Below are 144179 nucleotides of genomic sequence, written 5' to 3' on the forward strand. Positions count from 1 at the left end.
ACAAAAACACTACTGTACATATACAAATATTTTAAAATATATATTGTATAAATATAATTTATAATAAAGTTATCTTCACTGGTTATAAGATCATGTGTGGAACATAGAAGTTAACTAAGGACATATACAGTATTTTGAACAGCCCAAACCTACAATAAAGATGGCCATACATATGATCTGCTTGATAAGCAACAACCTGTGCTGAGGGAAGTGCAGCTGATTTAATCATCTTTAGGACCAATTACAATGCAGTATATACTTAGGCTGATATGGTTCACAGACAAGATTTTCCTTCTACCTAATTATATCTTAACAGATCATCACTGGAAGAGAAGATTATTTGGTCACACACACAAGCCTATCAACTAGATATTTGGGGCTGAAATCAATATTTCTATTGCTGAATCAAGACACCATATCTGACCACGTAGTGGATACCCTGTGATATGTCGTGTTTCTAAGCCATCAGAACAAGTGCAGATAAGTACAAAAATTACTACATTATAGTGATTGGGGGATTATGGTACTCTCAGAAAAAAAAAAAGAAAAAATCCCATCTGGGTTTTACAACAGGACTGTTTAAGGCTAGAAGTGGAGTGGTTTAGCGATCTTACCATATATTTTTATTCTTACTAAACATGCAGGGTTCCTTCATGACTTAAGGGCTCAAATACACACACAATTGAACATGCACAGATAGTATTTAGATGGTATACTATTTAGGTTGCCCAAACACTTACTTTCGACATGTGTAAGTGTCTAAAGTGCCCTTTTAGCCTACTTTCATTAAATAAACACTAGTCTACACATTGAAAGAGATCCTGCCTTGCATAAATTTCAGCAATCATTACGGTTTCAACTTTTGCAACCCAATTTGTAGAAAATAAATTTATTAAACTCAGTCTGCATACATCACAACATTTTCACTTCGGCTAAATCAAAAGCATTTTCAACAGATGATAAAAAATATTAGCTAAAAACAGACATGCTGAACCTACACTTAGTGCAGAAAATGTAGCCCATTCTATATACAGTTTTGATAGTTTTAAAAGAAAGTCCAAATTGTGGCAAAAAAAAGAAAACCTATATTACAACAAACAAAATATATATGGAATGCACCATAACAGGTGAAAGTTTGCAATTTATTGAAACACAACTCAAAAAAATATATAAGAGGTCGTAGTGTACAATATATTACAGAAAGCACCCATAAGTGCATATTCATTCAAGTATGAAAAACTTGTATTATCCAAATCCCAGGACAATCATGCACATGTATTTCCGAAGGAAGCCCAATTATATTGATGTCCTAGCACCAATTTTTTCAATCTGGGAAGATAAACAAATGTATATTTGTGAACACAGATAAAATACATTCAGGAAATGATACATCTAATTGCACAAAATTTCTATATAATACAAGTCTTTTTCCCAGTAATCCTTTTGTGCATTTCAGATGGATTCCTCAAATTAATACTGGCACACTTTTTGGTAAATTTAGTTCTCATGAAATCCCCACACACAGTTCGTCAGTTTTTTTACTTGAGAACAAGTCTATGAGGGGGATATTGAATTTTGATCGCTCCAGAACTACAACAGGCCTTTGGTAATGGAGTTGTTTTAAAGCAAGATCGCCACAGTTTGTTAATGCTTTGTCCAATATGGTCCTTAGAGTTTGTAATGTAGGTACTGATGTTGCAGTCTGAACATTACTGGACAACAAAGGCCGTAATCTTTGTAGATCATCATGTCCTAAACGCTTGTCTTGGGGTAAGCATACTTTGTCATTTCTGCTAGTTTCTCTAAGTTTTTTAGTTTGGACAGAATTCTGCAGTTTGAAATGCTGTTGCGGTTTCCATTCTGCATCCTCAAACTCATCATCAGAATCCCTAGTTTCCTGTAAAAATTTCAGAAATGATGATTCAAATCCATTTGGCTTAAAACTAGCCTTTAAATTCAATGTTAACTGTCCTTCACTATCCACATTTGGGGAATTTAATGAATCTGAATCCACAGAGTTTTGCAGCATTTCATTATCCATGTTGCTTGAATGAAAACTAGCAAAAGAGGGTTCTGCACTAGAACTGGTGCATTCTATAGGAGATGACTGCATACTAGATTGTCTTAAACAACCATGTAACATTTTGTCTTGATTTAACGCGACTTTCTCCACTGAACTGGACAAGTCTGACTTATTACTCTGAACGTGCACTCCATCACTTTGATCACATTTATTGTAAATATCACCATGCAAGTGTAATTTAGGTATCTTCTGTTCTTGAATCAAATACTGCATTTCTGGACTATGATCTTCAGTTGAAAAGTCTTGTTCTGTTTTACAGTGTGGGAAGTTCTTGACACAGTACACCAGTTTTGAAGTATTGTCGGTAACGTAAGTTGCAGACAGGTTATGCGTTAGCTTGTAATGCCGAATGATACTACTTTCTAATTTTACTACTGAAGAACAACCATGGACCATGCATGGGAACTGAGTGATATCAATATTCTGAGCACACATTTGTAAAGCTTCTTCTCTTGATTTTAATTCAGCCGACTCCTTTTGGTCTTCCTTTTTTCTCACTCTACGTTTTTTTCTATTAAACACCAAATTATTTCCGTGTCTTGATGCAATGTAATTTCCCTGCATTTCATCTTGCTCCACAGTTAGTCTTCTTTTTCTTTGTCCTTGATACAGTTTATATCTTCTGTGACGGGATAAAATGTGTCGAGTGTAGCTTGCATGATCTGAAAACATTGCACTGCAGCCTTCTACATCACAGTAAATTTCAGACTCATCGCTTTCTGTTTCATCACTGGACTTTTCATCATCTGTTTGGGGTTTAGAGCTGTTGTCTGCATATGCATCATCGAGTTCTTTTTCTTCATTTTCACCATGGTTGTGAAATTCAGTGTAATGTTTCGAAAGTGCTCTTGCACAAATGAAACTTTTTCTACACTCTTTATATTTACAGGTATATATTCTTCTACATTTGCCATACTCCCTCCTAGTATCAACTTTGTCTTTTTCCAGGCATAAAGATTCTTTGTTATATTGATGGACCAGTTGATAATGACGAACTAAGCTTTTCTGAGAAGTAAAAGAGGAATTACAGGAATTATGGATACAGTGAAATGGTTTGTGATATTTATTTAATATATAACACAATTTTCCTTGGGCCACAACACGTCTTCTACCTCTTTCTTCTCCGCCTTTAAAGTTGTCTGAATGACTTCCCGAGGTGCCAGTTCCATTCCCAGCATCTGTTTCATCAGACAACGAATCAGTGTAGGTTTCATTATTAAGTTCTTGGATGAGGGATCTCCTTTCCTGAATCAATGTGTTGTCTTCATTTTCTTGAAATTTAATATAATTGTTATGCCTCTCATCCATGTGTGTTTTAATATTATTTTCCAGCATTCGTGTGCCTCTTTCTTTTGATAGGTGATGTATTTTTTTGTAATGTATACGAAGCAGAGTTCTCCTTGAAAATGCTGTTTGGCAGATATGGCATTGAAATGGAGTATATTTATTTTGAAATATCTGCAACTTAAGAGTTCTTTCCCTTGTGTAATGATGTTTCTTTACATAATGCACTAAAAGAGCATCTTTTGTAGCAAAAGCAAATGTGCATCCTTTAAGTTCACATAAGTATGGTTTACAAGACAACTGGGTGAGATACTGACTCACTTTTTCTTGTTTCTGTGGAAGAGGGTTTTTTGGAACACAACAATCAATGGATGAGCTGGCATTTCCTTCCGAATCTTGAGCACCAGAGGTGTTTATACATGAATTAGAGTTCTTTAAGTTTAAATGCTTCAGACTAGTCAAAAGTTCATTTATAGTATTCTCAGAAGCTGACCTGTGACATCCAGAAGAGAAATGTGCTTCATCACATTCGTTTGCAGAATTAGTTTTGTCTGAACTTGGTACACAGTTTAAGTGTTCAGTTTCAGGCAATAAAGGAGTTTTTGGGGTGCCCGCTACAGTAGATTCTTTGCTTTTTCGATCTGTGGTATTAACTGTACTATACCCAGCCAAGCTCTGTGGAAACTGAAGAGGGTCAATCCTTTGGAGACTGACTTTAACTGTATTTGCTATTTTGCAAGTGCAGTGCACACCTCCTGAATTTTTTAAACAGTTTGTTAATGTGGGTAAATGTTCAGATGGTTTATGAGATGAAGAACAGAAATGTATTTGTTTGCAACTAATATCCCCAGCCTCTGTTGGAAGTTTCTTTTCAGGCACCATATTTCTATCTTGAAGCATGGGGCTATTGCCACAAACATCGTCTAAATCACTGAGTGTGTATGCTTCATTATTTAAGGGAGGAAGATGGTTATTTTCTAGCTTGCATGTTGTTTCATTAATTGCATTTTTACTATTATTAGAATCTTTTGTGTGTGTTACAAGGTGTTCTTGGAATTCAGTACTAGAGTAATAGAACTTTTTACAACCTGAAAAACTGCATACATATGAAGCATCTCTGAAATGTTGAGCTTCATGGTGATAAAGGAGGCCCAGATCACCAAAAACCAAATTGCAGCCTTCTAATTCACATGTGTATTGGGGGTCAGGGTGTGACTGTTTGTGAATGAGTAGTTCATTAATAGTATTAAATCTTGCATTGCAGTCTATGGAAGCACACAAGAAAGGCTGTGATGCTAAATGGATTCTCATGTGCTGCTTTAGATGGAAACCAGTAATAAAATGTCTTCGGCAAAAGGCACATTTCTCTCTCAAGTTTTTCATTTCTAAATAGTGTTTTGCATTTTCATCACTATTGTGATGCTCAGCTTTAAGATGTATGCTTAAGTACTTAAATTGCTTGAAAACTCGAGAACAACCAGTGCCTGGGCATGGGTAAACATCTCTGTCTTGAAGCTGTTTATCTTGTATTGTTTTAAAGGAAATATAACCCATAGTATCACATGCATCTTCAGCAGAGTTCATATCAGGTTTCAGTTCCTGGATTTTGTCTTTTTTTGGTCGATGCCGCATGGGCATTTTCATGTGGTCCATTACATGAGGTACAAAAATATCCTTCTTCTTGAATTTCTTAATACAAACAGGACAAGTGTATATACCATCAGCAAAGTGCATCCTTGAATGATGGAGAATCCTGGCCTCAATTACTTCTCTGTTGCAGATTAAGCAGTAAAATTTATATTGAAGCCACCTTTTATACCTTTCAGATGACCCAACTGGCTTTTTCACTTTAGTAGTTTCAAGTTCGTTAGTAACATATTCCGGAGATGCTTGTGCTTTTTCGACTAAGTCCTCATAGCTACCTAATGAGGGGTTGAAGACATCTGTCTCGTTAACCAAAGGATTGTCAAAATTCACTTCCTCCTCATCAGATACTTCTTTTCCTAGAAGTTTAAGACAATGTCGCTTTAATGTTTTCCAATCCCAGAATTCAGGATCAAACATCCAGTGACTCTTTAAAGCAAGCAAAAGTTCACAGCGCAGGGAGTTTGAAATAACACTTGATTCTTCATCATTTTTTTGATCAGGCTGCTGAAAGAGCTCCTCCAATATATTTAGACCATCAAACGTTGGCTCACATAAAAATTCTGTGAGTTGGCAGGCTCGCCTAACCTCCAAATCTTGTGGTAAGAGGCAAGCTATTGTTTTGCAAACAGATGTCTTTGTTGCATCGGATTCATTTGATGGAATCTGAAGGGCTCTTATGCATAAAACTATAGCAATTGGAATACCCTCGTCTCCAGCCTAGAAGACAAGAAGGAGATGCTTAGAAAATAGTACCAGTACAATTTATTACAGAAAATAAAAAGTCATCGGGGTGATTTTGGGGGCTTTGGTCCTGGGCAGCCTGAAGAACCTGGTGCTTAAAGTGCACAATGTGATATTTACCCTAAGGGAGGAACTCCATGGTGACATTTTCACCTCTTTCCTTATTTCCATCGCATCCGACTTAACGCCTGCGTTTTTGCGCAGTGAGTCAGATCGCGCCGAAATCGGACATGGAGTTCCTCCCTTAGGCTGTATACATAGGCCATACACATAGATGGCAAATGCTCTGTTCTTGGCTTAGAGGCAAGTTTTGGTTGTATAAAATTAGAAATGATTTCAGCTAGAGCCTCCTTTAAACTGCCAGTGTACATAGGGGCTAAAAAATAGCCAATGCCATCCCTTATTTGTCAACACCAGAACTATCTTCATGCTTGTGTTGCTCTTCAAATCTTTTTACAATTGAATGTGGCTCATGGGTATAATAGGTTGGGAACCCCTGGTCTAACAAAAAGGAAGCCCAAAGCACTTGTTAAATGGAATTTGAAGCACTGACATGACGGATACAAATTCAAAGGGTTTTGTATAGGGCTATAAACTAAAAACTGTTACAATCTGTAATAGAAATTTTGTGATATTAGCAACTAATGTTCAATTCTAACAGCTGACTTTAAATGGGTTTTCACCTTCAAACACTTTTTTTCAGTTCAGTGGAGACAGTTGACAAGAAATATGAGTGGATTGCCGACTCTAATTGTGCTAAATGATACATTTGTTATCTTTAGCCCTGCTAAGTAGAATCCCTGAGCTTCATTAAAGGAATTGTTTAAAGTCTATTTGTGGTGAACGATCTGAAAACAACTAAACTAAAGAAAGTGATTGATGGTGAACAACCCCTTTAAATGAATTGGCAGAATGCATTTTCAGCACATGTCCTATTTAATGTGGCAATTTTTAGCAAAGAAGTTCTTCAGTATATACAGCCACTTTAAGGCCCTGAGAAACATGAAAACTAAGCAAAGCTGGCTATAAAAGGGTTTACTATAAATGGGCTGACCTGCGAATAATTTGAGCTGCTTGCGAGCTGGACAGTTGAAATTGTCCATTGGCTATTCATAGAGGGCTAAACAGCACTGTAAAACCCAATCAATCATAAGTAAGGGAAAACCACAGTTCCTCTTATTCCCACATTAACCAAATTAACATCAAAGGGGGCATCAGCTAATATTTTAAAAGAGAATCTTGTTTACATGAATAGTAGTAGGCCAATCTTGCTATTTCAACTGAATGTGCCTTTTAAATTGTATTTTAAAAATCCCTTTTCTCTGGACATATTTATAAGAATGATCTGATTTGCAAACTGATTCCATTATATTCTGCCTGATTGTATTCACAAGCATTCTGAGTTCAGGTTTACTCCATTTGCGTTTCAATGCGTTTGTTTAGATGCAGCATGTTGCATTTTCTCACGCTTGACATATGTTCAGCTATCAATAGGACAGAGAGATGCGTTTGGAATCTAAAAAAACGCATTTAAACACAATATATGCTCATTTTTGCACTCAGCATAAGTTTAAAAAATGCAGAAAAAAAACTCCAGTGCCCTTACAATGTAGGTGATAAATTGCACAACTGCAGTCGCCAGTAGAAAATAATTCTTGTTTTTCATTTTTCAGCATGTAGCTGGCTGCTAAAAATTAATTGCTCATTGGTTGATGTGGGTAACTGCACTTCTGCAAGTTAGCACCCATGATGTTACATCAGCTTCAATGTCTACTACTTGCATTTGACCACTTTCCTGGCCTGTACAACCTACCCTTTTTCCAATCAGTTTGCATCAGCTAGTAACACAATTTGGTGTTTTACCATATGAACATCGATTTAACTTAAAGCATTTTACATACCTCTGCATGCACAACTCTGATAAGAAAAAAAAGGTGTTGCTGTGTTTTAGCAATGACACCAAACTGTCTGCATCTTTCAAGAAACGTATTTAAAGCAGGATCAATCCTTCTCTGCAGCTTGCTCCAAAATAGGGTTAGCTCCCTGCAAAACAATGTATTTTGTTTTAAGAATGCAATAACCATTCATTAAATACCTTTTAACTTTATGATTTATTTTAAGGGGGAACTAAAGCCTTACTAACGAAGTAGACTAGAAATGCTGTACATTATGTTTTGGGCTTCTGTACCAACCACAACCCTTTAGCAGGGTGGATCTGTGCCTCCAAAGATGCCCCTGTAGCTCCCCATCTTCTTTTCTGTGGATTCTTTTCTTACTGAGCTTAGGGGCAGATGTACAATATACTAAATATTTAAAATTGTAACAATTAAATAAGGCTGATTTGTGAAGACCCCTAGGCTTAGCTCAAAAGCTGCTGAAAGCACACTGAACATGTGTATGTCGCAGACAAAATCCAAGATAAGAAACTCATGTAACAAATTTGAAGGCCTAAATCATTACTATTATAGAGATGCTGAACCTTTAGGCTGGTTCATTAGGTTCACTATATAAAATATGGCATTTCAAGTCATATTCATTTACCGGTTAGTTCACTTTTAAGCTCCTATGTTCAGGTTTTATTTTTCTCTGTAATAATAAAACAGTACCTTGTAAGAAATTGCCATCTTGATTTTGTTATTTACTATGAAAGCTGTTGTTCAGGGAACTTACCTGAAGCCCTGATTATCATAACAAAGGTTTTCCTGTGACTACTAAGGTCGTCTGCTGTGGGGACCATAAAACTGATTGTGTATGTGAGAAAACTTGTTCAACAGGATGTAGGCAAGTTGGGGGTTTATCACAGCATCTTGGCAGTTGGGAGGGTTTCTGTGGGGGCAGGTGAAAACCCAGGATAAAAGAACACGAGCAGACATGTGAGGGAGCTGAGTGGAGAGGGGAGCTGGGCAGCTGAGAGGAGGCAGCTAGAGAGCTGGAGAAGCAGAGGAGCCTAGGACAAGACATGTGAGGAATGAAGACCAGAGGGGAAGGCAGAGATGAAGCCGAACTCTATTCCCTTGCCTTTTTGGTAACAACTATGTAGACTTGTGTAATGTGTAACTGTAAATATTGTAATTTTTGTTTAGTCTAAGTGTAATCATTTATGTAGAACAATCAATTGATTTATTTTACAATACATCACTTTACTATACGCTCATTGGTGTGGATTCATTGTCTGCTTGCTCAAAAGAACCAGAAACCCTAGTAAGTGGGTTGAGGTATATTATTAATAATGATATAATACACAAAAGCCATGAATATCTTGTAAATTATATCCTTATAAACGGTGAGTAGTGATGTCATCAGTTATAAACGGTGAGTAGTGATGTAATTTCTGTCACATGACTCACTAAAATTTGTTTATTATAATTAATAAAGTACCCCCAGTTGAAAAATATGAGGATATTATAAGTTACCTCGGAGTTCCATGACCTGTATAAAAACACTCGGCCTTCGGCCTCGTGTTTTTATATGGTCATGAAACTCCTCGGTAACTTATAATATCCTTATATTTTACAAGAGGGGGTACTTTATTCACTATATAATATATATAGAAACTTACACCTTGTACTTGATCCAATCTAAGATATTATTCATTTTTACTGGAAGCAAAACCAGTCCATTGCATTTGTTTAATGTTTACATGATTTTCTAGTAGACTTATGTTATGAAGATCCAGATTACAAAAAGATCTGTTAACCCGGAAAACCCCAGGTCCTGAGTATTCCAGATAACAGGTCCCATGCCTGTACTGCATGGACCTATACAATTCTGGGTGCACATAAATTTTTCCTACAGTAGATTATTTTTTGCATATAAGAACTACAGGGAACTACTGTAATCTAAAAATAAGTGTATCCATGCAAGCTACAGTCACAGTGATTCACCCTCTAAAACTTAGGGGCATATTTATCAAGGGTCGAATTTCAAATTGAAAAAACTTCAAAAAGACCAACTGAAATTAATTCGAAGTTTTTGTTGGTCAAATTGGTCAGTTTTCAATCAAATAGGTACGTATTCGGCCAAATTAGAATCGTAGGAATCAAAGGAATAGCGCATTCGATCAAATTCAATTAGTTTCCCCCCCCCAAAAAACTTATATTTTTCAAAGTCCACCAATTGACTCCAAATAGGTTCTAGGAGGTCCCCCATAGGCTAAAACAGCAATTCAGCAGGTTTTTGACTGAATTTTTAAAGAGGCAGTACATGATAAATTTTGATATTCAAATTTTTTATTTTTTTTCAAATTCAAATCGAATCTGGCTATTCCCTAGTCGAAGTAAACAAAAAATAGCTCATAATTCAAATTTTTTTTCATTAGAAAATTCACCTCGACCTTCGATAAATCTGCCCCTTAAAATCTCATTTACGATACAGCAAACCACGATAATACCAAGTGACCAGGTCACCAAAGGATACATTGCCTATAAAATGTATTTATCCCTTGAATGTTTTAATGTCAAACGTATTCACAGCTAATTTTGTTTTTAATTAACATCGCTTTGCTGAGATCTGTTTTCACCTTGACTTGAAAGACTCCGTTTATTAGTTCAAAAAGCAAAATTATATCCACTGTATTGATGACCTCGCACCTCCCTTTGCAGGAGGCACTTACCTTTAACTTCCGGCTTTATAGCCACGGGCCTGCTCACCCCCCCCTTTTGTGACATCATCGGCGGGGCGGCACGTGTCTAATAAGGGAAGCCGGGCTTGGGTGGAGGAAGGGTGCGGATCGGGCAAAACCTGGCCCGCACATGACTAATCCACTGTGATTAAGCGATCTAAAACTTCCATGGGGGCGAATACTCTTTATAAATGACCAGGGGTAGCTGGGAAATTGACAACAAGTCTAGCCCCATGTCAGATTTCAAAATGGAATATAAAAAAATCTGTTTGCTCTTTTGAGAAATGGATTTCAGTGCAGAATTCTGCTGCAGTAGCCATATTAACTGATGTGTTTTGAAAAAAACATGTTTTCTGATGACAGGATCCCTTTAAGTAACCATTACCCAGTTTTAAATATATGCCAGCACTATCTCAATTTAGTTTACTGATAAAATTAGCAATTTTAAATAAAAACTGAATAAAAATGAAACACACCTACCAGGAGCAAGAAGTAATTTCATTTTGCAGTTGTTGGGTAAGATAAGTAGTGCAGAGAATAAATGCTGTGTTATCTTGTCCTTCAGATTCCAGATTACATATTGTATCCAATACCTCCTTTCCATCCATCTTCGAAATCTTAAATAAAATAATACATTTTGCTTACTGAAAATATTAACAATTGTAACATTATTCTATGAGAAACTTATTTTCAAAAACTCATTTAGTTTGGTTCAGCATCATATATATACAGGCAGCATGTGTGCAAATACTGTGGATATATAAATAGTACATTTGTACTGAGGCATTTAAATTTTTTTTTAGAAAAGCATGGTTATATGGTATTTTCCATAACTAAGCTTACGTGTGAGATACATTAAGTAATTAATGCTTGGTAAAGCATAAAAAATGGTCTATCATTTGTTCATAAAATCTTGCCACTAGAGAGTTTGGGAATATTTATCAGAGCAATCATGGCTGCTCTGTGCTGAATGGCCTGTGTGCTGTGTATACAGAGCTTAAAGCAGGAGTGCCCATACTTTACTAATAAGAGGTCTACTTTTAATGATGTTGTCCCATTATGATCTACATCCATAAAAGCATTGTTTAGCATTCTGTTTCATGAGAAAATGTACATTGTTATTTTTAACAAACAACTATTTCATATGTAACCTTAACATAATAAATATCTGAATGAAATGCATGAAATAGGAGTGTGATTTAGACAAACTTTTTGTTGACAGTGTCTTGAGATCTACTGATCACCATCTAAAGATACACCCTTTTGGTCACACTGACTTAAATGCTCATATTCAACACATGCTACTACATTGTGGCATCTATTCGTGTGGCACCACCTTCTTTCAGTGGGTACAATAGCTACTTCTCAATTGATGAAGCAATAATAGGTGTATGATATACAAATATAGTGAAATGCGAATGTTACTGGAGCTAGAAGCAGGGCCTAGCCTAGGGCGCAACGATAGGGGCAAGTACCTGTTTAAACGGTCTTCTGCCTACCCCTAGTCCCCATTCGCTGCTGTCCCTCGGTCGCTCTCCCCTGCCTTCCTCCCCTCTCTCCCTACCCGCGGGCGCTCTGCACTGCCTCCCTCCCCGCGGTCGCTCTCCCCGTCTCCCTCCCCTCTGTTGCTCTCTGCTGCCGCCTCTGTTCGATCCCCGCTTACGGGTCGTGTGGTATGGGGTCATGCGCTCATGTGGGTTGGGGGAGAACGATGGCCAGGCCGCATCAGCTTGGCCCGATGCTGGCTAGATGAAGATGACATTCTATAATAATTGTAATCAACGTATTCACCATTTGCAAGTACTGTTAATTATTGTCTAACTTGCTGCCACTATATCAATAAATGTTGCAACTGCTAATGATGAAGTACTGTGTTTATTGTCTGTTCATTAATAGACTCTTAATAGACAGAGTATATTCTGTCTCTACTTATATGCAGAGAGAATATAACTTATGAGACAGTGTGCCAGCCTTGGCCTCTTGCACTCACTAGAGAATGTGACATCAAAAACCCCCTCTCACAACAATCAGATGTACAGTGTGCCATGAATAAATTATGCAGTTTATTTCCATTTCTTATAGGGCTAGTATACCCCTTTTTTTAACAATAGCTCAGTGAATAGGGCAGGTGCTGAACAAATTTTTGCCTTTTTAATTAAGAAATACGCATAGTTTATTTTCTGCACCAAAAAGGGCAAAATCTAAAAATGGAATATACTTCCTGTCGGTGCAAGCTTATTCTGAATAAACCAATAATCCCCTTGTCAAGTCCTCTGTATGAACAACACCCCCCTCCCCAGCTGTGTCATTTGTTAGGCACGGACATAAGGTGCAACTCATTAAAGGGATACTGTCATGGGAAAAAAAATTTTTCAAAATGAATCAGTGACCAGGGGCAGCTGGGAAATTTACAAAATGTCTAGCCCTATGTCAGATTTAAAAATTGAATATAAAAAAATCTGTCTTTTGAGAAATGGATTTCAGTGCAGAATTTTGCTGGAGTAGCACTATTAACTGATGCGTTTTGAAAAAAACATGTTTTCCGATAACAGGATCCCTTTAAATACAGGCCTTCACAGTGGACTGGTGATTTAGACTGTATTTATAACATACTTCTTAATTTTTGGGTTTAAAGGTTTCAAATATGGTACAAAGCATGTATGCAAGGAAATTAGGCTAAACAACAGTTTTGCTTACCTCTTTAAAAGCTTCCTCATTGGGTAACATAGTACATAGGCATGTGATAAATGACTGCCGAAAAAAGAAATCATTCGACATTTCTGCCGAGTCTGAACAAATCTTTGATAAGATCATTGCTTGCTGTATGCAGTTTGATTTCATCAAGTGCTTAATTCGCATCTGCAGAAAACAGGACCCCTCTTGTGAAATCAATTTCTGGACTGGTATAAAAGAAGAAAAACTTTATTTTCAATCGAAAACTTAAAATGTTTTTTTTTTATTTTTGCATTATACCATCACATTTGCAAACATTGCAAAAACCAAAATATAATCTGCCAATAGGAACGAAAACATAACTTTTGTTTAAAAGACATGGGTCTGAGAGAGAAGGGAATTAACCTGGGACCTGTAAACATGGTCAGTGTATTGCTGAATATGAAGGCGAATTTGAGTGTAAGGGGCAGATTTATCAAGGTGTGAGATTAGAATGCACCACAGATAAACTCACTCACTTTTATTCATTCCTATGGGATTTTTAGAATTGTATTTATCAATGGAGTTCACCATTTGATAAATATGCTTCTAAAAATTCCATAAGAATGAATAGAAAGCGAGTGAGTTTTCTGTGGTGCATTCTAATCTCACGCCTTGATAAATCTGCCCTTAAATGCACATGAGCTATAAAGTGAGTGATTGTGTACAAATACAATTATCTTAAGCCTCTATGAAACTACTAATGAACGGCTAGAATTTGCAAAAAGAAATCCACGCATTCTAAAGAAAGACCTAAGTCTGACGAACAATAGTGTGTTTCAATCTCCCGAACTACAACGAAGCATTCAGATTAAATAAAGTAGTAAAAAAAACAAATCAGACGATCAGCAATTGTACTAGAGTTTTGTCTGACAAATAGTATTGACAGTCACCCATTGATATTGTCAGATAAACAATACATGCAGAGGTATCATTAGCCAACAAAAACCTTCTAACCTCTCCAATCGACTAAACAACAGACTATGATGGTACAAAAAATGTTGGGACACTCCACACATGATCCGAAAATCGCACAAACCGTTGCTATGTTCGACTTCATCTTTGTATCTACGGCTTCTGTTGTAAATATTTCTTAAAAGCAATACAGGTATGGGATCAGGTATCAGGAACCCGGTTATCCAGAATGCTCCGAATTACAGAAAGGCTGTCTCCCATTCTCTCCATTTTATCAAAATACTCAAAATTACCTTGTACTTGATCCAAATGAAGATATAATTAATCCTTATTGGAAGCACAACCAGCCTATTGGGTTTATTTAATGTTTATGTGATTTTCTAGTAGACTGAAGGTAGGAAGATTCAAATTACAGAAAGCACCAGGTTCTGAGTATTCCGGATAACAGGTCCCATACCTGTATTTTAAAACTTTACGAATACAGGTATGGGATATTTTCCAGAAAGCTCAGAATTATAGAAAGGCTGTCTCCTATAGACTCAATTTTATCCAAATTTGCAAAACTAAGTACCTTGAACTTTCTCCAAACTAAAATATAATTAATCCTTATTGGAAGCAAAACCAGCCTATTATGTTTAGTAAATGTTTACGTTTCTAGTAGATTTAAGGCAGGCATGTCCAAAGTGCTGCCCGGGGGCCAATTGTTGCCCTTTTTCAAATTTACAGCGGCCATCCGCCTCCATCATGAAATGAATAATAACGAGGCCCCCCAGCACAGTGCAATCAGGAATCCCATAGCAGTAATATTAAGGCACATTAGTGAAATGATCTGCCACTTGGTCTATACTGCTGCCTGTGTGCTGAAGGTGTTGGCAATAAACACATACTGGCACATAGAGACTTCTTTAGGGCTGAAGGTGTCAATAGACGTGCTGACGTGCCAGTACAGTAAACAAAAGTAGTATGGTGTCACTACGTTCCAGTACGTGTCTATTACTAACACCTTCAGCACACAGGCAGCAGTATAGACCAAGTGGCAGATCATTTCACTAATGTGCCCAAATATTACTGCTACGATTACTCGATTCCTGTAATTTAATGTTAATGGTTCAAAGAAGGTCAGGCTGAATGGTCGGCCCCCCACACATTTTCACCTCACCAAATCTGGCCCTTGTTGCAAAAAGTTTGGGCACCCCTGATTTAAGGGTAAGTCCACACGAGGAGATTTTGTCGCCTGGCGACTAATCGCCTCTTCTTCTGGGCGTCAATCTCCCCGAACTGCCTCTGTGTGTCTTCCCATCAGCTATAATGAAAAGTCGCTTGCGCTAAAAACACACGCGTTTTCAGAAGTCACCCTAAGTTGCCTCACGAGGAAATTTCGGGTGACTTCGGAAAACAACGACTTTTCATTATAGCGGATGGGAAGACAGGCAGAGGCAGTTCGGGGAGATTGTCGCCCAGAAGAAGAGGCGATTAGTCACCAGGCGACAAAATCTCCCCGAATCTCCTCGTGTGAACTAACCCTAAAGGAGAAATCAACCTGTGGGGAAAAAACCCCATCCCCCTAACCCCAGGTAGACCTCCCGCCCTCCTCCCCCCAGGCTAACTACCCACGGGGAAATGCCCCATACACCATACTTACCCCTCATCGCAGATTCTTCCAGCGAAGTTCCACACATCCATCTTCCGCGTCCTCTGTAAGCTGACTAAGAGATCTTCAATTTCCATGTAATTCCGCGCATGCGCAGTTGTCACAAGCCGGCAAACTGCCCCAACTGCGCATGTGCAGAAATACCGATCTCCCAGTCAGCTTACAGAGGACGCGGAAGATGGATGTGTGGAGCTTCGCTGGAAGAATCTGCGCCAATGGGGTAAGTATGGAGTATGTATGGGGCATTTTCCCTGGGGGGGGGGGGGGGGTACAGGTTTTTTTCCCCACAGGTTGATTTCTCCTTTAAGGTATCTAAATTAGGAAAGATCCGAGTCAGGGACTTTGCAGATGTGGCCATAAAACTTTAGTAGAGAAGTCTTGATACTTTTTCGGCATATAATGTACAGTACCTCTTAAAGTGATATCACTTCATATATGTGACCCGTTATCCAGAAAACCCCAAGCCCCGATCATTCTGGATAACGGGTCACATATATGAAGTGATATCACTTTAAGAGGTACTGTACATTATATGCCGAAAAAGTATCAAGACTTCTCTACTAAAGTTTTATGGCCACATCTGAAAAGTCCCTGACTCTTTCTGGATACAGCAGTACACAAATTTAATTTTGATCTACGTTACAGGCACTTTTCTGTTTCCATATTTTCAGGCAGTGAAGGACTGCTTATGATCCCTAAATTACTGCTCTACAGAAGCTGGTATTCTATGACAAGAAGATCACAGAATGAAATGCACTCACTAATGCAACTAGAAAATGTCTCATATATTTCTCCACATCAATAAACCACACATCACATTTTGTTTTCAGATGTAGTTTTTTTATGATAGTGTCTCTATAATCATCTGACGTTTCTAAAAGGTAATTGCGTTATGTAAATGTCAAATTAAATGTAGAAGTGTCAATTCATAAGGGCAAAAATAAGGGCCATATTTATTTAAGGTAACAGACACCTGCCACTAAGATTCACTCCATTTTTTGTATTTCATATTAAATCTGACAAGGGAGTTAGTGACGTGATTTTTTTTTTATAAAATCGGACTATTAAAAAAAAAATCACAAATTTTTCGGAATTAATAAACCCCAAGGATGGAATCTGAAAATCCGGCATCTCAGACCTGTCGAGGTTGCATATAAGTCAATGGGAGAAGTCATGATTATTTTTTGATGTGCCCTGGGTTTTCGGGTGAAAAATCTAAAACAATCATGAAAATCGGAAGGAAAAATCTGGAAAAAATTGTGAAAATCTGATTTTTTCCCGCAAAGCAAATTTTCAGGAATATGTAATAATAAATAAGTGTAAAAAAACCCGAACAGATTTGATCGGAGTTTGTAGTAGAAAATATTGAGATAAATTCTGACTTTGATAAATAACCCCCTAACAGTTAATGTAAGTGTTAGAATGATTCTGTAGTTGTGTGATCATTATGGAAAGAAGTATTTGATATTGTGGGCACAATAACAGGTCTAGGTTACAGGGATATTCTAGAAGTTAAGTATAAGAACTGTATGAAGATGAGCCTTACCTTCTTCTGGCTCAACAGGTTGTTGAGACAAAATTCTAACTAGAACATGATTTTTCCAAGCTCCTCCATTCTGGACAACATCAATCAATAACTGTAAATTGTTATTTCCAAATTCTACTAGTATGTTATGTGACTCCTGTTAAATAATAAATACATATATTTTATAAAAAAATACAAGTTAAGGTACTGTTTTACTGAATTTACAGACAGTGGCAAACTGTTTCTAGTCACAAACTTGATTACTTAGTAGATTCTAGTTTGGTATGTATGGTTTCTACATTCTACAGTACCTTGTTCTTTTCCCCAGCTAAAACATACTTAATCCTTATTGGAAGCAAAACAATCCTATTGAATTTAATTAATATTAATTATAAATATTAATAATTTAATAACCCCAAATCCTAGCATTCCAGAAAACCGGTCCACTAACCTTTTTAGTATCATGCCTCTCTACCAGACACAAAACCCACTTAATCAAGACTGCTTGAATTCTATTTGCTACAATTTTGTATAAAAATTTGATGGTAACAATTAATAAGGGAATGGTCCAGTAATTGCCAGGGTATTATTATGTGAGCTTTCAATGATGAGCATGTCATATATAACCATGTGGAGCAGAAGGCGCTCCTTCAGTTCCTTGCCGTACACTGTATTACTATAAAGTCATTTGGATTGGGGCTTTTGCCATAAAGGAAGGTATTTATATGTATGTTCTCTGAGGGAACCCTTTACAAATAATCCGCCACACTCGGAAAGTGTGTAGAAAGGGACTATAAGATCAAGATATAATAAAACATTTAACAGTGTAAAAATAACACTAGCCTAAGAAACCAACAAAAAATCAAAAGATATTTACCACAATAGATTTCTTTAATTGCAATCCATAATCACACGAGAGGTCATCTTCAGTCATTGAAAGTATTACTTCAAAGCAACTCCTACATGTAAGTTGGGAGATACGAAAAAGACTTACTAAAACAGATACATGCAGAGAAAATATTATGTATTTTTGTTCTATGAAATATATTCATTCTTGCTATATAAAATAGTTTCTGACTACCCTGCAGTCTGTTACCTATAATAAAAAGAAGAGAGGTAAGGCATAATATGCCATTTTAAACTCAAGATTATATTTCATTAATTCACCTACTTTAAACAGTCTACACATCTGTTGTAAACCTGCCATACTTGTATATAAGTACATAAGTGTATAAAGAATACTATACTTACAACATAAGCCTTCCGAGTAGAAGCAAAACATCTTCACATTCAGTAGTGAGGTATGGGCGAGCAGTAGCAAAGCTCTGCAAAGCAGTTCCATAAACACCTGCACAAGTAATTACATTTTCTGAAGCTGTACTTTCTTCAGTATGTTGCATTAGTATCTAAAAAAGAAAACAAAAAAAAAAAAACAACTGAAGTACAAAAATTAAGTTAGTCCTTGATTGTAGTATATCTCAGAAGTCCATGGCAAACATTTAGAAAAACAGCAGAATAAATTCAGGGAAATGTTAACACTTAGGTTAAAGGTGCCAAAAAAATATTCTGAATGTAAAGGTCTTAATTGTGATAGCAAGGTTCCATTATGATGAAGAATCAGTAGATAAAAAAATGTTGGCTTGTCAAAAAGGGCTTATTTACATTTTTTTTCTTCACATTTTCACATTAACTACTGAAGAACAGCTATAGGAAAAGTGACTGGCATGTTCTTAACAAAGATGGAATCGTGTTACGACTGCAAATTCTTAAAGAAACGCTCTTTCAATCCTACCAGCTCAGCAATACATGGCTGTAGATCCCTTCATGTATCCCAGTGATCTGATAAACCACTGCTCAGGTTTGCTGAAGTACAACTGTTGACAGAACTCCAACCCCTGCACAGAGATGAAGAGTGGACAGCTTCATCAGTTTTTATCTAAATTCAGTTTTAATGGGGAATTGCTGGAAAGACAAAGCCAATTCTGAATTTGAATTGCTCAGAAACCTATTAACAATTGTATTGAATTATTTTTAAGAGTTTAAGGACTTTTAACTCTCCCAACTCTCCTGCCTGTGGGTCAGTCCAATGGAATCATATTATATAAATGATATGACTGCGGGTCCTTTCTAAATAATGCAGAAGTGCCATTCCCCTCACTTTCAACCTGCCTGAATCGATCTGGAGAAATGGCCACACCCACCACTTGGAAAAAGGTATACAGCCCTGCTCTAAAGCCTACAAAATATTACAATAAAGATGCTTACAATATGCATAAATATCAGTTGTCTCATTGCAGTGATGTCGCTGAACTAGAACTCAGAGACCAACTGACGCAATCATCTGTAGGGTCACCAGTTGCTGTATCTTACTGTGACCAAAGTCTTCGCTAAAAAATTCAACAACCACTTTTTCTACACTGTTCTGTCACTGTTGATAGAAAGAAGCACAATCTACTTGATGCAAAGCAAGGATCAGCGTCTCTGTAAAAGAGTCCCACCCCACTGCACACAGAGAAGACTACTTGCAGTGTGCTTAAAGGGGGTGTAAACCATTGAAATTAATTGTAAAATTGCCTTCTTAGCAGCTATACTATATATATATTTTTTAAATTAGCAGCTTTAACACTCCTAATTTAAAACAGCATCACCTACTATTCAGTTTGGCTGGCCAGCCAGTCATCAGAAAACCAATCTACCATGCAGAGAAGAGACTTTTGACATCAGAAGACTCTTCTCTGCTCAGTAACTTAAGGGGAACTATCGCAAAAATGATAATTTAATATAAGCTTCAGCATACTGAAAAAGTAAACTTTGTAAGTACAATTAATTAAATATTCTGCATCATTTCTGAAATAATCAAGTTTATGTTCACTATTACTCTCTCAGCTTCTGAGAGATGCTTTCTCTTTATTCTGTTATCCTTGCAGCAGTTGTGTGTCAGTGACTTGATTGACAGTTAGATCCAATATATCTTATAGGGGGCTTCCTTTCCTATCAGATGTATTAGAGCTCACTCAAATAATTAATTCCAGTACAAACAAAATCTAACAAAGTAACTGCAAAAATTCTACGTGTAGACATGAGGTCTGGAGGGTTTTAATAGAGTGAGCTCTAATACATCATCATCTAAGGAGTCCCCTTATAAAATATAATCTGTCACCACAACCAACTCCTGAATGAAGAGAAACAGATGCTGAGAGAAGAATACTGAAAACTTGATTATTTCAGAAACCGTGCAGAATTTTTAATTGATTGTATTTAAAAAGTTGAGGGTGAATCTTGTATTAAATGTTCATTTTTTGCAATAGTTCCCCTTTAATTTTCTGAGGTTGGATATTTGGCCAACTGACTGAACAGGTGTGGTGTTTTAAATTCATTATATCAGCAGTTTAAAAAAATTACCAATATCTTGAAAGATAACTAATGTACAATGTACATTTTCAGCTCCAAGAGTTTAGACTACCTTTAGCTCAGATGGCAAGCCTTTGAATACACAAATGAAAGATGAGGACATTACACAGCTTTTACCATAAAGGAAGTCATACAGCATACTATTATTCTATATCATATTCCACAGAGCTATAAAAAGAGATTATACATAATATCAGTCACTTCCACAGATGACTTTACAGTCTAACAATCTATAATGATTTTTTTTTAATCAGTAACCAAATAACCCACCTGTATGTTTGTGGTGCAGCTATGAAGTGCTACTAGACATCACACTATCTTTTGGCTATATTTATCTTTAATAAGATTGGTTGGCATGATTCAGATATGCAGATATGCAAATGAGGCTGAATGGAAGAGGCATGCTTAGTAGTGCTTCAAGCCTGCACTTCATTTCTCAACTTTCTGCACAGCAACTATGGGGGAGTTAAAGGAAATCTCCTGAATGGGAATACAAATTATGATTGATGATCTTGACCGTGAATGTTTTATAAAATTAAAAATTGAGAAAGTGATTTATAACTAAAAAACGAACTAACAAGGAAATACAAAAATTGCTGCTGCCTAAACACACACAATAGCAGTCCGAAACCAAAGCATGGCTTTTTGTGATATATCTGCAATTTACAGATCTAATATCTCACAGTCTCCAGGAATAGAGGGGGATTAAGTGCTCTGTCCCAAATGAGCAGCTTTTAGATGAGGTGGTAACAGACAATTTAATAAGAAATATAATACAGGTAGCTTGCAGAATGAATGAATGAATGAAGAGCTGTAAAGCACCAAATTACTGTAAAAAAAATTCACAGCAGACAGCTTCTTCTTCTTCCTGCTCTAAAAAGAAGTCCCCTTTGACATGCCAGCTGTTAGTGCTACTTCCTTACAGTCACTAACACACAACATGGTAACTTGTCTCCTTTACAGACAGCTGATGTGATTAACAGAAGTGCCATAAGAATTTAAATAACAAGGAAAGCCTAATCTTGAGCAGTGGCCATTTAAGAAGGGTACATAAATATGATTACCTAGCGTTTTATATTGTGCATGTTTACAGCTCAAAAGCAAACGAGCAGCTTTAAAGTTAGGAGAACATCACTTCCAGGTAATGTAAGTTTGTCTGGATATAGACTTGAAGCATTTGCAATACAACTGCAGTGCATAGAAAGCTTCTCATTTTTGTACAGTTGAAAAGTATGGAAAGTTTCCTTATACCGAAAACTACCTGGACCCCAATATTCAATGTAACAGTTCCTATAGTGGTTTTACACCCCTCTCTCCAGGATACTGGAATTCTATGCAACTTTCCATTATATGTTAAATACACATTTTCAGCAATTCTAAAGATATTGTTTTCGCACTATCCCTTTCTATTACCTGCAATCACTGCTGGTTCGGACTCTTTAAAATAATATAGCAAAAACCAGTGCTTCAGCCACCAAGTCTTCAGCAAAGCTTTTAAATTATCCTCAAATGAAATTGTCTAACAACATTCGGTTGTTTGGGTAAGGGCACACGGCAGATTCGAGGAGATTAGTCATCCTGGCAACAAATCTTCTTTGGGGTGAAAATCTCGCCGAACTGCCTCCCCCCCCCCCAGCTAGAATGAAAAATCGCCAGCGGGGCGGCACACGCTTCTGAAGTCGTACGCAGTTGCACTTCCGAAAACTAAGTGCTGCGCGGGAGAGCAGTTTGGGGAGATTGTCGCCCCGAAGAAGAGGAGATTTGTCGCCAGGGCTACTAATCTCCCCGAATCTGCCCGTATGCCCTTACCCTTTAACAAATATTTTGTAGAGAATGAGGTACCTGGCCGCATCTTAAGAATTTGATTAGGTGCATCCCTAGTTTTCAACCCTTCAAACAATCCAACCAATAATTAATAAGATTCAATTTCCATTGGACAAATATAAGAGGAAAATGTAAAACAGAAGGTATAGTGCGCCATTAAAGATTTTAAATTAAAAAAAGGGCAGTGTAAAATAACATTGTAGTCTTGCTTCCATATGACAATCATCTGATGACTGCACTAATGCTTGCAGACAAATTCCACAGAAGAGAAGGTTGGTCAAGTTTAAGCCTTTTGTCCAAGCTTTCTGAATTAGTAATTAACATGGGCAGCAATATGTTATTTAAAAAAAATAAATAAATAAAAGCATTATATTCCTAATGTATTTGCTCCTATAAAGCAATATTAGAAATATTTTGGGTTTCACTGAATGTAATCTCTATAAACCTAGCAATTGGCTCTGTATAAACAAACAGCCTTTGTATTAAAAGACAGCTCATTATACAGTAGGGTTATCGGAGGACCAGTAATATTTATCAGATTCCCTTATGCAACTATGAAAGTGGGTTTCTTGGTGAATGCAGGAAATAGCAAAAAACAGATATTTCTTAATTAAAAGAGCAGGTTAAAAGTATGTTTGGCACAAGCCCTATTTTATGGAGTTTTTTATTGAAAAGAAATCAATCACTGACTTGATGGGGGGGGCCCTGGGTCATAACTATTTGCTTTTGATGCCTCGGAGAATGCAGGTTGGCTTAACGAAACACATTAGGCGGATGTGATGTTACAGTGAGCTGCAGGGAAGAACCATGAGGGAAAAGGGGACGCCAGCAAAACTCTTCTCTCAGGACTAAATCGGGGAAACCTGCTAAAAACTTACATATGGGTGACTATCCTCATGGAAACTAATGTGAGTATAATGTTTTAAAAAAAAAAAAAATATTCTTAAAAATAAAACAGTATTATGATATGGGATTTTTGAATTCCTATGTTGGAGCCTAAATAAGTTCTGCTGAGAAGGGGAAGATAATATTGAAAACTACGCGCAATAATTATAACCACTGTCTTGTAAGTAGGCATTTTGGCCAAATTTGGTGAAGGCTTCCCGAATAAGCAAATATGCACTGTTTGGAGGAGTAAAAGGTTCTTTAAAGGGGAACACAAGAGAGTTTTCTCTTTTCCAATACATGGTGCTATTTGAGGAAACTGAAGATACTACACCATATTTTTGTTTTGTTATGTGTTTTCTCTTATTGCCCTAAGTGCTGTTTTACATGTGAGAATTTCGTGTACAGCTGAGAGACTGGAAAAGGACTGGCAAGAGTTAACAAATCTAGGACTAACTTTTCTTACTGTTTCCAGATGTATTTATTGTTTTGAATCTGACCTGCATGCTAAGGATCAATTGCAAACTCACTGAACAGTTATGTCCCATGTGGGCCACCTTAAAGTAGCTGCTTAAAGGGATACTGTCATGGAAAAACATTTTTTTTTCAAAATGAATCTGTTAATAGTGCTGCTCCAGCAGAATTCTGCACTGAAATCTATTTCTCAAAAGAGCAAACAGATTTTTTTATATTCAATTTTGAAATCTGACATGGGGCTAGACATTATGTCAATTTTCCAGCTGCCCCAAGTCATGTGACTTGTGCTCTGATAAACTTCAATCACTCTTTACTGCTGTACTGCAAGTTGGAGTGATATCACCCCTCCCTATTCCCCCCCCCCCCAGCAGCCAAACAAATGAACAATGGGAAGGTAACCAGATAACAGCTCCCTAACACAAGATAACAGCTGCCTGGTAGATCTAAGAACAGCACTCAATAGAAAAAAACCCATGTCCCACTGAGACACATTCAGTTACATTGAGAAGGAAAAACAGCAGCCTGCCAGAAAGCTTTTCTCTCCTAAAGTGAAGGCACAAGTCACATGACCAGGGGCAGCTGGGAAATTGGCAAAATGTCTAGCCCCATGTCAGATTTCAAAATTGAATATAAAAAATCTGTTTGCTCTTTTGAGAAATGGATTTCAGTGCAGAATTCTGCTGGAGCAGCACTATTAACTGATTCATTTTGAAAAAATTTTTTTTTCCCATGACAGTATCCCTCTAACTCAGAGTTAGAGAGCTGAAATGCAGGAAGTTGTATTCTGTTATGTTAGAATCTGCTCATTACAGCATTTATACATTCCTTGGTCATGACATCACAAGAGGGTAAAGTTCAAAGCTGACCAATAGTCCCTCAGTTTTATGCCTTGACTGTTAAATGCTGCTCAAAGTCCAAATCCTGATCAAAAATTCCAGTAGTTTAGATGATCATTGTATAAATCAGGGCTCTGGAGTCTGTAAATAAATGCTTTGACTCCTACTCCTCTGTTTTTAAATAACAGTAACACCAAAAACTCAAAAGTGTATCAAAGTAATTCAAATAAAATGTAGTGTTACTCTGCACTGGTAAAATTGGAAAGTTTGCATCATAAAGATTTATATAATTAATATAAACAAGCTGCTTTGTAGCCATGGGGCAGCCATTCAAACTGAAAAAAAAAATAGAAAAAGGCTCAGGTTACAAAGCAGGTAACAGATATGCCCTGTCCAATACAATGGTGTTTTATCTGTTAGGTGCTATGTAACCTGTGCCTTTTCTCCTTTATTTCCAGCCTGAATGGCTGCCCCCTTGGCTACACAGCAGCTTGTTTATATAAACTATAGTAGTCTTTCTGAAGCAAACACACAGCTTTTACCCATGCATGCTAACATTATATTATATGTTTAAGACATTAAAAAACTTTTGTCATTACTGTTCCTTTAATATACTAATGTATTTCCCATGTTGAATGAAATAAGTTAAGTACACAACATACACAGTATTTTATCACTGCTAAAGCTCAAAAATATAAACCACATCCTTTGGTAATTCTAAACCAAAATCAAAGTTAAACTAAATGAACCAAAAACAACTGCAAAACCGAAAAAACTTCTATATGAATATAAACTGGCATATAGTTGTGTGTATGTATATGTGTGTGTGTGTATATATATATACATACATACATATATACATATATATATACACACATGCCATGGAGAACTCCCACCACGCTCTTTTGTGCCATCTCATTTCCAAAGAGTAACTTATAGTTAATAAATTATATTCAATTTATCTCAAGTGAAATAAGTCTTATATATTTCCAAGGATAAAACCTTAAACGGGTAACACCTATTTTTCAGCAGACATTTAATGCATATGGCTTGGGCTGATCATACATTTTGCAAGGTCTTTGCAATGAAAATAATTAGATTACCAGAGCTCAAATAATCACCCTGTACGTGTACAATGAACTTCTGGGTGTATTGGGATTTAATTATCTACCTTGCAAGATGTAACTGTATAAATGATAAAAAATAATTATTCTGTAATTAAATAAAAAAGGCAAAAGGTATGTTTAGTACAATCCCTAATTATTGAACTCTTTTTAAAAAGAGAGTATACTGCCCCATTAAACAGTGCTTTGAAATTGGGAACCAATCAGACTGGTTAGACAGCTGATGGGGGCTTTCCCCTTTCATAATATTATATGTATTGACAACTTTTGGAGGAAACATATATAGAATTTTATGTGTCAATATGGAGGCCACTTTGCCCTTTAGTAACCCTGCAAATCTTAAGCTGGCCATAGACGCAAAGATCTCATCGTACGAATCGAGGATTCATACGATTTTCGGAACGTGTGTGGAGAGTCCCGACATTTTCCGTCAGGCGGAGATCGGTCGTTTGGTCGATCGGACAGGTTAGAAAATTTCTGTCGGCTGCCGATAATATTTCTGCGTGTATTGCCGGTCATACATTCAGTGGGAGACTGTCACTAGATTTGTCTATCGTACGATTGCTGTCAGGGGCAGAACATCGGCTGATCTGTTCTTTATTTGATCGGAATGGTAAGACATTGATCTGAATGGTTAGTGGCAGGTTGGGAGATGGGAAAGTCCGATCGTACGTTGATTCGTACGATTGGATCTTTGCGTCTGTGGCCAGCTTTACAAAGACTGTGACTGATAAAGGCCATGTTAAACTTCTTCTCACAAGCTGTTAACGCAAAAGTTTAAAATACAATTTGTGTTTCTTCTTGATGTCACATCCCTTTACAATGCCCTTTATTAATGCTCATAATTTATACACTTGAATATACAATCTACCCTAAGGAACACAAGACTGCATTATAAGAAACGTAAGGCAACAATATTCTGCCAACAATATAGCACAAGACAATTAATGCTATTAAGACTATTGCTACTTTTGCATACTATGTTAAAACAGTCTGAGGAGTTATTAATGGAAATACAGATCTATAATCAATACATGCTAATAAGGAGATAATATGAAGGTGGACTGCTTATACCCTGTGTTACTGTCAGACAACTTCTGCTTTCTTTTTCCACACACACTGTAGCTTGTATTGCACTATACATCTGTAACAGACATTTTCTAAACCACTTTCTACAATTAAAGGGGAACTCCGGCTTCCACGCCAAAATTTGATAAAGAGGCCCACACAACACAGAAACCCCTAATATACCCATCACAGTTACCCGTTTCTTCAAAAAGTATGAATAAATGTAATTTACTATGCTGAAATCCAGCTGGTTAACAGTTCTTCTATTTCTGCATCATTTGAAATCCTGGCAGGGAAGGAGGGACTAAAACATTGATGTTACAAATTGTAATAACTTCTCCAAAGCTTACAGACAGCATGCAGAAACTGCATAACCCACAATGCATTGCATTTTGATGTTCTGTTTCTTATTGAAACCACGTGTGCAGAGAATTGTGGGGTTTGGAGGATGCAGGCTGAGGACAGTTGTCTGTTGATACAAAGTAACAGTAGTCAGCCAGCTCAGCAGAGAGATCAGCAGGAGAGCAGGGGGCTAGGCTTAGGGAACTGTCAGAAACCATTAAAAATAATTAAAAGTCTGTATATTTTTTTTAAATGGTGTATATTGCAAAGTTGCTTGAAATTATGTTCACTTTTCAAAAAGCTTAAGTAATGTTTTTGTGGAGTTCCCCTTCAATATTTTACTCATTTACAACCTTCCTATTAGAGATTAAGATGCTCCTTTGCGCCTGCACATCAGTTGATGCAAATATTCGTGCTCTGATTTTAATCGTGCAAATTATTTCTGAAAAGGTATTGCAGCAACAAAATATTCTTCCCGCTTTAGTCTATAGGATGATGTGATTAAAGCATTATTAAAGGACATGTCCTCCCAACTCTTGCTTAAGTTTTTGCATAAGGCTAGAAAATATAGCTCTAAAACAACAGTACAAAATTTAACAACATTAATGTTTTTAAGTTTAAGGTAGCAGAAGCAGCAGATTAACAAACAGGAAGGAAACTGGCTTCTGCAACAGAAGCAGAAGTGCAGATAATGTAAACAGTCAGTCACATACTGTTTTAAAAGGCAATGACAAACTGAGCTACTGATATAAAGAAGAGACAATTCTCAGTATTGTTGATGGTGGGGGTTTATTCCAGTGTTTCGTAGCCGCAACAAATAGCAGGCAACACTTAGCACTGTGTGTCATTGCCCTAATAGAGGTGTAATTACAATGAAATGATTTCATGAACCTATACTGAATTTGTTTAGGCCTAGATTTTTCATCATTAGGCAAAAAAATATGGGTTTGATCACTTTATTGGTTAACAGAATAGAGGTTTCATCCCGTAAAATCAAATTCAGTTAGCCAATAAAGAGTTTCACTTTAACTCCACTTAAGGAAATGCAGAAACAGGGGTAATGTTCTGCAGGTTACTAAACAGTTACCTGTTCATAAGTACAGGTATAGGATCCCTTATCCGGAAACCCAATATCCAGAAAGCTCCAAATTACGGAATGGCTGTCTCCCATAGACTCCATTTTATCCAAATAATCCAAATTTTTTAAAATGATTTCCTTTTTTCTCAGTAATAATAAAACAGTATCTTGTGCTTGATCCCAACTAAGATATATTTAATCCTTATTGGAAGCAAAACCAGCCTATTGGGTTTATTTAATGTTTAAATTAATTTCTAGTAGACTTAAAGGACCAGTAACATCAAAAAAATTTTTTAAAAAATTCGTTAGAAAACAACGAAAAAAAACACCAAGACAAATTAAAATTTCAAAATTGCAAAGCGTTTATTAAGAAATAACTTACTGAAACTCCACTTCCTGTCCTCTTCTGAAACGGCGATATGGCGACCATCCATAGTGCGGTGCTGGATTTGTCCTCCCTGGCTAGCTCCCATAGGCTTCTGACAGCAGGAAGACGGTGCTGGACAGCAGACGGCTGGATGAAGAGCTGAAGTGCCCGGTGTGCTCCCGGAACATCCTTGTGCAGAGCAGCGCGCCTCTGGGGAGATCTTGCACGGACTCAGCCTCCTACTAATCCAGCCCTGCAGCAGCAGGCGATTCTTAGCGAGTGCCCCAGGCGGATGGCAGGGCACACAGACATCGCAGACATGCCCTCTGGGCGCATCTATCAGCACAGGAGCATTACATCGCAGGAGCGTTACAAGCGGTGTGGGGCTGGTGCCGGCCGGTGTCTGTGTGAGGCGCAAGAGTGAGCGCACACTAACAGCCGCACACTTTTTTCACAGGCAGCAGCAGCACTCGGCCATTCTCATGCACGGATTGCATCGCGCCGCTGCTCGGAAGCCTCCTTAGTCCCGCTCTGGAGAGAGGCTGCTGGGATTGTACCGGTTCCAAGTCGGAGCGATAGAGGCTGTCAGTGTGCGCTTACTCTTGCGCCTCACAAAGACACCGGCCGGCACCAGCCCCACACCGCTTGTAACGCTCCTGCGATGTAACGCTCCTGTGCTGATAGATGCGCCCAGAGGGGATGTCTGCGATGTCTGTGTGCCCTGCCATCCGCCTGGGGCACTCGCTAAGAATCGCCTGCTGCTGCAGGGCTGGATTAGTAGGAGGCTGAGTCCGTGCAAGATCTCCCCAGAGGCGCGCTGCTCTGCACAAGGATGTTCCGGGAGCACACCGGGCACTTTAGCTCTTCATCCAGCCGTCTGCTATCCAGCACCGTCTTCCTGCTGTCAGAAGCCTATGGGAGCTAGCCAGGGAGGACAAATCCAGCACCGCACTATGGATGGTCGCCATATCGCCGTTTCAGAAGAGGACAGGAAGTGGAGTTTCAGTAAGTTATTTCTTAATAAACGCTTTGCAATTTTGAAATTTTAATTTGTCTTGGTGTTTTTTTTCGTTGTTTTCTAACGAATTTTTTTAAAAAAAAATTTTGATGTTACTGGTCCTTTAAGGCCTGAAGACCCAAATTACAGAAAGATTCGTTATCCGGAAAACCCAAGGTCCCGAGCATTATGGATAACAGATCCCATACCTGTATATCAAATAATTACACATGTAGTCATTTAGATATTATTTTTAACACAACAACTGTAGGAGGTCTGAGTGACACAGAGGAATGGGGACCTTGAAACCATGCAGCAGCAGCAGCCTCCCCCAGAGCTCCAGTTGCAACCATGAATTACCCCTGTGGTGCCTTCTGGTACTAAAGTGTTGACTGCAGCACCAAGAACGCACTTACCCACCGCTGTGTATTGTGGGAGCGGCCCTCACTTGCCCCCTGGTGCCGCCATTCCTGCCTAGGCAACCATTACAGCCAGGGCCTATTGTGTACACTTCAAACGTTACTAACGAAGGAGCCAATGTGAATGAATAGCGATAGTGGTGGATTAAGCTATATAGAGTATTAACCCTCCCACAAACCCGCCCCCATCTCTCACTGTCAGAGACCAAAATAAAAGCATTGCGCTAACACCCAAACAAGCTTCAGTTACAGCCCGTCCGTGAATTCGGTGCATATGACTAGCCCTGCAGCACTCCAGCCAGCGACAGCATGTATCTGCAGCTCTAGTCCACATGCGGTGCGTGCAGTTCTTTCTGCTTTCTACCCAACAGAGCCATCACTCACCTCGCAGAAGCGACCGCAATACACAGAAGAGGAGAGCGCAGACACATCGTCGTCTTTCAGCATGTCCTTTAGTTCTTTTAAGTCATCTATCAAGCGGTGTGTGCTCGCTGCGGAAAGCGTAGAAGGCGATTTGTCGTTGCTGGCTAGCCCCGTTCGGGACTCTCCCTTCCCGTCCGCCATCTTCTCTCGCCTTTGCCGCGCGTAGGCAACACACACACCACACCATACAGCACACTCACTTCCAGCGTCACGTGTTTCGGCGTCTACCAGACAACGTCATCACTAGGGAGACCCGCGGGCGCGTAAGCATCTTCGGTCCGCCTAAGGTCAAGTCTCCTCCCTGTGAGACACCCTCTATCCGCGGCCATTTTGTTTGTTGACAAACTTTAATCCGAGTGTCCCTAATATCCGCTGTTTTATGATTTTGATTGAGAAATATTTGAAAGAATACCTTTGCGTAAAATCTAAATAGAATAGATTAGTTACATAATCTTTGGTAGCTAAAAGTATTTAAAAACAGCAATTTTTTTTAAAACTTGCTTTTTATTGATTTTTTAAATTGCAATCATCCAACGTTGAAAACAATGTTGGGATTACCAACAAAGACGAAAAATAAAATGTAAAAAAATCTGCTGTTTTATGAATATTTTATGAATATTTTAAATAATACTTTATCTTAAAATCTGAATAGAATAGAATTGCTAGATAATCTTTCATAGATAAACATATTTAAAAGCAAGCAAAAGATTTTAAAGGCTTCTGGTTATGCCTTGAACATGTTGGCAGATGAGGTTGAGGAATGATACATACAAGAAGGATTTATATATGTTTGGTTTGAAGACTTAGGGGCACATTTACTTAGCTCGAGTGAAGGAATAGAATAAAAAATACTTCGAATTTCGAAGTATTTTTTTGGCTACTTCGACCATCACATTGGCTTCTTTGACCTTCGACTACGACTTTGAATCGAACGATTCGAACTAAAAATCGTTCGACTATTCGACCATTCGATAGTCGATGTACTGTCACTTTAAAAAAAACTTTGCCCCCTACTTCGCCACCTAAAACCTACCGAACTTCAATATTAGCCTTTGGGGAAGGTCCCCATAGGCTTTCTAGCTAATTTGTGATCAAAGGAAAATCGGTTGATCAATGGATTAAAATTCTTTGAATCATTCGATTAGAAGGATTTAATCGTTCGAACGAATAGCGCTAAATCCTTTGACTTCGATATTCGAAGTATTTAACTTCGACAGTCGAATATCGAGGGTTAATTAACCCTCGATATTCGACCTTAAGTAAATGTGCCCCTTAAACAAATAGATTCTAATTCAGTCCTGTAGTATAAATGTACAGGTAAGTGACCTTGTTATCCCGAATGATTTGGACCAGGGGATTCTGGATAACGGATTTTACTATAATTTGGATCTTCATACTAGGAAATCGTTTAAATATTAAGTAACCCCAATATGTTGATTTTGCTGCCAGTAAGGATTAATTCTTAGTTTATATCAGGGTCCCCAACCTTTTTTACCTGTGAGCCACATTCAAGCACTGTGTGCACAAGCATGAAAAAAGTCTTTTGGGGTGCCAAATAAGGGCTGTGATTGGCTATTTAGTAGACCCTTTGTGGACTGGCAGCCTACAAAGGCTCTACTTGGCACTATACTTACTTTTTATGCAATTTAAACTTGCTTTCAAGCCTGGAAAAATAATCACCTGCTTTGAGGACCCTGAGAGCAACATCCAAGGGGTTGGAGAGCAACATGTTGCTCACGGGCTACTGGTTGGGGATCACTGGTTTAGATCAAGTACAAAAGTACTGTTTTATTATCACAGAGAAAAATGATATCATGTTAAAAATTTGGATAAAATGGAGTCTATCGGAGATGGTCTTTCTGGATAATGGTTTTCCGAATAATAGATCCCATACCGTACACTCCAATTAGAGTTTCCACCAACCTCTTTGACTTTTAATCAGACAGCCTGTTTTTTTTAAAAGGCTGTCAGGATTCCAGGATTGTGAACCAGACTGCCCAAAAGTCACCCCTGCGAGTCTGCCCCTGACATCATTACCCCAACACTTTTGTCCACCTTTTATTGCTGACAAAGGTGGCAGCTTGGGTTGCCACCTGGCTGGTATTTTACCGGCCTGGCCGGTAAAAATGATGGCTGATCCCAATGTTATTAATAGGGAAAAAAGATAAATAAATAGGAAGGCCGGTATTTTTTTCCAGAAAAGGTGGCAACCCTAGCGGCAGCCCTACCCCCAATCTCTGCCCAGATAAAGCTCACCATAGACGTAAACAAAAACATCACATTATCATGAGGTTAGTTAGGCATCTAACCATTTTCATCCAGTGTCGGACTGGGCCGGCGGTAAACCGGGAAAAAACCCAGTGGGCCCCAGCCCTCTTGGTCCTCTGCCACCCAGATCCGGTACTAGATTGGCCCCCCGAACGGAAAGAAATGTTGTGTGGAGCGGTTTGCTTGCCACTTGCGCATGCGTGCGGTGGGCCTGACGTTCGCGCATGTGCACGTTGGGCCTGTCGTTCGCACAATGCGTCTGTCATTCACACACGTGCACAAGCTTTAGCGCATGCGCACGGGGCCCCCGAGGTTCACAACCTGGTGGGCCCCGACTGCGCCAGTCCGACCCTGTTTTCATCCGACATTGGTCAGAAAATCGATTGAGCAGGTTAGAAGATTTTCATAGTTCACAGTAAAATGTATCCGTTGTCAAAATGTTTGTAGGGCCAGGCAGGCAGCTACCCACAGTTTTCCTGCCTATACTTAGATAATATCGTTTGAAATGGTGTTTTAGTTGATGGAAAAATCGTACATTTAAACGATCATTTCAAGATAAGCTTGGTCTTACAATAAAAGAAAAGATGTTTAAAAAATCACCTGTTCACATTCACTTTTTTTCTGTTCAGTTGGTTTCAGATTGTTCACCAGAAATAAAGACTTTTTCCAATCACTTTCTATTTCTGACTGTTTTTCTAATATTAAAGTATAACGTTTCATTTTTCACCTTCTTCTAAAGCTCTGCTGGGAGGGGGGGGTTGCCGAACTTTAGCTGCTCTAAATTGATACATTTGTTATCTTTGGCCCTGCTGAGTTAAATCCCTAAGTTTTATTAAAGGCAGCTGTTAGAATTGATACAATAGTTGCTGATATTCCACAGGTACTGGTAAGAAATGTATCAACTAAGGGGCAGCTTTATTAAGGGTCGAATAGGAAATTCAAATTTTTTTTGTCAAAACTCTCAAATTCGAATTGTGAATTATCCAAAATTGATTCGAATTTTAATTCAAATATCAAGCTTTATCAAACCTATACCCTGGGAATAATTCTAATTTGACCATTCGCCACCTTAAACCTACCGAGTTCATGTCAATGGGAGAGGTCCAGTGACCAATTTGAAGATGTTATTAGCCTTCCTGACATTCAAGGGTTTTTCAGAGAGAAATAACTCAATTCCAGTTGTTTAATTCAATTTGAGTTTTCGTGAAGGTAATATTAGTTCGCGTTTTAGATATTCAATTTTTTTCTTAAATAACCTCCCAGTCGAATTTCGAGTATATTCGAATTTATTAGATTTGAAAAGACTTCAGAAATCGAAGCTCCGCGAGTGCATTACCACAGGCGATTTTTCATTTTAGCAGGCGGAAGCAGAACAGTTCAGAATGCTCCTAGATCACTGCAAGAGCGGCCAGATTGAAACACTAGAGACAGCCGTTGAACTTTTTAAACTTAAATTTTGGGATATCTGATATAAGTAATTCTAAAATAACTGGACTTGCTGAGTAATCATTGAAGACGTTTCACTACTCATCCAAGCAGCTAGGATGACTAGTGAAACATCGTCAATGATTTCTCAGCAAGTCCAGTTGTTTTAGAATTATAACCTGGATGAATGAAAATCTTCATAGTTAAAGCTTATATTAAATTTTCGCGATAGTTCCTCTTTAATCTTTAGTCTTGATGAAGATCCTAGAAGGGGACTGAACTGCTGGCTTGTTCTCGTTTTAATTATAATGCAATAAAGGATACCTTTTTTTTAACTTCTTTCAAATCCCCAGTGTGCATCTATTTTTGTGAAAAAGTATTATGCATTTGGCATGAGACCTGGGTCTCAATTATTTTAGTGTGGGAGTCCTTGGCTTGCTTTGGACTTAATATGGACTTAATATATAAATATTTATACAATTATTTGCATAATTCTATGCAAAAACAAAGTTTTAAAAGCAATGTTCTTTTTTAAAAGAAGGATAGCAGATGAGGGTTTCTGTTTCATTATTTTTGTTTTCTTTTTAAGCACATATACTGTACACGCAGGCTGAATAAACAGATACTGTACAAAAGGCCATACACATACATAATAACTGCCTTTTTATTGCTCCGCTTATTTGGGCCTTTCTTACTAAAGTTTTGGCCAAAACACTATTGTTTAACCCCTTCCAAAGTGCCTTGAATGTAACTTCCAAAAGTGCTTAGAGGACCACTCTGAGAAAGCTTACACCAATTAATTTTTTGTGGGGGTTACAATCCCCTAGAGGTTTTTTTTTCTAAGTTTACAGTTTCTCATTGGACTTTACAGTCAGTTTACTGTATTTTTTATACTATGCAGAACTGAAAACAGACATGTTTTTAAATAGTGATGTTTCAAATTTCACTTTGTCCTCTCTAAAGCTTGGCTCCATGTGACTTCTATACCTCCAGCCTTTAGTGCAAATGCAGTTTAGTCATTAAAGGAACAGTAACACCAAAATATAAAAGTGCTTTAAAAGAAGGACAATGTGTTGTCCTGCACTGGTAAAACTGATGTGTTTGCTTCAGAAACACAACTAAAGCTTATATAAACAAGCATGCTTTGTAGTCATGGAGGCATCCATTCAAGCACATGATACACAGTAGATAACAGATACGTTCTGAAAAATCCCATTGTATAACCCATAAAAACCACAGAAATGTGTTCAAACTTTTATAACCTGCCAGATTTTGTAAAATGAACACCCACCCTTCATCAGGAGGGTGGGTGTTCCCCCCCGAAACGTTGATGTTTGGTGGCTGAATAAAAAGGGATAATCCCCGACTGCACTAATCGGTGTGTGTGCGGATCCGTTTCTTTTACACATTGGTTGCTAAGGGACCCGGCCGGGTCAACGGAAGGAACGCACCACCAGCTTGCAGGATTGGTGAACTACAGGTGTGCGGTAGGATAATTACATTGTAATTAAAGAATGTGGCCACAAAATGGGCGTGATCAAACATATTTTTGTCCCTCTTTCTATTTCCAAAATGTTGGGAGATATAACAGGATGACTGGAGAAAGTTTTTGGTTGAGAAAGTTCTGTCTGTCAAGACAATTAAGGAGGAAATGTAATAAAAGTCTCAAAGAGAAAAACAATTTGCCCAAATAAAAATTTGCATTTCATTTTGTAATATTCTTCCTTAGACTGTTATTGCATTGCAAAACAGTTTCCAGGTTCGCAAAAGCTATATTAAATTTGTGCAAAGAAAAATAGGCATACATTTCCCCAATTAGAGTCTGTGCTGTTGAACTGTGAGTAACAGGGTGCAAAAATTTGCACCAAATCCATTGCAAGTCAATGGGCAATTTTTATTATGTCAAATTGTGACAAATTGGCTCCTCCCTCACAGTATATTGTGGTTGAGCAATGCATTGCATGATAATTTGGGGCATGATCAGAAAATATGTAACATTCAGGTGCAAACCTGCTAACATTTGAAAAATAGATAGAGGGGTGAAAAGATATGCCGTGCTACACGCGACAGACTTTTTTGACCAAGCCCGTTTTATGTCCATACCCCCTAAGTACAAAATTTGGCAGGTTATAAAAGTATAAACACATTTTTGGGAGTTTGCCTAATTGCAGACCCCCTAGCAATGGCGAATCAGATCAATCCCAATCCTCAGATCCTGACGCCTCTGAGGAAGTTTGGATAACAAAACACGTCAGGTGTGACATCACTTCCAGTTGCGAATGGGTGGAACATAAGGTGGGAAGGATATGAGTGGGATGCCGGCAGCTCCGTTACCAGGCCGGGATTTGTGGCAAAATTTTAGGGGCAGCATGTGGCCCAGCCGCATCCTTCGGCGCACTGGGGACTCAAAGCTTTCCAGTGCTTCTGTGCCTGGGAGCGCCACTAGGCGCTAGGGCCCTGCGGCCACTGGGGAGGGCAAAGGGGAGCTGAAGCAGCCAGCACTGGGACCATCCGGGCCTCGGGGCGCTGCTTTGTCAAATCCGGCCCTGTACGTTTCTCTAAAAGCAAAAGAACTGCACCCTGGACTAAATGGCACTGCCAAGTAACTTTATAATGTGCTCTAGATTCTTTTTATGATAATAAAACAAATTACACTTTGGGCCCTGCTCTTTACTTGTTTTTATAGATTAGTTTTGGCACCTTTCTGGCTGGTTTAGGTTTTACTGTCCTTTAAATAATTACTCCAAATCCATATGTCATAAGAAATTACACTTGTAGAGGCAACAGAAACACATTCCAGGGTTTTTACAATCTGAAAAGTATTAGTCAAATTACTGCTAAGTTCATATGGTAGAATTTACAATAGAGGCACTGGATACTTGCCACTAAGTCCATTGGTGGACCTAAATATAGCTCTGGGTAGAACTATGGACTTGGAACCAAGCTGTGCTGTCTTTTGCCTCTAGAGCAGCTATTCACCTGGTGATGGTTAGCTTTTCAGTTGCAGAGGACCACTAAACCCCAGGTTCTTGCCACATACCAGATAAACCATATACCTCTCAATGTGATATTAGAGAAAATTATTTAACTCCACTCTCCCTTAAAGTTAACCCTGCTGTATAATAAGCACCATGGTATGTGCTCTCTTCCCTCTTTGCATCACCAAACAGTGCACACAGACAGGCAGGGTCGGACTGGGCTGGTGGGACACTGGGAAAAAACCTGTGAGCCCCGTCGCTGCCGACGAATATCCAAGTCTACCTGCCGACATCGGTCGGCTCTTTTCCCACAATACATGCACCGAATATTGTACGAAAATTCGCTTCCTACGATATTATCTGTGCATCTATGACCACCTTTAGTTATATCTATATTCAGACACCACAAAGCAACCACAACATGTACCCAGTAGAGGTAAATGAAGGCATTATTAAAGTCACATTTAAAAATGTTATAGACTGTTTTTATTAACAATGTTTATCACAATACATTACATTTTTTGTTTTTCTAATGCAAATAAATAGCATGTTCATATCTGTGATATCAGTTTGTGTTAAAATCTGCATAGAATGAGCTTACTTAAAAGAAAAATATATAGTTATGGTACATGGCACTTAGATATGCATATGAGCAAACTCAGACCTGTGTCTTAAAGCTACCTCTGAAACCATAAAAAATGAGTGGTAGCTTAGCACCAGTGGGAGTCCAGCAAGTTCCCAACCATGCTTAAAGGAATAGTAACACCAAAAAATTAAAGTGTTTTAAAGTAATGAAAATATCATGTAGTGTTGCCCTGCACTGGTAAAACTGATCTATTTGCTTCAGAAACACTACTATAGTTCATATAAACAAGCTGCTGTGTAGCAATTGTGGAAACTGAAAAAAGGCTAAATGCCACAGGTTATATAGTGGATAACAAATAATACATTATGTTCTACAGAGCTTATCTGCTTTCTGCTGTGTAACCTGAGCCTTTTCTCCTTTGAATGGCTGCCCCCATTGCTACACAGCAGCTTATTTACAGTATGTAAACAATAGTAGAGTTTCTGAAGCAAACAGCAGTTTTACCAGTGCAGGGCAACACTGCATTATATTTTTATTACTTTAAAACACATTTTTTTATGTTACTGTTCCTTTAAGCTCATATTCAATACATCCTCTGGTTAACAGTGCTACTAATAAATATACTTTGCAGGAGAACATTAAAGAATTTCTGTTGACTCGTCATTGTATGGTCCAATACCAACATGTAAAAAACTTGCTGCACTAAAAAATACTTTTAAGATTAAAGTTCAGTAACCAAAAGTAGAAATCATTGTTTAGGAGACCCTACCAGAATGATATCTTTTTGCATACCTTTATGCTGAATATTTAAAAGGAGAAGCCCTGTACTTTGAATTTCATATAATTTTAAGCAGAAAATGGATATCTTCTTTGAACCTTGGTGAAAAAGCATATGATAAAATTTGGATGGTGGATATATTTCTTGCCTACATAAAATAATTTGGACAATGATGTACATTGAAACAACTTGTTTAAACAATGTAACTACACTAAAAAAAAGCAGTTAGAATGGCATGTAGGTCTGTAATCCCATCAACATTTACTAAAATGTTTTTTTTTCTAGCCATTTCATAGCCATATACAGTAGATGAGAAGCTCAGTGTATTACATTGTATTGCTTTGCATTCTGGTTATGTGAGTCTCCCAAAAACTTTACATAAAGAGACACAGTTTTAAACATTAGAGAAACCCCACCTTATTGGTGGGAAACCATCAAAGCTATAATAAACAAAAAAATATCTCTTGCTTGCCACTTTTGCAGTATGGGGGAAAACATTCACCAACACATTCAAATATAATGTCAAGTTGAACTTAAAGCACTCATGCAACAAAATAAAGTATACAATTTGGCAATGGTTTTAGAAAACAAACAACAACTGTATCCATAATAATAAAGAAATGCAAGAATGTACTAAACTATTGCACAGTACTTTGCTGTAATAAAACGTGCATAAAATGTCATAATTCTGCATAGCACTTCTAAAGCAATCATACATATATAAAAACACTGCATCTGTAAAGCAAATTCTTTGCTGTTCAAAACTCAAATTTGCTGGAGTTGCACAGAATGTAGCAGCATGTAAATATTGGAGCTCTCATATGTCTGCTTAAAAGAAAGCAAGATTACATCACAAGGAAAAAATATATTTTTGGAGTACTATTTGCAGGTCAACTTGGCTTTGAAAATGAAGTGCAAACAGCAATTGCAACCCTGAAAAACATTGCATTGTCCAGAACCAGAAGTATGCAACTTGTGGCCAGTCAGCTGTTGTTGCTCTGTAACTAACAGGAGTATGAAGAGCTACTATTCAAGAACAGCTGGGAGGCCACATATTGGACATTCCTGTTCTGCACAAATGTTGAAGGAGATACTGCAGTATAAAAAGGAACATAGACCCTTCACATTTTCATTTTGTTCTTGCAAAAAAAAAGCAAATAGAGACAGATTTTTCTGCAGAAGGCCACTATTTCTTTTAGTGCTAAATATAAGATGGTTTGGAGTTTCAAACTGTCTTTAATTTTATTTGTCATCCCTGTTATCCCAAATTAATGTCATGAAATAGAATTGATCTCATACGAAAGTTTATGTTTCTGATAAAAACTCTGATTCGATGTTTACTGTAATCTTGTGCTTCATCTTGACTTAAGGTGAGTGATTGGTAGTGGGTGTGCTTCTGTGTTAAATACCCAGTCTTCTAGTGAAAGTAGATCATCTTCTGAAAACAGCAGGTAGAGGTATCTGTAAAATATATAATAAAAAATAATTGATGATTTGTAAAGAGATTTTTTGTGGGGGGATCTTTTCCTATGTCGCCAGTATACCAAGAGCACAATCTCAGTAGAATTGAACATTTGTTTTACTGCTATTTTGTGTACTTTGTTTGGCAAATTAATGTATGCACATTCCAAAAAATCATACATATGGCAGCTAAACCTGCATGTTTGCTATATGTTAAACAGTTGGGTCATAGGTAAGCACAAGTGTGTCTGTGTGTGTGGCACATATGCCCTTCAAAAAAATCTGAAGAGAAAATGTTTATGCCTGCAGAGAGAGACATACAAAACACTACCCTCCATATGTAATAAAAGGCACTGGTGTGTTTGCTTCAGAAAGACTACTATAGATTAAAGAAACAAGCTGGAGAAAAGGCACAGGATACACATCGGATAACAGATGAGCTCTCTAGAATACAATGGGATTTGTAAGAACTTATCTGTTATCTATTGTGTATCCTGCTTGAATGGCTGCCATCATGGCTAAACAGCAGCTTGTTTATATAATCTATAGTTGTGTTAATAGAGAAAACATACCAGTTTTACCAATGTAGAGCAATCGTGCATTATATTGTCATTCATTTAAGACACCTTCATTTTTTGGTGTTACTATTGCTATAAGCTGCAAATGAATAAGTAATACCTTCACAAAAGCTTGGAAGTGATAAAGCAAATGGGGAAAAACATATCCATCTTCAAAAATTTCTATTAGGTGATCTCATAGGTAAAAAAAGTAATAGTGTGTGTCTTTTTAAAAGGGGGCTGATATAGCCTATGATTGAGTTGCTGGGCTATGGGGTTTAAGCCTGACCAAGATGTTATCTACTGTACGTGTACTTTATATGTTCTCTCTGTGCTTGTGTGGAAATCACACACACATAGGCAGCTTAATAATGAAACTGACCATTGTATGCATGTGTGCATATAGTATGGATCTTAGACTGTAAGTTCCAGTGGGACAGGTATTGGGCATCATGAACAATCTCTGTAAAGTGTTGCATAGCATGTTGGTGCTATAATAAGAAAGAAGAATAATAAACAAAACATCAGGAATGCAAAATCTTTTTTGGCTTCTGATTTTTCTAATGACTAATGATGGGAGATCAAACAGCAGTGGTACCTCAGCAATGCACTTAAGGTATTAAGAGGTATTAAAAATAAAACTTTATTGCTAAGGATTACATTGCTTTCTATACTGCCTCATTAGTAATGCCTAATCTCATCTCCTATCTGTTCATATAATTAGATTCACTTGAGATAGTAGATGCCAATTCTTTACTATATACTCAACATAATATTGTGGTTAGTGAATATATAGAAATAGTCATAATATCCAATTTAGGAACATTCCATGCATCCAAATGGCATCATTCTTTTCCATCCCAGAAGAAGTGAAGCTGCGTCTACTTTTGTTTCTTTATCTCCCAATGCCCAAGTTTTGAAAGACAAGCTGTCTATCAAAACTGCCCCCCAATGTGCAATACATGCACAGATAGTTACACTTAGTTACAGTATGCTTGAAATCAGTTAGACTGCCAACCATATGTCTGCCAGGGCAACATTTTGTGCCCTGTTTCCTACCAAAAAATACTTTGATGATTTTAGGGCTCCAGCTTGTTACAGTTGTACCACCTCTAGCCACTCTGGTACTGTGCTCTAACTAGCTGTTACCTATTTAACACAATGCACACTGTTGTGGTGCCTAGCTGCCTGGGGATGTTCTGATTGGAGCACGGTTATATGGAAAAAACTATCAATAGAGTAAAGACAGCAACAATTAGGTATGTCTTCTTCTAGTCTGTATAGAAGAATACCATAAATCTATGCCTGCATAAATATTGCCCTGTACAAGGAATGGGAATTTAGCAAGAACTTTTAGGTTACTGGGACCCTTTATTTTGTTGAGTTAGCCTCACTATTAACAAGAAGTCATTCAAATCATGTAAATATAGTTTATTTAACAGTACATTTTTGTGACAATACTTACTTTAATGTTTCTGACATGAAAAAGCTTTGCTGAACATTGTCGTGGTTTGGACTCGTGCTATAAACATCCCTGATGCCTGAAAATCCACTTTCTATCCTGCAATATTTCTCTAGCGCCTGATAAAAGAATACATATTAATAGAATACATATTATCAGTGCGATAGCCAGATTGTAGTATTTGTGTTGTTATTTAAGATGCCAACTGTAACAAAGCAATAAACAGGTAAACACCCATCTTTCTAGTTGGTAATAGACCTATTCTGGCCTCAGCTAGCACTTGCATAACTCAATGGATTAATCACTGCTGTCAGGTAAATTCACGACAGCCATCTTCTGGGTCTTCGGTAATCTGAGATTGAGACCGGCGAAGTGGCGCAGTCGCATCTGCTCCGTGGGGTAAGTTAAAAGTTTGGGGCATTTCCTGTGTGGGGCAGCTAGGCTGGAGGGGAGGAGGGAGGGGGATCTACATAGCGTAGGGGGTTAGGGTTTTTTTTAGTTAAGGGTTGAATTTTCCTTTAAGCAGAAGACAAATTCAATGGTGCTTGGCACCAGCATACAGCAGTGAAAGAAGCATGTTTAAACAAAAGTACCTTCAGTGAATAGTGTCAATAAGCTTAACATATGTGTCATGTTATTGAGTCCTGATCAAGCTTGCAGCTAGTTGCTCTTATTTTATAGTGCTGCAACTGCACTTTTACAGAATTTGGACGCAATGATGTGAAATTTCAACATCAAAACTAAAAATCTCTAAGCCTTTTCTAAAAGCAATTGCCAAACATATAATTATCTTGAAATGATCTTTACCTGTACAATCTCCCAGCCCCATTCTCTGTATTTGGGATTGTGCGTTAACCTCCATAAGTAAACATAACTTTCAGCCACTTCTGGCCGTAACAAGTAATATCTTTCACTTAATCGTGATGCTGTGGCTTCAGCTCCAAAGTCAAACCTGAAAACTTCAGGTCCCAGCTTGGTATCTAAAAAAAATACATTAAGACATTTTCTTTAAACAGGGCTGCAAACTATCACTAAGCAGAATTTACAATTATTTTTTATAATTATATATATTTTATCAGTTATTCATGGCTTGTGTATTTACAGTCATAATTTAACGTTATGGGCCTCTTTTTAATAGCACAGGACAAGCTGCAATGGGCACAAATCATCATATTCGTGGGACCCAAACCACAGGGTCTGCTTTCTCAGTAGTTCAGAGAATTCCCCACTGCTCTCCTACTTGAGAGCTTGCGGGCGAGGCGTTTGGGGAGGGGAAATGTGACAGGGAGGTGAGCAGGGAACAGGAGAGGCAGGCGAGTGGGTAAGCTTCCGTTACGCATCAGGCCCCTTAGCGTATTTTGATGCGGGAGACGGCAAATAAAGACCTATAAGCAAGCCTATGATTAAGTGTCCTAGTGACGCGAAACACGTCAGGCAAGAGATGATCGTATAAATAAAGTATCTATTTTTTATCTACAAATCTTGGTCTGATCTATACGTGAGTTACCAGTGTGCCCTGCACCTATATTTACTTTTTAAATAAGGATCTATATACCTAGTTTTGTTTTTACATTGTTTGCTTTTAGATATTTTAAACTGACAATATATTCAACTGATGCTATTGATATATGTGAATACATTTATCAGTGAAACTTTTTTCAGGAAAACCATGAGCAAGCTAAGCCTTAAAAGATTAGCATTCACAGGACCTGTCACCTAAGTAAAGCAAAATAAACATCATTTACACTATATACTGTACATTGTTTCAATCATATTTTTTTTTTAGTCTTGGAATTCACAATCACAGCATGCAGGCAGGCGCAGTGTCAGAACTAGGGGTAGGCAGACGAGGCATATACTTAGGGCGCAAGTTGGGAGGGCGCTAGGTATGGATGTTCTCTGCTGCCTACCCCTAGTCCAGTCCACTGTCTTGGCTCTCCTCACTACTGCTGCTCGTAATGAGAGAGACTGTGTGCATCCATGTGTGAGAATGATATCCATTCCTGATACCCATGTCCATGCAATAATTACAGAATCAGATGGCGAAGAATTTGAGGAGTGCAGTGAGGTCTAGGAAATACTGAATGGAAAGTGAAAGTAATTGCCTGCCCTACCTCTATGCCTGAGGCATAGAGGAAGGACAGGCAATATATACTGTAATTGATTGAGACTTTTGAATGCATTTATAACAGTTATGGATGTTTTAATAAAAAAAGAATGAGCGTTTCACATTGAATTTGAAAAGGACTTTTATTATACAGCTTTTTATGTATGGTTGACAGGTCCCCTTTAATTAAGCTTACTAGATCTGCCAGTTGCATCTATTGGTGTGGGCACTTTTTGTTATTAAATACAAGTGGATTTAAACCCCAAAAATGAATTTATATAAATTTACATAAATGAATTTATGTAAAGTTACTTGAGTGGTTCTCTGACAGCTTTTTGAAGTTACATTAACATTTCAATTTCAGTCTTTTTGAAATTTTTGCAGTTTTAGACTGCCAATACCATACTTTTCCCTAAGGAGCTTTTCTTTCAGTAGCTCTAAATAACAATGCATTGACAGCAGTAAAGTTAAAAGGGATCTATACCCAACTAATTAACTAATATAAATTACATAAATGCTTCTGTGAGCATGTTTACATCTTATATAGGCTTCTGAGATTTAAAGGAAAAACTAAAACTGAATAGCTGTGTTCGCATATTTTGACAGAAGAAAAGTTGCATGCCAACAAAAATCTCAGTGTTCCATTTATTTTCAGCGAGGCTGGAAATCACAAATGTTTTCATAAACTGGGAACATAAATAAGTAAATAAAATTGCCTGAGACCGTTCTCACTGAATTTTAAAGGAGAAGGAAAGCCCCAGACAACAGATTAGCCACAATAGTGCAAGCTAGAACGCTATATTTATTCTGCAGAATGCTTTACCATACCTGAGTAAACAGCTCTAGAAACTGTCTCTGTTTGTTTAGGATAGAAGCTGCCATATAAGCTTGGTGTGATATCACTTCCTGCCAGAGTCTCTCCCTGCTCACTTACAGCTCTGAGCTCAGATAACAGCAGGGATGGGAGGGGGAGGGGGAGAGGAGCAAACTGAGCATGCTCAAGCCCTGCCCTGGAGGTTTATGCTGAAAACAGGGAATCTGATACAGAAGCCCATGTGTACACAATAAAAGGAAAGAAACGCTGTGTTTCTTTTGACAGAGAACTCAGAGCAGCATTACTTTGAAGGTTTACTGGTCTATATAGACCTTTCAGATAAAGCTTACTTAATTTTAGCCTTTCCTTCTCCTTTAAAGAAACTTGCCAGCTTTTACTTGCCAAGTTTTTTCTTGCAACTTTGTTTTTAGCTTATTCCAAAGAATATTCTCGAATATATTCACACTCATGTTTTTTATGCATTTTTTTCTCGAATTTATGCATTTTTTTCTCGAATTGAAAAAAAACCAGACTGATAAATTGATAAATTGTTCCCTTAATGTCTCTGAGACTCTGGGCCTTCATAAAGCTGTTGAGCTGAAGCCTGTCTAGCAGTATAAAACTATGCTAATACCGGTATGGGATCCGTTATTCGGAAAGCCATTATCCAGAAAGTAACGAATTACAGAATGGCTGTGTCCTATAGACTCCATTTTATCCAAATAATCCATATATTAAAAAATATTGGAAGCAAAACCAGCCTATTGGGTTTAATTAATGTTTACATGAATTTCTAGTATACTTAAGGTATGAAGATCCAAATTACAGAAAGTTCCGTTATCTGGAAAGCCCCAGGTCCCGAGCATTCTGGATAACAGATCCCATACTTGAATCTCAGAAACCACTACTAATATAAACTTAATGTAAATTGCAAAAGTGCTCACAGGACTGCTCTGAATAAATTTACACCATTTCATTTTTGAGTTACGATCCCCTTTAATTCTAGAGATTATTAGGCAAGTTTGTATCAATTATTTTTTTGGGTTTACATTGCCTGTAAAGGAGAAGTAACAGTATAAATGTTGAAAGTCCTCACATTCATGTTTTGAAATGCTGCACTGTATCTTATGCATTGAGACCATTTATAATTTTATAAATAATATTTTTTTATCTCCATGGCGTCGCATCTGAATGGTCTCTAACAACTTGCTCCACATTTTTTAAAGATCTCTTTAAACATCTGAGGGAGGGGTTAGGACAACACACAGTACATGGCAAACAGATGATGGGGCTTACAAATGAAATTCTGCGAATGCACTAGCTTGGGTGTGGGATCTGTGTTTGGTCTAAAAGAGGAAATACAGTGCCACGACCCTAGTTTAAAGCATTAAGTTTCATGGGAGAAGAATTGGTTAATCTGATGAAAGTACAGCACAGCAAGTTTAATAAACTATTTTAGCACAGTCCTTTTAGTTTGAGCAATACCTTTCCTTGTCCTTTAAAAGCAATCAGTTTGTAATCCGTGCTTTTTTAGATGATCTGGTAACCTCACCCTAAGCATTGAATGTCTGTGGTTACCCTTTATCTTGCTAAGATCCTGTTATTCGAGGTTGTAGGCACGATGCAGCTGTATATGGCACTAGCAGCACCTTTATAAAGCTAGCAGCACCTTTACATATTCTTGTAATGCACACTGACACTTTTACTAAGCATTTCATTAGACTGCAGTAATTGAAAGCATCTCTGCTCTGTATTGATTCTCTGTAATCCAGTTCACTTTATATAGTAACAGAAAAAGTGTTTGAACATTATTATCTTGGCTCTATGGCCATAACTAACTCCCTGCTTTCGACTTTAGAAAACAATCTAGGGATCAGTTAGTAATTCTGCACTCTAAACTTTGTCAGGGTAGCAGCTGGAAATATATAGCTTTATAATAAAGATGTATATGCTGAAAAAAGTACAAATGCAGAAAATGAGTGTAATGAATAGGGCTTGTAACACACTGTTTGCCTGTTTTAATTATAAATAATCTACTTGAACTAAACATAATAAATGGAAAGTAAGGCAGCTAATTAAAGTACTATAATCCCTTTATATTACTATAACCCACTGCTTACAAAGGGACCACTAAGTTAATTTCACTTAGTTAGATTTATGAGGCCCCAAGTAAACTCATGGAGACTTGTAAAGAGCTAACCGTGTGGTGTATATAATGTGACACAATAGTGGTAGGAAAAAAAACACAGCAGTGCAAGCTCTTTTACAGATTCTCTAGCCATAAGTAGGGCTGTGGAGTTGGTACATAAATCCTTCTACTCCGACTCCTCAGTTTCTGGTACCTTCAATTCCAGGTCTGTTTTGAAAGCAACAGTAAGACCAAAAACTGAAAGTGTATCAAAATATAATGTACTGTTGCTCTGCACTGATAAAACTAGAGTGTTTTTTTCATAAAGACTACTACAATTTATATAAATAAACTGATGTGTAGTCATAGTGGCAGTCATTCAAGCTGGAAAAAAAAGATAACAACAAGCAAACCACCATTGTATTGAACGGGGCTTACCTGATAAGTGTAATGCAGTGCTGTCCAACTTCTGTGGTACCGAGGGACAAAATTTTACTGACCTATGTGGTGGAGGGCCGATAATAGAAGTCAGTGTTGGCCACTACCCTTTTAACCACACCCACTGTAAACCACACCCACATTACCACAAGATCATATCCACATTAACGGTGGTAGCACACCAAAAAACCAAATGGTTGATGCTCACTGCAGGAAAATCACTCATATGTGATAAATTGAAGTTATGTTAAATCCATATGCCTCATCCTCCCCTGTGGATAATACAGCAACCCCCCAACACATGACTAAACACCTCAGGGGCCCTTAACAACAATTTCCAAATATTAACAAACCCCAAGAACAAACCCCTAACAGGCTTACATTCCACAGGTAGCGTAGGGCAAGCAGAGAGTGGCACACCCAAGCAGCACTGGGCAAGCAGAAAATGGCACACACAAGCAGCACTGGGCAAGCAGAGAATGGCACACCCAAGCAACACTGGGCAAGCAGAGAATGCCACACACAAGCAGCACTGGGCAAGCAGAGAATGCCACACCCAAGCAGCACTGGGCAAGCAGAGAATGCCACACCCAAGCAGCACTGGGCAAGTAGAGAATGGCACACACAAGCAGCACTGAGTAAGCAGAGAATGGCACACACAAGCAGCACTGGGCAAGCAGAGAATGGCACACACAAGCAGCACTGAGTAAGCAGAGAATGGCACACACAAGCAGCAATGGGCAAGCAGAGAATGGCACACACAAGCAGCACTGGGCAAGCAGAGAATGACACACCCAAGCAGCACTGGGCAAGCAGAGAATGGCACACCCAAGCAGCACTGGCAAGTAGAGAATGGCACACCCAAGCAGCACTGGGCAAGCAGAGAATGGCACACCCATGCAGCACTGAGTAAGCAGAAAATGGCACACACAAGCAGCACTGGGCAAGCAGAGAATGGCACACACAAGCAGCACTGGGCAAAGCAGAGAATGGCACACACAAGCAGCACTGGCAAGTAGAGAATGGCACACCCAAGCAGCACTGGGCAAGCAGAGAATGGCACACCCAAGCAGCACTGAGTAAGCAGAGAATGGCACACCCAAGCAGCACTGGGCAAGCAGAGAATGGCACACACAAGCAGCACTGAGTAAGCAGAGAATGGCACACACAAGCAGCACTGGGCAAGCAGAGAATGGCACACACAAGCAGCACTGGGCAAGCAGAGAATGGCACACACAAGCAGCACTGGGCAAGCAGAGAATGACACACCCAAGCAGCACTGGTCAAGCAGAGAATGGCACACCCAGGCAGCACTGGCAAGTAGAGAATGGCACACCCAAGCAGCACTGGGCAAGCAGAGAATGGCACACACAAGCAGCACCGGGCAAGCAGAGAATGGCACACACAAGCAGCACTGGGCAAGCAGAGAATGGCACACACAGGGAGGGAAGGCAAAACAGAGCAGGAGACAGGGAAAACTATCATTCTAATATTTACTACATACAGTGACACAGTGCTGGTGCCCCATTAGCATTTTGAATAAGGTGTGGACAGTTGAACAATGTGGGCAGTTTCAGTCTGGGTCTCAGGTAGAACAGTACAGGCTTTAGGACATAAATAATAGAGGTGTCACAAGTGTGAACAATACAGGGGGATCACAGGTGTGAACAATGCAGGGGATTAGTCTGAATTTGAAGTTTAAACAATGCAGGGGCCAATTAATCTCTGTAGTGATACCTTTTAAAATGTACATATGGTAAACAGACATAGCATGTGGGGGCCACAGAAGGGGGGGTTGTGGGCTGCCAGTTGGACAGCCCTGGTGTAATGTAACCTGTACTCTTTAGCCTATTTTTCAGATTGAAAAACTGCCCCCTAGGCTACACAGCAATTTATTTATATAAACTATAATAGTTTTTCTGAAGCAAACACACACTTTTACCAGTGCATGCTAACAGTATGTTAAAAAAAAGCTTTAATTTTTTTGGTGTTACTGTTCCTTTAATGCACTAATGTATTTTCCATGTTGATTGAAAAAAGTAAGTACACAACATACAAGACATTTTACCACTGCCAAAGCTCAAACATATAAACCATATCCTATGGTAATTCTAAACAAAAATATAAAGTTAAACTGCATAAATCAAAATATATTGGAAAACCTAAAACAATTTATGCAGGTATGGAACCTGTAATCCAGAATGCCCGGGATCTTGGGAGTTCCGGATAAGTGGTTATTTTCATAATTTGAATCTCCATACCTTAAGTCTACTAAAAAAAATGTAAACGTTAAATAAACCAAATAGGATTGTTTTGCTTCTGATAAGGATTAATTATATCTTATTTGGGGTTAAAGGAAAACTATACCCCCAAAATGAATACTTAAGCAACAGATAGTTGTTAAGTGGTATTTAAAGAATCTTATCAAACTGGAATATATATTTAAGTAAATATTGTCCTTTTACATCTCTTGCCTTGAACCACCATTTTGTGATGGTCTGTGTGCTGCCTCAGAGATCACCTGACCAGAAATACTACAACTCTAACTGTAGCAGGAAGAAGTGTTGAAGCAAAAGACACAACTCTGTCTGTTAATTGGCTCATGTGACCTAAGAAGTATAGTTTGTTTGGTTTGTCTGTGTGCACAGTGAATCGTAAGATACCAGGGGGCAGCCCTTATTTTTTAAAATGGCAATTTCTATTTATGATTACCCAATGGCACATACTACTAGAAAAGTATATTATTTTGAAAATGGTTTGTTTACATGAAGCAGGGTTTTACATATGAGCAGTTTTATGCAATATCTTTTTATAGAGACCTACATTGTTTTGGGGGTATAGTTTTCCTTTAAGTACAAGGTACTATTTTATTATTACAGAAAAAAGGAAAGCATTTCAAAAAATGTTAAAATTATGAATTGACCTTCCCCTAATGTGGAGCTTTCTGGTTTCTGGATAACAATCTCATACATGAATATTAATTAAACCTGGCAAACATTTTTGGAGACTCAAGATACCCAAAATTGATTCTGACCCCTACAACGATTCCACAACTCCAACTCCACATCTCTGGTCACAAGGATCAAATGCTTTAAAGCATTAAAGAAAAAGCAAGTCATTTTGTGCCTAAATAAGTAAATGTAAATAGTGCTGCATATACCTTTTATAACTATGCAATGATAAACATAATAATACTGGTTCCTCTTAAACTGTTGTGATATAATGAGTAATAATAATAGCTGCATTCCATTTTACATAAAAGCTATAAATCGGGGATGCTTAAAGGGAATGTCAACAATGTTTTGTGTAAAACACAATTCTAAACAACTTTACAATATACATTCATTACAAATAGTGATGGGCGAATTTATTAGACAGGCGCGAATTTGCAGCGAATTTCTGCGTTTTGCTTCAGTCTAATAAATTTGTGAATTTGCTGCAAAAATTCACTGGTGTCAAAGTTTGACGCCAGAGACGGTTTAGACGCCGATTGATTTTAATGGGCACCCGCGTCAACTTTGATTCTAGAATTTTTTGTGGCGAAGCGAAACGGCACAAATTTGCCCTTTACTAATTACAAATTCTATGGTTGTTAGGTTATTTGTATATGTATTGAAAGCCGTGTTTGTCTGTCCCTTTCTAGTCTCTGCCCTGATGCCTTTCTAGTATCTGCCTGATACACTGTAAGACAAGATAGATGATAAGCAGACTTTTGCAACATTATTGAAAAAGTAACAAGCAGGAGTTAAGCAAATGCTGCTTTCAATAGCAATTGTTTTTACAAATAGCTTTAAAAGCGTTGAAAATTTTAATAAATCTATGTTGGGAAGTTTTTTATCTTGCTCTTTAACCTAAATGTGTGCACATCATTTTTTATGATTTCATTGTACCCTTTAAATCCAGTAATTGTTTTCCCTTATAATAGAAATTTGTAATTAAAATGAAGCGTATAATTAATTTTAAATTAATATTAATACAATATTAACCAACAGCAACCTTTTCTATTCCACATGACTCAGAACCTAAGTGTTTTCAACCATTTTCCTATAATTGTCACTTCTTATTCAGTTGTGTGCTGAACACTTCATAGGCCCAAATTCTGTGATGATTCATGTAGATAACAGATAGGTTTTATAGGCAGGAACTTGTACTTCCTGTGCATTCATGTGTATTATAAACCAAGAAGATAGAGAATAACATGTTACTAGTCAAACAAAACCTGCCTAGTGCACAGCACTGAATCTGATATAAAAAGTTCATACCTGTACGTGCATAAGATTCATGGCATGTATTTGCAATCTCTGCTGCTAATTCCATGTAATGGTCTCTCTTCTGTGCAGGTGCATCTCTTGCTCCAAGAGCAAACATTCCTGCAGCAAAACAGGTTAGATGCCCCATTTTATGGTCCAGAATCCCACCTCTCCACTCAGCGATATATGTTAGCCCTCCAGGAGACTTTCTTATAAGATGTGTTTCTATTGCCTAAAATAATAGCAAAAACCTGTTAGAAGTGATTCTAAATCTGTGTCATTTTGTATATATAAAAAAAATGTAAGCCCCTTATATACTGTATGAATGCATTAGTAAAATGCGTGTGTGTTGTAAATGCTTGTGTGTATAAATTAATACAATAAACATTTACTTTCAACATAAACATGGGTCATAACTGTTTGCTTTTGAATCTGAGCTGAATGCTAAGGAGCAATTGCAAATTCACTGAACAGTTATGTCCCATGTGGCCCCCTTTAAAGTCGCCGACTAACTCACAGTTAGAGAGCTGAAAAAGCGGGAAGCAGTGTTCTGGCTATTATGTTAGACATTCAATCAATTCCAGCCTTTATAGATTACTAACTATATTAGAAACATTTTTTTTTTTTTTTTTATAACTTGTTTTTATTGAAAACAACAAGGTGAAATCACATGATACATATGCACATGGTTCTGTAAAGTAAAGTTATAGTGATTATGAGATCAAATATAAAAGATTCCAACAATTATTCAGCTCAGGTATGGCGATTAGCATGGGGGGTAGGTCCTATGGGGATTAGTGTAAATGGGATGACAGCAGTCTGGTTGCAAGTGTTCTTGTTGTATTGCCGTTAGAAATTGGGATGATTCCATGATCAAAGGGTGATCTTTCAAGGTTTTCATATCACACCATGATGTGTGTTTAAAAGTATAGATTGTGAGATATTTAATTCGTTGGGGAAGATGTGTAATGTAAGTTGTCCATGTATCAAAAAATTTTGAGGTGTTGTGTTCTTTTTTGGTTAAGGTTTCTAGCCAGTCCATGTGAAAAATATGGTGTAGTTTCTGCTTTACTAGTATCAGTGGCGGAGGATCAGTGTGTAGCCATCGTTGCAGTATAGTTTTCCTGGCTGCTGCTGCCAGTCTTCCCATAAGGTGTTTGTCGGTTTTCGTAATTTGTGTGAACGATGTAGTGTTGCTGAATAGAGCCCATTCTATGTGTGGATGGAGGGGTTTCCCAATCATCTGTGCACCGTAGGAAATGACTTCCTTCCAAAAGGATTGCATTAAAGGACATGACCATATGGTATGTAGTAGGTTTGCTCCCGAGGTGCGGCATTTTAGGCATTCATCTGAGGAGAGGTTACCCATCTTAAATCTCCTTACTGGGGTGAGATATGAGTTATGAAGAATCTGTAGTGACATTTCCTGATATCTACTTGCCGGAAGTAGCGTCATGACTTTAGCATGTTGTTTCAGGATGTCGGAATCCGTGGTATTGGGTATCTCTTTGGTCCAACCGAAATTGGGTTTATCTTCATTATCTATATCTATTAGCGGTTTGATGGCTTGGTAAATGTGTGAAGTCGTAAGTTTCTTGTTTCTGGTTTTCCAGAGTTGGTTTAGTAAATTGTTCCTGTCGTTGTTAGAAACATTTTTTATTTTGCACATACTATCTATCTTACCCAGTTTTTATTTGTACACTGAACTGTTCCTATAAAGTAAATTTTGTTTTTTTGATGACATTTTTTTAATAGTACAGAAGGTCAAAGATGAGTCATGAAAGAACAAACTGTGTTTCACATTAAAGCTAAAGTTCATTCGCTTTGTAGTTAACATTACCTTTCTTTATACAGGCAATGAATCTGTTTCCCAGAACGCACAAGTACATTTACTGCTTTATTATTACAGAAAAAAAAGGAATTTTTTTTTTCTAATTTGGAATATTTTGATAAAATAGAGTCAATGGGAGACAGCCATACTATTATTTAGAGTTTTCTGCATGACTTGATTTCCCAATAATGGATCCCATACCTGCATTAGAATTTGGACTAGTTTTGATACACTAGATTTGATACAATGATATACTTTCACTATTGGTCCACAGTATGGGTCCAACAGTTTTCTTTCTTTAAAGACCCCTGTAAATAGCCTTAACATATTCACAAATAAAAAAAAAACACTAATATTATGCTGCCATCAACTTGGATTTATGCTTGCATAATTAGCAGTAATGGAACTGCCTTATTATAGAAAAAAATTAATTGGTCAAAGCTGAAAAGATGTTTGTTTAAAAAAAAAACCAAGGAGATGGTACTGCTGTATTTGGAGCTTTCTGGATAATAGATCCATGGAATACATGTTTACTATTGCTTGTTGCCATTATAATATTTTTATAATATTTTTTACAAGAGCCATGAATATCCTGTAAATGATATCCTTATATGCAGTACTTGGTGATGTCATCAGTTACATTGGTGCTTAGTGATGTAATTTCTGTCCCAGGACTTACTGAAAACTGTGTATTGGAATAAATCCTATACCCACAGTTGTAAAATATGAGAACCTCAGAGTTCCATCACTTCGGCCTCATACTTTTATATGGTCATGGAACTCCTCTGTGACTTTTAGGGGCAGATTTATCAAGGGTCAAATTAGAGTTCATGGAAGTTTTTTTAAACTCCCCTAAACTCGAAATTCGACGAACTGCAATTTATAAAAAAATTCAAATTTCAAACTCGGGTGAATGGGATCAACCCGCAAACTCAAATCTAATTTGATTTGAGTTTTGTGTTTTAGAAAAAAACTTGATTTTCAGGAAGGCTGCAACTCCAAATTGATCCCAGGACGTCCCCCATCGGCAGGTTTAAGGTGGCGAATAGTGAATTTTAATTCTTAAAGGGCCAGTATATGATAAATTTCAAAAATCAAATTCTATTTTTATTAAAAACTCAAGTCGAATTTTAACTATTCTCTAGTTGAATTTCATAAAAAAACGCGAAAATTAAAATTTCAAAATTCGAATTTTCACTTCAACCCCTGATAAATCTGCCCCTTAATATCATAATATTTCATAACAGAGGGTACATTATTCATTATATATTCTAGTGCACTTCTGTTCATCTTATGGTCTTCCATGGCTTGTAATTAGCAATATTTTAAATGGAAAGCTGCAGAGTGACATTAAATTAATAAAAACAAATAAAGCAAATAACGATCAATTCAAAATTGTCAACTTCCTGCCAAAACTTAAGGCAATATCTTTGGTCTTATATAAACACAACAATCAGCTGAAATTAATGAGGGAATATAATAAAAGTCGGTAACGGTAAAATTATTCGCAATGCAAAAAGTTATGCGTTCGCGTGAACTAATATTGCTTTGTGCAAATTTAATATACCTTTTGCGAACCTGGAAACTGTTTAATGACCACTTCCAACAGTGGATGAAAGTCTGCGAATTTTATAGTTTGCGCCAGTGTGCAGTAAATGTAATGAAACTTCTTAATGAAAACGTTATGTTTGCTCCAGAGGATTACGGCAACCTTCAAGATTCGCAATGCAATAACAGTCTAAGGAAGAATATTACATTGTGAGATGTGAATTTTTATTCTTAATGGTGCAAATTGTTTTTCTCTTTGCGACTTTTATTACATTCCCCCGAAGACTGCAGAATGTATGCCCCTTGTAGTCCTTGACTGACATTTTGTAACATATTATTGTTCACAGGGCTGCAGAGATTGAAGGCCGAACGCCATCTAAGTACTTGGCAATAATCAAAGCAGAACAATGTAGTTGCTTGCAAATCACATTTATAAAATCTCATTTTGTACCTCTAAAGCATTATAGTACATGTTCTTAGCTTCATTATCCTGTCTTGCTGACATCAGCCAAGATTTGATTAAATATTCATAGAAGCTGTCACCAAGTCCTCCAAGTGAAACATGGTCTGCAGAGAGAGAAGTGACACATGATTTGTAGGAGAGGGATTACACTGACCTCAGCTTGGCATTACGTTAATGTTCATGTAAAAATCCTTGATGCTAACCGTCTAAGATAAATGTTTTGTCATTACACGATGATTGCAAAATTGTTTGCCCGGTGCAAATGTTACAAGACATAACAGTTATCAACCAATCTAGCATAGCAGCGTTTGAATTACACAGGCTGATTCATGTGTCTGCACACGCTTTGTTCGATAACTTTGTTTTAATCAGTATTGGGTTGTGAACTAAGAAGCAAATAAAGGCAAATGTTAAGTGCTGTTGTTTATTTTCACTCTCAGTAAATTCAATTCATCATCATTAAAATAAGCAATTGCATAAGATAAAGCCTCCAAGTTTGTAGTGCAAAAAAAAAAAAAATTATTAGACCGGGTAAATTAATGTAAAATTGATATATACTCAGAGATGAAAATAGATGGGGCTTGATCTACCCCACCATCTTTATAAACTGTTGCTGATGAAATGCAACACTTTGCATGAGACATAATGAGGATGATTAGTCTTTCATTCAAATTTACTGCTATTTTGTTCCATGATATGACTGCACAGTGATATATGCGATACTTCCTAGCCACAGTCGGAAAATACTTGCCAGAGGTTCCAGTTGTTTCCACACCTTTTCCCACCCTGACTTGATGTCTAATATTCTCATTTCAAACCTTTCCAACCAACGCTTCCTCTGCACGTGTGCGTGCACACATAGTTTGAGGCCAGCGCACATTACAATTTGTGGTGTACACAAAGAATTTTGCATTTATTTGGACCTGTGCATACAGTTTTTAAAAAATGCACACACAAGTTTAACTTGGTGTGGCATCACTTCCTGCCTGAGTCTCTCCCTGCTCACTTATAGCTCTGGGCTCAGATTACAGAAGAGAAGGGAGGGGGGAAGAGGAGCAAACAGAGCATGCTCACACCCGGGGCAAGGAGGTTTAAACTGAAGGCAGGAAGTCTGATACAGAAGCCAATGTTTACACAATAGAAGGAAAGAAATGCAGTGTTTCTTTTGACAGAGTATTCAGAGCAGCACTACTTTGAGGTTTTAATGGTATATTTAGGTGGATCTTTACCTAGTTTTAACCTTTCCATTTCCCTTTAAGCACATCTGCAGAACAACCCACCAGTTTAACTAAACTGACGACAAGAGAATTAGGGTTGGCAAAAGACACCTAGCATTAGGAGGGTACAAACTACAGCCAAAACTTCACCCACAATATAGCATACAGATTTTTTGAGAGATTAAAGATGCATTTTGTAGCTGTGGAGATATTTTATTATTTCCAACAAAATATGTCCCTAAATCTCCGATACCAGCAAACAGATTGGCAGAAATTACCTCTGGAGTCAACATATATGCCCCCATGTATTATCTTTCTGGTGATAAGATGTTGATGTATTTTGGTCCAAAGTGATAAGATGTAGATAAAAACAGCACAGCCACTTTTTTTTATTATCTGTCATATCCTCCATGCTTATATTCTACGTACATTATTTCTTTATAGCATTAATTTGCCAGGATTATTACCTATTACAACTGTATGGTGACATTTTTCATGAGCAATTATATGCAACCCAAGATTTAATCATGTTGCAAACTGGCTAATACAGCAGTGTTTTCTTATCACTGGAAACATTGCAAACCTTAAAACAATAACTACGTGATGTTGCTGCAAGAATACGCCTGATGTATAGACACAGACTTTGGCAGTCACATAGTTACATAGTTAAATCGGGTTGAAAAAAGACAAAGTCAATCAAGTTTAACTCCTCCAAATGAAAACCCAGCATCCATACACACACCCCTTTATACTTATATATTCTTTATACCCATATCTATACTAACTATAGAGTTTAGTATCACAATAGCCTTTGATATTATGTCTGTCCAAAAAATCATCCAAGACATTCTTAAAGGCATTAACTGAATCAGCCATCACAACATCAACTGGCAGTGCATTCCACAACCTCACTGTCCTCACTGTGAAGAACCACCTACGTTGCTTCAAATTAAATTAGAAGAAAATATGCAGTAAATATGTCCAGTAGACTATGAACACTGCAAAGAGAGAACAAGATATAATCTGTATTGTATAATATTAACAAAGAATTCTGGGTCAATGTTCCACACAGAATACACATTAACCTTAAGACAAGGCACATCTTTTGGTCTTTTGGGGTGGGGGGGGCAGTTGTGCTGTTTTCACAAACAGATACAAATTTCCAAATTTCCGAACCATGCGTAGATGACTACAAATAACTTGCATGGATTTTCTCAATTTGCTACTATATATCTTAATGATTTAATTTTTATTTCTGGAAACATCCAGTTGCAAAGTTCAGAGCCATTTTAATAATTCTAAGACAAGGAAGCAATTGGTATTGAATTTACACTTTTATGTACCAAAATGAGTTCTTTAATCACAGTATAGTTGTAATACTCATGCCCATTTCATTGGATTGGTAAACTGACCCTCATTTTAAGGTGATCATACATGGGCTGATTGCGTACAGTATTCCAAGTATTGGCCCCTGGTCAAACAGATGGACACCATTTGAGGGGAACATATACAGTATGGCCACCTTTCTAATATTCCACTCCCCCCCACAAGAAAATCTTAAGAGGGGCCCCGCATGCTCTAAAACTTACCAGCATACCTGCTCACTCCTGTGCACGTCTGTCTGCTCCGTCACACAAGCAGCGTGCACGGAATTTGTTAGTGAAGTAACGCGGCTATAAAGAAAGCAAATCCCATGCTCTGGGCCTCACTGAAACCTAAGGATGCGCTTCCTCAATAGTTACACCACTAACTGGAACAGTAGGAAGTAAGGAGGAGTTGCTGCTCCTCTTCACATTTTCATCTGCTGATGCGTAATGCACTGCCTGATAATTTTTTTGGTACTTCACCTAATTCAATAGTCGGTGGTATGTATTCAAAAGAATACTGCTGGTCCCCCGACCCCCCAGCCACAAAGTCCACTCTGCAACCCCCCCCTGCTACTTGATACTAGTAAACTATAATTGCACTTACGTTGTACCCAATTTCCACTGACAGGGCTAAAATAATTAGGGTATAATCCATGAGGTTTTTCAATTTTGCTTAAAAGTTTCCGGATTCCATTCACCTGCAAGAAATAAACAACGGCATTAAAAACTCTTTACCTGCCACTCATACACCATATGTTCTTCTACAGCAACACAAGTTCTTTTGCACTTACCAAATTTTACATGAAAGCAGAATGTCTTGAAAGTAGTGATGGGCGAATTTTTTCCATTTCGCTTCGCCGAAAAATTTGTGAATTTCCCGTGAAATTTGCGAAACGGTGAAAATTATGCGAAACACGAATTTTGGTGCCGGTGTCCAAATATTTTTGATGCCGGCGACAATTCTGACGCTGGCTACAATTCCGACACCGGCGACAATTCTGACGCCCATATTAAAGTCAATGGGATCCTAGAATTTTTGCGCCAATTCCGAAAATTTATAAATTCGCCCATCACTACTTGAAAGTTCAAATTGTTAATAGCAAGAGTGGGTAACTTATCTACTTAGTAAAAGTGCGAGCCTGCACCTCTAAGTTCCTTTCCGGCAGCTAATTGGTAACTATAAATTGTTACATGGAGAATGCCCCTTTGTGTTCCTTAGGTCTCCACGGTGAGAACTGTAAGTGGTTTTGACAAAGGCTGCATACAAGCAAGCGAAGTCAGGCACCTTTTTAATAACAGTTGGGCAGGGAATCATAAAAAGACTCATAAGGGGCAAAAAGATTACCACCTTACCAGGAGGGATGTTTTGTGAGTGTAAAAGCTGTATTTCACGTTAAGTCTGGTTGAATATATTGACCAGGCAATCGTCCTCTTCCTCTACCTTGGTTAACATATATGCCTATAACCCCTTGCCTCCAGTTGTTCCGACCCCCTGCTGTTTACTTTTGTTTTAATGAATTCTGCGTGCATGGTTTTCTGTCTTTGGAATTGACAGATGGGCAGGTGCAATTTCATGGGTCTATTTTCCCTCTCTTCTATTCACTTTTAATTCTATACAGATTCAGGCAGCGCACACTTCTCTGCACTCTTGACGAATGGGGTGCACCTCCCCCACTGTCCTTGCACAGATGGAATTACTTGTAATCATCCAAAATGGGCAGCACTCCAAACTTTCTTTAAAATGCCTTTATTCTCATCAGCAGAGCAAACACTTTTAAAATGGCAAGAATAATAAAATATGAGGCCAATAGAATTTTATAGTACATTTCCCATTCCTGTGAAAGAATGTCCAATCTAAAATGCCCTCCCTCAATTACAGGTAATACTACAGACATTAGTGTGGAATAGAAATAATGTGCCGTCGTTTAATTTAATTTAATTAACATTAAGAAAAGAGACTGACAAAGACACTGAGAAAGGACAGGAAATTAAAAGGTGACAACCATTCACATAAGATTGATATGATCCATTAAATACCCATGATGGTAACTTGCCTTTTCAGTAAAAATTGTGTTTCCAGATAGTTCACTTAGCTGCACAAATTCCAGATGCAATGTTCCAAATTCAGCCAAAATGCTACTTCCTGCTGAGGCCCAACCCCAGCTCCAGGTTAAACCACTAAAAAGAAATAAGAATTATCTTATAAGATGCTAAGTACCATTCAAGTGCTTCAGAAATCGAGGAACAATTTTATCAAAAATTGATCTGGGGTATCCTAGATCCCAGTAGTTTGAATTTTATCTCGGTTATAAAGAATATTCCTAACTGTAAGATAATACATTTTTCAATTCATCAGATGTGTTCTATTACTTTGAGCAGCTGAAAATAATTCTGTCCTATGGGTTGTTAGAGCTCAGTGGTAGCACAGAGCTTTAACATCCTACAGAATCAATAATTAGCCAAAGTGAGCAAGCATTTCAATAAAACCAATGCAAATGTAAGAAAGCTCTTTTCTGTCATAATTGCCCCAGAGCAGAAAATAGTGCATTTGCATGCTTCTAAATTGCAGGGGGAAGAAAGGGTAGATCACTAGCGATGGGCGAATTTGCGCCGTTTTGCCGAAAAATGCGTCAATTTCGCGCGAAATTCACGAAACGGCGAAAAATTTGCGAAACGGCGCCCGTTTTTGACGCCGGCGTCCGTTGTTTAAAAAAATAAATAAATTTGACGCCGCGAATTCGCGCCTGGCGAATAAATTCGCCCATCACTATAGATCACATGTCATGCTCTGTTGTAAGTTGCCTCACAAGGATACTAAGGGCAACTTTGGAAATCTGAAGCAATTTGTATGCCATCCCACCAGTGATTCATATTCTTGCCAGCGGGAAGGCATTTCGGGAAGATTAGTCACCTGCAGTAGAGAAGATTTGTTACTGGGCGACTAATCTCCCTGTGTGTGCCACCACCCTTAGATGTATTCATTGTTACTACTTGGTAAAAAATACAGTTGTTAAATCTGATTGAAACATTTTCCATTCTTTAAAGGAGAAGGAAAGTCGTCTTGCACTTGGGGGTGCCAGATGTTAGGCACCCCAAGTGATTTTATGTACTAACCTGAAACTCGGGGGCCAGTGCTCCTATCAGCAGAAAACTGCACCGAGCGAGCACCACGGATCGCTTCTCTTCTGTCTTTCTCTTTCTTCGAGTGGCTGCACATACGCAGCAGAGCGAAAAGCCGAACTGTAACTTAAAAGTCGGCTATTTGTTCTACTGCGCATGCGTCTGCCCCGTGAAATTTGAAGAAAGAAGAATCCAGAAGAGGATCGCTCCTTGGTGCTCGCTGGTATAACCCTGGACTGGTGCAGTTTTCTGCTGATAGGGGTACCGGCCCGGGGTTTCAGGTAAGTAAATACAATCACATGGGGGTTCCTAACATTTGGCACCCCCAAGTGCAAGATGACTTTCCTTCTCCTTTAACTCCAGTCACGTGACCTATTGTTTTAAATTGGGTGTGACTATGACTGAAAAAGAAGCAGGATGCTGTAATATCTGCTAAATCCATATCACTTGCATTTTTTTCATTATGTCTGCAGAAAAAAAGCCCCAGGTGGTTCTCTGACCAGGGAATATAACTATTTATATGGTCTCATTAAAATGAAAAATTAAATCTCCCTGAATGAAGGAAAATAAACAGCGACATGCAATTATAATTCTTTTTAAAAGAAAATAATGATGACTTTGCAGGCCATAACAGACAAGTTTTGATTTCCGGCAGTAGAGAATAAGGAGAACAACAGCAGCAATTCCAGACTGGAAGTAAAATCCTATATATTAGTATACATTAAAAGGAAAGAAATTATACAGCACCACTGCTGCCTGACATGTTTCAGGCATTGCCGTCTCTTAATCGTAGTTTGCAGGAATAAAATACGATTCAGATTTTTTCAAGATTTTATCAAGTCTTTTTCAGTACCAGATTTTTTTTGAGTTAATTTATTGATAAATAAGGTAAACATGTGAATGGGAGTTTGGTTGTGTTTTATAAATGTTTTCTCATATGTCTCTTTAAGCAATGAACGGTGCGGCCATCATACAGCTTACCACAATTTAAGCATTCCAATAGGTACGCTACCATTTTGTATTGCAGTTTCCATACATTTTATTCTTCAAATCACATGCCATTTCATACAAAATCCCATAACAGATCCCTTCCAGTCTACCTAACTTTATTTTTCTTTAGTAGAAAAGTAAGGCAGTATCACAATTTTCCAAACAAAACGCCATTTGATTCACTTGAGTCAGTTATTGTAAAATGCTTTGGCTATGTTGCTGCTGGAATGTCAGCTTCATAGATATTCTGTAATAACAACTATTGTGCAGATTATGGTATAGATTAGCAAGTGTAGCAAAAGATACTTTGCTGAGTGTATAGAAAAAGAAAAGAATTATTATAACAGTGGTGTGAATGTGTGTACAAACTGGGCGTTGGTTTGGGCAATCACTCTCTCTTAAAAGCTGCAATTCAGCAGCGGGGGAGGATTTAGCCCTCAGACAGAAACCAAGGTTCAGCAGACTTTTACTTTTTACTATACTTATGCTATTATGCAGAGAGACACAGGATCCTCAATACTATGACTGGTAGGTTAACAAGTTAGGGACCGCCATATGGGGTTTACCTTGACGTGGTATGGTGGCTTTTCAACTTTATGATCATAACTTTGTAACTAAAAAACCCTGTCTTTGTTAACACATGCATTTGCATATCTATTGAATTACTTAGACAGGGGCCCAGGGAATGTGCACTGACCCATTTGGATATGCCAGTAGCACTTCCCTTATACTTCTATATATTTTTACTTAGCAATGCGGGTGCTCCCACAACCCCCCTTTGTATTTACAAACTGGGCCTCCCAATAATCTGTGTTTAAATGATGTTGGGGTTGTTGATAGTTTTCTCCTAGTTCCCAACATGAGTGGGTGAAGGTAAGAAATATGCTATCAACATGGTTTTTTCTAGCAACAGTATTCAGTCCTACACTCCTTTATATGAGGAAATGGTATGGAATGCTGAACCTATTTAAAGGGATACTGTCATGGTATTTTTTGTTCAAAAATGAATCAGTTAATAGTGCTGCTCCAGCAGACTTCTGCACTGAAATCCATTTTTCAAAAGAGCAAAAAGATATTTTTAGATTTAATTTTGAAATCTGACATGGGGCTAGACATATTGTCAGTTTCCCAGGTGCTCCCAGTCATGTGACTTGTGCTCTGATAAACTTTAATTACTCTTTACTGCTGCACTGCAAGTTGGAGTTATATAACCCCCCTCCAGCAGCCCATCATCAGATCAATGGGAAGATAAAGGCTCCTTGCTAGAAATAAAAACAGCACTCAATAGTAAAAATCCATGTCCCAATGCAACTCCTTTAGTTACACTGAGTAGGAGAAAAAATAACCTGTCAGAAAGCAGTTCCATAGTGCAGCACTGGCTCTTGCTGAAAGCACATGGCCAGGCCAAATGACCTGAGATGGCTGCCTACACACCAATATTAGAACTAAAGAAAAACTACACTTGTTGGGTTAGGAATGCAATTTTACATTGTAGAATGAATTATTTGCATTATTAACAGTGTAATTTAGAAATAAAAACTATACCATAAAAATCATGACAGAATCCCTTTAAGACATTGCAGTTTATTTAATCCAACGGACCACATATATGAACCTATGCAGTTTTCAAGCAACCAGGTTTCCCATCTGTCTCAAACAATTTGATTTACCAGATTTTAATTAGGGATGGCTATTTCAGGACCATACAAGGGACATGGAATTGCCATCATTGTCCAAGTTGTGACCAAGTTGCCTGCCTACTTGCACAAGTATGGGTAGCTAATGGAAATTAATACATAACGTTAAAAGATGCAGTGTTTGAATATTGACCACAAGTAGGTTTTTTTCTCTTACAGGAACAAAACATATAAGGGTCTGTAGAACACAGGGAGTTGCGTTCCCTGATAGTTAACTATATGCTATGCTCTAATGGAGAGACGTGTTCCCATGGGTCCATGGTTAGGGTAACTAGTTTCTGCCCACAGATGATTCAAAGAAGGGAGAAATGGTTCTTAAGACAACATCCGGTATTGGGGTGGATGTGCCAGGATATCTGGATCATAAGGTCCCAATAAGAAGAAGCCTAGTGCCCCAACAGAAGAAAAACCCTTAGTGAAACCAGGGAAAGCTATAAATAATGAATAGGAATAAAAACACTCCCAGATTATAAATAGACAGGGTAGCAAGAAAGAGCAGCCTGTATACCACTAAGGAGATCTATTGGATTATTTATCAAAAATCTAATTTGTGAGGTTTTGCTGTTTTTTCTACTTCAAATAAACTCACAATTAAAAAAAAAACTTGAATGTCTGTTTATTATAAAATCCGAATATAAAACCAGGATTGAACACAATTGTGAAAACAAAATTGTGAGTTTACAAGCTTAAAAATTCAAATTATTAAGTTTACAAGCTCAAAACAACTTGAAAAGTTCGAAAATCTTAAATTAAAAAAGAACTTAAATTTTGCCTGGGACAAATCCTACTGACTTCTACTCGCAAGCTTTTAGAGGCTGAAGTTTTACATTCTATTCGTTTTTTGTGCTTAATAAATACCATGAATTCTAATTTTTTAAACTATAATTTGAATACTGTATGTGAGTATTTGTGCAAAAAAATGTTGAATCGTGGCAAAAATTCAAATTTGAACATTGATAAATCCCCCCCTTAATGTGAGGGTAGTTTCCAGGTTGCACTCACACTGCATGTGGGAATTATGTGTTTAATCCCTTGGTGCAACCTTAAATTAACCTGAAACACTGGAAGACAATACAGTACCTGCAATGTGTGAGTAGAACACCCAAACAAAATCACACACAAAGGGGGTTATTTATCAAAGTCCAAATTTATTTCAATATTTTCTGCTACAAACTCCGATCAAATCCGCTTGGGTTATTTACACTTATTTATTATTACATTTTCCCGAAACTTTGCTTCACGGGGAAAAAATCTGGTTTTCATGAATTTTTCAGACTTTTTCGTCCGATTTTCATGATTTTTTCGTAATTTTCACCCAAAAACTTCGGGGTATTGCCCAAAACCCAGCGCACATAAAAAAAATCATTGGGACGTCTCCCATTGACTTATATGCAACCTCGTCAGGTCTGAGATGCCGGATTTTCAAATTCTGACTTTTCCATCCTCGGGGTTTAATAAATTCCGAAAAATTCGTGATTTTTTAAAAGTCAGATTTTATAATTTTTCGTGATTTTTGCATTCAGAGTTTAGTAAATAACCCCCAAAGTCTCTGTGTGTGTGCCATTGTACCAACAAATATTGAATTTACCTAGAAGTATCAGTATATTCTATATTGTTTATTTGTTTTAAGAATCACGGGCACCCTTTATTGTTTTAGATATTGTGTGTATTGAGAGTTACAGCTCAGCCTTCATCCATCTTTATGAGGGCTCATATGTGTCATAAATGTAACAGTATTCTGTCTAGAAGCAGCTGGATGTAGGCAATAAAACCAAGAAAGGGTTAAAGATAAATTATCTGTTGCTGAATGCAAAGCACAAATATCTGGCAAAAGAGGTTAAGCCCAGTATTGCAGCATTATTACACTTCACAAGTGGCATAAGATTTGTCAATATGGTTGCAAAACTTGTGTCCATATAAACCACTACATGGGATCAGGGCAGCCATCAGGGGGGGACAGGGGGGAGAGTTGTAGGGGGCCCTGAGGGTAAGGGGGGCCCTGCCACTTCACACTTTCTTGATTAGCCGGGGCCCCCGCTTTCTGAGAGCTGCTGAATTCGGGAAGGGAGGGCGGGAGCACAGGGGGAGTTATCTTCTGTCCTTTACTTCCCCTTATTGGTCAATGAGTTTAAGTACCGGTTGAGCTGCTCAGGGATTGGATAGCTGAGGTTTGAACTTCTCCTCCAGCTCATCCAATCACCATGCAGCTTTACCAGGACTTCAAATTCTGTGACCAATAAGGGAAGAAAATGTTGTCACTGGAAGAAGATGCAGCCACCTGTGCTCCGCTCCTCCCTTCTGTAGTTGGCAGCTCACTGACAGCAGGTGGGCCACACTAATGAAGTTAGTGTAACATGGCAGGGCCCCCCTAAAGGTAACCCTTTTTGGTCCCTGTTGTGTGGTGGGGCCCTGGGCACCATTTTTTTTTTAAACTTCTGGGGGTGCAAGTTTTTTTACATGGACGTTTAAGGGGGGCCCTGGCCACCAATTTTCTTATAATGTGGGGGGGGGGCCTGGCCACCAATTTTTTTCCCATGTGGGGTCCTAGCCACCAATATTTTTTAATGGGGGGCCCTGACCACAAATGTTTTTTTTAATGGGGGGGCCTGACCACAAATGTTTTTTTCAATGGGGGGCCCTGACCACCAATATTTTTTTATTTTTTTATTAACATGTGGGAACCATAGCCACCAATGTTTTTTTTTTTTTTTTAGCATGTGGTGTGGACCTGTGGGGTGGGGAGGGCGGACCTGTAGGTGGGGCTTGTGGTGGGCGCAGCCAAGGGGGCCCACAAAATTTTTTCGTATGGGGCCCTGCGATTTCTGATGGCGGCCTTGCATAGGATCACCTTTGCACAACGTGCAAATGCAATCCTAGAGTTACCACCTGCTCAAGGAAGGTGTAATGGGCAGGGCTTCCTTGCAACATAGTTCTTCTGGACTTTGCACCATAGCACTATGCAAGTATAGAAACGTGCAAGAAAGTGCAAGCACATTAATGAATGCCGTTTTTACTGGTGCAATTCTACATCCATGTTTTCATCTTACAATGCTAAATTAGCCCTACCAACCTCTGGATTTGTAGTATCTAGTAACTTATAGTGCCTCTGTTCCACAGCATATCTCATATTATTATTATTCTTTGCTAACTTCTTATTACTTAAGAGGTTAGTAAAACATTATTACTTATTAGTATTAGTATAAGCAGTACTTCACATTTTTGAAGAACATTTTTTAAACTCATTCCTTGAAAAGGACATTTTACAAACTTAAAAACCAGATTATCTGCAAAATTATATTCATTGTGACCTTTTTTCTTCTGAAACAGCTACATTTCTTGTGGGAACTTCCCACAGCATATTTCGGCTTAGTTTGGATAACAAAGGAGGATCAGACATATTTTTTAATTCAGTCTCAGATGCAATATCTTACTTCCCAAGGTTGATGATCCCACGTGGAATTCCAGTGGGAGTGCTAAACGCTGGCAGCAGTTTATTTCCAAGGCCTATAGCCTTGTCTCTGAAGACCTAAAATCCAGAAACTGTAGTTAGAATTACTAGCCAAAGTGGACTATAAAAAAAAAAGAATATAAATATTATAAGAATACACATTTTGCAGTTTGCAGTCCTCTAAAAAGGTCCATGAAAAACATATAATAGTGCTCTCAACACATTGTTTTTTCCTTGTCTGTGTGAACAGCATAGGGCAAAACCAATAATTTAAAATCACATATGACTGCAAATGAAATGAATGGATGGTAGGTAAATAATGCATGCTTTCTGGAATAAAAAGTGAAAGGATTCCTTCACTGGTATATAGTGAGTTTTTCAAGCTGCATCTCAGCAGAAAGGTCTGAAACTCAGCCCTTTAGATCTAGAATGGAACTGCACTCTTTCTTCAATTCTTGCAGGATAATACTGTATGTATAATTTAGCTTTATGATTTCTTCCAGAATAGCTTATGACCCATTTAAAGCTACTTTTTTACTGTTCGCACACTCAAAAGTTATGATTATTATACAGGGGCTAGTCTGACAGAGCTTAAAGGACCAGTAACAGCAAAAATCTTCTAAAGAAAAATCGTTAGTATGCTACGAAAAAAAGACGTCAACTTTAAAATCGCTAAGTCTTTATTAAAAAATAACTTACCGAAACTCCGCTTGCACTCCTCTTCGGAAACGGTGACAGGGCGACGACCCATCGTACGGCGCTCGATTTCTCCTCCCTGGAGAAATGGAGCGCCGCGTGATGGATCGCTGATCGCCTTTTCTGAAGAGGAGCGCAAGTTATTTGATAAAGACTTAGTTACTTTAAAGTTTAATATGTGTTGGTGTCTTTTTTTTTGTAGAATACTAACGAATTTTTAAAAATATTTTTTGCTGTTACTGGTCTTTAAATAAGTGAAGTGGCATCAGCAAGCACTGTTAGAAACAATTAAAGAATACACCTTGCAGCAGTGTGTATGAATTGCTTTAGAGTACCTATGTTGATGTTGTTTTATACAGGTATGGGATCCGTTATCCAGAAAGCCTCTATCCAGAAAGCTCCAATAACGGAATGGCCATCTCCCATAGACTCCATTTTATCCAAATAATCCAAATTTTTAAAAGTGATTTCCTTTTTCTCTATAATAATAAAACAGTACCTTGTACATGATCCAAACTGAGATATAATTAATCCTTATTGGAAAAACAGTTTATTGGGTTTATTTCATGTTTACATGATTTTCTAGTAGACTTAAGCTTAAGGTCCCGAGCATTCTGGATAACAGGTCCCATACCTGTATATTAGTTCATGTTATCAACAAAATGTATTTAAGGATTAGTCATAATTTCATTTCCATAGCAGTTATTGGCTTACCTCTTTTCCTGAAAGGAAGTATGCAGAGAGCAATCCCCCAATGTACCGGATGTTTACTTCAAATAAGGAGGCTTCTCCATTCTGTAACGACCAAAAAGATTATTAGCCAATAAGTTTGTTTTTCTTTATTTAAAACCCCAAACTGCAGTTTTGTTGCTCAACTTAGAACATACGGCTCTCTAGTTATACACTGGAGAGATGGATGTCCAAAGAAGACTGCACGATAGAGGCATCTGTCAAAGAGTGCCAGGGGCAGAATGCCATCACAAGCTTTCCAGTAGCTGCTTTGGCTGACAACATGAATCTGTAATTGTTTATGAATAACATGCTCTGAGAATGTACATTATTCATAACCTAGTCTCTCAGTATAACTGTGTGTTCTATGCAGCCTTTCAGATTGTTATTGCTGCTTGAATCATATGCAGGGCAGCTGACCTGATACTGCAAGAAGGCATTCATTTCCCATTATATGCATAAAAATAATTTTAGGTTTTTAGGTTTCAAGATAAGGCTCCTGCTTTAAATTACATATGCAGGCAGAAGTCACCAGTCCCACAGAGAGTTTACAACTCCATAGCTAGCCTTTGGCTGTTTGGGGATGTTTTGAGCTGTCAGTCCTCATAACTGTTGGGCCCTGAGTTTGATCATCAGCATACTGTCAGTATTAACAATATCCCAAATATCTAACTTAAATGTTAGATATGAATAATACAAAGCCCTTCTTATCTGTGCAGTGTTTCTCTAGGCCATCCTCAATCAATTCAAGCCTTGTTTAACAAACTTACAAATCTGACCTCTAAAATAGATCTAAATCCTACAAAGACCAGTTAGTACAATAGAAATATTCTCTCTGAGTAGTTTTTGTTTTCACAATAATCTATCTCAAACAATATCTTACCACATTCAGATCGAGGCTGGTCTCTATCCATTTCTGAGCTTCATCAAACTCCTCCTTCAGGCCCATAGTAAAAAGAGTGTCCAGTGCATCAACAATTGTGGCCCCCTTAAGGCCACCTGTTTAAAAAATATATAAAAATACAAGACATTAAAGGGATACTGTCATGGGAAAAAATTTTTTTTTTCAAAATGAATCAGTTAATAGTGCTGCTGCAGCAGAATTCTGCACTGAAATCCATTTCTCAAAAGAACAAACAGATGACCAGGGGCAGCTGGGAAATTGACAAAATGTCTAGCCCCATGTCAGATTTCAAAATTGAATATAAAAAAATCTGTTTGCTCTTTTGAGAAATGGATTTCAGTGCAGAATTCTGCTGGAGCAGCATTGTTAACTGATTCATTTTGAAAAAAAACTTTTTTCCCATGACAGTATCCCTTTAATATATTATGAACAATGAATAAAATATCTCAGATTTCAACATTATTTTTAAACATCTTATAATGTAATGTACAGCTTGTACATGGTCTACAGCTTTGGGCATAGCATGAGCATTATTTATTTATGTAGCTTTAGTTGTATTCCTACAAGGTACAGAGAATAATTATGGGGTGGCTGCACACAGATTGCGATTAGGGGGTTTATATTTTATTTAAGACCAAACTAAGATTTAAGCAGGTTTTGCCATAGGCAGAATATGTTGCAAATTGTATTGCTGTATGAGCTGCTAGATAATGTAGATCAGTAAGCAATAATTCAAAACCAAAAGATGCACATTAACTCAATTCAGGCATTTATTTGTGCAAATTCACCAAAATCCTTACAAAACCGTGTTAAATAAATTAATTTGTTACATACCGCATAGCAGTGTCTCATCCTTGTCACCATACCTAATGCAAGCCACACCCTCCTGATGCGTTTCACACCATTGGGTGCTTCATCAGAGGAGGTGTGGCTGTTACAGGTCACAGTCCTTATATACCTAAAAAATTATTTTCTGCATGTTCTCAGGTTGCTAATATATTATATACATATAACAGGGTAACATCCCATTTTACTCCCTGAATTCTGGATAAACTAGTTACTCCCAACTGGAAACAATACAAGTAATGTTAATGATGTTAGCAAGGAATGCAGACCTGTATATTGGTAATGCACTATTACCATTTCTAGAATATGTGTACTTAAACAATAATATGAATAAATACTGTTGCCCATATTGTGATAATAAGCAATAAATTATACAGCCTTCATTCCAAATTCATCAACATATAGAAATAGAAATAGAAAGATAAAAATATGAATATAAAAGTGCAATATAATTCCAAAGTTCATACATTCTATTGCTTATATCAAAGTGCATGGTGCAATTTAAAAAAAATTTTGTCAAAAATTATCAAGCAGAAAATGAGGTTGGCCTGTAATATAAGCTGATGCTACAGGGCTAATTATTAAATTCTGATGCCAGTTGCACTGGTTTCTGGGCTGCCATGTAGTAATTATCTGTATTAATTACTAATCAGCCTTATTTTACGATATTAATATTCTTTGTGTACTGTATATCATGAGTCGGTCCCTAAGCTCAGTAAGTGACAGCAGCATAGAGCATGTGCAATGAATCAGCAGAAAAGAAGATAGGAAGCTACTGGGGCATCTTTGGAGACACAGAACCTTACTGCTAAAGGGTGATTGCCTTGGGCTGGTGCAGAAGCCCAAAATATAATGTACTACATTTCAAGCCTATTTTATTTAAGCTTTAGCTCTCCTTTAAGGTGGATCCATCTAAACCCAAAAAAATTAACTGATGTAATTACTCAGATTGTTTCTTGGAGCACTTTTTCACTGTACATTCATCCTCTATGCTTAATGGTTTCTGAGATATTAGCAGTTTAAACTGCTAATACCAGACTTTTGGATCAACTGAGAATCTGCATCTCTAGCATTAACTAAATCCAATAAGTGCATACAAATTCAAACAATTAGAGGCCTCAACTATTTTTTGAGGTGCAGAAATATTCCTGCACACACTTTCAGGGGAAAAAAGTCATACTTTAAGGGAAAATAAACAAATAAATAAATAATGTTGTTAGAAACAATTCCCATGGACTTCTAATGAGCTTTTTCTTGCACCGTTTTTTTCTGGTGGCTTTTCACTTTTTTGTTAATAAATACAGACTATTTGCATTTCCAAGTATATTCTTGTTCACTTTTTTCTCCTGAGTCCAGAAAAAATGTAATCTCAAATTTTAATAAATTGGCCCCTTAGAGGCACATTCACCAAGCTCAGGTGAATGAATAGAGGGAAAAACACTCGAATTTCGAGTCGTTTTTTGTGCTCCTCGACTATCGAATCGGCGTAAATTCGCCTGAGTTGAATGATTCGAATAGATCGAGCGAAAAAACGCTGCGACTATTTGCCCATTCGATAGTCGAAGTACTGTCTCTTTTAAAAATACTTCGACTGCCTACTTCGCCAGATTAAACCTACCGAATTGCTTTAAAAGCCTATGGGAAAGTCCCATAGGCTTTTTTTTCGAAGTTTTTGATCAAATAAAAAGGCATTCGATCAATCATTCGATCGAATGAAAATCCTTTGATTGAATATTTGATCGCGCGACTATACGCCGGGCGAATATTCGCCCATTCGACTATTCGCCAGCGCGTAAATTCGCCCGAATTGCCTATTCGATTCTATTCAGTCGATTTAACCCCTCGAAATTTGACCCTTGATACATCTGCCCCTTGTGTAGCCTGTGTAGCAGTGTAAAACTGTCTAGAACTGTGAATATCACAGAAATCATATAAAACCAGAAAATCAATGTAAAATGCAAAAGTACTTATATAAGTACTCTGAGAAATGAACTTTTTTGAATCTAGATCTCTTTTAAGATGTTAATTGGTTCTGTGCCAGCCGCTCTCAAAAACGGAGCCTGTCTGGTGAACAGCCCAAACACCACCGTGTGAAAGTGGCCATCTGCAGATACTGCTCTGTCTGTTAGGGTAAAGGTGGCCATACACGGGCAGATAAAGCTGCCGATATCGGATTTGACAGCTTATCTGCCCATGTATGGGGGCTTCCGACGGGTCTTCCCGATCGATATCTGGCCACGATATCGATCGGGAAGGTTGGATTGTTACCCGACCAACCCGTCAGAGCCCCTTGGCGCATCGTAATTCGATCGTTCGGCCATATGGCCGAACTTTCGAATTACCCCCGATATAGCCATGCAGTTAGTGGCATATCGGGGAAAGATCCGCTCGTTTGGCTATGTCGCCAAACGAGCGGATCTTTAAGTCTATGGCCACCTTAACCTTCACTTTCCTTTATGATTATACTCTCCCTCTGTTCAGTCTGCTTAAGCCCTGCACTGTTCCCATAAGCTGGACTGGAACAAGGAGTAGGCAGAAGAGGTACGTGTCTGGAGTACAACAGTGTGGGGGGCTACTGGGCACGGGTGCGCACACACACAGAGGGTGCATGTGACTTCTGTTCATGGAGTAGCAACGTGGGGGAGGGATATACTGTATTTGGATTGGGGCATGCCTTGGGTGCTTTAAAGTTTAGCCCTGGCACTGCCCATAAGGGGAGAGAATATAGTATTGTGTATTGCCTCCAGCCATTGTGGTCCCTCCAGTTTGTATGCCAAATCCTAACAATTGCTTATGTATCCCCCACCCTAGTGTTGGCCAAAGCATTAATAAACTGGGCAATTTCCCCATTCAATCATAATGTTGCAAAATAACAGAACTAACCACAACATAATACAGCTTTAAATATCCCTGCAATCACACTGAGAGCAAATTGGTGAAAGGGTAAAAAGATTATTTTATATGGGCTTTTGTAGTACCTTTCCAAGAATTTTGTAGATAGTTGTCCTACCTTTGAAAAATATGACCCTAGGGAGAACGTTTATAAAGCTGCATAAAAATATACTTTTCTGCACCAGTTGTTATATAACTCATTGCAGTGTGAAAGCCGGTTTATTAAAAATGCATTGACATGGCAATAAGCCAGCAGTAAGAAAGAAAAATGGAATAAGTCTAGTATAATCTCAATTCCCTATATGTAATACAATACATGAAGTTTGCCCAGGTGAAGTAACCCATAGCAACCAAAGGCAAGTTTAGTTTAAGAATTGCATCACAGTTTTTTTACATAAATTTCGAAATACAGGTTTACAAATTTGCCCCTAGGAGCTACCATATGGGGTTAACCCACAGCAATACCTCCAGTAAATATGTTAGTGATCTCAGCTAAACTCACTGCCCTAACCGTACCTGCTATTTCTTCCCGAAAACAGTCATCAACAAAGCTCTCCAAACTGCAAGGATCCACCTGTATCCAAAGGATACATAAATTCATCTAAAAAGGGTTGTTGTGAGGAACAGTTACTAATTCTTAATTTTTTGGTCAATCAGATACTCACAGAAATCCATTAGGCTTTATATAAACAGTCTAGTAGGGCAAGCTAACAGATGTGACCAAGGCGCATGAAAGTCATCAGTGTGAAAGAAACAATGAATAGAGTAATCTTCAAACAGAACTTGCTGGTGTATTTCCCAGGCTGAATTGTAAAGCAATATCATAAAAAAGAAAAGGAAGCTCAAAGCTAAAACCTCAGTTCATAATATTAGAATACAGTAGTTTTTAAACTAATGAAAAATCTGTCTTTAAAATGTCAGCCAGAACAGTCAATAAAACATCCTAGAAATAACACTGCTCATGAATTGATGTCTAACTATTATTTAATAGCTGAGAATTTTAGACCTAAAGCCACCTTTCTTAAAATGGCTTTGAATAGTGTGTGCAATTATTGCTGTCACAAACCGCGCTGTTCATATTTTAGAACTAGTCTGGAGAATGAATAATAAAGCATTACTTTGCATATTTTCTTGAATAGAATCGTTTAAAACTGAAGAATTTTGACAGATTTGTTGCTTTTAAGCAGTTTCAAAATTTCTTTTGTTTTATGAGAAATAAACCCATCTTATTTATACAGATTATACATATAATTTAAAACATGGCCTCTCTCTGCTACCCAGAGAAATCCCACCGTTCAAACTGCTAAACCCAAAGATTTTTACCAAGTAATAATAACAAGCACATCAAGTAGGGCTGGAACTAGGGGTAGGCCAAAGAGTCACATGCTCAGGGCTCAATGTTAAGAAGAGCTAGGACCAATGACATAGCTATTGAGAAAGCAGGCCCAGACCGCAATGTCTCCTTACCTGCGAGCTGGGATGGGGAATGCAGGTAAGTGGAAGATGCTGGGGTGTGGAAAGTGAGCAGGAGAGAGGTGGGAAGACTGGGGAGGGATTGCTGTGCACTGGGCCACCCAAAGATTTTTTTTGCACACTAGTTACGCCACTGTTTAAGACTATAGGCACACACCTCTCCTGCATCTTCTAATTCTGGCTCTGCGAGGAGGGATGAGAGAAAAGGCAGGAAGCAGCAGTAATGAGCATCAAGAGGGCGTTGAATGGGTCGTTGGAGAGCAGCGACGGTGGCCGTGGGTGAAGGAGAGAGAGAGGAATTGTTGGTAGGAGAATTGCCAAGGGAAGGGGTATTGGGGCAGGGTATAGCCTTGGGTGCCCATCTTGGGTGCCCATCAGTAAAGAGGATGGCAGGATAAAAGCTGCTTAATTATAAAAAATTACCTAACATGTAGATATATTTTATTTTCATTTGAATTTTTATTTTGATTAAAAATGTTTGTGAAACTGCAAATGGATAAAGAATAGTATCTCTGTTTGCATCTCATTGTCTTAAACTCCACAAAAGATCTAGGAGTTAAGACTTAGGATTTGGTTCGGGATTCGGTCAGGATTCTGGCTTTTTCAGCAGGATTCGGATTCGGCCGAATCCTTCTGCCCGGCAGAACCGAATACGAATCCTAATTTGCATATGCAAATTAGGGGAGGGGAGGCAAATTGTGTGACTTTTTGTCCTAAAACAAGGAATTAAAAGATTTTTCCCCTTCCCACCCATAAATTGCATATGCAAATTAGGATTCGGTTCGGTATTCGGCCAAATCTTTTGTGAAGGATTTGGGGGTTCGGCCGAATCCAAAATATTGAATTTGGTGCATCCCTAAAAAGATCACATAGATAAGAAGCCTATAAATCTGGCACGTGGTACAGTACCCAGCAGGTCTCCAGATGCAAATGCTTTTTCAAAATAATAGTTAAAGGTGCAATTATGCTCAGAAGGTTGCAAGTCAGAAGGTTGCAGTTCATCTAATGTTGCATAAGGGACAGATTTATCCATTTTGCCAGGAACATTGAATTTGTTGTTTCATGGAAAACTGATTTTAATGATGTCTGTTTTACCTTTAAAGAAAGAGCTTTGACAGCATTGACAGTGGTGAGAGAAAGAGGTGCTGGGAGGCACAGATGTAGTGAACTAGCACTGAGGATCAGAGGACAAAAAGAAGATAAAATAAGTACAGTTGTTTAACCAGTCAAATGGCTCTGGTGTTGCAAGGGGATTGGAGCATCTTTGGAGGTAATAAGTTAAAGAGGAACTCCACACAAACATAACTTGAACTTTTTTGAAAAGTAAACATAATTTCAAGCAACTTTGCAGTATACATAAATTAAAAAAATGCAACATTTTGTATGATTTTTAATGGTTTCTGACAGTTCCCTAAGCCTAGCCCCCTGCTCTCCTGCTGATCTGAGTACTTTGTGAGTACTTTGCTGAGCTGGCTGACTACTGTTACTTTGTATCAACAGCCAGCTGTCCTCAGCCTGCATCCTCCAAACCCCACAATTCCCTGCACACGTGATTTCAATAAGGAAAGGAACAGCATAGTGCAATGCATTGTGGGTTAAGTAGTTCCTGCATGCTGTCTGTAAGCTGTGGAGAAGTTTTTACAATTTGCAACATCAGCGTTTAGTCCCTCCTTCCCTGCCAGGATTTCAAATGATGCAGAAAGAGAAGAACTGTTAACCAGCTGGATTGCAGCATAGAAAATAACATTTATTCATACTTTTTGAAGAAACAGGTAACTGTGTTGGGTATATTAGGGGTTTCTGTGTTATGTGGGCCTCTTTATCAAATTTTGGTTTGGAAGCTGGAGTTCCCCTTTAATTGTCGGAAAATTACTATATGTATAAGTAGTTTGAGGTGACATTTGAACAAACTGAAGTATTTCCCAGAATACAATACAGTCTCAACAGAATGCTTCAGTGTGTTACACTGCATAGATGGTAAACTACACAGTGTGGCCTGGAAGGATTGTATGATGTGATAGCCAAATTAGGAAAAATAAGAAAGTGTATGAGTTGGTATTATATGTATGTAAGTGTATCTGTGTTTGTGTAGACAATTAATTTATACGTTTGTAAGTATAATGTATATGATTGTGTACACTATGTATGTACACACATACACATATATCTGTGTATATATTTTGTGCATGTGTAGGTATTGGAATGTTTGTGGTAATATGTATCTGTGAATGTGCAATGATGTCTATACACTGAAATATATCAGGAAACCCGTTATCCAGAAAGCTCCGAATTACAGAACGGCAGAATCGCCCATAGACTACATCTTATCCAAATAATGCAAATTTTTAAAAATGATTTCTTTTTTCTCTGTAATAATAAAACAGTACGCTATACTGGATCCAAACTAAGATATACCGTAATCAATCCTTATTGGAAGCAAAACAATGCTTTTGGGTTTATTTAATGTATCAGTGTTTTTCTCTGTAATAATAAAACAGTACCTTGTACTAGATCCAATCTAAGATATAATGAATCCTTATTGGAAGAAAAACAATGATTTTGGGGTTATTTAATGTTTCAGTGTTTTTCTAGTAGACTAAGGTATGAAGATCCAATTTACAGAAAGATCCGTTATCCAGAAAACCCTAGGTCCAGAGCATTCTGGATAATAGGTCCCATACCTTTATTTGTTTCTATGAGCTTTATCACTACATAGTGACATCAGCCTTTATAAATGTTATAATTTGCATAGAAAAGCATGCTAGGGGATGTGGCTTTATAAAGCACGTGTGGCCTCACAGAAGAGGACAAGGGCAAAGTGCAGCATAGACCCCAAAATTGAAATGTGTTCCTGAAACTCTTTTCAGAATGTTGACAGCTGTGACAAGCCAGTTCAACTGCAGAGTGAAACAGAGAACTTAAGCTAAAAGAGAAAGTAGACAAGCCATCAGAATATATTATTTCAAAAATGGTTGGAACAGCTGTACTTAACCAATACATTATTAATGATAATGAAATGTGGAGACACAGCATTTTATATTGCTAGGCCCTGCTCCCACAGGACTGTAGGAGCTCTGCCAATGCTGTTTTTATTTTCTGAAAATGGTTATTGATCAGGCTACGCAAAGCACGTCTCAAGTAGCATTCCAAGTGCTTTCAGAATTAAATTTATCATTTTTCCAATATATAATACTAAGCAAAGCATCCTCCTTCTTACTTTACTTGCAAACACTCCCTACAGGGTTTCTTTCATGAAATACTATGATGATACTTTTAGGAATCTTCCATTCAGTCACTGGGTGATCATTTTCAGCCTGTGGTATATTACAATTTGTATTATCCATATGTTCGCACACTCAAAACAAACACAATTTGGAGGATAAGAGTGGTTCAAAAAGAATTGGTTTTACTTTTATGCAGAAATATTTTTTTTTACATGAACAACGCCATAAAACACATGGCATAATTTATACAATATTAAAAACAGTATACAATATCAAACACCCATTGATTATACATGGCAAGCAAGACATCAACAAGGAGCGGATACACCTACCAGCAAAATGAGAATGGCCCCAACGTTTCCGCACCAAGGCCTTTGTCAAGTGAATCCCCTTGACAAAGGCCTTGGTGCCGAAACTTTGGGGCCACTCATTTTGCTGGTAGGTGTATCCGCTCCTTGTTGATGTCTTGCTTGCCATGTATAATCAATGGGTGTTTGATATTGTATACTGTTTTTAATATTGTATAAATTATGCCATGTGTTTTATGGCGTTGTTCATGTAAAAAAAAAATTTAACTGCATAAAAGTAAAACCAATTCTTTTTGAACCACTCTTATTCTCCAAATTGTGTTTGTTTTGAGTGTGCGAACATATGGATAAAGTACATTGTTATAGGTTACAATAAGTAGGGGTAACATTTGCTTCTGCACCTCTGATTACTTTTTGAAAGATTTGGTGTGCCCTCCATTCACTATTAACTCTGTATATTACAATTTGTCCCTAATGCTGTATAAATCCTTTTCCAACTATCATCAGATATAAGCGTATATTGATCTTTTCCTGGGCTCCCATAGAATTTATCTATGTTGTTCAGGCATGGACCTTTCTGGCAATGCTTTTATAACCCTAGGACTCTATGCACATGTATTATCTTGCTGTTATCCAGTGTTCTGCTCGGATAATGCTCTCAGCTGATTGGTCATGACAACATGCATCTTTATTTCTTTATGAATGGCATTCATTGCTTATAATAACAGAAATATTGAAAATCGTATTGTTTTATTTTTCTGAAAGACTATAGATTATTATAGATTATTATAGTTTATCTGAAGCTATAGAATATAGGTCAGGTCAGGATCAATTCATTTTAAAGGAAAAGGAAAATCAAGGGTAACATATAGTCTTATAATAAAAGCCATACATTAATACTTTCAGTAGCGCTGTCTAATTAACAACATTTTTCTGCAGCAGTACCCACAGAAAAAGAAAACCACTGACTTCTCCTTGTGAATCTCCTATAATCCAGTGGTCTCTGAGAAAGACCAAGATCATGCTCATGTGCATTACATCCTATCAGCGTGACAGGGCATGTACAGGAGAGCGTCTTGAGATCTTGTTCATTGAAGCGGACAAAATTAATGCCCACTGGGATCCCCATCCTGTGTAAATCATCAGTGACTAGCAAACGCAGATCGGTTTTATTTCCGCCCTCTCCTGCTTCCCCTACTTCATGTGCATTATAATACAGTCTGAGAGGTTCCATTCATTACTTTTCATCTCAGCAGAAAACTAGAACTAAACCTAAAAAAAGACTATGGTTAAAAATGCCATATTTTCAGGGGCATTCCGCCAATGAGGCGAGTTAAGACACTCACCTCAGGTGACAGCGCCCCCCTGGTTGTCAGGGGCAGCAGAAATGCTGCTCCTGGTAACTTTAATAGCTGAATTTTCATTTTTTCAAGTGCGCTCTCTGCACTAGTGACGTGGACCCCCCTGATCACCGTCCATCGCTGAAAAGGTGAATGCCGTGGGGAGGGGGGGGCGGCAAAACTAAGGCTGCCTTGGGCGGCAAAATGGCCAGGATCGCCCCTACATATTTTATATACTGAACTTATTGCACCAGCCTAAAGTTTCAGCATCTCAATAGCAGTCACAGGGGGTCACCATCTTGGACATCAGTGGGCTCTGAGCAGCTGTTGAGAAGCTAAGCTTAGGGGTCATCACTAATTATCCAGCAGAAAATGAGGTTGGCTTGTAATATAAGCTGATGCTAGAGGGCTGATTAAATTCTGATGCTAGTTGCACTGGTTTCTGAGCTGCCATGTAGTAATTATCTGTATTAATTACTAATTAGCCTTTTATTGGGACATTTCTATTCTGTATATACAGTATATTGTGAGTTTGTCCCAAAACTCAGGAAGTGACAGCAGCACAGAGCATGTGCAGTGAATCAGCGGAAACGAAGATGGAGAGCTAGCTGGGCATCTTGGGAGACACAGATCTTCCCTGCTAAAAGGCTGGGGTTGCCTTGGGCTGGTACTGAAACCCAAAACATAATGTACAACATTTCTAGCCTACTTCTTTAGTAAGGCTTTAGTTCTCCTTTAAAGACTGAACAGAGATTGAATATGAATTATATTGCTTGAATAACTTAGCAATTAGGGAGAGGGAAAGGAAATCAAACAGATGGTAAATAATAAAAAAAGAGTGTTGCCTTGACCTTTAACAATTTTAGAGGAAATGGTCCTACTATCTGTCTATTATAGGAACTGAAGGTAAATCTTTAATGGATAAATGTATACGTATACTTTTCAAAGCGTTTAAGCATTTAAATAACATTTTTATACTTTTGTTAAATGAACAAGGTATGTTATTGTGATAAGTTTTTATTTTGTTTACTTCCTATCTTCAACATGTATGAATCTACCATGGAAAGTTAATTTTATTTACTGTATGATACTGTGGCATTGCCTTTTCCTCTTTTGGGTAAATGTCTCTGAGGTATTACCAAGGTATTGTATTTGAAAATCTAAAAATTGCAATAAAACTTTATGGAAAACTTTATTATGGGCTACCCAATTAGGATGCAAACAGTAATTTTAGGTCACACTTTCAGTACCTAAAAAACACTTTGTTACAAATCTTTGTTCTGACTTGATGGAAATGAGATACATGATAAAATCATTACTGACCAGGCAGTATCAAGCACACAGCTATACATTATAAATCTAATTTTGTAATGATGTGTACCATTATATTTCAATTTTATTGAGGAGGAAATAACTTGAGTGCATTAATCCAATAAATGTTTTAAAAGTGCTTTCCTAAGCAGTCTAATGTAATAGATGTTCTTTAAAAGTCGAAATGAATTGGACTTGTGCAGAAAATACCTTTGCCTAATTTTTTAATTAAGAAACATCTATTTTATTTTATTATTTCATTGAACAAGCAATAAGATTGAATCTTTCTGGTTTTGGCAAGGTAGATGATAAACTTTAGACTTCTGTTCATCTATTTGCCAAAACAGTCATAACCAAGAGGTGAAGGAAGGGGGTTATTTAGAAAGAAATCCTTAGCTCTTAAATAACTAATAAAAAAAGCTAATTTCAGGAGCCTTATTTGTTACTACTTAATAATAAAAAAACAAGGAAACCATGGATTACAAGAATAGACAGAAAATATATTTTTAGTCTAAATTCCATTTATTTTGCTAATGTCGGAAAAAAACAAGTATACTGACATTTGAACATGTCAGTATTGTAATAAAAAATAAAGGGTGTATTCCCACCCTCCATGCCTCCAGCTATACCACACAACCTGGCATTTTGATTACCTTGATGCTTCCAACAAGAACCACAGTGATCAAACCAACCTCATACACCAATTATATTCTCTTCTTAACAATGTGACATACTCAGACTATGACAGATTCTGGCATTGGAAGCTTTTCTGTCAAAAAACCTGAGCGGTCCTTGCCTGCTACAGAACATAGAAAACCTTATACATTGCTGGTAATTACATGAATGTAAAACAGAAGTCTGATTATACCAGTTTGATGATTGAAAGGCAGCAGGATATCTTTCTGTACTCCGTGACTTACCAAACAGGCTCCCAAAATGTCCATCTTTCGTTAGTGGCCGTAACTCATTTTCCCCCCATGCAAATTGCTTGTAGCTATTCCATGCAAACATCATCATCTGTAGAAATAAAGGGGAACAATACATGAATAATTTTGTAAACAAAGAAAAAACATTTTAAAAGCAAGTGATAACTTTGATTTCATGTTGCTTAAACTTCCAAGTCATATTACATTAGGAAAAGGAGATCATATATCCGGGGACATTTTTAACTGGCATAACAAAATTGCACAATTTGCCCAGTTGGATGTGTCTGCTAGGTGAAGAATTTCACTTTTAGGGTACACAGAATGGATGTCAATAGGTTTTCCTCAAAGATCTCACTATAGGAAAACTCACTCAAAGCTCCCAATTGTCCTTTTTTCTGCGTGTCAGTCCTGATTTTGACAGCTCAGCCTGCAGTCCCTGGTTTCTTACTGAAAAGTCGAGTTTCTCTTTGATCTCTTATACTGATGGCAGAAAAAGGTACAAGGTTTCTAAAACTTTTGGCAGAGAGCCCAGAACACTCAGCACCTGCACTTTGATACATTGTAACAATTTAAGATAAGCAAAGATTCAATTGTAACTATTTAAGACAAACAAGTCTCTTGGGGGAACTGACTCACAGCTTAAAGGGCAATTACTTGTTGTATTGCATTTGAACACATACAGGAGTTTGCACATAGTTGTTGCATAAACAAAGGTAAACGAGGCCAGCAAACCTACTGTTTGACAATACTTGGGGTATTATACTGGGGTAATTGTACACCTTTCAATTAACTTTTAGAACAATGTAGAGAGTGATGTTATTAGACAAATTGCAATTGGTTTTCATTTTTCTTTATTTGTGGCTTTTGGGTTATTTAGCAGCTCTCCAGTTTCAGCAAGCTGGTTGCTGGAGTCCAAATTACTCTAATAACCATGCATTGATTTGAATAAGAGACTGAAATATAATTAGAAGAGGGTCTAAATATAAATATGAGTAGTAAGTTGCATTAACAATAAATTTGTAGCCTTACAGAGCATTTGTGTTTTTAGATGGGGTCAGTGGAGTGGAGTTAGTGGTAGTAGAATATATATATTTGCAAATAATGCAAATAAATATAAAATATAAATAATGTAGACCAGATGAAAAGTTGTTAAGAATTGGCTTTTGTATAACAATTAAGTTAACTTAATGGTGAACACCCCTTTAAAATGTAGCAAGTATAGACCCTGGATACAAGAAAGAATTCACTGTAATATCTTACACTTTCTTAGCTGAATGTAAAAAATAAGAAAAGCCACAAAGCAGGGACAACTAGAATTCCTTTCCTTTTTAAGGGACACATCAACAAGAACAAAGGAAAAGGCTTTCTGCGCATTACATATCATTTTCAGTCATACTTTATTTTTCCTGCTTTTTTCACCTTGACTGTGTATGCATAGCGAACCTTTGATCCATTTTTATGTATGCAAAATGAAATATGCAAATACAAAAATATTCTTGAGAACAACAGTACAGTCTTGACATAGCCTAAAAGCAAATGAAAGCCCTAAACATATCACACATTTATTTCTAACCTAAGAAGTCCTGGAAAGCAATTTTCCAGTAAAATATCACAAATTATGGGATTTCTTTAAAAAAAATGCAGAGTTTATAAAGCTCTTTTAATGCTGCTTTATCACGAGAATGCAGAGGGTAGTTCAAAGCCTGGTTGTATTGGCTTAGTGGAACTGAAACACCATGACTGCCACATCCTGAAATGACAGTTTGGTCTAAGTATTGACCCTGTTCTGAATACTGTACACCAACCAGAATCACAATCAGTTCAAATTTGCATTTGTATTGTACCCTTGGAAAAGATTTCATCCAATATGAGGACAATTAAAATAATAGAGTAAGAGGGTTAAGTTTGTTTCCTATATATATATATATTGCACCATTTCATTTTTAATTGGTACATTTATAATAAATGTACCATGCAGGAGGAAATTGCTGCAGGTGTAGTAGAATATAGTAAATGAATGCTTCTAATGTGGTGCTGCCTAGATTTCAACACTTGCTTGTTACAAGTATCCCCTTAGCCTGCAAATTAGCCCCAACTCTCTCTCAATAACCGACTCATTGTAATGCATCAGGAAAGTTCATCTCAATTATCAACCCCTTCGATAGATGTGCACAGCTCAGCGCCTCCCAGCAGCCTTCTGTAATAGATCATACAGCTTATTATTCATCATCTTTCAGAAACCTTGACTAGTAATTGCTGTACCTATGTCCTTTAATAAAAACACACTTTATATTTGGCATTATTTCATTAACAAACACATACATTAAAGGGATCCTGTCATCGGAAAACATGTTTTTTTTTTCCAAAACGCATCAGTTAATAGTGCTACTCCAGCATAATTCTGCACTGAAATCCATTTCTCAAAAGAGCAAACAGATTTTTTTATATTCAATTTTAAAATCTGACATGGGGCTAGACATTTTGTCAATTTTCCAGCTGCCCCCAGTCATGTGACTTGTGCCTGGACTTTAGGAGAGAAATGCTTTCTGGCAGGCTGCTGTTTTTCCTTCTCAATGTAACTGAATGTGTCTCAAATGAGTTTTCCTATAGTGAGATCTTTGAGGAAAACCTATTGACATCCATTCTGTGTACCCCAAGAGTGAAATTCTTTACCTAGCAGACACATCCAACTGGGCAAATTGTGCAATTTTGTTATGCCAGTTAAAAATGTCCCCGGATATATGATCTCCTTTTCCCAATGTAATATGACTTGGAAGTTTAAGCAACATGAAATCAAAGTTATCACTTGCTTTTAAAATGTTTTTTCTTTGTTTACAAAATTATTCATGTATTGTTCCCCTTTATTTCTACAGATGATGATGTTTGCATGGAATAGCTACAAGCAATTTGCATGGGGGGAAAATGAGTTACGGCCACTAACGAAAGATGGACATTTTGGGAGCCTGTTTGGTAAGTCCCGGAGTACAGAAAGATATCCTGCTGCCTTTCAATCATCAAACTGGTATAATCAGACTTGGCTGCTGTTTTTCCTTCTCAATGTAACTGAATGTGTCTCAAATGTGTTTCCAGCTGCCCCCAGTCATGTGACTTGTGCCTGGACTTTAGGAGAGAAATGCTTTCTGGCAGGCTGCTGTTTTTCCTTCTCAATGTAACTGAATGTGTCTCAGTGAGACATGGGTTTTTACTATTGAGTGTTGTTCTTAGATCTACCAGGCAGATGTTATCTTGTGTTAGGGAGCTGTTATCTGGTTTCCTTCCCATTGTTATTTTGTTTGGCTGCTGGGGGGGAAAGGGAGGGGGTCACTCCAACTTGCAATACAGCAGTAAAGAGCGATTGAAGTTTATCAGAGCACAAGTCACATGGCTGGGGGCAGCTGGGAAATTGACAATATGTCTAGCCCCATGTCAGATTTCAAAATTGAATATAAAAAAATCTGTTTGTTCTTTTGAGAAATGGATTTCAGTGCAGAATTCTGCTGGAGCAGCACTATTAACTGATTCATTTTGAAAAAACATTTTTTTCCCATGACAGTATCCCTTTAATCAACATAGAAATTTTATTAACCGAAACACTGCTTTGAACGTTCCACTTGCAAGCTCCACCTTGGTGTTGGACAACTATTTCCAAGAATTTAATTCCTGTTATAGAAAAATTAATTGTCTGCTTAAAAAAAGGAAATAAATAAAACAAAGCATATAATCTATATAGCTCTGAAAGTGCAAATATTTCCCACCCCCTACCACTAGCTCTAATTAGGGAAGCTTAGTTGATACCTGATCTTCTTGATTATTGACAGGTTTAGATGAAAGTATAAATACAAAATGATGTCAACATTGCGAGCATTAGTTTAAAGATTTATAGTTCTGTTAGTGTCTTACACTACAGATGCCAAAGTCTGTACAGGTATGGGATCCATTATCCTGAAACCTGTTATCCAGAATGTTATGATTTATAGGGGGCCATCTCTCATAAGCTCCATTTTAATCAAATAATTCGAATTTTTATTTAAAAATGTTAAATGTTTTCTCTGTATAATAAAACAGTGGCATAATCCCAACTAAGATATAATTAATCCTTATTGGAAGGAAAACAATGATATTAGGTTTTATTAAAGTTGAAATGATTTTATAGTAGACTTAAGGTATGGAGATCCAAATTACAGAAAGATCGCTTATCTTGAAAACCCCGGCTCCTGTCCATTCTGGATAAAAGGTCCCATACTTGTAATGTCAGTGGATACAATTGCTCCGACTGTTACAGTAGAACTAACATCTAGTTACTGATATATGTTGCTGTATGATAGGATTATTATCAGAAGTGAGGAAGGTGGCTTTGAAGGTTCCTATCTTGCTTATTATGAGCATGAATATCCCTACTAGATATTTCAATACTCTGGCAATGACAAATTATCATGGTGCGTTACAACGTCACCAATAATGTCCCAAAATCACTAATACTATCACTACTACCTCAGTGATAATAGAATTTTCTCTAAGCCAACTTACCAGCCACTCACTGCAAATGAATCTCCTGCAGACATATAATAATAGTGCTTACCTGATCGCCAAAATAACCCCTACCTGGGCAATATACACCTATTTTAAGCATGAGCCAAATAAACAGAGCTTTACTTGCAGATGTTTAACATTAAGCAGGAAGAGCCTTTTAATCATTGGAATGCACAAGCTTGGATGCATACCATGTTTACAAATGGTGAGCTTACTTCCAAAATTTAAGCCGATGCATAAAGTAGCTGTAGTGAAAGCATTTTCCAAAGTAGCAGCCAAGCTTTGCTGCAGACCAGATATATTTACAGCAAGAAATGAAAGAAATATAAGATTTACTTTTTAAATAGTCAATGCCGAAAAACCATAACTCATGCTTCACTGTAATTATTCCTAATACATATAAATTCTCAGTGGTGCTATGTGTCATAAAAAGAAAAGTAATAGCTATGCGTACTTCCCAACATTCTGGAAACAGAAAAAGGGACAAAAAGATTTGCTGCGCGGAGCATGGTGACATTCTTTTGGCCCCACCCCCCAATTAACATGGTCATTTTACAAACTTTGGCAGGTTATGAAAGTTTGAACACATTTCTGTGGTTTTTATGTGTTATTACAGTTTTGCTAATGAAGGTGAATTGCCCTTTAAGCTGCAAGTTTCCCCAAGAGACCTGCTTATCTTGTTACAATTGTTTCTCTGCTTACAATAACTTATATATAACTATATATATAATACAATTACTTGCTCCTGTCATGTCAGGGGCAGCACATGGGGGACCCCATACTAGCAGTTGAGATGGTGCATTTGTAATCACAAGATGTACTGAGTGGGGCTCATTTATAAACTTTGCGCAAGGCAGATTGGTTCGCACAGTGAATATTTCGCCCTGTGCATGGTTACATTTATAAAGCTGAATAAGAGTGTGCAAACAGAATTTCAATTTTTTTTTCACAATGCGAATGTCTATAAGAGCTTTATAAATATGTCAAAAATCGAAATTGCAAATATTTATGTGCATACGATGCATTTGAATTACGCCACACCTTTGGTGGCGGAGAAAATATTTGCAAAACAGTTTTGCGAATTTAAGTTACTGTCTTAGTTACTGCTATTTTCGGCACACAACAAACTCACACATTGGGTGCACTCACGCAATGATTAAGGGATTTGATCCTGAAACGCGTTAGGTGTTTTCCAGCAACCTGCTTTATTAAACTGTCCAGAAGTGCCGTCTATGTCGAGTTTTGTCGCACTCACGCAAACACCAGTAATTTGCAAAAATGTATTCACAATGCGAATTTGCTTTTTAAATATGGCAAATTGGGAATATTTATGTGCACACTCTGTGTTTAAGTACGCCACACCTTTGGTGGCAGAGAAAATATTCGCAAATTTCGAATTTAAGTTACTGTCAATGATATTTTCACACACAACATCCTCACACAGTGGGCAGACTCATGCAAACACCCGTTTCATTTGCGAGCCATTTACGAAAAGTTATTCAAAATGCGAATTCGCAAAAACTGGAAAGACGGGCAGAGCAGTGCAATATATTAACGTTCAGGAGAAAACATTGGCAATACAACCATTTGCAAAAAAATATGCGCTGAGCAAACTTTATAAATGACCCCCAGTAAGATGTACCCAAGGCAGTTGCTAATGGACACAAATGTAAACAGTACACCTCCTAGCCCCAATCACAGACCCTATTCCTCTCTATAAACCTTGACATACAATTACACTCATGCAGATTAGCATGTGCTACACCATTCAACATATCCATGACACCTTCATCAGATCCAGCAAATCTAAGTTATCAAAGCCACCCTTTCTATAGCATTGGGAATATGAGGGGGACCACTCATAGGCTGCAAAAAAGAGATAAAGTAAGATCTATCTTGGTACCAGAGTGTCCAATAACATTATCAGTGGTAGAACAGGACTCATTACCCAATCACACTCAATTTGCTTCTCCATCTTGACAAAAACCGCACCCAAATGCCTCACTAACATTATAGGGACAGCAGGTGGTTTGGCAGTCTGTATCTCTTGTCCAAAAAAGCACTGTCTCAGAAACTTTAGGAGACACCTTACTCCTCACTACATAATTATATCAGTGTGTCAGCAATGACCCAAGTGCCAACAAGAACATCAAATGCCTATGGTTCCTAGAATGTTTTGACTGCATTGTTGCACAAGTGGCCTGTGTGCCATAGGACTAAAAAATTACAGTAACTGCTCACATAAAAGCAACCAAGAAAAAACAAAATATAAAGAAAACATTTTTCACATAAAAATTAAAAGTTATACTAGAACACGATGATTAAAAAAAGAAATTGTCCCTGATGATTAAAAAAAGAACATCTTGAAACAAACCAAAACATTAATCCTTCTCACAAACAGAAATATGTTATTGTATCATTTTCATCAGAAGGGCCACTTAAAGTGATAAATGTATCTTGAAGGTTTCGCAACTGTTTATACAGGTAGCCATTAACTCCAAGGCCAGCCATTGCTTTTTGAATTACATTTTGGTGGTTGTAAAATAATTTATCCTCCCCTCCATCCCTCGAGGCTGAATTGGCAGCTGTCCCATTTAACTTGCAAAGGAGTTTGGAAGGGTTGAACTTGATGCACTTGTATTTATTTTCAACCTTAATTAATCTGTCTGGCTATCATTCCTGTTTGTGGTTATGAACAAAACAAGTTTTAATTTTCCTAAAGCTTTTGTGTGTAAGGCTTTTGATGACTATATTAAGCTATTGTTTCTCCACTTCCAAAAAGCATTTATGTAAAAAGACATAAATGTACTTAAGGTCAAATATCGAGGGTTAATTAACCCTCGATATTCGACTGTCAAAGTTAAATCCTTCGACTTCGAATATCGAAGTCAAAGGATTTAGCACTATTCGAACATAAAATCCATCGAAAAATCTATTGATCAAACTATTTTTGTTCGACATAAAGCCTATGGGGACCTTCCCCATAGGCTAACATTGACTTCGGTAGATTTTAGGTGGCAAGCTAGGGGGTCAAAGTTTTTTCTTTAAAAGACAGTACTTCGACTATCGAATGGTCGAATAGTCGAACGATTTTTAGTTCGAATCGTTCGATTCGAAGTCATAGTTGAAGGTCGAAGTAGCCCATTCCTCTATTCCTTCACTCGAGCTAAGTAAATGGGCCCCAAGTTGTCAAACATTGGCATGAATAGTATTTCTGGTATCTGACCTGCTAGTAATTCCAAAATTACCTAACATGTATGTGTGCCCTTGGTTTGTGTGTAAGTATCTCATTGGAGGGAGAACTGTAGCAGTGTTTCTATATGGGATTATCTGATGGTACATACTAGGAGAAAAAAAAACATTTATCATTATTTTAGGCTTGATCTTTATAGAGGATTGTTTTATGAGATATATTTGTAAAGAACCCTGCAATGTTCTAAGGCAGGGATCCCCAACCTTATTTTACCCGTGAGCCACATTTATATATGAAAAAATAAATTAGAGAGCAGCACACATATGCAAAAAGTTCTTGAGGGTACCAATAATGGGCTGTGCTTGATATGGACCCCTTTATGCAACCAAAAATTGCCACCAAGCCCAGAATTCAAAAATAAGCACCAGCTTTGAGGTCACTGGGAGCAACATTCAAGGGGTTGGTGAGCAACATGCTGCTCACGGGCTACTGGTTGGGGATCACTGATCTAAGATTTAGATTCCCTTAAAACTTTAGAGAAGAAGACTGAAAACTGGGCACTTCCTTTTGCAGAAACATCTACTGAATGGTCCCTGTCCATTCAGGCTTGAATATGTCCTACAGTTGTTAGAAGCAATGGGGAAATGCTACAAACCACACAAAGAATACCTGGAAATTAAAAAGGGTAAAAAGTTTTTTTTGTTGCCAGATATAAATCCATCCTTCATCGGTTTGGTAAAAGGTTTTAGAGATTATTTTTTGTTCATCTTCATGCTGAATCCACTATTGGTCCTGCAGGTTATCACCAAGACAGACAACCAAATCTATTCATTCATGAAGTCATTATGTTAAGGGGAGCTTTGCATTCCATTTTAATAATAATGACCCTTCTACTCTCTTATATGCTGTATGAATACAGAACGCTTCAGCTTTAGAAAAATGTAATTTCAAAGCATTTGCAATGGCATTGACTCAGAAGCAGCAAATAGCTTCAGATGTTCAGATCTGTCTCCATTACCTGATCAATAACTAGATCTGTCTACTCTTAGCCTTTTGTAATGCTGAAGGATAACAAATGAAACTCTGATTTTCTGGTCACCTTTTAATATCATATAATCATGATTCAGATGGACAGGCCAAATCATGGTACTCATGGAAGCAGTTTTCTTGACAAGGGAAATCAGTGCATGACTTACAGCATGAGTGTGTTGCTTGCAGCTGGAAAAAAAGTGTTAGGTTGAGGAACTCTGAAATAAAAATCTAAAAAAAGTAAAAGAATAACAACTTCTTCATAACGGTGGTCCCCTTTTAATGGCTAGATGCAGGTTATCTTATTACCCTCTATAAGACAAAGTGATTTGCAAATGACAGCTATTACCTTTTACAATTGTTTTGCAACCATGGTACCATCACATTAGTAGCCTGTTTTCAATTGAGGCCAAAGAAATGGATCTGGCATCCTTTGTGCTTTGCTAAACATTATACACACACACAGAGAATAAGTTCATCTGTATCTAAAGGTTATGTTCTATTACAAAATGTTTCATTTATGAAAAATAATAGTAGCAGTTGGAGAAAAAATATATATGAAAATATCTAATTATAAAGAATACTGTTATGAAAAATAATAAAACAATAGTAGCAATTAAAAAAAAAAACATACCTCTTTGACCTTCTTCCTTTTTTCCTGCATTTCAATATCTTTTGGCTCATGTTCACTTCCCATGGGGGGATATTTAAGATTTTTTCTAAAAGTCTCAAAATCAAAGGTGGATTTTAACTGGTCCTTCTGTGCTATTATGTGCTCTTTGTTTATAAAAACCTCTTCTTTATCAGCTCTGTCATTATTGTTAGCTTTAACTCCTAAAGATGGCACATCCATATTAAATTTATCTTTGGATTTCCATTTCTCGTGCTGAGAATTATGTATTATAGACTTTTGGTCTTCAACAGTTTTCTTACTCATCTTCTTACCAGCATAACTGTGTAATTTTTCTACATTCTGATTGTGTGCACTTGATAAAAATATCCTCTTGAATTTAGATGTGTCTGGAAGAAGAAACAATGTTCCAAAGCAGAGTGTAATAAATCCAGACAAGAATAAAAGGAATATAAATTTCTGAGAAAGACGCAGTCCAAATCCAGCAGGGAATATCCCAGATATTTTCCGGAGAAACATAATATTTCCTTGATTTTAATGATTCTATTAATGTAAATTGTAATCATTTAGATAACAATTAGTTGCCATTGCATAGATAGTCATTCCTTCTCTTCTAAACCTTTTGGTTTCATTCAGACCATGCAGTTATTTGATTTTTTCCACCTGGAAGACACAAAGAAAATGAAACTGACAATATCTGAAATAGATATAGATTTTCACAATGTAGAGACAAATCTGTGCAAAGCAAAAATAATCCAAGTGATAATAAAATTCACGCAATGGCTTTAATAGATATTGAAACCAGCACTTTCATCAAAATGGAATTTACTAAATCTCAGTTTTATTACTGTGAACATAATAGTTTTGATGCTCCCCAAACATTAAAACCAACCCTTTAAAGAAGAATAAAACTTGAATTAAGAATTGCGTTAGAAATGCTAGTCTTTATATCTTGAGCTTCTGTACCAGCCCAAGGTGACCACAGCCATAATGATCTATTCCTGTACTTATGTACTGGACCTATCCTACAAATACTATTGCAAGACATGAAATTAAATTAAGTTGCAGTTGATAGTTACATGTTGTGAAATTCTGCAATCAGATTAAAATAATTGAAGTATGAGACATTATTTCATGTAATATCTGCATTTCTAGAATATAAACAGCTAAATGTGTAAGGGGCAAATTCATCAAGGGTCGAATATCGAGGGTTAATTAACCCTCGATATTCGACTGGAAATAAAAATCCTTCGACTTCGAAAATCGAAGTTGAAGGATTTTGCGCAAATACTGAGATAGAACGATCAAAGGAATAATCGTTCGATCGAACGATTCGAAGGATTTTAATCCAACGATAGAAGGATTATCCTTCGACCAAAAAAACTTAGCCAAGCCTATGGGGACCTTCCCCATAGGCTAACATTGGGTTTGGTAGCTTTTAGGTGGCGAACTAGGGGGTCAAAGTTTTTTCTTAAAGAGACAGTACTTCGACTATCGAATGGTCGAATAGTCGAACGATTTTTAGTTCGAATCATTCGATTCGAAGTTGAAGTCGTAGTCGAAGGTCGAAGTAGCCCATTCGATGGTCGAAGTAGCCAAAAAAACACTTCGAAATTCGAAGTTTTTTTACTTCAAATCCTTCACTCGAAGTTAATGAATTGGCCCCTTAGTGTTTAAGTAGCAAAGGTAAGGAACTCATTATCCAGAAACCCATTATCTAGGAAGCTCAGAATTAAAGGAAAGTCCTCTCCCATAGACTAATATTTCACATTTATATTTCACTTTTTCTCTGTAATAACGAAACATTATCTTGTACTTGATCCCAACTAAAGTATAATTAATCTTTATTGGAAACAAACCAATCCTATTGGGTTCATTTAATGTTTAAATGTAGTAGACTTTTAGTTTTTATGTAGACTTATGGTATGGTGATCATTTTACACTTATGGCAAATTACAGAAAGATCCCTTATTTGGAAAACCGCAGGTCCAGAGCATTCTGGATAACAGGTCCCAAACCTGTACTAGTAATGCCTTGAAGTTCACCCCATTTTCAAATGCCGGAGAACACTGTGGGGCACATTTACTTAGCTCGAGTGAAGGAATAGAATTAAAAATACTTCGAATTTCAAATGTTTTTTTTGGCTACTTCGACCATCGAATTAGCTTCTTCAACCTTCGACTAAGACTTTGAATCGAACGTTTCAAACTAAAAATCGTTCGACTATTCGACCATTCCAAAGTCGAAGTACCTTCTCTTTAAAAAAGAAAAATTCTACCCCCTACTTCGCCAACTAAAACCTACCGAACATCAATGTTAGCCTATGAGGAAGGTCCCCATAGGCTTTCTAACAATTTTCTGATCCAAGGAAATCGTTCGTTCGATGGATTAAAATCCTTTGAATCGTTCGATTCAAAGGATTTAATCGTTTGACCAAACGTTTTTTCCTTCGATTGAAGTATTTGCGGTAAAGCATTCGACTTCGATTTTAGTTAACCCTCGATATTCAACCATTAGTAAATGTGCCCCTGTGTGTGTACATCAAAAACCCTTCAGGTTGTATATGTCAGAGAGAGAGAGAGAGAGAGAGAGAGAGAGAGAGAGAGAGAGAGAGAGAGAGAGAGAGAGAGAGAGAGACATATAAATGTGTATATATATATACAGATATCAAAAAAGGTCCGCACACACAGGGCTTAGATGAAAAAGAATTGTAGTTTATTCAACGTTTCGGCCCACTTCCTGAGGACGGCTCAAGTGACTGGGCCGAAACGTTGAATAAACTACAATTTTTCTTTTTCATCTAAGTCCTGTGTGTGCGGACCTTTTTTGATATCTGTATATGATTGTTTTCTTTGTTCCAGCACCGAGGCATCCATTTTGTGCTCTGGGTGCACCGACCCCATGTTGTTTGTGTATATATATATATATTGTTTAAATAAAATATATCTGGAACGGTCTAATTCCTAAGACGGACGAATGGCTAGTGTCAGAGGGTCGATATTTGTTACCCCCGCCCTCTATGACGCCATAGCGCTATAGGGCCCAAGGCAGGATGGACTATAAGGGCTAATGGTCAATTGTGGACAATGGTCACTCATATAACTTATACTAGCCCATACAAATAAATGATCTCCACTCTGTTACTTAAATTCCAAAGTGCCAGCATAGTGTCAGCATGTCTCGTGGGGCCCCTTTTTGCAGAAGTGTTGCTCAATTACTGGAAATCCCACAATGGCTATGTTTAGCCAATAGCTGATTGCTAGGCTGTGGACCGTTGGAACTGGGAACAATATGTTGCAATATACTCTGAAAAACATGTAAGGCTAAGCAAATCATCTAGACATTTATTGTACAAGGAGGAGTCAGACTATGTATGGTATTGGCATACCCCCATTGTTTTCACCCCATCTATGACATCAAAATGGGTATATAAACTTATGTTATGTGGGAGTATCTTTGGCAAGCATTCGTGTACCACCCAGATGACACATTGAGAGTTTTCCCAGGCAAAACCTATTGTCTTGTATTTTGGGCACAATAAACTACCTCATTGTATTTGTACTTGCGTTATTTCGTGGTTTTGCTTTATGTACGAGGTCATGAGGTAAAAATATAATAACATTATATATACATATATATATATATATATATATATATATATATATATATATATATATATATACGCTTATGAATAAAGGTTCAGCTCAAGGATCATCAGATAAGATGCAAGAATAAAATCATGCATTCACTTTTGAAAAAGGAGTGTGCTATATATATATATATATATAAGCATTCACAAAGTACCTGCACTCCTTCCTTGTTGCTCGGATATGGGTGCTTGGTCAATCAGCGTATACAATGTTCAAAGTGGACCAGCACACCGAAGTTTTTCAATCAAAAGAGTTTTATTTTAACATCACTCATGTGTCCTGTGGACACATGAGTGATGTTAAAATAAAACTCTTTTGATTGAAAAACTTCGGTGTGCTGGTCCACTTTGAACATTATATATATATATATATATATATATATATATATATATATATATATATATATATATATATATATATACTGTACATACAGTATATACACACAAAAACACATTTTGCTCTGAAATGCAATGCATTGCAGATCTAGTTGAAATAAAGCAAGAACTGTAGTATTTTACAGAACAAGGACCACCTATAACCCAGACAGGAGGGGTTCAGTTTTCATTTCAATTAATGAGCAGTTTCATTTAAAATTGCCAAATATAAGGTTCTGTCAATGACATGGATTAATATATGACCAAGATGATGTGCAAACATATCTAGTTATTGATAGGTATGGTTATGGGTCTAAACCCTTGTAACAAAATCTATTTCATGCTTTCATTTACCAAGTTGTTTCACTGTGCTGCTCTGAAAGTATGAATAAAAAAGCCATTTCACAAATGCAAAGTAAGAGACCTTGGCTAAAGAGCTATAAGAATTAAACCACAAAAGGCAGTTAGATCTCTGTAATTAAATCCCCCCACAATATGGAATACTACTACTACCCCTATACACTAAAGGTGGCCATACATGGAGAGGTCCGCTCGTTTGGCGATGTCACCAAATGAGCGGATCTCTCTCCGATATGCCCACCTTGAGATGGGCAATATCGGGCTGATCCGATCGTGGGCCCTAGGATCCAACGATCGGATCCTAACGTATGGGAACGGGCGGTCAGATCGCTGGACCGCATCAACGAACAGATGTGGCTGCAATCCGACGGGATTTTTAGTCCCATCCGATCGAGATCTGCCCGACTTTCTGCCAGATCTCGATTGGGGAAGCCCGTCGGGAGCCCCCATACACGGGCCAATAAGCTGCCGACTCGGTCTGTTGGCAGCTTTTATCGGCAAGTGTATGGCCACATTAACTTGTGTTTAAAAGGGAGAGAGCCCACTCTCTATAATAAACATCGAGAGACTTGGATGAAAGATTATTTGCAAGATTATCATACCACGCACGGATCAGATAGCTAAATATTCACACAGGGTAGGTGTTGATTTGAATAATGACTAATTAGAAGGAGGAAGAACAGTAAAAGAACATGTAGGGGGTTTAAAAGCCCTTTTTTATAATACTGATAATACTGACTGTTTAAGTCTTTATTTATTTCTTGGTGGTAGTGGGTTTTTACCAAAAAGAAAACATTAGTGAACATGGTATCCTTATTGTTTTTTTTTGTTTGTTGTATTTTTGTTGCAGGTGTGGAGACAGCATTTAGTTAGGACAGTGCTGTGAAACACAATTATCTTCTATTTCACGTGTTTGGGCTTATGTGATAGTGTCATACAGAGAGGTCTATGGATATTGTGGGAATGCTAAGCACCAACAATTGTTTGAGGCCACATCCAGCCCAAGGGCCTCTAGTTGGTTGTTGAATTAAGGGATGTTTAAATGTGACATACTTTGCCATCATATATGAATATGGATTATATTGTTTTCAACTTGTACTGTATATACCTGCCCTGTATATGAATGATCATCTATGTGATGTACCTGTAATTGGAGCTGACAGTTTTGCTTTTAAGTACCATAGAAAATCAGAAGCAAGCTGCAATCAATGTGTTCACCACACAACCCTAATCTTTTTCGAAAGAAATGTGCTATAGCAGCAGTTCCAAACCTGCCAGTGGGCTACTTCAGGGATTTTGAATCATCTTAACAGTGGTGGAATTGCCTGGGGTGTGGGGGTGCATTTTCACCAGAGCCCGCACCCTCTTGGGGTCCACCAAAGCCTCAGAATCTGTTATGTTATTGCATCACAGAATGTTTTGGACAAGGTTCATTTACAAAAATAGGTGTATATTTGGGCCAGTGTTGTAACCCATTTCAATCAGTACTATGCTTTGTTAGACTTAGTACAGTATGAATTGTGAAGGCAAATGTCTGAATGTTTGCTGTGGGTTACAGCACTGGTGCAAATCCCCACCTACATTATTTGGGTAGTCGTAAATAATAGAGAATATTCATGGTAAAACTAGGCCACTGAAAGCATAAATGCAAGTTGCTTGGCTGCACTAATCAACTAATCAACATTTAAAATAGAAAGCGATTAGTGCAACACTTCCTGCTGAGATACCTAGAATTGCAGATATTTCACATGCACTGATAACCTTCACCTGTAGCTCAATGAACAGATGGCATCCACATGTCTTCTTCTTTTCAAATTGATACATATGACAACAAAGAGAGGTAGAGAAATATGATGGTGCTGGCAGAGAAAGTTATATTTGCAGCATTCGTATTAACCTATGAGTATGTAGTGTAAGTACATTGTATGGAGCTAAAGAAGATGAATGCCTTGTATAGGGAAGAACTATATATATATATATATATATATATATATATATATATATATATATATATATTATAACAAACAAGAGAAAGTTGTGCTCACCACTATTTTTTAAAACCATTAGGCGGGGGTGCAATGAGGGTGTGACCACAAAATACATATAGTCAAATACAAGAGTCCTCTGCACTCAACCCATTATCAATATATTTAAGACAGCGACATTTTGTGCATACTGCTACTAAAAAATGCCTTACCCTTTAAACAAAACAGGGATTGTTTGTCCATATATTGCAATATATTTAAGCTGGCCAACTACGTCAAAGTCATCCCATATCTGGCCAGTCCTATGCTCAATTTTATCTGATTCATTAAGAATTCAATTGCTTAATTATACATTTGACTATATGTATTTTGTGGTCACACCCTCATTGCACCCCCGCCTAATGGTTTTAAAAAATAGTGGTGAGCACAACTTTCTCTTGTTTGTTATAGTTTATACAGGAGCAGTGACCAGCTCCATGTTGTAGCTCCCACCCTTCCCAGCTATAGTCAGGTGATCCCACTGGTGTCTAATAAAAGGGCAGCCAAGTTTGGGAGGTTTACTTTGAAAGCAGCAAGTTAAGTTGCAGGTAAAACCAAGTCCCTTTGTAAAATGTATAATTAAGCAAATGAATTCTTAATGAATCAGATAAAATTGAGCATAGGACTGGCCAGATATGGGATGACTTTGACGTAGTTGGCCAGCTTAAATATATTGCAATATATGGACAAACAATCCCTGTTTTGTTTAAAGGGTAAGGCATTTTTTAGTAGCAGTATGCACAAAATGTCTCTGTCTTAAATATATTGATAATGGGTTGAGTGCAGAGGACTCTTGTATTTGACTATATATATATATATATATATATATATATATATATATATATATATATATATATATATATATATATATATATATATATATATATATACACACACACACACAGGTAGGAATGTTTTTTTTGGCTACTTCGACCATCGAATTGGCTACTTCTTAAAATTAAGATGGTATAACATCCTCACAGTTCTATATTTAATAGCTGTTACATACTCATCATATGAACTATACTGTTAATTATACTGTAACAGGAATTATCCACAGGTGTTTTTAGATTTACCTGATAGCCAGAATGCACCCTGTACATGTTGAATACTGCTCTAAAAGATACTGCCAGGAAATAGCAAGTGCTATTAATCATTTTGCATCATTCTAAAACCATGAACTGAATATCTGACAGGTTGCTATGGGTTACTAGGCCTGGTGCAAACATTGCATCTATTAAATTAACTTGACAACATTTTATATGCTGTTGATTTTAATCGCATTTTTTTAGGTCCCCCATACCTATGCTGCAAATAAATCCTTAATTAACCTCAAATATACCCCCCATATACACAAACTGGTGTTTGTAGATACAACTGTACTTTTTATTAATAATAATAATTAGAATAAGATGTATTTTGCTTGGTCAGCTTGGTTGGCACGGTCTTTGGTAGATAGTAGGATCTTACCTTACTCTCTAGAAAAACAATATCTAGTTATGTGATTTGAGCAGCTCTCACATTAGATCCTTCAGATTAGATTCATGTACATGGGACTATGATCTGACATCTTGGTCTGGAGGAGCTGAGTCGGCTGGGTTTATAAGCCTGTATATGGCCAGCTTTCAGAGGGAGTGTACTAAAAGACATGACATCTGCTCTGTGTCTAGCAGTAGCATACAGTACTTTGATTGGTCTGGGCCGCCAAATAAAACCTTTGGAGGCACATTCAGCCCCCTGCCCCCTCATACCCCTTTGGACCTACCTGCAGCCTAACGTAAATGAGGGAGTTGGTGGGGATGGAGAACTAGCATACAGAGGAGGTCTAGGCTCCCTTAGCTCATCCCAGGGTCTGCTGTATAGGTAGTTACACCACTGAAGTCTAGCAACCCATCAGGTTTTTAGAAAGCAGCAAATGCTGATTGGTTGCGATAGGTTATAAGAACTGGCATAACTGTGTGTATCACATTTCTCCATTAACAGAGTTTCGCACCAAAGCAGCTACAAGCACTGACATTCTTAAGTTGTAATGTTTATCTTTAATTTATTTGATGGGATCCAATTATTCACCCACTGACCACAATAAATATATATGCTATAAACGCTTTTGTTCTTAATGAAGTGTTGGATGCTGTAAATAGAAAATAGACTTCTGTTGCAATTCGGTATGCAGGCCAAAGCTCCTATTAACTGCATAATAAATCTCTGGCTTGACATCACTTTAAAATCTTAAATTAGTAGGGATGCACATGCATAAATCTGTAATTTGGCTGGATAATAGGATAGCCACCTATGAGATATAAATACAGTAAATAGGAAATCATACTCACTTAAAGACTCAGTGAAACATTTGTATTGATACAATATAGTTCTTAATCATCAAAAGCTTCATTCTATAACACAGAAGATGCTACAGTTATCCATCCGAGGCCTTCTGATACTAAAAGGGCAATTATGGCCAAGACATGCCTTATTATAAATCTTTGTTTGATAATCCAGTGTCAGTCTAGTGATTGACAGTCTGCCAAGCCAATAGACTAGTGAATGTCAGTCTGTGAAGCCAATGGAATAGTGCATGTCAGTCTGTGAAGCCAATAGACCAGTGAATGTCAGTCTGTGAAGCCAATGGACCAGTGAATGTCAGTCTGTGGAGCCAATGGACCAGTGAATGTCAGTCTGTGAAGCCAATGGACCAGTGAATGTCAGTCTGTGAAGCCAATGGACCAGTGAATGTCAGTCTGTGAAGCCAATGGACCAGTGAATGTCAGTCTGTGAAGACAATGGACTAGATAATGTCAGTCTGTGAAGCCAATGGACCAGTGAATGTCAGTCTGTGAAGCCAATGGACCAGTGAATGTCAGTCTGTGAAGACAATGGACTAGATAATGTCAGTCTGTGAAGCCAATGGACCAGTGAATGTCAGTCTGTGAAGCCAATGGACCAGTGAATGTCAGTCTGTGAAGCCAATGGACCAGTGAATGTCAGTCTGTGAAGACAATGGACTAGATAATGTCAGTCTGTGAAGCCAATGGACCAGTGAATGTCAGTCTGTGAAGCCAATGGACCAGTGAATGTCAGTCTGTGAAGCCAATGGACCAGTGAATGTCAGTCTGTGAAGACAATGGACTAGATAATGTCAGTCTGTGAAGCCAATGGACCAGTGAATGTCAGTCTGTGAAGCCAATGGACCAGTGAATGTCAGTCTGTGAAGACAATGGACTAGATAATGTCAGTCTGTGAAGCCAATGGACCAGTGAATGTCAGTCTGTGAAGCCAATGGACCAGTGAATGTCAGTCTGTGAAGCCAATGGACCAGTGAATGTCAGTCTGTGAAGACAATGGACTAGATAATGTCAGTCTGTGAAGCCAATGGACCAGTGAATGTCAGTCTGTGAAGCCAAAGGACAGTAAAATGTAATCAATGTAACAGCAGCCACACAGAACAGCTTGTCAGATTTGCAGTGGAATATGGGTGCTAGCAGTTAAACACAGTGACACTGGTAAATAACAAAGTGGAGAAAAAGCTGCAAGACTTCAAGGCATAGATAATAAGTATCAGTTAAGAATAAGTTAATTATGTGCTGGAATGATTAAACTTTTGTAAAATAAAACTTGTTCCTCTCGACTACAACCCTTTTCATAATTAAAGGAAATTACGTTCTAAGAACTTGCTTTCATACATGGAAATTTGCACATTTTAATGGTTTTAAAGTTATTTGTAAATATAGCCAGCTGCATGAGACAGAACTGATTTCTGGGATTTCTGCTACACTGCATAATTTGAAATGTAGGGGGCCCATTCACTAAGTTCGAGTGAAGGAATAGAAGGAAAAAAGCTCGAATTTTGAGTAGTTTTTTGTACTCCTCGAATATCGAATTGGTGTAAATTCGCCTGAGTAGAATGATTCGAATAGATCGAGCGCAAAAACGCTGCGACTATTCGCCCATTCGATAGTTGAAGTACTGTCTCTTTTAAAAATACTTCGACTGCCTACTTCGCCACCTAAAACCTACCGAATTGCTTTAAAAGCCTATGGAGAAGTCCCACAGGCTTGTTTTCTAAGTTTTTGATCGAATAAAAAGGCATTCGATCGATCATTCGATCGAATGAAAATCCTTTGATCGAATATTTAATCGTGCGACTATTCGCTGGCGCGTAAATTCGCCCAATTGCCTATTCGATTCTATTCCCCAGTCAATTTCAAGGGATTTAACCCCTCGAAATTCGACCCTTGATACATCTGCCCCTAATTGTTGAATAATACATACTGTATATGGGGTTGGTAGGTGTTAAGGCTATGGCAAATATGGTGTTTTAGGGAGTTAGAGATGGGGACACTGGCATTGCAGGTACGCTGGTGCCTCATTCCAAGTAAAAAAAAAAATTGTTGAATTGAGAAATGTCTAATGTGCAAACTATTTAAAACAGAATGCCCAACATCTCCTGATTAATAAAGGAGTTGCTGTGTGATAACAGTTTGGGGACTGCAAATTCTTAATATAAATATATAAATATTATTTTTCTTCCTTGAATTGGGGCCATAGTTTTCCTGATAATAAAATAATCATACATTTTTTTTATTTTGCCCTTGGCGGGACCCTATTTATCATGCTCCAGTATTGGTCAGTTATTGATTAAGGGGAAGGGACCAGCTGTGACTTGCTGAGAATATCCCTATGAAGACACACAATTATCACGTACTGTATTTCTGGATTAATAGATATACACAAGACATGTATGTTTCCTTATCCATAGTTGCAATGCTTAATTTTCATTTCCAATTATGTGCCATAAGAAACAATGTTTTTTTTTTTAAAAAAAATGGTGTTCTGGCTAGATCAACAATCTTCCTAAAATCTACAATTTTTAATGAAATGTAAAATGCACAAGTAACACTGCCATCCGAAGCTGTCAGTTAATTATGTATTATGCTGAAAGACACTGATCTTAAGATCAAAACACATGTATGAATCAAAGGCACAGGTTGTACAGTTTTGCAGCATTTCATCTACATAAGGCAAACAGTAGACAAAATGCATTTTGTCTGAATCTCATGATTTTATCAGAGGAAATACAGAGCAGAGATATTTTTCAGCACCATGGAGAGAAGAAATCAGAGCTATTGGCAATGTATCCAAGTTAGTGATGGGGTCTGTTAGAAATACATGGAGAGTAGACAATATTGAGCTGTTTTTGTGTAAAGCTGCCAATGCACAAAAATAATAGTATATTGCACTTACCTGCACTCATATTGCTTGTACGTCTGCATCAGCAAAACCCATTTCTTCCTACAAGCAACATTCCATTTGTCTGCTTATCTCTTCTTGTATGATTCAAAGGAAATATCATCCATGATTTCCTCTAAAACACTGCTTAAACTGATGATGCATATTCGCAGCTATAGATTTAGAAGAATTCAGGACTCCAGATACACATTAGCGTTCAGCGACAGCACACAAATCCCTTATATGTCTCAGTAAAAAAATTTACCTTTTTTTCATGTTGTATATAAAAAAATAAAAGCTATCTCGAATACACTGGAAAAAAATAAATGACACAGTTTGTCTTATTTTAGCCTACTGCAGAAGAAAGGTACATTAAAGGCAACTGATTTGCTTTCATAGTGAGACTCAGTCTCAGATACCAGATTTAAACCCATCATGTAAGCCAGTTTCCTAGCCTAGATGTAAACAAGACTGTAATTGGTTGGGTAAAAGAAGGCTTTGGCTGTCACGTAAAAGCCTCTGCGATAGGCTTGTCCTAATATTATTGTTCTGCTGGTCTTTCCATGTCATTAACTGTGTGCAGTCCAAGAATGCTAGATATTTGAGTGTGCTGTCAGCCAGCAGATAAAATATTCTGAGGCAAATTGCACATTTCCTCATCATAGCTAAAAATACAAGCTCAGGTTACACTGACAAGACCAGGCTATTTTTAGATATGCATTCTATTTTCAGTTTATAGATTAAGATTTGTGTATTCCTCTAGAATGATTATATATCTCTGGTGCTAGGTTATTTTTTTTTTTTTTTTTACAAATATTAGTACTCATTTGTGCATATGCTGCAGAGCATAAAACGGGGCCATTTTAATGATGGATATACAGGTATGGGATTCGTTATCCGGAAACCCGTTATCAAGAAAGCTCTGAATTACGGAATGGCCATCTCTCATAGGGGCAGATTTACTAACCAGCGAAAATTTGCCAGTGTCCGCTTTGCAACCATCGCAACACTTCGCCAGACGAAAATTCGCTCAGACAACGTTAATTCACTCACATGCAGAGTTTTGTCCTGGGCACCGAACGCAATGCAAGCAATTCAAAGATGCCCTAGCGTTCATTTCTGCCTAGCGCAAATTCGCTAGAGGTCTCGCGCTCAGGCTAATTACACAAGTCCAGGGAACCCTTATAAAGACAATACAGATGTTCCATATGTTAGAAAATGTACGGGGGAAACCGGTTACACAAAAAAATATTTTAGTACTTTTGCAGGCTATCACTCTGAAAAAAGGAAAAGACGCCCGCGTTTTTTGGACTTTGATGCATTTTCACAAAATATAATGTAAGTAACAGAAGATTGAGGAAGCTCTATCTACTTTAATGTACTTCGTCTGGTCTGAGGTGGGAAAGGCAACTCTGGCGAAAGAGGTAACGTTCAGTAAAATCCACATTTTAGTGAATTTGTGGAGTAGTGTCCGTTCGCCAGAGCGTAAAGTCGCCTGTTGATAGAGTGCGAATGACCGCTAGCGCCAGTCTCTTATTAGTAAATTGGCAATGTACCTGCAGGTGGCAACGCTGGTGAAAAGTCGCTAGCGTTAGCAACTACGTCCTTTAGTAAATCTGCCCCATAGACTCCATTTTATCCAAATAATCCAAATTTTAAAAAAATATTTCCTTTTTCTCTGTAATAATAAAACAGTTGTTTGTACTTGATCCCAACTAAGATATAAATAATCCTCATTGGAAGCAAAACCCACCTATTGGGTTTATTAAATGATTTTCTAGTAGACTTCGGTTATGAAGATCCAAATTACTGATAGATCCGTTATCCGGAAAACCCCAGGTCCCAAGCATTCTGGATAACAGGTCCCATACCTGTATTTTATATTAAGGATTATATTGGTAATTATTTATACCACTTTTATTTCTATTCAGTACATTACAAAGAATGTATCTTCTTCACCTAGGAAAGTGAGGCTAGACCTTCAGTAAAGCATAGTTGTAACCTAAATTGTTTTTTTTCATTTATTAGGTATGTAATTAGGTTTATTAGGTTTTTTAGGACCCTCTATAATGCATAATAAAGCCACATATATATATATATATAAAGTCAATTGTGGTGAGCGCACTCTTACCGGATTTTTTAGATGATGGGTGCGTTGGTCAAGTTTTTTGCATATGTAGTAAAGAATGGACCCGCACTCCAATGTTCTTAGTGAAAATATGCATTGTGAATAAAACACATCATCTTTTTCACTAAGAACATTGGAGTGCGGGTCCATTCTTTACTATATATATATATATATATATATATATATATATATATATATATATATATATATATATATATATATAAACAAAATCTTAGTCTAGCTTGACGTTCAGGGTAGTATTCAAACATCTAAGAAAGCAAATAAATAAATCTAATAAATATCCTAAATGGCAGCCTAACTGGCCTTCATGCTGGGCTTTCCCTGTTATTGACACCCCTCCCTCCCCAGCCACGTAATTTGGAAACCACTGGTCTATTGTGTTAAGTCCAATATTAGTCAGCATAGTTTATTATCTCCTGTTGATGACCTTAAAGTCTGTGCTGTACATAAGCATTTACATCCTGGAATCACATTCTTGTACACAGGCTCTGCAATTACCTATTCTTTTCATTCAGCTGCTGTGCCTGATATAAGCGGCCAGTGTAATAGTGAGAGAGATACCATATACTATACTCCAAAATACATACAGGCCCTGATTAAAATGACCATAATGTTGCTTAATAGGGACTGTAGATTGTAAGCCCCACTGTGCATTGAATGAGGTATGATCTTTGTAAAGGTTTGCAGAATATAATGGCACTATACATTTCAAATATAATAATAATAATAAAAATGCCCCAGATGGGGTGAAAAATGCTGTATGAATGTTCTTACTAACAAAAGATGGTATGGAAACCAGTACAAATGGGTGATGAGCCACCCACCCAGTTCGGGTCTACTATAAACAGAACACCGATACATTTCCACAGAACTTTACAGAAATTCTACATCACTCACTGTTTACAATCTAACGTCTCTATCACATTCATAGAAACTATTTTTAATTTGATCTAAAAGCCAATTAACCTGCTTGCATGGAGTGTGGGAGGAAACCAGAATATCCAGAGAAAACCCCTGCAGACATACACAATCCTTGGAGATCCATGACCTATATAAAATCATTTATATAGTTATGGAATGCCTATGTGACATATAATATCCATATGTTTTACAGTAGGGGATACATTATTCACTATATATTCCTACTTTGCAGAATGAAGAACGGCTTAAAAATGTCTGGTGTTTGTCGCTAACTTTAGAGGTTGCTGAACAATCTTGAATCTCACTCACTGCAGTGGTTTATTCATAACCTCAGGGCATATATAGTAAGAACTCAATCCTTGTCAGCACAGGTTGGAGAAAATAAGTGATGGCTGCATAAAACAGGCTTTGTCTACAATGAGATTCAGGATAGCACAAAAAAAAAAGACATTTTTCTTTAAGGCAAAAAGTGCGTCAAGGCATGAGGTCTTACTAGGGTTGCCACATTCATTTTGGTTGCCAGGGAACAGATGCATCTCTTTGTCCTTCTGACTCACACTACATGGATCACAGAGTGCTCTATTTAAATTTCCGATCCTTGAACCGACTCTCATTATTCTACTTGGCACTGAGAATTTTTCAGCAAGAACAAAATAAAATCGTAACATTCAATGAGTTTGTTCATACTTTTCCTGGAGCAGGTGATTGCAGTGCCGAGTCAGTCTAATTGGATTGCATGAACGTGCGCAAGTTTATGTTAGGCAAGTCGGATGAAATTGTTTTACAACTCTCTGGTGGCCACGGCAAGATCATTGTGCTATGCAAAGCATGCTTATTATAGAATGTTATTATGAGTATTAATCATAGGTAAGGTTTATTATTCCAATAATTGGAGCTAATGGTCTGTAAAGGGATAGAAAGAAGTCAAAGGACTAGAGAAGCTGAGTTCCAGTTCATCCTCTGGGCAAGATGTTTCCAAAGCCTTATAGTGGATTAAAAATACACTTCCAGATTTTAGGATCTAAAATACAAATATTTTTTCTGCTGCTGCAAGGTCCAGTGGCTCTAAGAGAACTGGTAGGGTCGCTTAGCAATGATGAAGCACTCTGCCTGGAGCCTAGGGATCCTTGTTAGTGATGTGCGGGCTCAGGGTCAGATTGGGGAGCCCAGGACCCACCAGGCCGACTTCGCACCCCCTTTTGCAGGTCAGGGTTGAGATCTTCTTCCTGCTCTCCCCATCCGCCACCTTGCACTGTTGGCTTCCTTTTTTATAGACGCGTGCCTGATCGCCCCACCCCTTTTGTGACATCATTGCTGGGGCATCACAGATCTATAAACGGAAGCCGGAAGGGAGGGTGGGTTAGGATCAGGTGCAGGGCTGGTTTTACCTGACCTGAACATCACTAATACTTGTGTATAATTTAGCTGTGAACATTGTGGCTTAGAAACAAGCTATAGAGTTAACACTTCCTGGAGATTTAGTTCAGAAGATTCAGCAGAGAAAATATAAACCTTGATGTATTTTTCACAATTCTTGTAATAAACACTATTTAACTAGTTAACATTTGAAAAATAACACTGTGCTATTTCTCTGCTGTGTTTCATTTAAGTGCAGTTTTAGTAAGTGATTTTTTGCATAAATACAATAAGTACATTGTGGGTTTTGTTTGTGTTCTCTAAATTTGCTGTAAAAAATGCTTCTCCAGCATATATATCAAGGTGCTAACCCACTCAGCTGTCGTTCATCTACAAATTCTGTTACTTCCAGCAGAGATGGTTCTTGATGCATTGTGGCAAGTTGGATTCATTAACTGCACTCACTTTACAGAAAAATAAATCTTAAGGAAAATATTCCTTTTATTAAAGACCAAAAAAAAGTTATTTTTAAACATAACTGCTTCTTAAGTGTTCCCACCATTCACCTACACATCTAAGAGGCGGATGGCAGCATTTGTCACTGATGGGAAAAATGATGGAACATGAAACCCAGTAGTGTGGGTGGCACAGGCAGGGTCGCGATCGGGGGCACAGAGGGTGCAGTCGTCCCAGGCTTAGAGGGGGCAGGGTTGTGCTGCACTTTTTGAATTAGCCGGGCCCCCCTTGAGTGAAAGTGATGTTGCAGAGGGACAGCCAAAGACCCAAAGCCAATGAAGCTTCCGAAAGGACCTGAAGTTGTGAAAGAAGCCAAAGCCGCCGAAGAAGCGGTCATAGTACACAAGCTAAAAAAAAGTTCCACTGAACAGCAACATTTTTTAAAACCATTTTTTTTTTTATTAAACCCCCAGCCACCACTTCTATGGTGTAGTATATTGGATTATGTATATTGGATTATGTCAGCACCTGTAGCAATAGCACTGGACTAGCTCCTGATGAACAGGAAGTACTATTGGTAATCTGGACATGCCCACATAGGAGAGCACATGTTAGAGAAGCTCTTTAATAAAACAAAGTTCTGCTCAGTCTGGTAACTCGGCTCAGCCACATTATATAGGGGCAGATTTATCAAAGGTTGAGGTGAATTTTCGAAATGAAAAAATTGAATTCCAAGCTATTTTTTGTGTAGTCCAAATTCAAACAACTATTCGCCATCTAAAACCTGCCAAATTGCTGTTATAGCCTATGGGGGACCTAAATTCAAACAACCATTCGCCATCTAAAACCTGCCAAATTGCTGTTATAGCCTATGGGGGACCTCCTAGAACCTATTTGGAGTCAACTGGTGGACTTTGAAAAAAATCTACGTTTTTTTGGGAAAAACTTTGATTCAAATTCAATTGAATGTGCTATTTCTTTAGCACGATTCGAATTCAAACAAATACGGACCTATTTGGCCAAAAAAAAACTTTGGCTTAATTTTGGTTGGTCTTTTTGAATTCGAATTTCGAAGTTTTTCATTCAAATTTTTTTCATTCGAAAATTCAACTCGACCTTTGATAAACTGCCTCTTAAATATCAATAACAAGCCAGTGTTGTTTCAACTTGACACAGGAGTAGAATGCAATGTGATGTAAAAAAAAAACATTTAAAAACACTCAACACAAAAGTAAGGCTCAAACCTGGCACCCTAGGCAAGGGCTTCAATCAGTGCCCCCCCTCCCCAGTCCTGCATTATCATTTCTCACCTTACCATTCATATTGCCCCTGTACCTGTGCCAGCATCCATTATGTTGCCCATACCTCAGATTGCTCCCAATCTGTGCCAGCATAAGCCAAAACATGCATCATATTGTTACCCCCAATCTGCACCTATACCAGTGGCAGCCAATAAACATCCATCATATTGCTCCTAATTTGTACCTGTGCCAGAAGGATCCAAAATCCATCATATTGCCCTAAACATCTGTGTTCCTGTGCCAGCAGCCACCATATTGCCCCATATACCTTAGCCAGCAGCAGCCAATAGGGATGTAGCGAATGGCGGAAAAAATGTTTGCGAACATATTCGCGAACTTGCGTCAAAAATGCGAACGGTTCGCGAACGTCGCGAACCCCATAGACTTCAATGGGAAGGCGAATTTTAAAAGCTAGAAAAGAAATTTCTGGCCAGAAAAATGATTTTAAAGTTGTTTAAAGGGTGCAACGACCTGGACAGTGGCATGCCAGAGGGGGATCAAGGGCAAAAATGTATCTGAAAAATACATTGTTGACACAGCGCTGCGTTTTGTGCTGTAAAGGGCAGAAATCACACTACGTCACTCAGGTGATGTTTCTGGACACGGAATGTGAAAAAGCTCACACAGCTAGGTGGCACTTGGTTAAAGACTGGGCAAACAATGCCTGCAAGGGCAACGTATACAGTAGTGGATACGGAATATATTATTGCTGCTGTAAAAACATCACTCAGGTGATGTTTACGGACACGGAATTATTATTGTTATTTAGACAGAATGTGAAAAAGCTCACACAGCTAGGTGGCACTTGCATACCTCCCAACTGTCTCTCTTTTGACCACTCAACCCCCTGTCCCTCTTTTGTACTGGAAAGTCCCTCTTTTCTCTGCACTGAACAGCCAGAAAAAAAACAGTTTCTAACTTAATTAGCTTTTGGCAGAGAGCTCAGAACAGCTAACAGGTGCAAATAAGATACTTTGTAACAATTTTGACTCTGGTTGGTGCTGGTAGTGGTGAACTACTAGGAGGAGCAGCACACCAGTCCCTCTTTTCTCTGAACTGAACAGCCAGAAAAAAAACAGTTTCTAACTTAATTAGCTTTTGGCAGAGAGCTCAGAACAGCTAACAGGTGCAAATAAGATACTTTGTAACAATTTTGACTCTGGTTGGTGCTGGTAGTGGTGAACTACTAGGAGGAGCAGCACACCAGTCCCACTCCCCAACACAGCTAGACTAATAGCACTGGGCTCTTACAGTAGCAAAGTAAAAAAAACAAAAGAAAATAAAAGCAGTCCTTACAAGGACTATTGGGTTACAGGCAGCAGTCAGCAGATGAGAGATCAGCAGCAGGACAGCTGCCCACAGCAGCTACATACAGAGCACTGCAGTAGAAGGTAGATTACTAGCCAGCAAAGCTACCTAACCTAAAATGTCCCTCAAATCCCTGCAGAGTTCTGTCCCTACAATACAGAGCAGTATCAATTAGATTACTAGCCAGCAAAGTTACTATCAACTGTCCCTCAAATCACTAAACAGCTCTCTCCCTACACTAGCTCTTCCAAGCACACACAGGCAGAATGAAAAAACGCTGCAGGGCTTCAGTTTATATATGGAAGGGGAGTGGTCCAGGGGGTGTGGGGGTGGTCCAGGAGGGAGAGCTTCCTGATTGGCTGCCATGTATCTGCTGCTCTGGGATGAGAGGGCAAAAATAAGCGCCAGCTAAGGCGAACCCAAATTGGTGAACGTCGCGCGACGTTCGCGAACATTCGGCGGACGCGAACAGCCGATGTTCGCGGGCGAACACAGTCCGCGACATCCCTAGCAGCCAATCCACAATACTGCCCCCAAATAGGTTCTTGTGCCAGCAGGAGCCAAAAATCCATCATATTTCCCCCAAAAAATGATCTCTGCCAGCATTAGCCAAAAATCCATCATATTGCCTCTAATCATCCGTTTACCTGTGCAAGTATGCAAATATGTACCTGTGCCAGCAGCAGCCAAGAGGGAGGTGGGGAGTGCTTCTACCCGCAATACGAATCATGGGCAAGAGGGGACTGGAACAGGTGGTTTATAAAATTGAAAAACTATTAAAAGAGCAAGCAAACTAGGGTTTAAAAAAAAAAAAAAATTAGATACCATTCCCCTTAATAGTGCCCCCCCCCACGATTGCACCCTAGGCGGGCACCTACTCTTGTCTACCCCTAGTTCCGGCCCTGAGAAAAAGCATAATATCAGCTTTGAAATCATACAGCAAGATACTTCAACATTACTTGGTAGAGCTGCATGTTTCAAATTAAATTTAATTAAAATACTGTATGATGTTACAAAAGAAGACATTCTAAAAGATTACATTGATTTACACGAAAAAAAGCTTATTATCTTATACTGGTTACAACCCAAGCCTCCCTGGATTAGCTACTGGTTAAAACTTGGTTAATCGCATGCTCCCATTGATTAAACTGACATAGGAAGCATGTGGCCTACCAGATAAATTCGGAAAAGTACGGGGAAATTAGCTTGATATTCATCCTATGGCAACCGACTCATGTGTGCCTAATCCCTCAGTTGTGCGATTTGCTTGATTGTAAATTCATGAAAGTTTCTGTAATGTTACCCGCTGTGTAATACACTTCTGCTATAACCATCTTATTGTATTGACAATTGCTAAAATAAAAACCTTTAACAAAAAAAAAAAAAAAAAAAAAAAAAAGATTACAATGATCTATGCAATGGTCTTGATTGCTTACTAGGACAACACCATATAGAAATGAACACCACTATCAAGCCTGGGGTAAATGCTCCTAGGGAAATTACTGTAACTCCTAGGGAAATTACTATAGCTCTCAGCAGGCCCGGATTTGCGGCCAGGCCGCATAGGCCCGGGCCTAGGGCGGCAAAAAAATAGGGGCGGAATGCCGCCCAGCCGCATCATGGGGACGTGTGCGTCCCCATTCAATTACACAAGCTGCGCCGGCGTGCTGGGAAGGGAATGTGTAGGCGGGTGCTAGGACCGCGCGGCCCACAAAGAAATCCGGCGCTGGCTCTCAGAAGTAAAGTGATTTTAGAATTACACAGAATGAAAGCAATGGGAGTTATAGACAGGCAATCTGAACCAACTGAATGGGTCAATAGCATGGTTACAGTGACAAATAAAAGGTGTATGAGAAGCGTTCAAGCTATTGCTTTCTGGGATTACCCTTTGGTACTTCATCAGCATCAGAAGTGTTTCAAAAATCTATTGCACAGACGACTGAAGGGGGTCCCCAACCACCGGGCCGAGGACAGTCCTGAAATGGGCCGCCAAACAATGAACGCGGTGCGATGAATTTGACAAATTGGACGCCAACCCCTCCGACAACGTCCCCGACCCATTACGGTCCATGGGAAAAAAAATTGGGTCTTTTTTGGTTCCCGGGCCAAAAAAGGTTGGGGACCCCTGGGCTAGATGGTGTTGTTAACGTAATTGAGGACTTACGAGTTTGGGGAGATTCCATTAAAGATCATGATGCCAGACTAAGAAAAGTGCTGGAGAAAAATAAGGTAAGTGAATGCATTGTCGGATGAAGTCGCAGCGTTGATCCGACATAACACTACTGTCTGATGCAGACACAGCGTGCAGCGTCTGCATCCAACAGTCGTTTCGGATCAACGCTGGAATGCCCTCCGACAAAGCAATCACTTAACTTATTTCCGTTGCATGTGCGTCAATGCCGGCGTTTTGTTGCCGCGATTCAGATCGCGCCACTAACGTCCATGTAGTCCAACCCCAACTCTACTCATATCCAGAGTGAAGAATGGGAGGCAGACAGGATAGAGCCAGAGGGTTGTCATTCTTGTTTGAGGTTTATTGTGATGTTTGAAAACATCAGAGAGCATAGTCAGACAGCATAAATATTTCTTTCCATATAAAAACTGTAGCTAGGGAAAGAAGCATTGTTAAACAATTTAAAAATAATGGCTGTAAAATCTGTGCAGTTTTATGCATAATGTAAGTGCCCATAATCAGAGATGGTTCTTGACAACTGTAGTCCAGCTACAATAAATGCAAGATGATTACACTTACAGGTGACTACTATTTTGTGAACGGAGAGATGGAATTTTCTTGGACTGGAGTCAACACTTTAGGAAGCTTTGGTCATTTTAAGATTAATAAGCTTGCATAGTATGAGAGGATCTATTTTCTGGTTTTCTTGTGAGCTTATAAATGCAGCTGAACAGAGTATCCCTAAATGCAGTCTAATTAGATGAGTCCTACCCTTTCTTTACCAGTGGCACATTTGATGTACAAGTTTTGTAAGGGCAGAGACACGCTGCTATTTCAGGAGAATAATCGCCCAGCGACAAATCACTTCTTTGGACAACTAATCTCCCCAAACTGCCTTCCCGCCAGCTAGAATGCAAATCGCTGGCGGGATGGCACTTGAAATGTTTCGTTCCCCCCCCCCCCCCGAGGTCTTCTCATGAGGAAACTTAGGGCAACTTTGGAAAGTCAAAACAATCACGAATGCCATTTAGATACTAGCCGGCGGGAAGGCTTTTCAGGGAGATTAGTCGCCTGAAGAAGAGGCGCTTAGTCGCCAGGCGACTAAATCTCTTGGAATCTTCCCGTGTGTCTCTGCCCTAAAATGTCAAGTTTATAATCTCCTGCTGTTATACATGTTAAGAGGGTGCAGTTTACAGAGATTTCTATAATCTCACAATAGATTAAAAAATTGTGCAACATTTGCACAAGTCTAATAACCCATAGCAACCACTTTTGGTTTGCTTTCCGACAGCTGACCAGATAAAAAATAAATAAATAAAAAAAAAAAAATGTTTAAAAACCAAACAAAACTTAAAATTAAATGAATATAGAGTAGAAAGCTAATTCGCGTTACTTTTTCTTTGCAGTTGAGAAGAATAACCAAGGACACAATACATTGGACATTAAACCAAGAATATTTATTCTGGTTTCTGATACATTGTCAATAGCATTTTAAATATTGCCAATATTTACAGTACAGCAGAATGTGTGGAGAGCTGGAAGCTAAGAGAAGATTAAAGGAACATTACCCCCATGTGCTGTTTAACATTGTGATTTTACTTCCATATTTTAATGGCATGGTTGAAGGAGCAACCGGATTTTGTAACAGTTCAAGAACATAAAGGGTGTTGAAGTGGTGAAGATTTAGGGTGTTTCCCAAACTGAACTAATACATGAAGGATAGTCAATCTGTAGCCCTCCATCTGTTTACCTGTGCTTTTAAACCATATTTATTTATGAAGCCATTGGTATTAATATAAATAATCTGTTAATGCTTAAAATGCATAGCTTCGTATTAAGTCTGCCTGTGAAGAAAACGCTTCCTGATGTGTAAAATACCATAAATTGTTGCTCTTTTCACAACATAGCAGGGAAGACCAAACGAAATGTGCAAGATAAAAAAACCTCCAGTAAGATAGTGCTTTAGAAACTCATGGTCATGAATCCCAAGGTGCAAGGCCTGGGTGCATTCAGCTACAAATGATAGAAATACCCAGTCTGCATGCTGCACAGATGCATTCTCATGTTTCATTTTATGGCCGTTAAAATAACGTTCATGTGAATTACATTAAAAATGTGGTGGACAATTTGCAGCCATTTCATGTCTAGTTTTCCCAAAATTTGCCTGATTTTCACCTCCATTACATATAGCTTTATATCTAAATAGAATTGCCATGTTATTCAATATTGTTAAACAGAGCACGAGTAAAATAGTTACTTTGGTTCTAAAATGGCTGCAGGAAACATTATACATAAGGAGCTGGCCATTTTACCTAGGAAAAACAAACACCTCCTGCAGTTACAGCTCGACCCAGTACAATTTTGAATAGAAATAGGTAGTGCTAATGAACATGGACTAGATGTTAGTAGATATTATACTCCTTAATATGCGTCAGATTTACTTTGAGGCTATCAAATACTTTCATCCATGACAAAATTGTTAAGAACTCAGCGTACAACGAAACTCCAAAAGATTTAAAAATGCACATATTCATATCACCCTTAAATACCCACTTTAGATTTACGATAGCAAAACATTTTTCAAGGATACAATTAAAAAGTATTATAAGCAAACAACTGCAGACAAAAAAATATGGGGTACATATTGTCCATTACAAAAAGATTGTCAACTCTGGTGCAGACAAAAATGCATAGGTTTCATAATACTGTGCAGACCCTTTACACGATATTGCAAGATGCCGTTATAGTCTCGTTTGAATGGTATGTAGCCGAAAAGCAAGCTGGAATCTCAAAAGCTGGCAATACTTAAGACTATGGAGGAATGAACATGTGGATAAGATAGGTAGGCTAGGTTAGTGTTAGGACTAATATTTGTGAGCGAGAGGGAAATAAAAAAAAAAGTAAGTGCTCTAATTAGATGAGTGATAGCTAGTAAATATGTTGATATAAACACATTGAAGTACAATAATGAAGGTCACAAAGCAACCCGTTAAGACTAAAGAAAGGAGGAAAATCAGACGTTCTATAGCCAATTAAGCATCCATACACATATAGCAGCTGTGCACAACTGCATAATTGGTGCTAGAACGTTACAGGACTGATACCATATGGTATGGGAACACCAATGTGAATAAACGCGAGAATTTTAAGTATATATAAAACACAAAATATCTAAACACTATGCCACAGCCACGTATATCTTATGGTAGTGAAATATGTAGTTCATTTAATGAAAGATATGGAAAAAAGGATTAGAACATGAAGGATTTGTCCGGTATTTTGCACAAAAAGTAAAAAAAAAAAAAAAAAAAAAAAAAAAAAAAAAAAAAAAAAAGGTACTTTCCACAAACAAAATCCATGTTCCCAAGAATTCTTGAGGACTGTGTACCCCTAAAAATATCACCTGCTGGTTTTTCGGTGTTGCTCCAGAATGCATGATTCAAGAAACATATGGTTTTATCAGAAACTTTTTTCCTTTCGTTTGTGATAAATGTGGAAATAAAGTGTCTAAGGTAAAGCTTTGGTTTTTCCAATCCCACCTGAAGGTGTACAGACGCTTCGCAACTACATTTGCTCTTGAGACACTGACAGGGGTCGGATGGTTGGACTATTGCACTGAAAATTGGCTGGTAGCTTCAGAAGTGTCAGAACATAAATAGTTCATCTGCTTCTGCAGGGTTCAACTCCAGTTTATCCCAGCTGGAAGGAGACAAGCACTCTTCAGACTGAAGGTCATTTGCAGTCAGTCCAATATCGAGGACTTGAGGGTTTGTTCTGGATTCGGCAAGCCTGGGGGAAAAAGAAGAATTATAAATGGCTTTCATGATATTTTGTGAATGCCGAGGTTAAGAATGAATATCTGATACAGAACAGAAACAGGAAGCCCATAAGATCAACGTATTACTATTCTATTTCTGAAACCCGTAATATAAATGGAAGCATTTCAGGGATAACAAAATCCAACTCTTTCAGGACATTCTGACCCTGACTGAAGCTACATACGAGGCATAGTTTCAAAAGACCCAATGTACAGAATAGATATTCAAGAACCTCCTGTTGAAACACAATATAATCTAATAGAATATGGAGAAGCCGCACACCACACACTCCCAAAGGTTCTTATCCTGGTGCCCAGTGATAGAGGAATCGGCAGCCTCACAACAAGGGTAAGAAGAATTTCACCGGCACACAGGAATTGTAGTAGCAGGGCAAGCCCTTGCAATTTTATTATGCAGTAGTGCAATGTTTCGGGGTCACGCTTGACAAAGGGGCGTGACCCCGAAACATTGCACTACTGCATAATAAAATTGCAAGGGCTTGCCCTGCTACTACAATTCCTGTGTGCCGGTGAAATTCTTCTTACAATATAATCTAAACCAAACATGTCTCCTAATAGGAAATATGAAGTCTCACACATACCAAATTACATTTTAATAACTCTTAACTAGATGCATAAACCCCAAAATATTTGAAAAAAAAAAAAAAAGACAATGAACATTCCTAAATAGGCAGATTTATTAAGGTTCAAATTGTAAATTCAAATTTAAAATTGTTGGTCAAAATTTACAAATTCAAGTTGGGAATAATCCAAATTCGAAATTTATCATACCTTGACCCTGGGAACTACTCGAATTTGATAGTACGCCACCTAAAACCTCATGTAGAAGTCAATGGCAGAAGTCCAGTGACCCTTTTGATGATAACAGTCTTCTTGATATTCAAGGTTTTTTGTTTTTTTTTTGAAGGGTAAAAAAAGCAAACCTCAATTGAGTTTTCGGGTCGGTAATATTAGTTTGAGTTTTAGACGTTAAGAGTTTTTTCTTAAATAAGATATTATTAAAGCACTGCGTATCTTGACAGCGCTATATAAATAAATGATGATGATATTAGAGTTCATGCGAGGTTAAAAAAAAACGTGACCTTTGATAAATATGCCCTAAGAGTTAAGAAAGTTCATGGTTAGGCTGTTACTATTCATTACCTTGCAAAGGCCTCATCCAGTCCATCATCCAATTCCTAGATAATAATAGGAAAAAAAAAAAAAAAGATATTTATAGGACATAATATAGCATTCTAAAACAAAGTACTCACAGCACAAGTCTTTGAAGTGAAATTATGTTGCTGAATCACACGAATAAAGTAATGTTTTTTAAAATAACTTCATGTTGTGTGTCAGTTGTGCTCTGTAACTGCTGGTTCACACTGAAATAACCCAGAACAGGGGAAATTGGCCAGTTGCAAGTGGAAAGCAAATGTTTAGTTGAGGGATTTACAAATTAATTATATAAATAGCTGTAATGTGGTTTTATTCAAAATCCACTACAGTGATGACTGGCCAACTTTTAAACAAGCTATTAAGTCAGCTTTTCACTTCCTTCTATTAGCTTTTAATTGGCACACATTTAGCCAAATTCAGTTAATCCAAACTATTAGCCAGCATGTATTCTGCAGTACTCTGCTGTTTTATTCTCCGACAACCAAACTATAAGTGACTTGCAAATAAGTCTGTTTACTAAAATACCAAGTTTACCACTGGATCTCATCTGAAATTGAAAGAATCATGGGTCATTTTACATAAATAATGTAAATGCTACAAAGTGTTGGTCAGTTGGCATCTGTTTTACTACTTCTGGAAATATTTTACATTAAAATATACACTTTGATTAAAATATGTATCCGAGAAAGTGAACGTTAAATAGAATTTTTTTTTTTTTTCTCATTTTTTTTAGGGGGGTATTAACCTTACCACTGAATTATAGGGCCCAGGTTGCAGATTGCTACCAACTCTCCCAACACGCTTCTATTCAGCTCCCCCCTCCCTGTGCAAGCTCAGCCAATGCTCTGTTCTGAAAGGCATGTAGATTCCACAGAAGGTAGAAACCCGCTTTCCCCTTCCCTCTCCCTGGACCATCACGTAAAACCCATTAACTTTTGGTTTCAACCAGAAATCAAATCGCCCCATCACTTTTTTTAAACTTTGTCCAATAAGTAAATTACATTTTTCAAAAACGAATTATGTATCAAAGAAATTGCAATATTTTATGTTAATAATGTTTAGAAGAGAAAGTAAAAATATTATGGTTTCTTTAAATGATCAGTGAAAGCTGCAAGAATATTAGCAGATTACATTTATATCAAGAACGGCATCAATATTGTTCTCATCTGCCTAAATAAACAGTTATATCTGTATATGCTAAAGTGCACTAACTCTCAAGTAGCATTTAAATTATTGGACTTATTTGGAATTGCCAAATTTCATGTAACAGTTCTATTCTACCACTAGTTAGTGCGAAAATATTTACAGTTGTATCAGTTGCGTAACTACCGACGAAGCAGGCCCCGCAGTCGCGGGGGGGCCCGGGGGTACAAGGGGCCCTGCTTCCTCAGCAGTGCCGGATTACCCACAAGGCGCCCTAGGCTAGGGCCCACCCACCTGGTTTTAGGGGCCTGGTATGGAGATCGAGACTCTGCTGCTCCATGGCAGTGTCACTGCCCGCCCCCTCCCCCTGTGCGCTGAATAAAGTTGGAGATGTCATGGCTCCTCACAGCCACATGACTTGTCTCAGGGAGAGAGATGACTGCCTGCTGCTCTGCATCGTAATTCATCAGGTCAGCATGCGAGGCCCTGGGAAGAGCTACTGTAGGCATATAGTTGATGGGAGGTTAAGGCTATAGACAGGAGAAGGGAGAGGGATCGCTGACACTTTATTGCTGCACAGGTACCAGCCACAATCTGGACTGTTGGGGGGCAGGTTTGGGGAGTTCTAGTTCAGCGAGTGCTTTGTTTTTGTTTTTCCTCAGCACATAGTAACCTAAAATCTACCACATGTTTTTGATCTATGTTCCATACTGAACACAATTAGAAACATCACAAGCTTTCCACTCCATCAGGATAGACCAAGTGCCCATTAATCCCACACATTCCAACATGCTGATAAAGAGGCAGTTATCTGTATCAGCTAAATAAAATGATCAAACATGTACAAACCATCAAACTAACTTTTTGTTATCCTGCTTGAATTCTGGGGGGTATTGATACATGAAATAATCCCTTTGCCATCCTACTATGAGTTCTGGGGTATTTCAACATGAAATACTCCCTGTGCCATCCTACTATGAGTTCTGGGGGTATTTATACATAGAATTGCTACCGTGCTATCTTGATCTGAATTCTGGGGGTATTTTACATGAAATTGCCACTGCATTCATTCTGCCAAGTGTTTTATGGGCATTATAAATGAAATTGCATCAGTGGCTTTTTTTCAGAACAATGAGATTTATAGGAAGATCTAAAATAAATGCCTTACTATAAATATATATTCAAAGTGGGCATGATCTTACTTCTGCAGTAACAGCCCTTAAGTTTGCTCATAGCCTTTACAGAGAGATGTGAAATTGACACTTTAGCATCCTTCTGTAGTTCTGGGGTATTTATATATGAAATTGCGACTGTGCCATCCTTCCATGGCTTCTGGGGATATTATACATGAAATTCTCCCACTATTTTGTGCAGAGGGGGCCCCTGAGAAATTTTTTGCAGGAGGGCCCTGGCATCCGAAGTTACGCCACTGAGTTGTATGCCTGGTTGTCCTGAATCAGCATAACCCCCCACCCCCCAACAACAGTGCCTTTACCCAAAAGCATATTTTGACTATACAAGGGAAAAAGCCAACACTTACCCACACAATATTGTTGTTCTCATTGGATGCATTTTGCCTAAATAGATCTTCAATATGATTGTCACTGGCATTTAACACATCAAAAGCTTTGGTACAGTCTTCCAAATCCAAAAGGTTTGCAGAAGCTATTTGAAAGGGACAACAGAATATGTTAGATCAGTGCTGTTCAGCTGACACGGATATCCCTCCAGTTAAACCCATTTGGGTTTTTTTTGTGTATTACCACCATTAATGTGGTTGTCTAAACATTCCTTGTGATAACATGGGAATGGTAACAACTGACTTCCATTATAAGCCCATGGTACCACAAAAGTTGGGTTAGATGGATATTGAAATGAGTTCATGCTGGACTTGTGTTTTTGCACCCCATCTGAACTTCCAAAAATATATTTTTTCAAGTAAACCAAAGCAATCGATGTTGTAGAGCTCAATATTTTTAAAGATGAAATTCTGTCACTGGAAAACACCATTTAATAATATGGGTTTGCATGGGAAGGGATGAGTGAATTGCATAAAGATAGACAAAATAATTTCTTCCTACAGAGTAATAGTCCTGTGAGAGCATGTCTATAATTTATGAGAGCATTTGGAACAAGCTAGATTGTGGAAAATTTACAAAACAAAAACCAACAACACTTTGCTTTTTGTGGACATACCCGAGGCTTTAAGACTGGTGATACTTGAGGAGCCATCAGACTGAGAACTACTTGCCCCCTCTCCACCTGAACCAGACTTCTCTCTCTTTTCCGTTTCTGAGGGAGAAAATACAATAAGTTGCATAACATTGCTTATCTACATACACTCGACACAGCATGAGGTTCAAAAGATGAGTACATTTGAATTTGGAGTATGGCCAGTTTCTAAATCACCACCAGTTTTACTTTAAGATGAAGCATGGTTGTTAAAAACAGACTTAGTCTAGCCCCCAGCTGTAGAAGCGGTAAACTGATGGGACAATTACAGGCACAAAAAAAATTAAAAGGAAGGTTACATGAGCAGATGTTCTGAAAGGTCAATCCTTTGTCCAACTAGAACTACAGTGGGTGGATTGATTTTACAAATGCTTTCATGCACATAGAATTTCCATATGAAAATCACTGAATCCTCATCAAAATCATTGAAGACAGTATAAAAGAACACCAACATATTTAAGTTTTGTCCAGCAGAGCAGGAAGTGGCCACATACAATAGAACCTACAGCCAGAACTAAAAATTAAATCTAAGAGAATATACAATATCTGATGAGGTGTACTTACTGTCTCTGGATACTTGCCAAAACTCAAATGCTACTTTAAAAGCTTGAGCCACGGTTAATGTGACTGCTTGTGCCTGGAAATTAAAAAAAAAAAAAAAAAAAACACATTTATTTGCAGCCCTAGACACCCTCCCTTACAGACTACTGAAATCAGAGGTCACATTCTGTTACACAATATTTGTAGAAATTCCCAGTAAGAAAGAAACTGACTTATAGGACAAAAGGATTTGCAGCATGCAAAGAGCCTTTTGGTCAGTGTGTCTTGGTCGAAGCCTACAAATAATTCTTGATACATCCCAAAGAATGGTTATGCATAGGGGGCAATATACCATTCTCAGCAGTGTTGTTTAGCCCATATACCAACAGACTACAATTTTGCCCAATTAATATAAGCGGAATCAACAATCAGAATCCTGCCTTCTGTGCACACTTGAGTCTCTTCTAGGCTTCATATGCTAAAGGCATTAAAAGGGTTGTTCACCTTTAAAATGATGTAGAGTGAGATTGAGGAAAAATATATAAATAAATAATAAAGACCAACTGCAAATAGTACATTTGTTGCTTTTGAATAATTTAACTTTTTGTTCAGCAGCTCTCCAATTTAAAATTTAAGGAGGAACCAGGAAGTGGTATGAATGAGACTGGAATATGAATAGGAGAGGGTCTGAACATAAAAGAAGGAACAAGAACATTGTAGCCACACAGAGCAGCAGCTTACAGGCTGCTTGGGTCAGTGACTCCCATATGAAAGCTGGAAAGACTCATAAGAAGGCAAAGAAGTATTTACCAAAAAAAAAAAAAAAAAAAACCAATTTAAAGGTTGCCAAGTATTGCCCATTATATTACAAACTAAAAGTTAACTTCAAGCTGAAATAACCCTAAACAGCACTATTATGTACTCTGTAAACCAGTCTAGTCACTAACCAAAGAAAAAAAAATGTTTAATTATTATGTACAATGTGCTAAGCATTCCATTCAATTTATGCCAAACCATTTGCTTTGTTTGCAAATTATATGGATTTACTGAACAGTTCAAAGATTTCTAATTAAAAAAAAAACCCAGAAAACCAACAGCAGAGTTGTCAAGATGAAACTGTCAAAAAAGTCAATGTTTCAGCCTGGCCAAGTACCAAAAACTTTGCCCCACTTGACACTTAAGCCTCACATATTGTTCTCTGTATGCCTTACACTTTTTTTTTTAGAGCAATTGTAGAACTGAAACATTAAAACAGGATGTATTTCCCTGCTCTCATGTCTGCCGGGTAGAAAAGGATTGTGCAACAAATAATGTTGCTGAACCAAGAGGCATACATTACTAGTGCCCTATTGTCCCTCTGAATATTAAGCTGTAACAGACAGATACCAACCATTTTCCTTTTTGTGCAGAGAAATGCATGACATTCCAAGGTTTCATTCTGCTGGCTCTGCGCAATGTAGGCAAAAACCTTGTCATGCATTTTATCAGCTGTGCAATAGGATATCCTGCAAAGGGGGGGGGGGGAAGATTACAATTTAAAATCAGCACAATACAACACAAGTCATAACTGAAATGCAAATTCAATTTAATGACATGGATTTCTGAAAATCAATTGCAAAGGGAAAGATTTGATCTTCTCATTTATAAAATAGTGAAACTTATTAAAAACTATAAAAAGATTTAAAAGCAATATATTCAGTCAAGGATCCAATAAACATTAGGCTAACCGTGAGTGGCCCATGACCAAGACCATAAACTGGCTTTAAAGGAACAGTAACACAACAGCTTATTTATATAAACAATAGTGTTTCTGAAGCATACAGCAGTTGTACCAGTGCAGGGCAACACTGCATTATATTCTTATTACTTTAAAAAAAAAACACTTATTTTTTGATGTTGCAGTTCCTTTTAGTCTTGTCAGACAAAAGTGTTTATGTTCCGTACAAGTAGGACTATGTTATGCTCATAAATAACTGTAAAGCAACATTAACACCCATGAAAATAGCCTAATCAATGACATTTGTAAGTTTTAATTGCAATCCGAAAATATCCCCACCAACCAATGTTCCCTCTAGTTTTGAGGGCAGAACACAAAAATAAATTGTGGTGTGCACAAAGAATTGTGTGAAAACACAACATTAAGTAACAATTCTGATCTAAACTGTGCACCCAAGTTTAAAATGCGAGCATGAAATATTTTTTGCACATGTAGCGGAGAGGGAACATTGGCAACAACCACCACGAATGCCATTTCTATGCACCCAGCTGTTGCTTCTATAATAGGTGGTGACCTGAAGGGCTATACTTTTTTTTTTCTCTGTCACAGGTTGCAGAAACCCTGCACCCAAGTCAACTCACCTGTAGATCGAAACATTCTCAATTAGTTGGTTACTTGTACTGTCATACAGAATGATGCCCCGTGGGGATACTTTCAGAATAACTTTCTGCAGTTTCTTCCCGCTTGCTTTGGCCTTTGGAGGAAGAAAAAATAAAAAATATGAACTCAAATATGCAAAGGTCCCACAAGTCTTCACACCTTAAGTCTACTAGAAAATCATGTAAACATTAAATAAACCCAACAAGCTATTTTTGCTTCCAATAAGTATTAATTAGATCTCCGTTCGGAACAAGTACAATGTACTGTTTTATTTAAGAGAAAAAGGAAATAATTTAGAAATTTGGATAATGGGAAATGGACGGTCTGTAATTTGGAGCTTTCTGGATAACAGGTTTCCGGATAACGGATCCCATACTTTAATTGTGTAAAGTTTTTTGTAAAAAAAATAAATATAGTAATGATACAACTCCAAGGAATGGATTATGTTAATGAGCAGAGAGGTGTATTCAGTTCTACAAATTTGCACCTACAGTAAATGGTGTTTCAAAGTAAGTGTAAAATTCATTCCAAAGTAAAATTTGAAGTTATTCTAATGTAGCATGGAAAGTATTCCAACACCCCAAACATGATATTTTATCTCAGCACTAACATGTGACCCAGGTTATAGGCATATCAGTGTCTGGCCAGCCAAGTTCCAAGGCAACCCAGCCGGCAACCGGGGGGGGGGGGGGTGTCAGGACTAGGAGTATACAGGCAAGAGATGCCTTTTACCCCTGGTTCCTGCACCAAGGCATTTTAATATTAACCTCTATTAAAGATGTATTAATCAATTCACTAAAGAAAAATAAAGGTGGGTGATTTTTACGAATTATAAATAATTTTGCAAGACTTACAGTTGCCACAATTCTTTTCACTGCAGTTGCAGACAGCTCTTCCCCTTTCGGCTGTTCTACCAATGTCATGCCCAAATATTTCAAATGAAATAACATTCCTTCTAAGAGTGTTTCCCTGGTATCGGTCCAGTTTTCTGGCAGTTCTATATAAAAAAAAAAAAAAAAAAAGCCATTACCATTAGATTAAAAACAGACAGAGGAGATAGATGTCATGCTTTAATTGTAGGCCCTAGGAAATAGTTGAATTAGAATTGGAGCTAATGCTTGTACCTGCAAGATCCAAGAGGGGTGTTTGGATAAGCAGACTTGATTTTGTTCATTAAGTACCTCAAGTAAGGGGATTAGCTTACAAACTATTAATAGCTTGAGAAATGCTGCACAAAGGCAGGTCATCATGTATATAGTGATCTAATACATTACCTTCTGAGCCAGATGTTAACTATATTAGAGCACTACATACACGATTTATACCATGCCTTTGTGTAGCTTCTCAAACTATTCTGTTATGAGAGCAAAATAAACACGCTTACTTAAACTCCGTGGTAGAAATCCTTGTCAGTGCATGATTGCTCTTTGCCAAAGCATGATTAGTTTGGCTTCATAATTATAACACGGTACCCCCATCATGGATCTAAGGAGTACGAGCTCAAATTATATTTGAACTCCAATATCAACTTCAAAGTTTACTTACTAGGCAAAAACATTTTCCCTTCTCTTTAAAAGGAGAAGGAAAGTTCACTTGGGGGTGTTAGGCACCCCCAAGTGATTGTATATACTTACCTGAAACCCCAGGCCGGTGCTCCTATCGGGAGAAAAATGCACCGGCCCGGGGTTCTTCAGAGCATCACGGAGCGATCCTCTTCTGCCTTCTTCTTACTTCAAAGTTTCCCCGTACAGACGCATGCGCAGTAGAATGAAATAGGTGACTTTTTAGTTAAAGTTCGGCTTTTTGCTCTACTGTGCAGCTGCAAGAAAGAAAGAAGCCGGAAGTGGATCGCTCCGTGGTGCTCACTGGTATAACCCTGGGCCAGTGCAGTTTTCTGCTGATAGGAGCACCAGCCCGGGGTTTCAGGTAAGTCAATGCAATAACTTGGGGGTGCCCAACATTTGGCACCCCCAAGTGGAAGAAGACTTTTTCTCCTTTAAGAGGAACAGCAACATGACATATGAAAATGTTGGATCGGAGTGAAAAAAATGAATGCGCTGCAAGCATAGAAATACTAGTCTTGGACTTATAAACTAAACCTACGATTTGTTCTTGACAGCTGGTAAAATGCAGCAAATTGAATATACCACAGAACTGCTGGGAGTCCTTCAGTATTTTCCAGTTTGGTACTTTATAACTCAGAGACGGTTATTGCCACCAGCTGTTATGTTCAGCAATGTTTTAGCACAGAGGGCATATACTCCCACCAGCATATTTTTTATATCTATTTTTTTGTGGCTGGTGTGTCCAAATTCTCTTATGCATATTGTATTTGAATCTGAGCCACTAGTAACAAGCTGCATAACTATTAAACATAAATACATAACTAGCATTTAACTCAATGACAGGTTGCAGTAACACTGTTTTGAGTGCCATCTGCATTCTAAACATAGACCCACACTGCGTATTGCATTCCATGGAACTTAGAAGTCTGAAAGCCCTCATTCATTCAGCACTAGCACTTTATTGAAACCTCTCTGGAGGAACACTACGTACTGTATATTTTTTATTTCAGGGCCTGAAAAATGTACTATCTGAACATGTGTAACGCCACTTCTGCAACAGAGAAAATAAAAGCGCAACGTTTTATATGTGTGAAAAAAACCACAACACTTTGGCAAGGCCTTCCGACTTCTAAGCAAAGCGCCTCCAAATATGTACAGATCATGTCAGACTACCATAGCTGAACTGGACTTATTTTATACTACATAAAGTCTGACAGCAATCAGGCGAAAAACTGCATGAGTGTATTGGGCTTGAAAACGATTAGGAATAGATGGGCTAGTGCCAATTGCACAGTTGGAAAGTCTGGTGGTGACTGCCATCTTACTTCCTTTCCCAGTTTGGTGCTCCAGTTGCATGCGCAATGAAAGTCAACGAGTGGTCCTGGGCATGTGCATTTGCATATAGTTGCTTCTTACAAAAATCCAAAATGAAGTCACACATTCAAAGATTTGAGCTCAACAACAGTGACCTACTCCTCTGCAATTCAGTGCAAAGTTAAATCCTGCCAATGGTCACAAATGGTGAATTGGGTTCCCAGCTAAGCTTGCCAACCACTGCTTTGATTTCATCCACACATAATATTATAAGTTTTACAGAGCAAGGGCCTCAGTCAGGTCTCACTTCCCACATTTTTTTTTTTTTTTTATACATATATATACACACACACACACACTTTTGATTGCAAAGTTTGTCCCCATGCCTTTACTAAGACGGTATAGCAAAAATGTACTGTATTATAGATTACCACTCTAAATACTATATTAATAAATAAAACAAACTATATTGCTGGAGAAGTCTTAAGATCATACTCTGAAATGCCATTTAAGATGATCTATTTTAATAGAAATAAGCAAAGTTTAGTGCTAAACATCTGCTACCCGGTGCCAGGCAGAAGGTGCAGACTGGTACAGTTCTTTTTGCTGCCAACATTAGAGTGTGGGTGGGAGAAAAACCACAGAATTTAAAGTATAAACTCTAATTATTGTGGTAACTTAAAGAGGCTGCATGCCTGAAATTTCTTTCATAGTGTGAGGAAAGACCACAATCTAATGACCAATATTTAAATACATTAGTCAGTTCTGGTATGTAGCAAAATAAAAACAAACATTCTTGATAGTGCCTGCTATGTTATTTATCAGCACACGTTAGGACTAGAAAATGGGGATGAAGTTAATGTTCTAATCCCTGTTCATTAACATTAAATGACAAAACTTGCCTGCTCCTTACAGGGACATGAAGCCTAGCTGCCTCTTGCCTAAAGGGCATCATCAGTAGCCTTAACTAATCTAGAAAGGTGGCTTAAAAATCAGGCTTAAACTCCCGAATCTTTGGTTTAGAATTTCATATTTACCAGAATGCAAAAAAAGGTTAAAACTACTTTATCAAAACTAAGACAAGAATAAATCTAGCCAGAGTATTTTTTTTTTACTACTGCATTTTTAAGAGGAAAATGCAGGTTCTGTACATCAGAATTTGCTGTATAACATCAGGTTTTTCTGAGCAAACGGACAGGTAATCCAAAAATCTAATTCTGTTTTAGGTCTCTTATTTTACAGAGAAAGCTGGAAATCCACTGATCCAACCTACAATGATCACTGGCATAAAAAGACCTTGGTCCACAGCGGGAAATTCACTATGCAGCTCTCCAGCAGTCAGATTAGCTTCAACAGACAGTTGATGTGAGGAGACCATGACATGTGCAGAGCCTCAGCTTGCTCTGCACTAGATAAAGGCTTCTCTGTCTTGAAACTTACACAAAGAGATCCCCATAGACGCGACTATTCTTCTTGCCGAACGACCGATTTTAGGAAAGTCCGACCAATCCTTTCGAAATAATCGTGCGGTTAGTGGGATTCGAGCGATCGTACATCTTACGATTTTTCGTCCGACATCTGTCAGGAAATTGATCGGCCAGGTCAAAAAATCTTTGTCAGTCCCAGTGCAATCTATCTATGTTTGCAGGGCCAAGCAGGCAGCTCCCCTTTGTTTTCCTGGGACATTGGTCTTTTTAGTTTATGGTCTATTCATACGATTGTTCGAGAAAATCACGGTCTCACGACGAGGATCGGATCTTTTAAAAATCTCAACATCTATGGCCAGCTTTATTCGTTTGTGTAAAGTCATTTAGCATTATAAAACCTTTAGTAATAATGTGTGTATTTAGTGTACACACTGAATAAATATATCACTTTTACTTACAAAAGCCCATTTAACACCCATGGTAAATGGCATCCATCCCCATGAAATCAATACAGCATTTTGTAATGGAAACTGATGAGGCACAGGCCGCAAATCTACATTAGATGTGCTCATATGATGGTTGTGCTATAGCTACATTCCTGCCATACCATCATTTTAAATATAGGCCCCAAGATCTGCTGCACCTTGAAACAAAGGTACATAAGTGGTACATAAGTGGTTAAAGGAGAACTAAAGCAGTAGGTTGAAATGTTTTACATGATTTTTTGTGCTTCTGTAGCAGCCTAAGGCAACCACAACCCTTTAGCAGTGAAGATCTGTGTCTCCAAAGATGCCCCAGTAGCTCCCCATCTTCTTTTCTGCCGATTGACTGCACATGTTCAGTGCAGTCACTTACCGAGCTTAGGGACCCACTCACAATATACATAGAATATAAATGTCAAAATAGAAGGCTGATTAGTAATTAATACATGTCAGCTCATAAACCAGTGCAATTAGCATCAGCCCTGTAGCATCAGTTTATATTACAGACAAACAGGGCCGGATTTAAATAGTGGGCGCCCCTAGGCCCACTGCCCTTTGTCGCCCCTGTCCCCTTACCTTTTATCATCTGGACCGGAGCAATGGGGATTGGCGCACAGGAAATCTAACAAAATAATTGTATCTCCAGTACATCCCCACTGTTTTTGAATCAATGTGGGTGTGGTTGGGCAGCATGCCGCCCCCCTAAAATCCTGCCACCCTAGGCCCGGGCCTAGGTGGCCTTTCCACAAATCCGGGCCTGCAGACAAACCTCATTTTCTGCTGGATAATTTGTGACAACCCCTAAGCTTAGCCTCTCAACAGCTGCTCAGAGCCCACTGAGCATGTGAGTGTCGCAGACACTTTCCAAGATGGTGTCCCCCTTTGACAAGTTTGAAGTCCTGGACCATTGCTGCTATTGAAAAGCTGAAACTTTAGGTTGGTGCAAAAAGTTCAGTAAACAAAATTTGGCATTTTTAGCCATATTCATTTTTAGAGTTTAGTTCTCCTTTAAATGTCCACAGCATTTGAGAAGCTGTAAGGCAGTATGCATATGGTCTAGCAACCAACACAAGAGATAATGGAGACTGCTAGCTCAGTTCTCCTCTAAGGGCAGGACTCCACGGACGGTTCCGACGCGCTGCGCAAAAATGCAGGCGTCAACGTCAGATGTGACGGAAATAAGGTAAGTAATGCTATTGTCGGATTGTGATGCATTTTTGATGTGACACGACTGTCTGATGCAGACGCAGCGTCTGCATCCGACAATAGCATTCCTTACCTTATTTCGGTCACGACGCCTGCGTTTTTGTGCAGCGCATCGGAATCGTCCGTGGAGTCCTGCCCTTACAATTAAGATCAGGAGAATGTAGAATGCAGTTTTCTCCAACATGTCTCAGCTGACATACTTGCAACCTACCAGACCTAGGTCAGGTCCTCCCATTTTCCAGACCGTTCTCCTTTAAAGAAGCGGATATTAATTTTCTATAATCCAGCACGGCTGTGTTGGTTGCAATATTAATATAAAGATAGGAATGTAGTGGTTAGTAACCTGAATATTAGATATCTATGTCAAATCTATGTTTGGCATAGTCATTACTGTTGAAGTTACTATAATACTAATGCGGATGTTGATATTGGGTTATTATTGTTCTTATTGCATATATCTTTATTGTCTGTATCAACATTATTTGCTACTGTTGCTGTAACTTATCAATATAATTCTAAGTTTTATGTAAAAAAATATAACTAATTTCACTATAAAATACACCTTTCTTTTTGAAATGTTTAAAAATTCTTTGAAAAATCCAATAAAAACGATTGAAACAGTAAACAGTGTAATTTAAAACTTGACAGAATCCCTTTAAAATCAGATGTGAACCTAAAAAAAGGCATTCCTAGCAACTTGCCAACATAAAATAAGTTATATTTGCAAGTGCAATTGCTTTTTGAAAACGGTGCCCTGTGTTATCTGGGCTGGTGGTTCTGACTACTCAAACAATTTAGCAGAAACCAGCCAATCAACAGAATTGTGAAGTAAGTCTTGGCTGCAAAAATGATGATTTCTGCTACTCTGTTTCAAGACTTGTGTTAAAGGAGACCTAGGATAAATGAAAACCCCTAATTTTGTAGGCAATTATGAGCAATATATGGTGTTGCTTAATATATGGTGTTGCTTTTTTAAAAAAAAGTTTTAAAATTAATATTATCTTTAGAAATAGCCCCTTTATTGGAGCTCCCAATAGTTGTTCACGAGCGAATCTCCCTGTGTATGGGCATCTTAAAGCTGGCCATAGAGTAAAGATTTTTAAAAGATCTTTTCGTTATTGTGAGACCACGATTGTCTCGAAACGATAATTTGTCCAACTAAAAAGACCATTTCAAGCGATATTGCCAGGAAAACTGAGGGTAGCTGCCTGCTTGGCCCTGCAAACAACATAGATTGCACTGGGACCAATACATTTTTTTTTAACCTGGTCATTAAAATTTTGTGACAGTTCAGACGAAAAATCGTAACCACCATAATTTGGCGGATTGGTCAGATTGCACTGAAATAGATCATTCACCAACGAAAGATCTTTGCGTCTATGGGGACCTTAAGAGATTTGTCTTCAATTGGCTATGCAGATTTCTCACAGGCAATAATCCCTTTAGTTTGTTTCAAACGCAAAATGTGTGTTTGCTACACATGTGCACTTAGCGTCAATACACATCACGGATATGTGATAACAGTTTTCAGAGAAAGTTTTGGTCTGATCCGAAAGAGTATTAGTTTAACTTGCCACGAAAGAGGCAGCATTATCGGTAACTTTATTGCTTCAGTATTTCGCTTGTAATATGGTAGAACGCAAAAGGTCGATTTATCAGAATTTGAGTTTCTCAGTTTGAGAAAATGGAAAAAAAATAAAAGGGAACAATGCGATCGTTGTGTTAAAATAAAGCTAGTGAACAAGTTAAAATAAAACGCATTCACAGCCAGGCCTCGAAATTTGATAAGTCGCCCATGAACCATTAGAATATCAGTTGTGGTCCCACATTTTTTTACCTGATTCAAACCACTGAGAAGACAACAGCAGCTTTGTATAAAGTAACTTGATACAGCTCCTCATTTTAAACTAGCTAGAAGAGACAGAAGGCATTTGCTTTTTGCTGAAGAGTGATATATATTTAAAGACATTTGCAATCCATTAGCAGCTTCTAACTGGCTGGGTACAAGAGCTTGAACTAGCAATTTTAGGGGTTTCAGGGAATGTCCTGTAGCAGTTTTACACTGGACTACAGTACATAAAGTATTGCAATTTGTTATGATGGACCAAGATGAACTGTGTTTAGGTCTGGCAAGATGAACCACGTTTAAAACCATGCTGGCACAAACTCATGGTACTGTGATTTTAAAGGTGTTCACATACACATACACACACCTTATTATCCCCCCTTTAAAGGGGTTGTTCACCTTCAAATAAGTTGTTTTCAAATAGTGCACCAAAAAAAACTTTCCAGTTACTTTCTATGTGTGACTGTTTTTCTAATATTGAAGTGTAATTTTTCACCTTCTAAAGCAACTCTGGGAAGGTGGGAGGAGGTTTGCCGATAGTGATGTGCGGGCCGACCCGATACCCGTGGGTCGGGGTCGACCGCGCACTGCTTCTCTCAGGTGGCTGGCGGGTTCCTGCTCTCCCCGCCCGCCACCTTCAAATGCCGGCTTCCTGTTTTATAGTCTCGTGTCTGCTCGCCCCTTTTGTGACATCATCGGCAGGGCTATAAAAGGACCTCGGAAGCGCAGGTGCAGACTGGAGCAGGGCGGGTTAGGGTCGGGTGCGGGTCAGGACCAGCACGTCACTAGTTGCCGACCCTGTAAACTGTTCTAAATTGATACATTTCTTATCTTTGTCCCTGCTGAGCAGAATCTCTGGGTTTCATTACAGGCAGCTGTTAAAATTGATACAATAGTTGCTAATACTCCAGAGATGCTGCTGAGAATTGTATCAACTAAATGTTGCAAAATTGTAGCAGTTTAGAGTCTGCGCCTGAATTACTGAGCTGCCAAACTCAAACACCAGAGACACAAACATTCAACTCTAAACTTAGATTCTGCAAAAAACATTAAAGAATGTAAAGTAATGGGAAAAAAAAGTCTATTTCTGGGGAATAAGCTAAAAATAAATGTAATGGGGGAAAAAAAAAAAAAAAAAAAAAAAAAGAATTCTGATATATAATGGTTTGGAAATCACAAGATAAGTTTTTAGTTCTCTGGGTGAATACCGTCCGGCCCTGGACCATTGTTTACTTTCACATGTTTAGTTGTTGTTTTTTTAAAGGGATACTGTCATGGGAAAATAATTTTTTTTCAAAATGAATCAGTTAATGGTGCTGCTCCAGCAGAATTATGAACTGAAATCCATTTCTCAAAAGAGCAAACAGATTTTTTTATATTGAATTTTGAAATCTGACATGGGGCTAGACATATTGTCAATTTCCCAGCTGCCCAAAGTCATGTGAATTGTGCTCTGATAAACTTCAATCACTCTTTATTGCAAGCTGGAGTGCTATCACCCCCTCCCCCCCCAGCAGCCAAACAAAAGAACAATGGGAAGGTAATCCAGATAGCAGCTCCCTAACACAAGATAACAGCTGCCTGGTAGATCTAACAACACGCAATAGTAAAAACCCATGTCCCACTGAGACACATTCAGTTACATTGAGAAGGAAAAACAGCCTGCCAGAAAGCATCTCTCTCCTAAAGGGCAGGCACAAGTCACATGACCAGGGGTAGCTGGGAAATTGACAAAATGTCTATCCCCATGTCAGATTTCAAATTATATATAAAAAAAAAAATCTGTTTGCTCTTTTGAGAAATGGATTTCAGTGCAGAAGTCTGCTGGAGTAGCACTATTAACAGATGCATTAAAAAAAAAAAAAAAAAAAAAAAGTTTTCTGATGACAGGTTCCCTTTAACTTCCTCTTGAACCAAACAGTATCCTATGCTTGTAGCTTCGCAGGGCAACCATTTTTTTTTTGTGACACACAACACCCAGTTAGCACTTAAAGGGATACTGTCATGGGGAAATTTTTTTTTTCGAAATGAATCAGTTAATAGTGCTGCTCCAGCAGAATTCTGCACTGAAATCCATTTCTCAAAAGAGCAAACAGATTTTTCTATATTCAATTTTGAAATCTGACATGGGGCTAGACATATTGTCAATTTCCCAGCTGCCCCATGTCATGTGACTGGTGCTCTGATAAACTTCAATCACTCTTTACTGCAAGTTGGAGTGATATCACCCCCCTCCCTTTCCCCCCCCCCAGCAGCCAAATAAAAGAACAATGGGAAGGTAACCAGATAGCAGCTCCCTAACACAAGATAACAGCTGCCTGGTAGATCTAAGAACAACTATCAATAGTAAAAACCCATGTCCCACTGAGACACATTCAGTTACATTGAGAAGGAAAAACAGCAGCCTGCCAGAAAGCATTTCTCTCCTAAAGTGCAGGCACAAGTCACATGACATGGGGCAGCTGGGAAATTGACAAAATGTCTAGCCCCATGTCAGATTTCAAAATTGAATATAAAAAAATCTGTTTTCTCTTTTGAGAAATGGATTTCAGTGCAGAATTCTGCTGGAGCAGCACAATTAACTGATGCGTTTTGAAAAATTTTTTTTTTCCCATGACAGTATCCCTTTAAGGACCAAGCAACAGTTATACTCTACAGGGGGAGCCAAAATGTTAGGGTGCCTAACAAATGCTCACTCTCCAGTGTATTAACCTTTACTTGCCCTTTACACTGGAGCTGGAAGCAGACATAATTCAAATAAACATTTAAAAAAACAGGTAGGCCAATTGAACACATTTCATCATGTTATAACATGCTACAAATGAACCTAAAGGTCAACTATTTCTGGCACATCATGGTAGTTTGGTATTGCTACTGCAGCTAATGGCCACATTACAGCTGAGAGTGCCCACAAAACAAGAGATCACAAGAGCCAGACAGACACATGTGACATCCCTGACTTAACCCCACGTAAATGTATAGTAGAGGTGTGGGCTGAAAAATAGCAGCACTCGGTTTAGGGGACACAAAACTAATTTGTGCAAAATAATCCAGGTAGCGAGCACTATGCGACCACACCAAAATGGATTTCATGGCACAGGCAGCCAAGCTTTGACACAGAAAGGGATGCCACCTTTTCTGGAAAAAAAAAAATTACGGCCTTCCTATATATTTATATTTTTCCCCAATTAATAACATTGGGATCAGCCATCATTTTGACTGGCTAGGTCAGTAAAATACCAGCCAGGTGGCAACCCTAGACACAGAAAGCAAACAGGCATGTGACAAAATTATGAGGCTTAAAATACAGGAAATGCACTTACTGAAACACATTAGAATTGGAAGGGCCTTCAAAAAAAAAAAAATCCAGGAAAAAAGAAACAAGTGTAGGAATGTAAAATTGCGGTTTGACTAAAGAAACATGCATTCAGTTAGTCTTCATGTATCAAGTGGCAACACAGACAGCCCTACCCAGAAACATATTCCTTCCTATTACACATTTTACTCAAGTTTTGGGATCTGTTGCTGCATTCCCAGATAAAAGAAAATATTTATTGGTGCCCACATTGTATGGCATTTCAGAAACAAGAAAACCAATTCATTGTTTCCAGCTATGCAGCTAATCCAGAAGCCTGACAAGGGGATATGTAGCAAGAGCACTCCCAGTCACAAACCCACACTCCATGTCAGTCAGTCCTGCCAGTTTGTACATGTGACTTCAAGATTAGCTCATTAGGACAAGAAAGGGGAGTTTTTCCACCAAATTGGACTACTAATTTCTAGCCCAGGCGGGGTTCCAAAGTACAAACTAGCCAAGGTACAGATTTGGGCTTGTTTTTAGAGCCTTGGCAGGTTTGTACTTTTAAGGTTTGTACTCACCTTTGAGTTAACTTTTAGTATGATGTAAAGATACATACTCTTTGGAACTGGTTTCATGTTTTATTATTTGTGGTTTCAGTGATTTAGCTTTTTATTCAGCAGCTCTCCAGTTTGCAATGTCAGCAATCTGGTTGCTAGGATCCAAATTACCCTAGCAACCATGCATGGATTTGATTGAGAATGTGGATTATTAATAGGGGAGGGCCTGGATAGAAAGAAGAGTAATAAAAAGTAGCAATAACTGTACATTTGTTTTTAGAGAGGGTCAGCGACCCCCCCCATTTGAAAGTTGGAAAGAGTGAGAAAAAAGTCAAATGCTATAGAAAATAAATAATGAAGGCCAATTAAAAAGTTGCTTTGATTCTAGAACATAATAAAAAGTTAACTTAACAGTGAACCACCCCTTTTAAAACTAGCCAAAGTTAGCCAATGCCATCCCAGTGCATGTTGGGTAAGTCTAGGGTAACACAGCCAAGGCTAATGTGAAACTACAATAACCAGAGTCCAGCTGGAGTATAAAGGTGTAGAAAGCAACGTCCTTTTCTATTTGCTGCAGTTCTAACCTATCAGTCCCAACCTGTCTGTAGTACAGCCTGCAGCTGGTATGTGATAATCACACGTGCCATACAAATACACACAACATTATAGTTAGCCGTTCCTTTATTGTCATATTGATTGTTCAATGTACTTATTGGGCTACTTTTGTTTAAGGCTCGTTTTTTTTGATAGTCTTTGGCTGGTTTAGAAGAGTAAATGTGGCCACACTATTAGTCATAACAAGAGAGCTAGTTTGGAGTTGTATAGAAAGTAGTAATTGCATGCACCCTCTCCTGCTGGGACTGGGAATAAACACGTACAGGGAAGAGAAGCCTTGTGTTGTGTTTAGATAGAGAGTGAAGCGCTGCTGTATGAACAAACAGGGACCTGCCTCACACATACATACACATAAGAACACGGTGTGTTGCCCTAATATGAACCATATGGTACAGTTCTATCTATAGCAGAGCTTATCCAACCTGCCGAGGAACTAATAGCAGCCTAACAACAGGTTGACTTAGGGAGTGTATCCGAATCCACAACCCCCCACCCGCCGCACTTACTCTTGTGCTTGCCTCCTCCCCAGCTCTGCTTGGCAATGCTCGGACTCCTGATGATCGCCCTCCCCGCAGACTTGAGTGCATCCATCTCCCCGCTCGGCTCCACTCCACAAACTTTCCGAGTCCCACAAACTTTTTTCCCTCTCCCTCCCTGCCAGCGGGGTCGATGAATGATCACGTTTGTGTGGAGGGAGGTGATATTTATGTAAATAGGATCAGATGTCTCAAGCCTGGACACACCCTCCCTGCCTTGGGGCTCACAGCACAGACCTGTTAAAGGGACAGCTCCATGGAGTTGCCTCCACTTGGCTCTAGAAGACAACCAACCCTTTGTCTTGAGAATAACAAGATTATCAGTTTCAAAAATCTTTTTAATGGTATTATTGATTTGCCCTATATATTCAGAGTAGATAAAATAGGGAGTTAAACAGTTCTCCTTTCAAACCCTTTCAATGCTTCATACCTATATAAAAGTGACTTGTTAGATCAGTGGTGTCCAAACTGCGGCCCGAGGGCCACATGCGGCCCAGGATGCATATGAATGCGGCCCAGCTTGGTTCCCGAGGAAACGTCATGTTGCAAAAGATATAGGAGGAGGGGGGACTCTGCCCATTGCCCAGTTAGTAATAATAATATAATAATAAGTCTATTTAATATCCAGGTGTCCCATATTTCAGTGTATAGCTCCATCTGGTTATCCAGCTGGCATTGTAGTTCTTTTCTGTGTATTTCCTTTACTTTTACAAACCAAACATGTTTGTGTATTTCATGTGTGGCCCCAGACAATTTTTCTTTTTCCAATGTGGCCCTGCAAGCAAAAAGTTTGGACACCCCTGTGTTAGATGTTAAAACTTCCCACAGTTCTCTTGTCACTTATGTATGTGTGAGATATCCAATATGTTGCAGTCGCTTCCAGATGAACAAAAAGTATAAGGGCTCTTACAGATGAGCGTTTGAAGCAGGAGAGCAGGAATAGACGCATTCAGTTTTTTTCAATGGGGCTGTACTCACACAGGCACATGTAGGCACCAAAAGCCCCATTGAAAAAAACTGAATGCGTCTACTCCTGCGCTCCCCTGCGGCTGAACGCAGAAAAACGGAACTCAGGGGAGCGCAGCTTCAATCGCTCGTCTGTAAGAGCCCTAAGTGCAGTGGTGGGTGAATCAGTCCTGCTCCTCCACTTGTGATCCCTCCAAAACAAAATCACATTGTAGGACCCTGCAGACACCAGGAGGAAAGTGACATGCTGGGAAGGGACGCACACTACAGATCTGCGTTTGAAGGAGAGTGATCCTGCTGGAAACTTATAAAAAGTGGAATTTCTCCCGACTCAATTTTGCCAGCATGCAGGGGTGATTATAAGAAGTCTGCTGCGCTATGAACTCTGTGTGATTTTGTTCTGGTGGGATCACAAGTGGAGGAGCAGGACTGACTCACTAGGTTTCTATCGCCTTTTAATGATAGATGGTCCCAGCAAATTCATTTTGGGGGTGTTGATGTGTAACCTTCTGAGTTTAGCTGGATTATTCTGGCCTGTAGCTAGAAATATTGCCACAGGGTGTTTAGTCATTCTAGCAAGAAACATCTGTATGTTCAAGGCTTCCCACTGCCGAGTCCAAACCACTACTTGTGCCATACACTGCCTGTCTCCCTACTACTACTACTACTACTACTACTACTACTACTACTACTACTACTACTACTACTACTACTACTACTACTACTACTACTACTACTACTACTACTGTATTGCTTATCGTCTTTAGCTGAAGAAAATTGAATTGGATGGCCCTGACTTTTTGAAAAGTACTCATAGCAGCAATTGATTCTGAATACATCACCCTGTAATGTATTTTTCTAATTAATTAATAGTTGATGTAAGCTTGCCACCTCACTCTTGCCATTTCACTCACTCCAGCCACAAATAAAATCCACATAATGCATGACTAAATAGTTGAGGTGTGGGATCTCTTATCCAGAAAGCTCTTAAATACAGAGTTCCATTTTCCAACGAGTGCAATTATTTTACTGGGTGGCAAAAGTATCCTACTGGGGTTTGTAAGGACAATAAAACTTAAAGGGGTTGTTCACCTTCCAAACACTTTTTTCAATTCAGTTGTTTTTAGATTGTTCCCTGGAAATAAAGACTTTTTTCAATTACTTTGCTTTATTTATTTTTTTACTGTTTTTCAAAATCTAAGTTGAAAGTTAAATGTTTGTGTCTCTGGTATTTCAGTCTGACAGCTCAATAATTCAAGTGCAGACTCTAAACTGTTTTGAACATTTAGTTCATTTAGTTTAGCATCAAGCACTCATCCAGGACTGCCTGCAATACTCATGGTGCCCCTTTAGTTTTCCTATAAAACCTTAGACTATAGGCCCAAACTATTTTGTTCCTCTTCCTACTCTTCTTTTTAAGGGTTGCTACCTTTCCTCCTGACTAACTTCAGTCAGGGGCCATGACGCAGTCGGGCTATGATGTAGATGATTGCCAATTGGCCAATCGCCATGTCAATCTCAGGGAATCCTGTCTGTTTTTACTTAATTTGGAAAACCAGGCAGCCAGTTTTGACCGGGACAACCCTTCAAAAAACTAGGCTTTTAGGGTCAAAACCGGACAGATGGCAACCCTATGCTCTTTACATACTATAATCTATTCTTCCATCCATTTAGCATCTTTGTTCCCATGCAGAAATAGTAACTGACCAAAAAATAGGCCACATGGTTAGAAGCAGGAGGGCCAATTGACACCCCGGTAACCCGGTGGGCCAGTCCAACACTGACAACTGATGTTTTGCAGGCAGACGTGGAAGCCACAACCTTCACTGCACTACTCTGCTTTCTAAGGCCAGGTATAGATGAAACCATGTAATGTGGTTGGGGTGGATGCCTTTGCAGGAGTATGGAACTATTATAAAATTGATATGCCAAGGAAAAATACTCATCTATATCTTGGGTGTTCTTTTTATATCTCCAGTGACACTATTAAAGGCCAGACCTAGGGCTTAAACTTAAACCACTGTATTAAAACTTATAAAAGGACTTATGTAACGTACAAAATTAAAGGAGAAGGAAAGTAAAAATGTCTCAGCCCATGGTACTATTTTAGTGAGGGCTGCGCTGCATCTTTTTTCCTTTCCCTGGGAAACTGTAAACTTAAAGTAAAACACCAGAACCTTTCTTGTGCTGCACATGCATACTTCATAGATTAGGAGTGAAGATACTTCAGGAGACAGGAAAGAAGATGGAGGTAAAGTGCTACCTAGAATACTCGTCCGAGCAGGTTTTTCAGACGCACAGGCCTGGCGTCTGAAGTAATGTTACTGTCCTTCTCTTCTGATTATGATGTACAGGGAGTCCTAGAGTTACATACACCCGATTTACATACAACTCATAATTACAAACAGAGGCTATTATAGTAATGTGCTGTGGTTTGCTTGGCCTTTATTAGCATATAGCTTTACTAAACCACTTGCCCCAATCCCCTCTGGCATGTGTTATCTACTGCATAGCACCGAATGGTAAAAATACGACAAAATCTCCCCGAATCTCCTAGTGTGGACTAGCCCTTACACAGTGATAATGGCAAGAAATTTGATCCAAGTTTTTATGGTCAAACAGTAAAAATGTGTTAAGTTTCAAATGGTCGCTGCTTAAAAATAACAAGGTAAAAATATATGAAATGTAAAATTTGCCATTTAATAGGCTGCTTCATGCTTAGCATATAGCTTATAATAACAAAAGGCACAGACTTCAGGAACTCTCAGACCTATGCCCCATTGTGTCCTGTATATATCTATATAAACATCATGTAAGATTACTGAAATTCCTGGCTTTCTGCATTGCTTGTTTGTTTTGTCTCCTTTACATTCAGTAAAGCACTACAGAAAATGATGAGGTTTAGAGAGCTCTAATCATACTATTGATTGGATAAAAAGTTTATCCAAGAAGATAGTCGTGTCTCTTTGTCAGAATTAGTTTAATTACTTTAAACAGTTGAATGGATTCAGTTCATTTGGGCGTTAGCGCTCAGTGCAACTCAGCAGCAGAGCTGAGCACTAACATCTAACTGAATCGTAATTACTGTAAATTACAATCGTTGGTTATATTTAGTTTACTATAGAATTATAGCTGCAGTAAAAAAATGAATGCACGTAAATAAAAATACTTCAAATTGAGCTCTTAATCTGGGTTCCCTGAGATAAGTGATGTCATGAAGTACTGCACTCAACAGGAATACTTGTGAAAAAAATCAAGATTTATTGAAAAAATCTGACATTTCAAACACCAACTGTGCTCTATCTCAAGGATAACAAACCTATTCACTGTATATCGGCACTCACCAATCGTCACAGCAAAGGCCGGGTGCTACCAAAAAATCATGTAGTCCAATTATAGAAAGCATTCATGGCGCGGTGTTGATAAAGAGTAAAATATCGTTCGAACTTCATATCTACGCTTTTCGGTCCACACTGGACCGTCATCAGGATGGTGAATAGGAAGTGACAAACACCTTTTATATACCAATCAGTGTCATATATCTGTTCTAGAGCATATGGTGGAAATATAATGATATCATCAGAACTATTAACCTTTTAAATGCCACAGATCGTAGAATCTACGTTCTGTGGCAAAGGTACTTGAAATGCCACAGAACGTAGATTCTACGTTCTGCAGCATTTCCCTCCCTGCAGAAAGCGGTGCGCATTTAAAAGCTGCGCACCGCTTCTGTTACGCTCAGAACCCCCTAGGCAACGAGCAAATAAGGTTATACTTACCGATCCGGTAAGCGATCGGTTTTGGGCAGCCAATAGGAGCAGTGGAGACGCAAGGAGCACAGTGATGACGTCTCCACTGCTCCCCCCATAAATTACACCCGGAAAGCGCCGCCCCTTCCACTCCTGCTGCGCATCTGCTACAGTTGGAGCCCCCCTGCTGCCATTCTGCTGGTTTCCTGCCGAGTTGGTCGCTTTGATTGCCTGGATTCGACTGAGTGAGCTCAACTACACCTCTCTACACCCTTTATTTCTGTTTATTTCTGTTTATAACTGTCTAAAAAAAATTTTTTTTCTTTTTTTTTTTTTTTCTTCTCTCTTTGGCCTTAGTACACTTTTGCACTAAAACACACTTACAGGCAACTTTGCCAAGCACACACTCACACTCACACTCACACTCACACTTACTCTTACTTTTTTCTCTATACTTTTTTTCTTTACTTTTTTTTCTTTGCTTTCTTTAGTAGTTTTTCTTTATTTGTTGTTCAAACTATATTTCTGATCTTGTATTACAATTATTTGATTGCTTTTTACTGTTTTTTGCCATTTTATCATTGGTTTGTGTTTTTTATTGCTCTTATTGGTTTATTTCCCCTTTGCATTGTTCTTTACTGCTGGTTTAGTTCCCCTTTGCATTGTTCTTTACTACTGGTTTCCCTTTGCCGTAATACTGGTGGATCTATAGTTCAGACTACCGATTTCACCCCAAAAACTTAATTTTTATTGCTTTTGGTGATTTTATTAGTTTATTCTTTGCATTGTTCTTTACTGCTGGTTTCCCCTTTGCATTGTCCTTTACTGCTGATTTAGTTCCCTAGAAAAGTTTCCCTTTGCAGTGACGCTGGTGGATCTATAGTCCAGACCACTGATTTCACTCCAATAACTGTTCATTTTCATTGCTTTTGGTGATTTTTTTAGTTTATTCTTTGCATTGGTCTTTACTACTGGTTTCCCCTTTGCATTGTCCTTTACTGCTGATTTAGTTCCCTAGAAAAGTTTCCCTTTGCAGTGACGCTGGTGGATCTATAGTCCAGACCACTGATTTCACTCCAATAACTGTTCATTTTCATTGCTTTTGGTGATTTTTTTAGTTTATTCTTTGCATTGGTCTTTACTGCTGGTTTCCCCTTTGCATTGTCCTTTACTGCTGATTTAGTTCCCTAGAAAAGTTTCCCTTTGCAGTGACGCTGGTGGATCTATAGTCCAGACCACTGATTTCACTCCAATAACAGCAATTTTCATTGCTTTTGGTGATTTTTTAGTTTATTCTTTGCATTGTCCTTTACTGCTGATTTAGTTCCCTAGAAAAGTTTCCCTTTGCAGTGACGCTGGTGGATCTATAGTTCTGACCACCAGTTTCACTCCAATAACAGTAATTTTGCTGCATCTTGTTGATTATATTCAGTTTTTCCCTTGCATTTTTACTACTTGCTTAGCTCCCCAAAAAAGGTTTTCTTTGCAGGGACACTAGTGCATCTAGGACCCTTGACCACTGATTTCAGTGCAATCGTTGTTGTTTTATTGCTTTGGGTAGTGTTATTGCATTTTAGTGATTGTATTCAAGAGTTTTCTTTGCACTGTTCTTTATTGCTTGTTTAGTGCCCCTAAAAAACGTTCCCTTTGCTGTGACTTAGTTTTAGTGGTCTTATTCTGCTTGATTCAGCTGATTGTCCCAGAAATTTGCTGGCTTGTGTTTTTTTGTTTTGTTCTGGTGGTTTATATTAGCAGGGGTTAATTCTTGGTCATCTTGCTGGCTTGGTTTTTTTTTTTTATTCTGGTTGTTTATATTAGCAGGGGTTAATTCTTGGTCATCTTGCTGGCTTGGTTTTTTTTTTATTCTGGTTGTTTATATTAGCAGGGGTTAATTCTTGGTCATCTTGCTGGCTTGGTTTTTTTTTTTTTTGTTCTGGTTGTTTATATTGGGAGGGGTTAACTTTTGGTCATCTTGCTAGCTTGTGTTTTTTTTTTTTTTGTTCTGTTTGTTTGTATTAGCAGTGCTTGGTCATATTTTGCTGGCTTTTTATTATTCTCATATTTCAAGTAGGAGCTGTCTTGCTTTCTCATTTGTTTGACTGCCTATTGATTCATAGTTTTGCAATTGTCTGTATATTTCTGGCACAATGGCCAAACGGTTTTATACCGCTGAGGAAGCGGCTAGGTTTTGCATGGACTCCAGCTCAGAGGAATTCAGCGATTCAGATTCTGAGTATGTCCCATCTGATGCCTCTACTGAGGAATCAGAGGTAGGTGATAGCAGCACTATTAGCGCAGAGGCTAGTAGTGGCGGCACACTTACTGCTGACGAGTCAGAGGCTGGTGGCAGTGTGCCAGATGCACCCATGGAGGTTGAAGAGGGTGAGGGTAGTGGTGATGCAGCAGTTGGAGCGCCTGTGTGGGGGCCTCCCTGTAATTATGCCCCAGAAATTCCCCCATTCACTGCAGTCGCGGGCGTCAAGGTGGACACCACTAACTTTCAAATCATAGATTTCTTCAATCAATTTATTACAGAGGCCATCCTACAGGACATGGTCCATTTTACAAATTTATACGCTGAGCAGTATCTTGCCAGCCACCCTTTACCAGGGTATTCAAGAGCCCATGCGTGGT

At 38.2% G+C, this 144179-nt stretch overlaps 3 protein-coding genes across 5 annotated transcripts; all 3 read right to left on the bottom strand.

Annotated features, from left to right (window-relative positions):
• Positions 1–1326: 1326 nt before the first annotated feature.
• Positions 1327–30744, bottom strand: rlf.S (rearranged L-myc fusion S homeolog). 2 transcript variants are annotated; one of them, XM_018249586.2, is made up of 8 exons: positions 30392–30744; positions 18431–18585; positions 18057–18138; positions 17201–17336; positions 13074–13276; positions 10857–10993; positions 7657–7798; positions 1327–5731 (listed from the first exon to the last, which is right to left on the bottom strand). In XM_018249586.2, exons 1-8 carry the CDS (start codon positions 30569–30571, stop codon positions 1505–1507), a joined length of 5262 nt encoding a protein of 1753 aa, XP_018105075.1. In that variant the 5' UTR covers positions 30572–30744; the 3' UTR covers positions 1327–1504. The 2 variants fall into 2 exon arrangements, with proteins under 2 accessions (XP_018105075.1, XP_018105076.1); XM_018249587.2 differs by lacking the exon at positions 30392–30744 and adding an exon at positions 30005–30134.
• A 6820-nt stretch (positions 30745–37564) lies between these two features.
• Positions 37565–103469, bottom strand: man1c1.S (mannosidase, alpha, class 1C, member 1 S homeolog). 2 transcript variants are annotated; one of them, XM_018248182.2, is made up of 13 exons: positions 103045–103469; positions 91399–92058; positions 82007–82103; positions 69672–69787; positions 68774–68854; positions 67347–67441; positions 60163–60286; positions 58713–58806; positions 55513–55628; positions 51695–51914; positions 42753–42925; positions 41949–42064; positions 38826–39926 (listed from the first exon to the last, which is right to left on the bottom strand). In XM_018248182.2, the coding sequence occupies exons 2-13, from the start codon at positions 91912–91914 to the stop codon at positions 39821–39823; spliced, it is 1854 nt and encodes a 617-aa protein (XP_018103671.1). In that variant the 5' UTR covers positions 91915–92058; positions 103045–103469; the 3' UTR covers positions 38826–39820.
• Positions 103470–114128: 10659 nt separating this feature from the next.
• ldlrap1.S (low density lipoprotein receptor adaptor protein 1 S homeolog) lies at positions 114129–136985 on the bottom strand. Its single transcript, XM_018248145.2, has 9 exons — positions 136801–136985; positions 124836–124978; positions 123963–124075; positions 122995–123109; positions 121629–121701; positions 121029–121124; positions 120373–120497; positions 117675–117709; positions 114129–116482 (listed from the first exon to the last, which is right to left on the bottom strand). Exons 1-9 carry the CDS (start codon positions 136883–136885, stop codon positions 116338–116340), a joined length of 930 nt encoding a protein of 309 aa, XP_018103634.1. The 5' UTR covers positions 136886–136985; the 3' UTR covers positions 114129–116337.
• Between the last annotated feature and the right edge of the window lie 7194 nt (positions 136986–144179).

This window comes from Xenopus laevis, chromosome 2S (assembly GCF_017654675.1).
Source record: "Xenopus laevis strain J_2021 chromosome 2S, Xenopus_laevis_v10.1, whole genome shotgun sequence".
Classification (NCBI taxonomy): domain Eukaryota; kingdom Metazoa; phylum Chordata; class Amphibia; order Anura; family Pipidae; genus Xenopus; species Xenopus laevis.

Coding starts and splice junctions, on each gene's coding strand:
- man1c1.S (XM_018248182.2), bottom strand. CDS start 91,914: ATGTTTCTCCGGAAAATATCTGGGATATTCCCTGCTGGATTTGGACTG. Junction 69,788..82,006: donor ACATTTTGGGAGCCTGTTTG/GTAAGTCACGGA, acceptor TTTTTTAAACAG/GTGGCCTTAAGGGGGCCACA. Junction 68,855..69,671: donor CCAGCCTCGATCTGAATGTG/GTAAGATATTGT, acceptor TGGTCGTTACAG/AATGGAGAAGCCTCCTTATT.
- ldlrap1.S (XM_018248145.2), bottom strand. CDS start 136,885: ATGGATGCACTCAAGTCTGCGGGGAGGGCGATCATCAGGAGTCCGAGC. Junction 124,076..124,835: donor TGAAAAGAATTGTGGCAACT/GTAAGTCTTGCA, acceptor CTTCCTCCAAAG/GCCAAAGCAAGCGGGAAGAA. Junction 120,498..121,028: donor CACCAGTCTTAAAGCCTCGG/GTATGTCCACAA, acceptor CCTTTCAAATAG/CTTCTGCAAACCTTTTGGAT.
- rlf.S (XM_018249586.2), bottom strand. CDS start 30,571: ATGGCGGACGGGAAGGGAGAGTCCCGAACGGGGCTAGCCAGCAACGAC. Junction 13,277..17,200: donor ACCTGTTGAGCCAGAAGAAG/GTAAGGCTCATC, acceptor CTTTTATACCAG/TCCAGAAATTGATTTCACAA. Junction 10,994..13,073: donor ATGAGGAAGCTTTTAAAGAG/GTAAGCAAAACT, acceptor ATTTTATTTAAG/ATTTCGAAGATGGATGGAAA.